General features: G+C 36.4%; 1 protein-coding gene across 1 annotated transcript; it reads right to left on the bottom strand.

The window, feature by feature from the left end:
- Positions 1 to 18,680: 18,680 nt before the first annotated feature.
- Positions 18,681 to 97,622, bottom strand: LOC134654561 (head-specific guanylate cyclase). The gene is made up of 14 exons (XM_063510022.1): positions 97,407 to 97,622; positions 62,735 to 62,808; positions 59,390 to 59,472; positions 54,854 to 55,014; positions 50,297 to 50,508; positions 49,608 to 49,792; positions 41,046 to 41,224; positions 31,277 to 31,456; positions 29,675 to 29,813; positions 25,673 to 25,839; positions 22,867 to 23,010; positions 22,214 to 22,368; positions 19,666 to 19,807; positions 18,681 to 18,882 (listed from the first exon to the last, which is right to left on the bottom strand). The coding sequence occupies exons 1-14, from the start codon at positions 97,593 to 97,595 to the stop codon at positions 18,805 to 18,807; spliced, it is 2,088 nt and encodes a 695-aa protein (XP_063366092.1). The 5' UTR covers positions 97,596 to 97,622; the 3' UTR covers positions 18,681 to 18,804.
- Positions 97,623 to 144,179: the final 46,557 nt, after the last annotated feature.

A 144,179-nucleotide genomic window follows, 5' to 3' on the forward strand; every position in this document is an offset into this window, starting at 1 on the left:
GAGAGTCTCAAGATGTTGGTCGAGACTCTTCGCTATTAGACCGTTCGCTGAAACAACTATCGGGACAATGATCGTCGGATCAACATCCCACATGGCGGTTAAATTATATTTATTATTAAAATTTTGATCTAGGTAACAAAGCCAAAGCCAATATTACAATTACCAGACTCCCAGTCAATACAACATTTATTTAACAGGTATATAATTGTTTTCAGAAACCATAATTTTATATCCGCAACGCAGGCTTCGTCAGGTGAACACAAGCTTGCGATCAGCTACAGGCTTCGTACAATATAAAATATAAAATAAAATACGCATTTATTTAACCGATTTGCAAGAACGAAGTGATCTCATAAGAGTTCCGCGAACGGTTTTCAGGGCTCGGAACCGGTTTTTTTGTAAAACCCAAAATAGCCCAATATTTTTAATTATTTAATTTTTAACGTAGGACTGAATCATGTATTTAGGTAACAATTTCGTATTATTAGACTGTCCCATTAAAAATTAAATAATATGCCAAAGAACGAAAAAGAACGTTTATTTTTTTGTATGAAGAAAAAATCGGTTCCGAGCCTTGGTGCGAAGCTCTAAAATATTTAGCCGAAAGAACGATTTGGACAGGACAGTACTTTGGTAACTAAGTAAGCATCATTTCTCAAGTTTCTCAAACATTCACAAATTAGTTTTCAAGATCTAGCAAAAGGATTAACCCCTCGTATGCGGCCTGTCAAATTCGATCATTGAAAAAGTGACCTTGACATTTAAAACAACAGATTTAAATTCTCACGCACGGATCCGTGTTTAAGCGTACGAAGGGTTAAGCCCCATTATCAAAGTCTAGTTAATTTTTGCTCCATTTGTTACAGAACTAGTAAAAACATACATTGTTGATAAATGACTAGAATTTACAAAATATCACTAGTAATAACATTCAGTCGTTGACAGACCGCTTTTATTAGGGATCCGTGGACAGTGATAAAGTAACCATTATCAATTCAGATAGCGGGGGAACCCATAAAATGGGGTTAGGTACAAGATAAATAACGCCATGCTTTTATTAAGGCACTTTAAACGTATTGCATATTTATGAAGCTGGGTATACAGTGGGTTTATGAGTTCGCTAAAATTTTAGGTTGAAAATTATACGAGAATAATTGATGGTTTATAATAATAATGACTAATCGACTCAGGGCAGCTTGTGGGGAGTTGCTGGGTATAGGGATGATGACACATGTTGTATTTTATAACAAAATCTAGTAAAATAGATAGCAAACGAGCAATATAAATAATGTGGATATCAAAATCAAAAATCAAAATCAAAAAGCATTTATTTCGTTACATAACACATTCATGGTTGGGACTTCATAATAAGTATGTATAATACCTGTGACAGGAAGCCCCGCTCTTCTACATTTGTCTAGTACATTTGTACACAGTTAACGACAATAAAGTCTAAAATTGTGCAAACGGCTATTATTTTATGTAAAACAAAATAATAACTTACATAATATTATTATTACTATTTCAATATTTGTATAATTATTAACATTTTAAATTCTGTATTGTATTCAAAAAGAAACAAGAACAGGCACCTTCTGGGCAGACTCGCTCCATCGTAGGCCACGTCTTCGCCCCGGCTAGTCTGTGGCCATGAGTAAGCCCATTTTTAATAAAAAAAAAAAAAAGAAAGAAAGAAGTGATTAGCTTACAATTTGTGTAAGTGTGTATGTGTGTGTGTGTTTGTGTGTGTGTGTGTGAGTGTGTGTGTGTATGGTGTATGTTTCAGTTACTATTGTGCTCGTCATCCTAATAGAGTTTCTGTCTCGTCGTATGTTATATTTTTTAGCCAATTTATTAGGGCTATTTTACTATTCATACCAAGGTAAACAGTAGATATTAATTTTTTCGTTTATCATATTATAAAGGTGTACTGATAATGCCTGATATTGTCTTCTTCCAAATTTAGATTAACAGTTCACTGGAGGGATAACAGATTTTTTACGTCTACGTGATAAAATCGTTGTATCAAACTTTACAGTTTTATGTACTCATATTATATTAATATTAAAATAAAAAATGGAAATGTTACAAAAATACAGGACCTGAAAGTTTCAAAATTTAAGTTTTTTTTTATCTTCCAAAAACAATAAAAGTAGGGGTACCATTCGATTCCTTACATTTCATCCAAATAAATATTGTATAGCAACTATATTCATAAACGCAATATTTCACCGACAAAAACGCAATTTTCTTGTTTTGTCCATTACTACAAGATGGGCTCTCACTCAGAGACCTTGACGTCACGTTCACTTATCGTTTTGTTTAGGGCGTTTCGCGAGTGAAGTGCGACTGTCGCCCTTTGACTACAATTTCTGACTTTTGTGTTACTTTAATGCAATGGGTCCCCATATAGAACATTTGATCCTAAAAACAAACCCGATCGATTGATACCATAAATGAAAATTAGTCATTAGCCTATTAGCGACCCCACGTACCCGAGTGCACCTTTGGAGTTCTGTCACCCGAAAGGTGAGTCAGTGGGACAGGCCCCGAGACAACATGCCAATCGCTAACGCTACCTAGCGAATGAAACGCAACTGTCACTGTCACACTAATAGAAGAGTGAAAGAGAGACACAAAGCGATTCGATGGCGAAGCGCAAGCGATTGTCACTTTGACTAGGCCGCCGTGACTCTCTGGCTCGCCTTAGGGTAACATTCCATTTCTGACCGCAGCTGCACTACTGGTACTGAACGCGTCGCTGTTACTGTCAATTTCCATAGTAAAATGAACAGTAGTGCAGCTGCAGTTGGAAATGGACTGTCACCTTTAGCCCGCCACCCAGAATGAAGTCGCGAGAGCTGCGATCTCTATGGTAGATGCGGCAACGTAAAGCTGGCCATACACACTAGGGTACGCCTGCGCAGTTTTACCTGTACAGTTCAACTGCGCAGGTAAAAAGGAGCGTGTGTGGCATTCGACTGTGCAGTTTTCTACGACTGCACAGTTGACCTGCGCGAATATGAAAATAGATATTTTTTAGCTGTGTGCTCTTGAACTGTACAGTTAAAACTGAGCGTGTGTGACGTTCGCCTGCGCAGGCCTCAGTTGATCGCGGTCTCGTAAGCGGAATGAAACGCTAGTTGAGTTAAATTAACTTTATAAATCAGAGCCCTGCCTAATTCTCCTTATGATAAAACATGTTTTTTATTCTTGTATTATTTTTTTAGACTTGAAGTATAATACATGGTGATTTGGTACCATATGTCTGACCATACTCTGAGGTGTGGATAATGTAGGTCATACTCATATTGAACAACTTTTATTATTCGTTATTTTTTGTCTTTCTTGTGCTTTATAATTAAAAACAATAACGTTAATATAGTGCTGCGTCAACATCAAGCACAGCTGACGACGGTGCCGTGGCTACACAACTGAGAGTTTGTGCAGGTTTACCGCTGCCGTGTGTGTGCCAGTGTGTATGGCCAGCTTAACTGGCGAGTTGGCTATATGTTTAAAGTCCAGTTACACCTCTCTCTCTCTCTATTCTCAGCCCTTACACTGATGGTGTTACCCTTGAGCCATCTTAGATGTCGTTTTTTGTGGGGGCCCGTCTTGTGGAAATTAGACATGCGCAAAACCGTTCACTGAGTTGAAAAGAGTGATTCATATCACTCGCTCGCGGTGATATATATTACTCATTTCGCTCAGTGGATCTGTAGACTATATTGTTCCCGAGAATCCCGAGTGAGTAGAGAGAGAGAAGTCAATTAATCAGATACATACAGCCATAAGTGCGACCAAGATGGCGAATCATGCGATACGAGCCCGCTATGTTTTTCCGAAACCCGCCGAATTCTTCCGAACCGCTCCGAAACCTATTCGCAGTCCCACTCGCTCACTCGCTCTTCGCGCTTGGCCGACTCATTCGATACACGAGTGGGAAAGAGCGCGCAAGGAGCACTGAGCGACTGAGTTACTGAGCGAGTTAAATCATCAGTGAGTTGAAGAGTGAGCGAGTTGAACCAAATGATATAGCTCATTTAAATCACTCACTCGCGAACGACACATGTTTAGTGGAAATAAAATTGCAGGTATACAATTTTATTAGACAGGCGTCCGGTTTTATACTTACTCCGTAGCCCAGTATTTAGTCCATCCATGTGTGTATAAGAATTCGTTATAAGAGTCCGTCTAAGCCAACTTTCCACCGATTTAAATAGAAGTGTGGAAGTGTCATTATAAACGTCATATCTTCACAGAAATTTGTATATATTTATTGAACAAAAACATGACAAAAAAAAACGATACTTAAATAAAAACGACTTAAAATTACAATTAAACTAAATACAAACTAAAAACTATTAATGATATTCAACATGTTTTATTATGTCTATTGTTAAATGACTGCGAAATACATCACGTATTTGCGATAGTTAAAACTATTCTAAAATAAAACTAAACTAACCTAAATCCAAAAAAGGCCCCTGTGGCAAGGTACCCAAGATGCTGGCTGCGTTACCTCGCTGAACTGCCAGACTGAAGCGTTGAGCGAGGTAACTGCCAGCTCTTGGGTCTCCAGTTGCGTCCCTGAGTCTCTTTGAAATTTACATTAATGTAAATATTATAGCAAAAGTCATGCAGGATAAATAAAAGTTATTAAATGTTCACGACATGTTCACGCCAAAAGTAACAGTTTACAAACTGTGAGTTATTCCCATTAATTTTAGCTCGCATAGCATAGCTGTCACTCAGCACGAAATGTTAGTAAAAAATCCCAGAACATTTAATAAGTCGTGACGTTAACCACATGTACTCGTATCGAGCTCATAATATTTGCTGCTAAAGGCGAATGTAAACAAACATTATACTAAATAAATCACGGGCAGGTGATTTGGTACGCGTTATCAGCAATTTTCGTTCATTTCTTTTTCCTTTTCATAAATGACTTAACATTCACCGAGTTAGCACTGAGTGTATGTCTTTTTTCATACGCTACGTTAATGTAACACATATTTTATGAACGGTATATATGAGTTCCCACGGCGGTTTTTCCTCTTTTTCATTGGCAAAGTGTTTAATAGCTGTAATATTTTTGCTTTTCATCAGCGATCGTATATTTCATGTTTTACGTCACCCTAGGCCCGTAAGTGGGATTTTCTCCCCGATACGCGAGGAGAAAATCTCACTTCCGGGCTAAGGCAAGACGTAAAACTTTTGACAAACCACGGGCGGTAATTCGTAAAGCCCCAGATCGCATATTTATGGCCCTCACTTTCGGTTCGGGCCACAAACACCTACGATCTGGAGCATTCACGAATTCTCCTCCCTAGGTATGTAATGTACTATATTTTATATTTTAAATTCTATTAAGTAATGACATGTAATGATTATGTACCTACCTACCCGATATTAACTTAAGTATTTTTATTATAAGAATTTAAAAACCGGCCAAGTGCGAGTCTCGCGCTCGAAGGTTTCCGTACCATTCCGTAATATCGAGCAAAAAATGGCAAAATAAGCACGTTTGTTGTATAGCCCCACTTGTTTGTTATTATATCCGCAACAGAAAAACATCATGTGTAAAAATTTCAACTGTACGGAACCCTAAAAAAGAAATGAAGCATGTTGACGCAACATTTAGGTTTATTACAGTATGTACTGTGGGTCGATATTAATCAAAAACCACGTCTCAATTTTGGGACCTCAATTCACATTCACAGGCACAATTTCATCAACTACAATATTACAAATAAAAAGTGGACACAGTAGATTCACACGTTCAAGACATTGAGAAGAAATACGATAGAGAAAGAAGTAGGTTGGTAGTACTTGAGTTATGTTATAACGTTCTATATCCCCTCTTAATCTAAATTAAAACTATGCTTTATTGAAATACTTACTGTATATAATCTTAAAAATGATTACGCAGCAAAATGTACCTATGGCAAAAACGCAACGCACCATGACCTCATGATTAACTGCGCTGGCGCTATCACTAGGTAAATATAAATACCTCCTAAATAAGTTATGACATGTTAACTTATAGAAAAAGAGGTGATCCATAAATCCGTGTTGCTCCGAAGAATGCAGTCACGTAAGAAAAACAGTGCCGTGGCCTTATTTAGAAACAAAATTTCAATATATATTAACTCACATTTATAGACGGGTCTATCGCGAAATTTATTTAAACTTTACCTTTATTTACCGATGTTAGCCGCGACCACGATCAGTGAAACCTGTGTCGAAACGTCGGTAAATAAAGGTAAGTAATTAAATAAATTTCGCGATAGACCCGTCTATACATGTGAGTTAATATGTGTTCAAAACGCGAATTCCAATATAATATCAATTCGATAGGAATATTGTGTCGCACTTGCACACATTTGGCTGGAGCTTTTATGAGCGAGCGTAAATGACTAATTCGTTTTTGATGTCATTTCATGCAAAAAGTTGGTATTCAGAATAAGGCCTTAAAATGGGTGAGAGCGATGGAGTGACAGCGTGCAGTGAACGCGACATACTGCCGTATTCGAACTTCAAGATATTCACAAGAGACGACACGTACTAGATCCATTCTAGATACGTTATAGTTTAGATTTCAAGTAGTTCTCTTTTGCAGCGCAATTCGGGCAACCAATGTCACTTTTACGATAGATCGTGTTAGATATCTATTAGATGTGAATTAGATCTCTAAGTAATATCTTGTGGAAATCGTTCAAGAGTATCTGCAGAATCGCAGAAATGTCAAATTTGACAGGTTAGATCTTAAAGATATCGTTATCGTAACTTGGCGATGTCTAATAGATGTCTATAACAGAATCTGAATCGGGACCATAGCGCTTATTTAATCACAGTTTTCAGGAAACGTTATTTTTTTAGTCAATACAGCATAGTAAAAAACAAGTTTATCAATCAATCAATCAAAATATTTATAAGGGTGCCTAGTTTGTTTTCTATAAAAGAACATCTTTTCAGAACATCCTCTTTTTTTTCTACTCTTTATTACACCTTTTTTTTTCTTAAAAATGTATCAGCGCAGCTCAGACGGAAAAGGGCTTGAATAATATATAATATATGTGACACTTGTACCCTTTTTCATCTTTGCTGCGGGAAACTAGTACCACTTTTCACTACAGCCACATGTCCGTAAGAGTAACAACAGTATTTCTTAAATGTCCAACCAGTCGTTCATCCAAACTTATTCGTCTTACCCAAGGGTCCTATTCGAAAAGAGTGCGCTAAAAATAAGTGAAACTTGTCTACTCCCCACAGCCTCGTAAATAGCTCGGTTTGTTTCAGATTAATCTATTTAGTTTTTCTTTTGAAACAAGTCGTAACTTTTGAAGTTTTGTTTAAGGGTTAAGGAGTGGAAAGGTTACTACAGTGAAGTTCAGACGGCATCTGCTGAATAACATGGACATAATTCCGTTACCAGTTACTAGCATACATTAAATACACTTACTTAGTGCGTACCGGTAATATTAGGACATGGTACTAACATTTGTTAGGCCTTAGTGTACAGTCTGCTTTCTTTACTAGAGTACCCCAAAATAAGGCCCACGCCACCATATGTACTCTATATTAGAAACTAGCACCCGCCCCGGCTTGGCACGGGTTATCAAATTATACATAAACCTTCCTCTTGAATTACTCTATCTATTAAAAAAAACCGCATCAAAATCCGTCGCGTAGTTTTAAAGATCTAAGCATACCTACATAGGAACAGACAGCGGGAAGCGACTTTGTTTTATACTATGTTGTGAAGTACCTATGTGGTAACATTGCAGTGGCTGTACAGTCGGTAAGTCTACCTACTAGAAACACAACACATTTTAACACAACTGGACTTACCTTATAATGTATACCTACAATCCCAATCTGACTTATCTGGAAGTCTCACCCTGTACAAATTAAAGTGTCAAAGTAAAGTGGCGGTCTAACATGAGTTGCGTTTTCGAGCGCGACTCCATACATCTAGCGCGACTTCAAGTATTGACTAGCGCGCGAGAACGCAAGTCATGTTAGACCGTCACAGCCTAAATAGCGGGACATCCAAAACAGCTTAGCACTAACGTTTCCCGACACACTTCAAGTATCATTACCCTAATTCTACTGAACGTCTAGTGCTCAATGTGAACCATTTTTGCGGCAGTAAACGAAACGACCGAGGCCTGCTTCCAGCCACATCCAGTAGAATTCGAATTCAATTCAAACTTGCTATAATTAATCCTATTACATAATGTCAAATCCCATTAGGAAGAGTGTAATTGTAAATGTTTTTATATTTAAGCAAAGGGATGGGAAAGTGCAGTCTTATATTAACAAAATAAAGATTTAAAAAAGTAAAAAGTTTTTTTTAATACCACGACGGCGAACTGCCACCTGTCCTGATGTTAAGAGGCCATCGTAGCCTATGATGGGTGCTTGCAACTCTAATGGAGTTACTTGCACCTTGCTGACCCTGACCCTGACCTTGCAAACAGCAATGAAATTACGGGGACTAAAACATTGTTCTAAGAAATTAGCATACATTCTTTTATTTTTTGCTTGATTCCATCTTGGATTGCATAACTTGGAGATATATTAAAATAAAAATCGAATAATCACTTGAGATTAGCTTTTACTCGTAGTCTTTGTATAACTTCAACTGTATGTAAACTTAAATTAAAATCACCCGTTACCCGTTACACAGGTTACACTGCCCACAGACAGATCCATTCTAAGCTTTTGTTGATAATAACTTTAGCAAAACATACGAGAATTGACCCGTTCACGGCTCATTTTACTTTCCGCCTCATTGGGTATACATAATAGTTATTTACGATACATGTGCTGAAAAGAGGAAATCCGAAACGAGTGGCGATAAATTAAAACACGATCGACGGGAGTGCTTTAAATCGACACGAGTTGCGAATTGCCTATACGCACGCGTATCGTACAACGTTTTACAGTACATATGCCCCTTTAAATATTTGACATAGCAACGAAAAGTGCTTATTTAAGCACTAGTGCGGGAAAGTAGCACCATATGTACTGTAATAGTTATTTTCGATACAAGTGCGAAAAAGAGGAAATTCGAAACGAGTGGCGATAAATTAAAACACGACCGAAGGGAGTGTTTTAAATCGACACGAGTTGCGAATTACCTATTCGCACGTGTATCGAACAACGTTTTACAGTACATATGGCACTTTAAAGTTTCGACATACGCACGAAAAGTGCTATTTTACGCACTAGTGCGGGAAAGTAGCCTCATATGTACTGTAAACGTATTTGCGTTCACACATTTAATAACTCTCTAAACGACATATAATATCGTAAAAGGGTATAAGCACTTTGAATTTATGGTGGAGCAAGTTTATTGCTTGTGGCTTATTGAATTTGCTGAATATAGGCTTATACTGCATGTATTACACCTTGATTAGTGTAATGCCTGAGTGGACGCTCGAAGCGGAGCGTTCGGCGGGGCGTGCAGCGTGGCGTCGGGCTCACAAGTGATTTGAGCAGCGTGTACTAAGGCCGCTCCTATACGCTTGCATTTGTTTAACATGCACGCCGCACGCTCCGCCTCGCTGCACGCCTCGTGTTATTGGAGCGTAATATATGGTATATCCTGTATTATATTTGTTAAAAGGGAAATTGACAATTCTTCAAGAATATAAATTATTAACCGAAATAAATGTCATACTTACACGAAGAAAAAGCCAGGGGAAGCCTTAAGCCCTTAGGGAATTGCATAATAATATGTGACGTTATCTATGAAAAGGGACCTTATTGTCGATGGCGCTTACGCCATTATTAACGATGCTCCGATATAAATACAATGCCGCGCGACGCTGTGCGGCTTAAGCGCCATCGACAATAAGGTCCCTTTTCATAGATAATGCCCCATATACTTCGAAAAATTCACCCCATGTCGCCGTGGCCCGGTGGCCGGGGAGCTTCTATTCGGCATCTGCCGCGATAGCAGAGGACGCTGGTTCAATTCCAGCCCTGGGCACTTGAGGCCTTGGTCACTTTTTCTTCGTATAGGTATGACATGTATTTCGGTTTACATCTCAATAGATTTTGTGTTAAAATAGGCTACATGACTAATTTTCATTTATGGTATCAATCGATCGGGTTTGTTTTTTGGATCAAATGTCTATATGGGACCCATTGCATTAAAGTAACACAAAAGTCAGAAACTGTAGTTAAAGGCCGACAGTCGCACTTCACTCGCGAAACGCTCTAAACAAAACGATAAGGGAACGTGACGTCAAGGTCTCTGAGAGCCCATCTTGTAGTATGGACAAAACAAGAAAATTGCGTTTTTGTCAGTAAAATATTGCGTTTATGTATATAGTTGCTATACAATATTTTTTTAGACGAAATGTAAGGAATCGAATGGTACCCTTACTTTTATCGTTTTTGGAAGTTAAAAAAAACTTAAGCTTGGAAACTTTCAGGTCCTGTATTTTTGTATTTTTTTAATATTTTATTTTAATATCCACATTATTGTGATAAATTGCTCGTTTGCTATTTTACTAGATTTTGTTATAAAATTCAACATGTGTCATCATCCCTATTGACTTGTGCTCAGGCAGAGTGTAGTGTGTTAAAGAGGTTACAAAGCGACCCCTGAAATTCAAACCATCAAAACTTTTAAGTGCATACCGATTTAAATTTTGTTCTTTACTTATTTAACATCTCCATAAATGTTTAATAACAGTTGCCCAATTTATCTCAAAGTTTAGGGGATTGATTCAAACCGGCCATGTTTACAAGCCTGCTCGTTAGGGTTTTTGAACGAGACAAGAGACGATGTTCCGATGGCACATATAATTTTGAAGAGTTATAGGACTCGGAGAACCAGTTTAATTTCGTATTCCAATTACATGAAGTTGTTATGGATATCAAGGTTGTAATTTCACTGGTTTCTTTGGCCATTTCGTCTCGCCAATGCTTTTCAAGCAAGAGAAATTCATGACAAGTATTAAATTAATAAATAAAAGAGTCGTTAACATGATATTCCTTTGCAGATTTGCTGTAGAAACTTTTTTTGTTCCGTGGTCGGTTGTATTAAACTTTAGGTATTAAACCTTATTTTTTCATGTTTTTGAAATGTTGTTACATTAATTACTTACCTTAATCATTAAGAGAACTTTTCAAAGAAATTAATATTTTAACTGTAGCTTCCCAATGCATACGAGTATATGATAGTATTATTTATGTTATTAAGAATCTAGACTGCTTCACTAAGAATTCTGATGTCCATAACTTTAACACTAGAAATAAAAATAAGCTTGCTAACAGAAAGTTTCGTGTCCGTAAAATACAAAAGTCATTCGTTGGGCAATGCATTCATTTTTATAACAAGTTACCTGAGGATGCTTTAAGATTACCCTTTCCAGCTCTTAAGAATTACTTAAAAAAGTAATTGATGTTGAAGGCTTATTACAGAGTCGATGACTACTTGACAGACAAACATGCATGGTCTAAACCAGAAACTAATAAAAACTAGTAGCAATTAAAAACATTGTATTATGTAAAGTGTCATTCAATAGAACTTGCTAATTATGTAAACAAAAGTTACTAGTAAATTGACATTTAGTGTCAATTTTAGTATGGCAGTTTGTTTACATAGTTAGCAAGTTCTATTGAATGACATTTTATAGAGTTATAGGTGACACAGCTCAGTTAAGAAAGCACATGTTGGTACTTAATTCATAAGAATCAATTAGATTTATATATGTTTTCCCATTTATTTTAATAACTTTATTTTCTTTTCCTTGTGTATGAATTTGATATGTTTTCTGAAAGAGCTACGTATTTGTATGATTCCATGTACATATGTATATATTTGTTAAATGTAATTTCTATTACACCTTATGTGTATAATTGCATGAATTCTATAGTAATTTAAATTGTATTTCTTTTTCCTTATTTTCTCGTAATGCATGTTAATTATAAGATATAATTTTTTTTTTTAAAGATGTGTCCCGCCGAGTTTGTTGCCGGTCCCATATTGGGATACCCTCCTCCAATTGAGGGGGGATTTAAATCTTCTCGGGGCAGAGGTGTAGGGTTGGAGCCGGTGTACCTAGCTTTATTTGACGTTCATAAGCGCATTGTAATTATGCCTACTTGAATAAACTATCTTTTATCTTTTTCTTTATGTTTAATAATTATTTATAATAGGTACTTAATTACAATAAAATACTTATATACCTACTACAATAAGAATTTACCTATATTATTTGAAAGAATATCCTAAAAGGCGATTCGCAAAAAATATTATGCATCTTTTAGTAAAATTATTAAAAAGTTCATAGGTACTTTTACAGGAATAGCAATAATATTACCTATTCAATTATGAAAATCAAAATTATAAAGAAAACTAAGTGTTTTACTTTATTGAATGCTTTTATTTATAGGTAGACAATTTAATATTTTTCGTGAAACAATTCGGTATTAGCCGAATCGTTCTCGACAAATAAAAAATATTCTTCCTGATTTATTGAAGTTGGCAAATGCGGGGGGAATACCCCAAGGATGCGTAATGAAACAACATTGTACGAAAGAAACATTTTATTTTTATAGTTTTGTCACTAATAGTGCATCGTTTCGACGGCAAGGAACTTATAAATGAACATTATAGCGTGATACAAAGAGCTTACATCGAAGTGACAGGCTCAATACACCCCTATGCTAACAGTTGTGACTATCATATACATTCAATAATTTATAGAAGGCCGTGGTCTTAGGCATTATTAAGAGACAACACTAAAATATGACATTTACAGCTTGGGGCGGAAAAGACCCCCCTAACGACACAATAGGTAACATTTGGGTTTTCGTTTGGTATCTAAAGGTTACCCAAGCATTGATAAATGTAATATACAAATTTAGATTTATTGAATGTAGTTAAAGTCTATATAAATTCTTTGGTAAGCATGGTGCTATGTGTCACATTAACTATTTTTGTAATTAATTTATTTTGTGGTACAATCAGAAATAGCTTACTTGCTCACATAAAGACGTATATATATATATATGCCGAACTTTACATCTAAATGTGAGTAGGGAGGTAAAGAAGTGCAATAGACTTCGACAATAGATTATGGCTTCACATCGCCTCGCCGCTGCGATGTGCGAGCGGGATATCGCTATGTACATGCATAGCGCTGTTTCGCTCACACACCGGGAGACGTATTTTTATTGTAATAACAAGTTATGAATTTGATCAGGATTTGTTATGGATAAGATCTGTCAGTGTCCAAAGTGACATTTCTTCAACCAGAAACCATGTTTTATTTGTCCCCGAAATGTCTGAAGCACACACACACACACAAACACATCATAATACCTATGTGTAAACAACAAATATACTTTCATAGCAGCAAACAAAATGTGACAGCAATTTCATACAGTTTTAGCCTAGTTGTGTTTACTATTCATGTTACCTAGGACACACTTAAATATTTCGAAGTAACATTTACTTTAGGTACTTATATATACATTTTAATATAACAAACTTATTAAGAAAAAAAATAAGCAGAGTGATGATATTACATTTCCTCACTTGAAAGGCAATCCTATTTCTATTTGATGTTGTGCACATACCTATTTTAAATTTCATAGCAAGGGCAACTATTTTAAAATTGTAGTATTTTGTATTAAGTAAAATACGATTTGAAGTAAGACTAAAAACAATATTGTGCACTACATGAAGCTGACGAATAGTCCAAGTGTTATATCACTAGACAGTCTAGACACCTAAAACTAAATTGCGGACCTTGTATCTTGAGATACCTTCATAATAACAATTTTACACTCGATACAGTACCCGTACCATGAGTCACTGACAGTGTCAAAACTGACATACACGCTAACTTCCACGTAACTTAAACTTTCATCTCGATCGCACTAATATGTGAGTACGAGCGAGATGCATAGAAAGTAAGTTACGTTCTCCACTGCGTTTGTCACTGCCACAGGTCGGCCTAAAACGCGTTGACAAAAAAAATGTTTATTACTGACAAAATGTTATTAAAACTTAAAACTACAATAATTTAACGAAAACAAAACATTCTCCTTTAGCATCACTACATAGTATAAAACAAAGTCGCTTCCCGCTGTCTGCCTGTCTGTATGTATGCTTAGATCTTTAAAACTACGCAACGGGTACTTGATGCGGTTTTTTTAAATAGATAGTGATTCAAGAGGAAGGCTTATGTATAATTTGTTAACCCGTGCGAAGCCGGAGCGGATCGCTAGTTGATACATAAGTAAACGCAAATATTTGTTTAAATTATCAGTAAAAAAACTTGACGACTTATTTTTGGACCAACCTGCATATTAAATGGAATTTATCAATACAGAAAGCGATCTAACTCATCGCTCTAAAGTTTAAAACTTTGACAAAGAAAGGTTGTGACATCCCTAGTGCGCAAAACGTTCAAGCTGATAAACAAGACAAAGTGCGGGTAGTTCGAAAAACTCGCGCGGTTAGAAGATGCTGATGTCAACTTTAGCCAGTCTTCTCCGAGACCACGGGGACAACGCCGTCCTCGAAACGTCGGATGGAAATCTTAAAACTTAGATACCTACGCGATTAAGTCCCGTTGTACAATTTAATAAAGAAAGGTTGATTGTTTTCTACAGAACTCGGTCAATTAATGGAAACATCTTGTTTTAATAAATTAGGTACCACAAAAACTTATTACAGTCAAAAATATTTACAACAAAACGTAACTCAAGTGCTTCTAGATTCGTAATGTATACATACTTCATTCAATATTTTTTTTTAGTTTTCATCCTTTTTCGGCTAAATATGTAAGCAAGTAGCCCATCATTTCATACATTTTATTGTCTATTATAATAGTTATTTATGTGTTTTACTTTTTCTTAGTGACTATACACGACTAGAATCTGGCCCTAAATAGTACAGAAAAGAATAAGTAAAACTAATTACTTATTCTGCAATATAATACTTAAGCTTAAAAAACAATTGAAAACAGCAATATTTCTAAGACCCTCTACGCTTACCTATATTAATGACTAGATGGAACCTAACCTAGGCGATATGTGCTTTAAACGCTTTAGACATAGCATATTGAAACTTATTCTAATAATAATAGGCCTTGTAATGCTAAATCACAACACTGCAAACATTTTAACACAGTTTTATCGGAATGTAACATTCAATGTTATTTACTAATACCGTAATATCAGTAAGTAAAAGTTAATAGTCAAGCTGTTGTTAAAGAGACAACAAACATAATGAAACGACTTATATAAAACCCTTTATTATAAACAAAGAAATAATTATGTACCCAACACTTGTCAAGATAAACCAACAAACAACTCACACATTAACTCATATTACACTAAAAATACATTTACACCCTTAAGCAGGAATGTAAAATTACCTACTTAAGAAAATTAAAGGACCCGATTACCTCTGAAACTTTGCCTCTGGTAACTTTGATGGAGTAGATTTCTTCATTTGAATATTACCATTCCAAAGTTAATGTACCTATTTAAAAGTTGTTTACGACAGGTCTGGTTTTTACATGAATAAAAATTAACCATATAAAATATCATTTACAGTACATATGGGGCTGCTTTTCCGCACTAGTGCGTAAAATACTTTTCGTGCGTATGTCGAAACTTTAAAGTGCCATATATACTGTAAAACGTTGTTCGATACACGTGCGAATAGGTAATTCGCAACTCGTGTCGATAACACTCCCTTCGGTCGTGTTTTAATTTATCGCCACTCGTTTCGAATTTCCTCTTTTTCGCACTTGTATCGAAAATAACTATAAAGATGTAGGTAATAAAGAATGGTAACTTTTTTACAATCAAGAATAGTTATTTACGATACAAGTGCGGAAAAGAGGAAATTCGAAACGAGTGGCGATAAATTAAAACACGACCGAAGAGAGTGTTTTAAATCGACACGAGTTGCGAATTACCTATTCGCACGTGTATCGTACAACGTTTTACAGTACATATGGCCCTTTAAACTTTTGACATACACACGAAAAGTGCTACTTTACGCACTAGTGCGGGAAAATAGGGCCATATGTACTGTAAAATATTTTAAAACGTACAGTAAGTTACAGGTTAAACAAAATAATTATAGTGGCCTATATTCTTGCAATAAATGAGCGATGTCAAAAGCAGAAATATTTTTTTCATTTTCCATTGGAATACTGTTGTAGATTGTTTAAAATATTTGTTTGTTTTTTATATTTAAATTCAACCTTACCTTTTTTGTATGTGAGTATTATTCAGAATTTTCTATAAGGCAATGTATTAAAAAGCATATGAAAATAGCTTAACGAACCAAACGAGATTTGTAAAAGCATTCGGTTTTTATATAACCTAGATGTGAGTATCAAAGTTTGCTGAAAGCATATTAACTACTTTAGAACGTACGCTTTTTCATACAAACCTACATATCTTATTGCTAATTCTAATTACTATATAAAATATTTATAAGATAAACAACAAAAATGTGATTCGTAATTATTTATCAACGAAATAAAATATGTACTTTCCTTGGTAAGAAACAAAGGAATATCTTCGATAACTGATTTCTTCACAAATGGTGTCAATAGTTAAAACGTCATGTAAATCCAGGTAGGTAATTAAACATAATATGACTAATTTGTATTTCCCTGTGAATGAAATTTCTAGATAAAACATCCAACAAAAACAGCTAATTAATATTAAATTTATATTAATTGTCGAATAGGTGTAAGCTTTCGAAATATTTATAATGTAACACTAACTTAACAGCTTTAATAAAATAATTTTGACATTCACCTTATTGAAGTTAAAAAAATCGTCATTTTATTTGTTTTTTGCAATCTAAATTCTTATTTATTGATTTCCCATTATCACCCAATATTAATAGGTATACATAATATACTTAAAAAAAAATGATTTTAGTCATACATGTATTTTATTTGCAAAAATAAAAATCGAGTTTATGTTTTTCAGATTTTTTTTAACATAAATTTTTATTTGAGTCCCCAATACCCATGTTTACTCCCGACTCTCCCGAGTTTCAAATAATTTATTTTATTCGGGATGCTACCTTACTGAGTTTACTTCACAAGATAAATGTCAAAATTATTATAATCCTATGCAATAATTATGCCTACGATGACTTGAATTAAAACTATGTAAGTCGTATTATCCCAGGTTCAATTTTATGTACAATTATAAATATATGAGATTGTAAAGCTTCACGTAGATCACTATATCTTGAAATACAATTATATTTTTACAGTTTGGTACTTTTATAAATACGTGTAGATTTTTTTTCCCGGTTACAGGCTTTAATAGCTATTAATTATAAAAAGAGAGTCTAAAAGAGTATTTCATTAAATTAGCCAGAAGTCTTGTGAAAAGCTTCATTATTTTTTTAAATTACATTTAACTTTTACTAAATAGTTTTTACGGCATCGTAAAAACCATTTTTATATAACAGGTACAACTTAGCGAATACCTACACTTACATTTTTTGTTCATTCAAAGAGTAGTGGATTTGTGACTTCATTAGTGAAATATTATTAAATTTTGAATAGAGCGACTGTAAAGTCTGCTCAAAATATAAATTTCAGTTTGCGCCACATCTTGTACTAAAATTTGTAGATTCGTATCCTAAGCTACGAATGTAATTTCCTTTAAAACCTATTAGGTACTGTGTAATTGGATCTTCGATAATCAGATTAAACCCTTTTCTGCACTGTAGTAACCATTTTTTTTAGATCCACCAACCATAACTAAGTTTTAACAAAAATCTTGTTTTATACTAAGCGAAGTCTTCAGATTTTGTATAAATCCACCGTACCTGCTCTTTATGCTAGTTTAAGTTCTATGTTTGTTGACCTACAATCGTAACTATATTCCCAGTCTACTTAACTGTATTATATTATCTAATACACAGACTTGCCAAGGCTAGACCAAAAATATCGATTGGCAATGTAACAAGCAGAAACTTCAACAAACTGACCAAAGGAAAATACTTATATCAAACTTTGGGGAATCGCAACATGAAACGTTTGATCCACAAATTTAAACATTTACACAGTTACTGTAGATACTCGTATTTACACTGTGGAGAATATTCGAGGAATCTTGCCTACTTAGTACAGACGGTTCTGTGTATTACAGACTATATAATTCTGCAGAAGATACGTACGCTCTTAAGACCAAAAGGAGCAGCTGCATCGCTAGGGGCTTAATTTTCCTAAGTTTTTTTTTCCGCTAAATATTTTTCTCCTAAGAAACCGACTATAAAAAACTTGTTCCCTATTGGTTAAGCGTCGCGTATGAGCTACAAAATTATTTAATCTGTGATGTAACGCGCCTTCTCATGCAAATTTCTTTTGATATAGGTTCCCTGAATACTGAAATTATATATTCTTTAGAGACCTATTGCATAAATTTAGCTTGAAAACATTTAGCCAATGTCAGTAACAATTTCGCGCTTGTTCCTCTTTATTATACAGTTATTTTATTTACAGGCAACGAAGTTCCAAACATACTATATAAATAATCTAGATTTGATTTGTTTCTGGCTGTTTGCGATGTTTTAAAAATGTACGCTGGATTTTAACAGTTCTTTATGTTTTTCGTATATCTAGATTGTTAAACCACAATTATCATAATTGAATACTTATTTGTCTGGCTAACAATATACACTGAATCCGCGTGTTTTTTCATAAGAATGAACGTGAAGGTACAGCAAAACACTTTGACTCCTAAATCCTATGCTTGTGTTAAATCAGTTTACCTCGACTAAGTAGGCTCTTCAGTGACGTCTGTCTTCTCTTGCCCAATCCCGAAATCTTTCAACGCATCTTCTATATGTTTGACCTGTCAAAGAAAACAAATTACTCAACTTACAAAGTTACAAAGAATGATTGGAACTTAGCAGCTCTTGGGAACGACCCGAGGTTTTTGGGAGAATTTCTGAGGTGATTTAGGTTCGGGACATTAACAGAACAATGGGTAAGGAAAACTTGGACAATTTAAATGGCGGTCTCAAAGTTTGACATCAACTTTGTTAAGCCACAGATTAAATATTTTAGCGGCGAAAATTAGCCGATAAAAAGTTAAAATATATCAAATGTATCAAATGTACAATTCACGCAGGGTAACTTAACAAAGTTTTGTACGTAACTGAATTTCGTAAATGGTTAATAAACGCTCAATTGTATTTATGTACAATTATTATTCATCAATAATTTTGAACATCCATTTTAAATGGAAGCTTTTGGGGTAAAACCTAATTGACCAAGCTTAATTTATAACTTAATTTGAGATCAAAGCCAAAATTGGGTAATTTTGTGGTCAGAATTTTCCACAGCAATTATTAAATTAATCTTATGAAAGTACACTAAATTGCCTTCTCACTTAGCAAAAAGCGATTTAGACATCGCTTTCTTTACTAAGTAATTTCTTAGTACAATCATCTCATACATAGGTACGATAAAAGATTACACTTTTGTAAACACTTTTGTAAAACCTAGCTCTTTATTGCTTAAATTGACACAAAGTTCAACATCTTAACAAACATATTGCCGGAACAAGAGTATCTTAACAAACATGTAGCAAGAAAATACAAAAAGGCAATCTAAAAGCGAAAAAGCAAGTTACCTGCGGCGCGGACGGGTCTGTTCCAGGGTGGTTGTACTTGTGTAGAAAATGACACGTTCCCGGTATGTCCTTGGGGAAAGAATTGGGGAGACACGAGCGCTCCCGGGGCTCCATCTCGAAGCCCGGAAATTTTATCAGCCACCTGCGAAAAGTTTCCTTGGAATTGATTCGCCCTTATGGTTTATCGTTTCGCTTTCAACTGCTTCTATATTCCTAACCGAATGCTTAGGCAAACCAGAGTAACTGTGAACTTGAGTTTCGTAAGTACATACACAATCAGAGAGTACCTACACTTATAGTGGTTGTAATTTTTATAGTGTCGGAATCGCTTGAGCTCTGTATGCGATTGTAATGGTATCTGGGCTATACATTGCTTTGATCGTATCGCCTCAAGTGATCCAGTAGGCATTATCTTCGATTACCTTAAGTTGTCACGAATCTCGAGGTCTACTTATACTAGGGATGATCACAGTCGAGGCAGAATGTTTGGTGAGTAGGAACTAATAACGAAGCCAGGTATGTTGAACTTAGATTGAACTTTTTGTTCGGCAGTGATACGCAATTTAGTTAAATGCGTGGGTTCTCTTTGTTGTCGTGGATCGTCTAGTATTATTGCTTTGGAAGCGTTGTGTTGGGAATTTGTGTCATGTGGATAGGTATGTTTTAATTCTAATCGTTCATATCAAACGGTGTCTCAGGCTTTGGGGTTTTATATGAAAAATAAACGTTTACCCAGTTTTTAGTTTTAGTCTACAACTTTTTTTTACTTATTTACTATACACAATTGCTCAAAGGTTAATAACTGGAATATATCCTTGAAAGGGATATGTTCGCCGTTGTACTTAATGATGTGTGTTTTTTTCTTGTTTTATGTTTATGTACAAAAAAGTGTTTTACTACTACTACTACCCCTTTATTTCCTACCTTAACCTTTTAACGGCCTAGATTATAAAACAATACACGATTCAAGCCTCATCGCCTCTTTAAAGTCCTAAAAATCTGTATGATGACCAAAAATGTAATGTTATACCCAGGATGGTCATTTTTTGCCGTATAATCTCTAAGAGAGCCCTGTAAAGGGTTAAATACACCCCGTCCCGCACACGGACATATATCCAAACGGCGAGAGCAATTAAATTAAACCATCAGAATCAAGAGACACTCTGTTTGAGGGATCCAGAGTGCACTCTGAGTATTTGCGGTGGGCTTCTCTCGTGTCGGACTGGGATGTTCATCTCGTTGCCTATAGAATGTTTGCCTCAAACATCGTGATAACTGGATAGAGTATTTAAGTATTTAATGTGCAGATGGTACCATAAATAAGTTTTTGGCAAAAATTAAATTTTTGGTAAAAGCTTTAATCGCTGAGTGTATTTTTCTTTTCACAGGCAACTAATAGGTACTCATCGAAAGAATTCTAAAAACGCCAAACACAATTACGATTCGTTGTTTCATCGCAGAGTTCCTATGGCCACCTCCTGTCTCCATCATCAGATCAACTCGATGGTACCATAATATTGCATTGTCACCCGACTTACATACTTATGTGTGCAAATTTTGAGCTTCATTGGAAGTCCGGAAGTGGGTCAAATTTAACTTGTAAGATTTGACCCGTACATAGTTACATATTTACGTACATTGCAAGTTAATAAAAAGCTTGTAAAAACAGGTAATCACTTATCAAACACAAGAAAAAGAGACAGACTTTCTTCGGTCTCAATGACGATGACGGTACAGCCATACCTCATACCTCCACCCTGCACTAGCGCCATGTTTTTGTTGTTACTCATTCTGTTTTTTTTATAATTTTACATTTTTGATAGTTAAACGTGATTGTGAACAGAAAAATAGAGTGATATAATTATATGTAGGTACTGACACTGACCCAAAGGACACTTGGAAGCTTGGAACGTACGTCTTGATATCTGTATGATGTTATTCATTTTGGTGTCATTCTGAATCCCTAACAACGTTTGTCCTAAAGTCACTTGCCCTAACTGGTTTGAAATATTAGGGAATGCATCGATAGGAGAATAGACTTTAGGGATTTAGATATAGATCCTATTCATTTATCATTTGCGCGTGCATTCCGCTCGTAAAGTTGTAATCGAGACAAAAAGCACTTTCAATTTCACGTCTTTTTATGAACTAAAATCAATCAGCAAATATATAACTCGAAGTTACACTGGTTCGCCTAAACATCGTGGGTGCTTAGAATAACAGGGTTGTTATCTATTTTACAAAACATTTTCTATTCGAAATGCGGTTGCGTTGTAGAAATATTAAAACTGGTGAATCGCGATACGGCCTCACAAGTTCCAATCTATCTCAGTATTGTCATAGAGTTAAGTTCATTGCCTCCAGGGGCCCGTTTCTTAAAAGCTTGTTACTTGTAATAGGTACAAGTGGAAGTCCAACAAAAGCTGTCAAAAAGTGACATCCGCTTGTATTACAAGTTACAAGCTTTTGAGAAACGGGCTCCAGGTACGCACAACGGAAGCCACAACTTATTATGGAATACTAAAGTCAGTCTAGCCTATATACTTACTTGTGAGTGGTCGGACTGACGTTAATCTTCAAAGGTTCGGAGCCGGACTCGAACTTATTGGCCAGGGTGACGTTGTGTCCGAAGAGGCAGTATTTGAGCATAGTGCGTCCCACCACGCCGGCTAATACAGTCCCGGTGTGGAGGCCTATGCGCATCTATTGACAAAAATAAAGTTAAACGTCAAAACACATTAAAAAATCCGACTGATAAGTACATCTCGCGTATAAAATAGTATCATGTATGTATGATCAATGATAATAATATTTAAAAATTAATCGAAGAAATATGTTATACCGTTTTTTTTTACTTAATTAAAAGCAAAAAAATCTCTTCAATTTGCTTTCTTATTTTAATTATCTCGCCGCAAAGGATGACTCACGTTAGACCGGGCCGTGTCCGAGCCGGAGCTTCGGGAGCTTCGTTTTCTATGGAAAGCGTCACGTGGTCAATCATAGAAATGTCATCTGTCATAGAAAAGTAAGCGCCGGAAGCTCTGGCCCGGTCTAACGTGAGTCATCCTTAACCCACATGTCTCGAATTGTTATATGCTATCGCATTATTCTAAGATCAAACGTATGGCATTGGTGATTGTTAATCAGAAGCTACTTTCAAAATAAAGGAATGAAACAGCATGAGTAATAATTCTCGCAAACCTTAATAGGATGCCCTTCGTGCGTGAAGTGCTGCGCGCACGTCTCCACCATGCGCATGGCCATCCACGCAATTTGCGGCGCGTGCGTGTCGATCTTCTTGTGCAGACCGCTCGCCACGCAGTACGCGTCGCCTATCGTCTCCACCTGGACAAAAAAAACCCAAAGAGGTTTAACCTTTCGTATGCTCCTGTCAAAATATTGCCATTTATATATCAATCATAATAAATACATGTTTAAGTTGAATAGGATATGGAGCAGATCTGCACCTAAGCATACCAAAAGTTGAGAACTTCTACCAATTGTGAGGACAAACGTTCAACAAAATAAAGTGTATCTGTTCTTGTACCTTTTGTAGACTAGCCCATGCGAGTCAAACGCGGGCGCCAAAACTATCTACTTCGGTTAGGTAAGTAGGTACCGTTCCTGGTATTCACACTGGGTCTCTATTGTTTCCAAAATAGTTTTAAGTCATAATGTATTGCTTGCCCGCATTTTCGTTAGTCATAATTTATTTGGTTCAGAAACACGTCACTTTTCAGGATTGCCATAAAACAAACCTAACCTAACCCATCTATAGGATAGCCCGACGAAAATCCTGAAAAGTTAAGGGTTTCAATTTTATGACTAATGATAATATGACAAACAATACATAATGACTTAAAACTTTATGGGAAACAAAGGGACACCATTCACACTTTATAATTTGTTAAAGTTTTGATCTTGTTATGATATGACCTTGAAGCTACAGATAGACTAGGAACAATTGTCTCACGACATGTGTCGCCAGCAACGTCGGGTGAAGTGCCGCGACGTCGCAACACGACTTAAAATAAAAAACGGCTCCTACATGTTAGTTTTCACTTTCACTATACGAAAGAGACGGTAGTTTAAACTAGTTAGAACTTGTCATCTATAGTATTGTATAGTGACAGTTTTAGTACAGTAGTTTTCTGAGACTTGTTCAATGGACAATAGGCTACATGACTAATTTTCATTTATGGTATCAATCGATCGGGTTTGTTTTTAGGATCAAATGTCAATATGGGACCCATTGCATTCAAGTAACACAAAAGTCAGACATTGTAGTCAAAGGGCGACAGTCGCACTTCGCTCGCGAAACGCCCTAAACAAAACGATAAGTGAACGTGACGTCAAGGTCTCTGAGTGAGAGCCCATCTTGTACTAATGGACAAAACAAGAAAATTGCGTTTTTGTCGGTGAAATAATGCGTTTATGTATATAGTTGCTATACAATATTTTTTTGGATGAAATGTAAGAAATCGAATGGTACCCTTACTTTTATCGTTTTTGGAAGTTAAAAAAACTTAAATTTTGTAACTTTCAGGCCCTGTATTTTTGTAAGTTTTCAATATTTTATTTTAATATCCACATTATTGTGATAAATTACTCGTTTGCTATCTATTTTACTAGATTTTGTTATAAAATTCAACATGTGTCATCATCCCTATTGAGTATTGAAAACCTATGTTTATCTATATAGCCCTCTATAACATTGTGCGATAAAAGCCAGCCTTAGCACTGCGGAACTCGACGAAGCGTGGAGTGCATATCCAAGCAATTTTCCGCCTCGTCGAAACATGCCAAAGCCGGCTGAAATATCTTACTTGTCTTAGCTCCGCTTGTTCGGGGCGTACGGACATGAAGTACAGAAGTCAAGAACACGCGAGAGAACTTCGGTTAAGTTAAGAAATAAAAATAAAGTCTTTTGTAAAGCGCCATGTTCTTATTTTAGAAGAGGTGCCGCTATTCTTTGTATTGCGGAAGACACAAAACGGTACACCTGAGGATATTATTGTGTTATTTTTGTTGAAATCCAAAAATGTTTTCCGGTTAATAGCTGTCACCAATGTATCCATCAATTCAAACGCTAAGATTGGATTTATTTATGGACGTAGTTTATCAAAGTTTCGAAACAGCAGTTTTCAATAAGGCTTTTATCGTATATTTGTGGAAAATTGACCGTCGTGTATAGAAACAGCCAGCATGTGCGCTCACTCGAGGGGGCCCGAAAGTCATACTTTTAGTTTTATCTTCTATCATCGTGACCGTCACTTTCTAAAAAGACACTCTCTTTCCTACGTAAGTAAGAAGAGACGCATGACATGACACGATTCACCATAGTCGTTTTGTTTACAAACATTATCAGTAGAACAACTAGAACAATTATCATGCTTGAGCGTTTATTGTGATATCGCACTTAACTTATAGCTGAGCGAAGATTGCTCAAACACCTTTTCCAAAAGACTGAGTTTTGGCAATCAATTATTTACAAATCACATACTCCAACGCTTTCTAACCCACGTCATACTGCCTAACAGCATCTTGCTTTCGTAAGTATTTCCGACAAAACAGATTCATCTCCAGGAGCATCTGGTGCTAGTTATTGTATAATAGCAGTTTATGAGACTGCAACATAACGCTTAATTAAGTACACTTAGTTACATTTCACTGCTTTATCTACACATATTAATAAGCTTTCCATAATATGTTCAGGAACCGCATGTTACTGATATCTACCAGAAATTCGAAATTTAAATGTGTAATTTTATTATTTCGCAAAAATAACATTTTCACAGATAAAAAAATGTAACAAAACAGTTTATATTTATGCTGGCGTGATTTGCGTTTTCTGAACGCATAATACATTATGATAGGAGTGTAGATAAAATAGTCATTATAAAATTTATTAGGAATGTAACTTTTATAACACCTAAGTATATAAAACCCTTTTTATGTGCATATAAATGATTATGATTATTTGCAGAAGTTAATATTTAAAAATGACCTTGTAAACGTCCAGCTCCTCACAGAAGACGTCAAACACGGTGTACAGGTCCTCCAGCATATCGATGACCATCATCGGCGTGGCCGTGGCGCAGATCGAGGTGAAGCCGACGATGTCGCTGAACAGCATCGTTACGTCATCGTGGCTCTTGGCTTCGATCTGTTCGCCTAGGGAAAAAAATATAATAATGTCATTAAAATACGAAAAATGGAGCGCAGCTAATTTAATCGAAATCGTTAGAGCCGTTCCCGAAATATATATAAATAAATAAATAAATATATATATTTATACAAGAATTGCTCGTAAAGGTATAAGATGTATCCGGATGTTTATAGTCAGCTAAATACTACCTAAGTAGGTGTACATTAAATTTTCGGGCGGGCGTAAACCAAAAACCCAAAGACAGCCGAATACCTACGCGTCCGCGACAAGTTGATCGGGTACAATAGTTTGGTAATTATTGTAAGTACCTATACTACTCATATAGGTACTAGGTATATACTCGTACGGTTTAATTTCCTTTGGAATCTATTAAAGCGCGCTGCGGCCCGGCGTCGCCCGGCCTACTTGATAACGAAACGTAAAACCACGAACACAAACACGAATCGAAATGTGAACACGACTAAAAGGTAGGTACCTACTCCAAAAACGAAACCCATTCAAAGCTTAACTAAACAGCTTCAAACTCTGTTCTTCGATGTCGGATAACATGTTAAGTAGTTCCGAATCACGTAGTGGGATTAACGGTAAGTAAGGTTAAGGGTCTATAAACCAAACTTTATTAATTGATGCAGCAATACAGCTTTTCTGTCATTAACACGAAACGTGTCATAACATTTATTATACAGAAGTTTAGCTCCCAGCTGGGAGTAACGTTTGCCTATCGCTCTTTTAGATAACAAACAACGTTAGTGCAAATAAGAAATTCATGACTCATGAGATGTTTTTTGCTGAAAATATTTTTAGGCAACGTTTTTCGGTGTGTTGTTTCTCGGTTACGTATTTTTTCACTGTCAGAGAACCTTGAGACTTCTCCTTGAGAAAATCTTGATCAATAGATTTTTATTCCTTAATATTTTACGTCAAAAAATTACAAATGACAGATACAATTATTTTGTTTTGAACATTGTTTCAAAACACCAATTACCTCTTTCATCAAATATGCAAATAAATACCGACAGATCTACAAGATGAACGTTTTAGTGTTATACCGCAGGGATGCCTATAAACACGAGCAAACTTACGGAACCAATTTATATTAGTTAGCGTTATTAAATTGAGCCGGGAAGTAGCCTAAATTGGTGCCAAGGGATGCACGTGTTGCTGCGGTATTGGGCCAGTTTACACGAAACTTGGACCTCGCCACTTACTCCCATAAGTAACATAACAATTAAATTGTATAAGTATAGGCATGTTGACTGATATACCTATATGTTACCGTAAAAACTGGTTTTTAGTGAAAACGCGTTTTCCTTAGTTAAAACTAGTTTTTCGTAAGGCCCCAGTGAACACTAGTCTTCGCAAAATTCCTTGGTGAAATCTAGTTTTGATTACAAGTGATAGTGGCGCGACAAGTAGTGTTCTTTGATAAAAAAAATTGTGTTAAGTAGTTACGAACGTTTCTTGCGAACGTAACTTTTACGGCCCACCTTTTTACTTCTTTTTCTTATGTTTTAATGATTTTTCCTTTTTTTTCTTTTTTTTTGTGGCATTCCACTCCTGTGGATTCAGTATAAGGTCGAAAACCTATCTCACCCAGCAAAAATCGGTTCTAGTTGCTTTGTGTTCCGCCTAAAACCTACCAGTTAAATCTGACAACTCTCTAACTAATGCATCACAGCATTCACAATGTTGCAAAACAAAATTGTTAAACTATTTTGTCTCAATGACTGTATCTTTTTTGACATAAAAGACAACCTAATGAACATAATAACTCAGCGACACGGTATAATTGGTCAGAGTGCACGTTTTCAACGTGAACTAAATAATTTAATTTTGCACTCAAAATATCTTAGTATCAAAGGCTTTTTATTCGCTCTTAAAAGTCTATATGAATATTGACATGAATAACAAGAAAGTTCTAAAACACACCTAACGCCTCTAAAACAGGGAAGCTTATATGTTATACCGTATAACATTATTTTAATTAATTAGCGAGCCTTCATAAAAGGGCGTCAACTGAGTTATCTACCCACGGTCGCGCCTGCGGCTGTCACTTTTATGATACAATCTGAACTTTACACCACACCTGAGATTATACCCGCCGCATACCAAACTTTTGCCTCGAGTAAACCAGTGTATCTACTACTTACATTATTCTTAACTATGATATTATAATTATGAGTACGTGTGTTCGCAACACTACTTATATTAGATAGGTACTTAAACCATTATCTACATAGTAAAAAAACAAAGTCGCTTCCCGCTGTCTGTCCCTATGTATGCTTAGATCTTTAAAACTACGCAACGGATTTTGATGCGTTTTTTTTTAATAGATAGAGTGATTCAAGAAGAAAGTTTATGTACCTATATTTTGTTAACCAGTGCAAAGCCGGAGGGGGTCGCTAGTTATCTTATAAAGTACTAAAATTCATAACTAAACAACTTATTAGATTAATTTATAAAATATCTGCCATATTTAAATATATTTACACGAGTCTATTGTCACTGTTTAGAGGCATTTAAGCAATATATTACATATATGTGGTATTCTAAATGAAAAGGGACCTTATTGTCGATGGCGCTTACGCCGCACACAGTCGCGCGGCATTGTATTTATATCGGAGCATCGTTAATAATGGCGTAAGCACCATCGACGATAAGTTCGCTTTTCATAGATGACGTCACATATTTTTGGAATGTTGGCTTGTACTGGGTCCGGAATGAAATCGAGCGTCGGCGCCTAGCAACGGGGTGGCAGCGCGTTGGCGGCCAGCTTGTATATAAATATGTTTGTGAACTCGACTGTACCTCCTTATGAAGGAATATACAGGACCCTTTTGTGTTCGAGGAAATTAGATCGCTGACATTACTGGAGTTGACTGGCGTCTCACTCGAAATAATAAGTCAATAGGCTTGCCGAAGACATACACAAGGAGCATGTCACTCTTGAAAACACATTAACGGAGGGAGGCGTCGTGTTTCTCTAAATCAACATTTCCTAATACAAATCTATTGTGCTCGGTATGACAAAACTAAGGCATGAATAAGCGTAAACATAGTGACTGTTGATGTGTGTGACTTTTAACTAACCACAATACTTTTAATCTGAGAAATAAAATTATGCCAATAACTTAATTTTTCTGAGTAAGTAATTGTTTTGAAAGTAAAACTTGGAAACTCTCAGCCATACGACATAGGCGGCCATAAAACTTCTAAAGTGTCAGCCATACGACATAGACGGCCAGATTTTTATCAAGCTGTCGATTTTCCGTGGTCACATTTTGCGGCGGCATAATCGCGAAATCCCAATTTGGAACACAAAAGTGTAATAGGGACATTTAGGTAATTTTCCGATGAGGGACCAAAATTGCATACATTTTCGTAACTCAAGGAAGATACCATACGGTGAAATCGCGCTTATATTATAAGCAGAATAGGAAACTTTTCGGGATAGGGAAGATTTCGATAAAATTTGACGAACAGATATTTTTTTTCCAAATCTGACAAAAAGAAAAAAACTACAATACAAAATAAAAATCGGCCCAGGCGGACAATTTTAGGGAGAAAAAGTTCTCTAGCTTGGATACCAAACCATGTATTAAATTTTAAAAATCAATGGTGAATATTTTAAGTTTAAAATGTTCATATTACTGGCACTTCTTTATAATTTATTTCATTTCATTTATTCTGGTTGCCTAATTAGGTTGCTTAATTATTATGCTTGTTTAAAAGGCATAATTATGTAAATATAATGTAACCAATAAAAAATCGAAAAAGATGAAATATTTGTTTAAATAAAATGCTTGTGTTGGTGTCTATGAGTGTGTTTTTGATACTTACCTAACCATAGTCTTTTTGCAATGTGAGGTGGAAATATCAAATGCAGAAGACTGACGTTCTTCTCTCTCTCCTTGTCTACAGCTTTACTTGCTTCTTCTATTCTGTTCTTTAACTTGTCCATTCTTCTTCGAAGACCATCCTGTAACAAATTTCTCATTAGGATGAAATAAGTATAACATTTCACCAATTTCTTTAGACGTGATAACGTCTTATAAATCGATGAACACGGTAGCATGCACGAAAAAGTGTCACGTTGTGGACAGATCTCAATGGTAACGTTGTGGACAGATCTCCATGGTAACATATAAAAGTATGCAATTTTTCATCAATGTTTTCTTATGACGTCATCACGCAAAATTATCGTCCGTAAACCGACTTTACAGACAACCATATTTTTTAATTCAATAATTTGAATCAATCGTGCCAAAAAGTTTCGGCATGGCATGAGCATCAAACGTCCTCCGGAAGTTCCGGAACAGATCAACAAGTGGATTCTAAAAAAAGCTTTGACAAACTTTACTGGCCAAGAGCGGGTTTAACCGGTATTCACTGGAGCGGACGCTCCGGATAGAGGTATAAATCCGATTAACTGAAATTCGCTCAATTTTTTAAAAGTTTAGTGATTGTGTGGTAGTTATAAGCCTGATGTCGGAAAGGAAAGGTTTTGAAATAAAGCAAAAAATAATCTTATATCCTTTCGTGCTCCCGCCGCGTGGACATTAGTCATTGACGTCATTGTTGATAAAATACCTGTCTAATAAATATATTTTGAGTCAAAGTAATCAATTTTAGATACCTACGCTGTGTATTTATCTAACAGGTGTGTCATTTAACTTCAATACCTAAGATTTCAAAACATGGTATAAGATGTATTTTATTTTGTAAATGTTAAACATTTTTGGAAAAAACCGGGGCGCAATCAAACAATTATAGTTTTAGTCTGTCCGACACATTGCAATTATTAAACTTCAACTATACCTACCTATCACAGAATACCGGCTAAGTATATACTTTCTTCAAGAAGCAAAACACTTACAGTTTTGCATTTTTCAAATTGTACATCGTTAAAACTGATAATTTCTCCCTGAGTCCCTCTCGCCCATCAGCCATTAAAAACTTCTGAACGAGCAGTCTGCTTTTTCACGTCTTGTTGAGCAATGCATTTATCTATCTTAATATTTACAACTTGCACCAATTCATTGATCATTTTAATGATAATTATTTGTTTGAGTCACTAATTAATTATATCTCTAAACTCACTCAAATACATAGTCTCCTTTGAATGATATAAAATATCTCTGATTGAGGATTGGGATCATCGGAATTATTAGGTAGGTATAATTTTAACACGTTCACTGCCCCAACTGTTAACTGTCAACCTTACGGCCTTTTAATAGAGGCTTGCCGTGACCCATATGTGGGGTACGGGATAGTGAACGTGTCAAGTATAACCTCGGTATTTTTAGGAAGACACCAAGTCAACTTTTTCGAACAGTATTCGACTTTAAAGCGGAGCTGAAAAACTTAAAATAAAAGAACTATTTTTGGGACTCAATAACATAATCTCTTACACTGTTCCCTACAAATTTGTTCAATAGATACCTGAGCTCTAGCCTGTTCTCCAACCAGGATCACGTCCCTCGTGGCATCATGCAGAGGAATGTCAGAAATGAAAAGACCACGCCCAGTGAGGCCTTCCAGGCCATCTAGGAAGGGGGAGCCGACGAACAAGAGCGAGTCGGATTCCGGGCAAAACACCATCTGACCCTTTATTTCTAAGCCCTGTGGAAGAAAACAGTAATTAAAAATTGAAAACAGTACCTATAGTCACATATCGTCAGGTGACAAGCAAAAGTCACTAATTAGGTATAAAATATTTAAACAAAAATCAACCTTATTTTCGTAATAATATGGTTCACTATGGCTATGAACTTGTGGTGGTACTTAGTGAGTTTTGCTTGTCATCTGACGATATGTTTTCTGCTATTCTTCCGTCAAATGATCATGTACCGACAAGTCTTCAGACTTGTGAGGGACGAAAAATGTTTAATCCTTAACGCTTGGTAAAAAAGAAGCTGTAACGTACAAATGATTACTATTTTGCATGTAATGTAACTGTACATAATTAGACATTAAAACACTCATGTGGTCCTTGTGAGAAACTCACTTCGTTCGTTCCTTAAACCCACACTCGTAATTTAACACGGTTAATTATGTAGCAGTCACATAAACTACTATAACAAATTAGTCTGCGAAGGTGTTTTCTCTTACGTATATGCTAGCACATAGTCAAGTTATGCCGCAGAAAGTTGGCTTTTGCTTACGAGTTCCATCGAGCGTGGAAAGTACTTACATAGGAGTTTAAGTTATAGTTGAATAGCGAGTTCGGGCCCGTTTAGCACAAACACTTTGTAACTAGTAACGTTAGCTTTATGAACTAACTTTAGTTCGGTTACAATGAGCCTTCTAAGAAGGTGTTAATTGCAGCACTTTGTAAGAGAATATAATATGTATAATGTTAGTAGAGGTAATTAACGATCATAATTTTAAACAACCATACTTGCCGTATGCTTTATTTTTTAGCCCACGACTTCGTCTGCGTGGAGTTAGTAATTTGGGTAGCTTATTTTTACCCAATCTGCTTTTTAACGATTCCCCATACAAACTTCCACCCCCCTTTTCACCCCCTTAAGGGGTGAGTTCTGAGATAAAAAGTATCCTATGTCGTTCCCCGGAACTCAAAATATCTTGATAACAAAGCGGTTTAAGCGTGAAGAGGTAACAGACAGACAGACAGCCGTATTCGAACTTCAAGATATTCACAAGAGACGACACGTACTAGATCCATTCTAGATACGTTATAGTTTAGATTTCAACTAGTTCTCTTTTGCAGCGCAATTCCGGCATCCAATGTCACTTTTACGATAGATCGTGTTAGATATCTATTAGATGTGAATTAGATCTCTCAGTAATATCTTTTGGAAATCGTTCAAGAGTATCTCCAGAATCGCGGAAATGTCAAATTTGACAGGTTAGATTTTAAACATATCGTTATCGTACCTTGGCGATGTCTAAAAGATATCTAATAGATGTCTATTACAAAATCCGAATCGGGCCCAGACACACTTTCGCATTTATAATATTAGTATGGATTTTAGTGACCCTTTAACCTTCCGTATAGAACATTATGAACAAAATATTATTAAAGAGCGTTAGCGAACGTCTCCGTTTCAGCTTAGGCAGGTCCCAAAAAATTTTTAGTCTATGCCATCATTGAAAGCCTAGCCAACCTTCCTTATGCTGCCAATACCTAACTGTAGAATCTGTATCTGTAGGTTAGTTTTCTGCTTAAATCATAATTCACTGATCAAAGTCTCATTAGAGATTTTGCCAGTTGGTAACTAACTAATATTGCATGTTTAGGTAATTAATGCAAAATTTGGCGGTTTCAAACCACTTTGATAAATTACCAATTGCTTAGAGGAATTTGCTTTTAGTCATGTGTGATTATGTTCCAATTTTCGTTATTGAATATAACATAGCTCAGTAATATCAGTAGGTATTGATATATGAGCATTCCGCAACTACCTTGTCTTTAGTAATTCTGTTGATTAAAGTAGTTACACTTACTCGTATACTTAGTTATGTATTAGGTAGGTAACTGAATATTATATCCTATGAATTTAAAATCCATTTAAATTGTGAAATGCAAATAGCTTATAATTTATTAATTACATAGAATCATAAGTTAATGATAAAACATGAGGGATAGGAGGGGGTAATTAATTGACTGTAATTTTACACGGGCCAAGCAGACGCGAAACCTTGCATGATTTTTGAAATTTTCATCAAATACGCACCTACAAAGTAATAAAAATTTAAAATCGTTAAGTATCTGTCTCTCTATCGCTCATTGCATTCGAGCGGCAGAGAGGCGGACAAAGTTTTTCGATTTTTCGAAGTTACCGCCAACATCCTCATTTGAACGGAAAAAAATCACCAAGAGCGCACGAACCAATACCAGATGGTCTCTCACCTCCAGGGGCCCGTTTCTCAAAAGCTTGTAATTTGTAATACAAGCGGATGTCACTTTTTGACAGCTATTGTTAGAAAGGGCTTCCACTTGTATTACAAGTTACAAGCTTCTGAGAAACGGGCCCAAGAACTCACAATTAAAAAAAAATCTTCGAGCATCTTTCGAACACGCTCTCCGTTCGCTTTCTGTCCCAACTTCTGACGCTCTTATCTACGTAAATCTTCAGTATACTTCATCTTTTCTTCCAAACGACGTATATGTGAATAAAATTCGCACACATACGACTTTTGCTTTATCGCTGTTGTTCTGAGAGAACCTCGGAGTTTAGCATCTTTCTCTGCTATTCCGGAATTATTTGTTGCGAGCCAACATAATGCTTTTAGGAGCATCGTGTGTTTTGCTATCAATTTTGAAGCGACTTATTTGCACAGGGGAGCGATTCCTCCCTGTTTTGTTGAACTTTTGCCTTCGCCTTAATTTTTTGTACAGTGGCGGCGAATATACGATAAACCAAAATAGCAACACGACCAAAACGCCACTATTGGCACAGTACGTACAGTGCCGGCAACTAACGAAATCCAGCGTTATTTCACCGATATTGCATGTTGGGGGCTGATTCAGTTATGACAATTTGAAATGGGTTTCATTTCATCTTGATATGGTTTTCATCTAATTTTGATAAGACCTTGGGTCGTATCATCAGACATCTCATAAGCATCTATAAATACAAGAAAAATACTTTATGAGGCGACTTCTAATGGCATACTCACATAATAAATCAATAATTATTTAAGACAATTTTACACAGATCGACCTAGCTAGTCTCACAGTAAACACAATAAGGCTTGTGTTATGGATCCTAGATGACGATATATAATAATATATAGTTATATATAAAGAACTATATTCATCCACCCTGTATTCATAAAAAACAAACATCCATGACTCAGGAGCAAATATTTGTGATAAACACATAAATAAATGCCCTTACCTCTTGGTAACCCACGAACCCACGTCCTCCTGATTCGTAGGCAGCCACTACCGACTAGGCTAGGAGACCGTCATTGCATTAGAGTGCATTTCGTCAGCAAAGACCAGTACGAGCCGCTAACGCTGATTGGTGCTCACCACAAACAAGACATCCTCTAGACTGAGCATAGTAACGCTACCCCCTCTGCCACAAATATACGGTAGTTTTACTCCATCTTCGAGTCAAGTGTCAGAATCCCGTGCCGTGATTGGTCCGTGTCTTTGAACGGACCAATCACGGTACGGGATTCGCTCACCTCGTCCCCCGCACCCCAGTATTTTTGGCAGCATCGGTTTCATGAAATAATTGCTCTAAACTCCGTCTAGAGGATTCCTAGTCTATTGTAGTTGTTTTGTTGTTCAACATCAGAACCATATCAAATTCTTAAAACAGAATTGTCTTCTTGGTGTGCCACACACCGGGATATTGAATTTCACGCATGAATTGAGTTGAACGGAGAATTAGTAGGTTAGCTGCCTGACTCTCAACCACTTTTGTACTCGGTGCACCGTGTAAGTTGAGTCAGGAAAGCGTTGGCATAAACTCTTACTGCGTATATTTATCTAGATCTAGAGCATAGACAAATAAGTAAGCTTAATTACTGAATACTATTTCTCTACAAATACCTAGAGTCAATTTTCCAAATACTGAAATTTGGAAATCAGTGGAAGATTTTAAAACGATAACATTTTACTGACGAAAAAAAATTAGTACATATTGAATTATCTCTATTTGGACCCACAGCTCATGTTTTTTCCTACCAAGACTTATTGCTTTGGTATTAGTGTTTTTTTTTTAACTTTTGAATGTTTTTTTTCTTTTTTTTTTCAAATCCTAATCAAAAAGGACAATTATTGAGCCTCAACGGCGTCAACGTTGCGCTTTAAAGGGTTCGCAATTATTTTACCTTTTTACAAATAAATAATTATACATACTAAAATAATAGGCAACATTTTGAATCTTGCGTACATGCAACAACTAGCACCTTAAAGCCATTTCTTGTACCAAATTTTAGTGGCAAATAAGCTAACGGCCTATCTGATAGTAAGCGGAGCATTTTCTAACGTCAGTTAACATTCATTTTAGGCTGATTTAACAGTAGCGCTATGACTTGATTTCCTTTCGCTCTATATTCTATGCATACTTTTCACTGCAATAACACACTACTACGCCATCTGTTATTTCAGACAATATTCTCGAACCTGCATTAACAACGGGCCTTAAGTGTTGAGCACATAGATCAATACATCTACAAATTAATGCACTATTAGACACAGTAGTTGTTTTATCAGTATCAGTATCTTCGAATAATATTTAAGGGCATTTTCACTTAACTGTGTACCCTTAACGGCCGGTTAGTAATCGTAACAAAACTGACGGTCAATGTCAAATCCCATATATTTTGTCAGGAATGTAACGGTTAAACGTTACTGAAATACGACTTAAGTCGCGCTTTAAAGTACAAGTTTAAATGAAATTGCCGTTAAACAGATTGGTACGTATATACTGCATATAAGAAAGTCGAAAGTCTCCAAAATCGACAAAGTTAGGTATAAATATTTAATAGTCTAGTAATTTTGTATCGCGTGCTGAAATATATTAACCAAAGCCAAGTTAAGAACCTTTTACCCTACTATAGTGTAGGCACAAAAACGCTCATATTTCCTTTCACAAATAGGACATGGACAGTTTCTTTTATAACGGCACTTTCTACCCCTTTCTACCCTTTCTTTGTAGTACGCTTTGTAGGGCTCGCGAGGCCTATTGTGTAGGCCTCGCACTGTTTTCATAACAAGTAACAACACGTCAATGAACGTTCAAGGGTTCCACTTGATTGCGTATTCTTTTATAAAGAAATGACTACAGATATACTAAGGATTAATAAAATTGACCCTATTCTATGTTTTATTTGGTCGTTAGGGCAACTTTCAAAGGACGATCATAGATTGAAAAACAAATATGTCTGGTTTATAGCACAATACCATGACTTAAGTTGGTCAACAATGAAATATTTCGAATTATAGTGCGACATAAAATAGTAGAAATTATATAAAATGGTACTAAAAAATTTCCATACTAAATGTTGCTATATTTAAGCATTTTACGTCAAAAATGTTACAATTACGTAGGAAGTCGCGCCCTAATTTATTTTCTAAAATTTCTATCTACCAAATTGTAGGCATTTGTTTCACTAATATTCTAACTCCTTTCGAGAACAAAAAATAGAAATGATTTTTTTTTATTTGTTTAGAGACGAGTACCTTCGATAGAGAGGGCCTAAGCCTCTTAAAGGGGTAAAAGAACGTTAAGCTGTCAAGAAAAATAAGTCCACAACACATACGCTTTAAGTACCCAAATATTTACCATCCATATGTATACTATCTATAAAAGCCAACGTTACCTAACGTTATTTACCCACTTCGTAACTAAATTCAGCTTAACCTGATCCAACCTTTTCGCCCGGCGCTCAATGCCTTGCCCAAACATAGTTAAGAGACTGGCAAATATTACAGGGTCACTATTTATTTACATTCCCGAACAAATCTCGTGTAACGAGCTCATCTCGGTTCGGACCCTTTCCACAGATTACACAAGCAGATACGTCACGAAAAACACACGTTCCGAACTGGCACGCGTGAAGGCCAGTGCCACAATTCGCGCGGTAAGCAACGTGGTAAAAAAGATTATCATTTAATTAGAGGTTTCGAGGGAAGCCAGTGCTGTCAAACTGGTTTAACTTGACAGACATTCCACGTACTCCTATGAGTAAATACTGTTGAATTGAATTGAATTGAAAAGGTAGGCCGAAGTGGCATTATTTTATTGGATCTTAGAACGCGTAAATGTAGGTAACTACTTAAACGAACGTGGTTTGTTAAGATCACCACATTTTATTTTTGCTTCACGATCATTAGCGCACAGAAAACTATTTTGCTTAAGTATCAAATAAAATAAAAATTCCACTTTAAGGAGAAAACAAAATGTACTCGTAGTATCCATACATCGTTACACCCATTTACGTTATATGTTTTTAAATTCTGTGCCATATAGGCAATAAAACACTATTTAAATAAGTAAGTCACCATTATTTACCCATTATTGAGTATGTTGTGCGTGTGGAAAGGTGCCAGAGGTCACGAAAATTGTATAAGAACCTTTGACAGTTTGAAAATACTCAACCAGCACATTGTGACATACGCCGTTAACGCGTCTCACCGCTGCATGAGTTGAAAAAAAATCGTGTTTGTTTAAATGTGGCAAATCTGCCCTTATAATATTAATATACAATCTTTGTCAACGGTATTATCGGTTTGTTACGAAGAGCATGACGTGAATCCAGAAGTGATAATTTCTGTTATTGTGTATGTGTATTCATCGCAAGGGTTGTGTGTAAACTCTAAAGCCGAGCCGGTTGATTTGATATTGTATAGTGTTATAATGTAAGTACCTAGTATGATAATTGAGCCAAGGTTTTGAACATTTTGGGAAATTTATAGGTATTTAAACTACTTGCAACTGACAAAAGTGACACACTGCTAGGCAAACGGCTCCCGTCTTTCTCACCAGACTTAGCCAATATTTATTTTCCTTAATTTATTTATTTTTAAAATTTAATTCAGGCAACAAGTTAGTATGTAGCAGTAATAGACCTTTTCATATGCAGCCTTGTAGGTAATGACACTTGAAATCGTGGCTGTATAGCCCCCATGCGAAAGAGGATATCTGGGGGCACGGTAGTGCCCCCGCCAAGACGAGTAAAGCGAAGCGCAAGGGCACTACCTACCTTTTCTCGAAGTGCTTCGTCGTTTTTTTGAACCCTCATAACTTGGATTTGGATTATACCTACCAGATAAACAAAATTCTCGGGATATGGTGTCAATAGTGGACTTATAAAACATAAAAAATTTCAATTGCATAGCTCTTATACTTAAGATTTTATTCATATCTAAAAAACCCCGATTTCGTCACTGACTCACTCACTCACTGTTGATCATCAAAACCTCTAGGGTACTTCCTGAAGTCCTAGGAAGCTGAAATTTGGTATGTAAGATAGTATTAGTACACAAACAACAAAAAAATTCAAAAACTTGAAATTTTTTGCCCCTAAGGGGGGGGAAAAGGGGGGTGGAATTTTGTATGGGAAATCAATAACCGCTGAACCGATTTAGTTGAAATTTGGTATGTAGATAGTTTTTGTAATGGGGAATGGCATAGAATAGTTTTCAACCCCAAAATCACCCCGTAAGGGTGAAAAGGCGGTGGAAAAGGGCGTTAGGGGAAAAAGAGGGTTGAAGTTTGTATGGGGCATCGGTAAAAAGCAGATTGTATAAAAGATGCCCCGAGGTACGTATTTAAGGATTTTTAATAGTAGGTCCTTAAATCAAACGCGCAACCCTTTAAATAGGGGATGGAAGTAACTTACAAAAAGAAGTGAAATCCCACCAAAAACATTTTCATGTAAAATGTTGCCAAGACGAAACCATAAGGCTCGCACTGACAAAAAGTTATCAGATCTCTTGTAGAGCCAAGCTTCTAACTCTACAAGCCCTAACTTCACAAACTCTACACCTTAGTCAAAATATGTGGCTTGGCCGTTTCGTTACTCCAAGAACTATTGTATTATAAAAAATAATGAATACCTAGTGAATACATTTTTCACCTTACGTCCATGTGACAGTAGCGAAATGGTCAAGCCACATATTTTGACTAAAGTGTAGAGTTTGTGAAGTTAGGGCTTGTAGAGTTAGAAGCTTGGCTCTACAAGAGATCTGATAACTTTTTGTCAGTGCGAGCCTTATGGTTTCGTCTTGGCAACATTTTACATGAAAATGTTTTTGGTGGGATATTATATACTTGGTCAAGCAGATCTTGTCAGTAGAAAAAGGCGGCAAATTTGAAAAATGTAGGCGTGAAGGGATATCATCCCATAGAAAATTTTAATTTCGCGCCTTTTTTTACTGACAAGATTTGATTGACTAGCTTTATGTACCTAATCTTTTTGTAGTAAACCCAAATATACAAATACTCGTAGTCTGCAGTTCCCTTTATTAATAGACCCTTAAGGAGGTTCAGTGTAATCCAGCCACTTCAACATTCAGCCGCAAAGGCTATGTGTAGCTTAAAGTATCTTAAGTTGTAGCCACTCCTCTTAATTGGGTCGAGGAAATAGAACACGGACAATTGTAATTATATGTAGTCGCTGTAAGTACGGACCAAACGAAGGTCATGACAGAGGACCTTAAGAGCTACTAATTTTACCCCCGTATAGGTATGTTCAGCAAAAATTTATGGTTTTGAGGCCTATTGTGAGAACCATATTTGTCACTTACTGGTTAAAAACCTTCGCTTTAAACCTCTGCTGTATTTTGAACGAACTGATATTGCGTTCACTTCCCGAACGCTGCCCATTAAAATGCTAAGCTACGTAGTACCTACCTATTCATTTTTTTTTGTAAATAACTAATTAAAGTTGTTTTATTCCCGACGTTTCATTTTTTCAGGTTTATTATTTTAAAAATTAATAGAATTCTTTTTTTACTGCAAAATGAATTAAAAAATAAATCGGTTCTCTTTTATTCAAAACATTCGCTTGAACATTGTTCCGCTTTTAGTCAAAGTTAAATCCAATAAACGTTTAATAACTGGTAGAGCACGAAGTTGTTTTCCTGTTTTGAAGTCGAGCGGTAGCTATTCAGGCTAAAGGTTGTGGTGTATTAAACCGAGCGACGGGAATGTTGATTTAAAACATAGATTGACACACTTAAAAGGAAGTCACATACGGTTTTGTTAGAGCTATACATAGTGCGTGCTATCCACGAAGACGCGTCCCACTCTTCTTCTTTACATTAACTATCACTTATGGTTCAAGTGTGCTTTTATGGTTCAACCTTTTAGCAGTGTACAGTCGCCATCAGATATATCGGAGCGGTCAAGGCGCTCACCAATATCTGAACACGCCTCTATTGTCAAGGCGTTAGAGTGCGTGTTCGAATATTGTGAACATCTTGGCCGCTCCGATATATCTGATGGCGACTGTAGTACCTAGTTCTGCCTATACATATTTATAGGCCTTATAGCTAAATAATTAATGTGTATAGACAGTACTACTACACTGCTAAGTTGCACACTTAAACTTTACTGTTTTAAGCGGTTAGGAAGAACAGCGGGACGCGTCTTCGTGAATGGCACAAACTATATGTTTGATGCGTTGACAAAAACTTGCGACCACCCACAGAATCCCTTTACCTTACAAGCCTACAGTAGTCAGGCAACTGCCAGTTAAATGAAGTCAGGCTAGCACTCACCTCAGCAGCAGTCCCCGCGCCAGGAATGTTGACCGCGAACATGAAAGGTGTATTCACACGCTTCAGAATCTCGCGGAAGTCTAGGGGAACGCCGCGGGGCCGCAACAGCCTGAAGTATGTGTTTAGACTGGACCCACGCGACGCGAGCTCCGTGCCGAATAGACGCATGAATCCTGAACCTGTGGATGAAAGCAACCAGTTAATAATTGATCAAACTTTCATATGTATAAAAATCTTTCAAAAAATCTCAATCAGAGTACTAAAAGTTCGGTCAGGATCCTTTCAGTTATCATACACAGACGTTAAGGTATTAACATTTTATTGAACCAACCCGTTAATTACACAAAAAACGGTTAAGCGATGTACAAACTTTGATCGATCTTCGATTTTTGGTAAATTATTTACGCTTCTGTGTTTCACTTACGAATTAGCTTCAATTGTTGCACATCTACCTATAACTAATACCTTTTGAATAAAATGTGATAATTAAAAGTACGTATGTGTACGTAAGTGACGTATACAGACTAAGATTGTTATTATATAAAGTCTATTTTTTTATTCGGTAGACTAAAATGACATTTCATAGTATGAAGTGACACATGATGTTCATACCATGAAATGTCATTTTAGTCTACGGAATAAAAAGATAGACTTTAGAGAATAAAAATGATGAAAATAAGCTACGGTTAACCAGTGTTATATAGTTATAAATAAAGTGTCATTCAATAGAACTTGCTAACTATGTAAACAAACCGCCATACTAAAATTGACATTGAATGTCAATTTACTAGTAACTTTTGTTTACATAGTTAGCAAGTTCTATTGAATGACACTTTACATAAAACATAATTCCCGGTAGTCCCTACGCTCATCAACTTCAGCTGAGATGCTAAGTCATTTCTGAGCCACTTAATATTATAATATCTCATTTTCTCATTATTGACTACAATATTAGCTATTTTTATAATACAAACACATTTTATTAAAAACCTATAACATGATTAAAACCAGCGGGCTCCATTCCACGGTTCCATTTTTATCGACTATCACTATGCCCGTCACTTTCGCACTTACATACTTGTTAGAACGTGACAGGCATGGTGATAAACGATAAAAATGCGACCATGCTACTAGGGCTGAACATTACTTTTCTGCTTCTATTTTATTTGCTAGTTTGTACCTACAACTGTATCTCCATTCAGCCGTGGCTAATATCAAAACATTTCCACGACCCTGCACAAAGGGGTCTCATTAGTTCTTGCCTATAACTTCCCCAGAACCTGAAGGTCGGATGTATCTAACAACGATATAAGACATCTGACCGAAGTGATAAATATAATGCTATTTTGTATTCCACAATGACGCAAAATGAATACAACGACTGAATGTTGTCGGAAATCCACCTCTAGTTGTCTAGTTAAACTAGGATTTGCAATCCGAATCCGGAATGTATAAAATTATTCGGATATGTATCCGGATCCGCGTATCTTCCCATACTTACATTTCGTATCCATCGTGCAAACCCTAAGTTTAACGTTATGTTTTTTTTTTTTAATGTAGCTTTGAATTAAATTAAGCAATTCTTAGCAGAATTCTGATTTTAAAATCTTTTGACATGATTCTGATGTCGCTGTTTGATGCGCGAGAATTCACTATGACTTTATTAGGCATTTGATAATAGTATAGGTAATATGAATTTATGTGGTTCATTCATGCTTTGAACAGACATAAATTGACTAGATTATACCCACCATAATTCTTTCAGAAAGCAAATCCATTAATAATAAAATAACCTTAACAGCAACTGTGGATACCCTGAACCCTTGAACCCTTTACGTAACACTTTTCTTAAAATGTTCGAAAATATATAAGTTATTTTCGCTCCCCTCTGTTTTTAATTCACCTAATGAACTAGGCTAATTTAAAAATAACCCTTTTAACCTCTTTTTATAATCGGAATCTACATGGTGGATTGACCTTGGGCCTTTTCGTGTTACAAAAATAAAGCTAAAGGTCTTAATAACACGAAAGTTAACCTAAATTTCATCGCTGGGTCATTCGTATCCCATTGGTCGTTAAATTAAAAACGTAAGCGATTTTTATTGTGTTTTTTACGTTTGTGGTAAGCAAAATAGGTTGGAAGTAATACGCGCAGCCTCTTTTTTTACAAACGATGATTTTTATACAACTATGAACATTTATATGCCAGTAAGAACATAAATAGAAAAGGCTTGAATAATGTCTATAGCCTATTATTCCTCATAATATATAATAAAAATACATTGCTACTAGTTTCTGTCCGCGACTTCGTCTACGTGGGGTGATTTATCAAGATGATTGATAAACTATCTTATGTCCTTCCCCGGGCCACAAACTCTCTCCGTAACCAAATTTATCTAATTCGTTTTAGCGTGAAGAGGTATCAGACAGACAGAGTTAAGGTCCGTCACACAGGCGCGTTTTCCGGGCGGCGCGTGAGCGTTTTATATTATATGTAAAAGCGGCGTGCCCCGCTCACGCCCCGCCCGGAAAACGCGCCTGTGTGTCGAAGCCTTTACTCTCGCATTTATAATACCTATTAATGGGGTATCCCTACTAAGGTACTAAGTGTACTAAGGATTATTTTTTCTGAAGTTCATTGATGCAAACCAATACATTAGTGCGCTTTATCTAATACGAGTAGTAACGAAAAAAAGAAACATTAAACACAGGCGTTTAAGAACCAGTATTTACCTAACAAAATGTAACCTAATTATGAAGATCAAAAAGTAAACCTATGGTCTGCACTTAATCCACCGGGGCCCATAAATAATTATAGTCCACCTAAACCCGGCCGTTAAAGGGGCAATTTCACAGATGATGTACGGGAGTAGGTACGTACCTTTTCCAACCTCGTATCTTGGGCTACGTTAACATTTCAAAATCAATCTCACACCCTATAACTTAACGTGCAAATTCAAATGTACAACATAACTGTTACATGAGGTTCGGGAAATGAAACTGGATAATGCGGCGTAAAATAGATGAGACATAAATGGATAGGGAAAATATAAAATTAATTGCGCAAAACCAGGATGAGCCAGTTAATGTACGAGTAGTATCGTTTTGTGTCTATTAATCTCATCAGATTTATCTATACCTATTTATCATCACTACATAGTATAAAACAAAGCCGCTTCCCGCTGTCTGTCTCTATGTACGTATGCTTAGATCTTTAAAACTAGGCAACGGATTTTGATGCGTTTTTTAGGGTTCCGTAGCCAAATGGCAAAAACGGAACCCTTATAGATTCGTCATGTCTGTATGTCTGTCTGTCTGTCTGTCCGTCCGTATGTCACAGCCACTTTTCTCCGAAACTATAAGAACTATACTGTTGAAACTTGGTAAGTAGATGTATTCTGTGAACCGCATTAAGATTTTCATACAAAAATAGAAAAAAAAAACAATAATTTTCTGGGGTTCCCCATACTTCGAACTGAAACTCAAAATTTTTTTTTTCATCAAACCCATACGTGTGGGGTATCTTTGGATAGGTCTTCAAAAATGATATTGAGGTTTCTAATATCATTTTTTTCTAAATTGAATAGTTTGCGCGAGAGACACTTCCAAAGTGGTAAAATGTGTGTCCCCCCCCCCCCCCTGTAACTTCTAAAATAAGAGAATGATAAAACTAAAAAAAATATATGATGTACATTACCATGTAAACTTCCACCGAAAATTGGTTTGAACGAGATCTAGTAAGTAGTTTTTTTTTAATACGTCATAAATCGCCTAAATACGGAACCCTTCATGGGCGAGTCCGACTCGCACTTGGCCGCTTTTTTAATAGATAGAGTGATTCAAGAGGATGGTTTATGTACAATTTGTTAACCAGTGCGAAGTCGGGGCAGGCTACTAGTTAAGTATAAAAACGAATACATAGTTGGAGAAACAAACAACAATAAACTGTATATTAGACGAAACAAAGTTTTAAATTCAAAAACACGCCCAATGCTTCTGGGATCCCGGAACCTGATTCGGATTTAAATCCGAGTTAACAACTTGAATGATGCTTTAATGAATGAATGAATGAATTTTTCAGCTTTTAACACATCACGGCTAAGTTACGATAGGTACGCAAGAAATAAAACTATTATATGAAACGGATTATATCGCGTATATTAAATTTTATTCTACATCCCGACGTTTCGAACCCTTTACAGTGTTCGTCGTCAACGGGTGACTAAGGAAAAACTACACTGTGCAAATCTACCCAACTTAATATATAATACGCGATATAATCCGTTTTAATAGTATAGTAGGGGAAGTCCGGGTAAAGCGAACACCCCAGGCAAAGCGAATTTGGGCTCCCAATCCTAAACTATTCGACTTTGTCGCACCACGCGCCTATATGATGTCCAGGATCCTTCGCTCTATGAGCGGCAAGCGTCACAGGGAGCGGTCGCTGTGAGCGTCGTCGGTGACGAGTCAAAATGTGTTTTTAGTGCAAAATATTTGATTTTGAAAGGTAAGTACATTGTATGTTATTTTGTCACAGTAATTATCTCGAATTTTAATTCAAGATGCTTCTATTGCTTATTAAAGTATCTTCCTTTAACAACGCATTTCTTTTAAAACAATCCAACGGTTTTTTTTTTTTAATTCTTCATAATCTTTAACTGACTGAATGGGCAAAGTGGATCGGGCAAAGCGGATAGCGCGTTCACTTTGAATTTATTAGGTAATTTTTTTTAATGATAATATTTTGTTACAGATGGTATATAAATATCAAAAAAAGATCGATAATGGCTCCAGGCTAACAGATGTCATGGAAATGGCTATCAGAATGTGGATTCGCTGTGTTAAAATGTCTTCAGAAATGCCGTGAAGACTTATGCTTATGAAATCAGTGAAAATATATCAAAAGTTACTTGTGACAGCTTTTTCAAATTAATATTATTGAAATGATCTTATGTTGATTAATTTTCACTTAGTTATTAAGTTCACTAAGATTTTAGGAGTAATATTTGCTTTTCCCGGGGGCCTGTTTCACTTTGCCCGGCACCCTGGGCAAAGCGAATAAAATATCTTTTTTTACGTTTTGTTCAAAATTGCAGCAACTATTAAACATTGGAGGCTAGTGTTGTTTTAAATTAAAAGATTATGAAATAAAGACTTATTATTGATACTTTTTTCATTTCTTCCTCGTTAAATTTGTCTGTTATGTCAAGTCAAAGGTAAAGGTGTTCACTATGCCCGGACTTCCCCTATATCATGAGTAACGCAATCCATATAAAAAAGAAACTTGTAATGTTCACAATATTTCATTTCTTACTTTCACCACTATTTTATTCATCACGTTTCTCATTTACTACCCTCATAAAATTAAGCACATTTTTATATTGGGAACTAGGGGATACTTTTTCCGAATGGTTTACGGTGTTTGCCTACTTTGACCTCGACATTATTTTCTTCGGCAGAAACTCCCAAGTGCAAATAAATAACAACCCTAATAACAAATAACATCAATGACATAGTATCACAAAGAAACTCAATTGGACAGAAATGTAAATACCTATTGTCGATAAACTGTGGCATAAAATACAATGTAGATATAGATACCTACATACCTACATTGTATATGTTTTATGACATTATTTGACACATTCTTTTGTATATGACATCATCATATACAAAAGAAAAAGTGACCTAGGAGGTCGATTCTTATTTAATAATTTGTTATGGTTTTTATACGACCTTGACTTGACGATTGTCTTTGTGATTGGCGCGCATCTCACGCACAGCTGTCGCTTCATTTCGCATGCACCAATCAGCGTGAAAGATTGTTTAGACGACAACGGTTTCACTCATTTGAATTTTTAAGTCGCTGTTGGCGACACGTTTCAGGCCCTTCGGGGGTCCTTCTTCAGGCTCGAGTGCTCGCTGCAACTCGTGCACTGAGCGTGCCGCCCGCCTCAATAACACTCAATAGCGACTAAAAACTCAAGTGAGTTAAACCGTTGTCGCCTAAATAGTTTAAAGTATGTCTCACGAAAGTTTAATATCGAGCGTGAAGGATCTTCAAGGTCGTATCAAAATTAGATCAAAACCGTAACAATTTGTTAGATCTGAATCGGGCTCTGGAGTATTCAATATTCGAGACTGGCGTCGTAACTCCTAGGCCACCCAGTCACGGCGAAACTATTTAATCCCAATTTTTCTAGTGTAGGTAAGTATAATCTTGAACAATCTAGTTTGTCTTGTGTGTCTCGTAGCAGTGTTTTTTTCAACTAAATACTATTCCCTTAAAGGTCTCAAGGATCTCGAGAACCCTCCGCCAAAAGTTTAAAAGTCAGTGTTTCAAATTACAAGGTCCTTCAACGGTTTAAGCGCCTGGCGGTGCGTTGTCTCTAGTAGGTATCTAACAGAATCGTTTTGTACAAGATGTTCAAAAAAGGCCAATTCAAAGTTTCGTTTTAGCTACCGTATCTAGTACATATAACAAACGGATCTATATAAAGACCTGATCTAGGTCAGTCTGACTGCAATGCTGAGATAGCGAGAGCTGCAAATTTAGATAATCTTGATGGATTGAAGTTTTAACGGTGGCTTCGGAGAAATGATGTCAATTTTACCCGAGCCATTATCGGTGGACCTTGAGGGGGAAAATAGCATTGGATCTTATTTGTTGTTTTACGTAACTTTAAACTTCGAGTTATTTAAGAACAGTTTATATTAAGCAAAAACCTTCCACTAATTAAATCTAACAAGCCTCAGTAAATTTTTTTATGAAATGGTTTTAGCTCTAATTACTATTACAAGGTTACTTATATTCAATAGCGTGATACAATGGAATTCCTAACCCTGCAGACAAACTCTTGTATTTTAAGTGTTTTCATATAGGTATGAAATTTTCCAAATTGCATATTATATGAATATTACTTATGACACAAAGTTTTCCGGTAGCTAATGGATGTATTTTATTCCGAAATCACAGTTACGGCATTAAGCCCGCAACCCGATGGAACCTAAACGGCTTAGCGTCCGTATGACAACGAACACTGAGATATCCGAACGGCGAAATGTGATCGGTTTAAGCCAATTTTACGTGTGCCATGTGTATTGTTGGACGAGCTCTATACGTCGTTCAATCACGAAGTGCCAGTTGAACGCTTTGTGGAAAATGACCTGACACTGATCCCCAGATCTGACACTTTGTTGGAGCAACTACGCCATCAAAGTTCAACAGTAGACGTCTGATAGCAGCCGTTATCAACGTGATAAAATAACAATCACTTTTTAGCACCGCGCGTTTGAAAATAAAGATAATATCATTATCATGCACTTTTTAGCACCGCGCGTTTGAAAATAAAGATAATATCATTTCGTGTACGAGCACTATCATGTCCGTACTAGTTACAGTTACTATAACTGTGGGCTTGAAACAAAACCGGACAAATGCGAGTCGGACTCGCCCACCGTGGGTTCCTTACTTTTTAGTGGGTAATTGTTTTTATAAGGCAACAGAAATACATCATCTATGAAAAATTCAACTGTCTAGCTATCACGGGTCATGAGATACAGCCTGGTGACAGACAGACAGACGGACAGTAAAGTCCTAGTAATAGGGTCCCATTTTTACCCTTTGGGTACGGAACCCTAAAAATAGGACCACTAATGCACTTGGCAAAATGCATGAGCTCAAGATATCTGTTAGGGACGAAGTTCATTGGCAACTAACGCATTGCAAAAACTGACCGAACAGATGCATCGATATGTCATGTTATTGGAGAAAGCTACTGCACTAGGAACCTTTGCCAAATTACAGTAATTACGTGGTCCCAACTAACGTGGCAACCCTAACCAAGTCAACGAGGGCTCCGGGTGTCCTGTACCCTCTTGGCGACGGTCCGTCGAGAGTGAGCTACAACCAATTAGACTAAACTGGATTGAGGCAAGGGTAGCTGAAGATAGGAAGGTATTGCGCGAGCTTGTGAAGGCATCTACAATTCTACATCTCTGAGGTATCTTAGGACAACAATAACAACGGGGCTCCAACAAACTAGGAGGACAAATAGGGATGATGACACATGTTGAATTTTATAACAAAATCTAGTAAAATAGATAGCAAATGAGCAATTAATCACAATATTGTGGAAATTAAAAAAAAATATGGAAAAAATACAAATATACAGCACCTGAAAGTTTCAAAATTTAAGTTTTTTTTTAACTTCCAAAAACGAAATCTAGGTAAGGATACCATTCGATTCCTCACATTTTACCCAAAAAAAGATTATATAGCAACTATATACATAAACGCAATATTTCACCGACAATAACGCAATTTTCTTGTTTTGTTCATACTTCAAGATGCGCTCTCAGTGACCTTGACGTCACGTTCACATAGCAATTTGTTCAGGGAGTTTCGCGAGTGAAGTACGACTGCCGGACTTTGACTATCATTTCTGACTTTTGTATTGCTTTAATGCAATGGGTCCCATAGAGACATTTGATCCTAAAAACAAACCTGATTGATTGATACCTTAAATAAAAATTTGTCATGTAGCCTATTAGAGCACTTACCGAGCTGAACAAGCTCCAAACGTCTGTCAGTCACGAAATGCCATGGGAATGCTTTGCAGAAGCTTGCCACGCCGATCCTTAGATCTGTCACTTTGCTTGAATTAGCCAAGGCTCCAGCCGCGTTCAACGATTCGCAACTGTCCTCTTTTGACTTCTGGCGCACGGGTAACGCGTTAATTTCATATCTGGAAAGTGATATTTGATTGAGAAAAGAACATTTATACATTATTTAGTGAGAGTCGAACCAAGCTATTTTTTTACATGGTATTTGTCGATTTGTCAGTGTCATTATTAATGTTAAATTTCTAGCTAAGCTTTAATTCTGATACTAAGCGAGAGCACTCTTATCATATCACGGACATTGACTATATGTCATATTTCTTTAAAACTGAAACTCAATACAGAGTTCACACTTATATCACAGGGCGGACACGCCATACATCAAAAATCATTTGCGTTTATATGTGTGCGCGGAACGTCTGTACAGTGTACAGGCGTCATTGTGTATGTATGGGTAAGTCGCTTTACTGAGAGGATGCCAGAAGTCCGCCAGATTCATGTCGCGGCCAGTCGCGGGGCGAGGTAATGCGAGTCGGGGCGGGGCGGTGCGTGGCCGTTCTGTATGATAATACTATTACTTATTCTGTGCTTATATCATCTATCATATCCTTTATCGAAAAAAGACTGACCTAAATCTTCTAGGATCATTAGTATAACTGGTCAGTCTTATGTCGGTCTGTGTATCATACAGCCTCCTGGCAATTGTCCTCAGACTCCCCACGAGGAGGTACGCAACCGGTTCGCTTTCCGTCGTCAAGTGTAGCTCGATCTTGTCTTCTTTCGATGTCGTGCAGACGAAGGCGGCCTCGTAGTCTTGATACTCGTCGTTTTGCGCGTCGTCCTGTGGAATAAATAGAATATGTACAGTTGCCATCAGATATATCGGAGCAGCTAAGGCGCTCACAAATATCTGAACAATCTGCCTTTATTGTCAAGGCGTTAGAGTGCGCGTTCAGATATTTTTGAGCACCTCGGTCGCTTCGATATATCTGATGGCGACTTTACTATAGTTCGTTTTTTTTAGCATTATAAAAAAGGTAAAGAATCTTGATGTGTCTTTTAATTGAAAAACATGTTTTAAAAATAAGTCACGGCAAATATGTAACACTTATGAATCTAATACAATCATTTATATTCTTCTGCTTTCATAAGTATTTATAAGTTACTGATTTTTAAAAAGCGTTTTTCAATTAAAAGACATGTCAAGATCGCTTACCTTCTTTCTAATGCTAAAAAAACGAACTATAAAGACCAATCACGAAAAAGTAAAAAGCTTGGGGTTCATACGCAAGAGTCTATATGTTAGATTGGTCTGCACCAATGGCCGATAAAACAAAAGAAACCTGCACGGCACGTCGCTTACGCCCATATTGCATTTTTTGAACGGTAAACATGCAAATATAAGGTAAATTTTTTCTTGAAATATAACATAGTTAGATCTAGTTTAGTCTCTCGAGCTAGTTCGAGTCTTTGCTCAGTCAATTGCAGAAGTCAATTTTTCTAAAACCTCACAGGGCTCACAGTATGCGACTGTGTAGTGAGCAATGAAAAGGAGTCGTAAAATATACAATAAATTTCCATACAAAATGGCCCATTGTTGGTACTTCTTCCTTGTTGACAACAAACGAGTTCAAGCTAAAACAAGTTAACAGAGTAGTTAAATAAATAATAGGTAAATATAAAAATGCTCAGATCGCGAAAATTTTTAAACATTTTATGACTTGGTATGCATATTTCAGTTCCTGTGTAATTTTAATAGCGTTCCAAAAATGCAAAGTCCTGTTACTTTGAGCCAACAAGCTTTTTGCTGGTGCATCGTAAAAGAGACGGAAATTAAAATGTAAATTTACGTCATTATTAAGTGGAGTCAGCGTCGTAAACACTGCTACAACTGACGATCAAAAACATGTACCTACTTTTTAATGAATGTTACTTTAATTATTCCCGTGGCTCCATGTAATTTTCCTTCCCTCCCTCCAAAATCAAGCGTTTAATTATCGCCGGCTGAGAATACGTTTGTGCCATATCCATTTTTGAGCAAAATCGTTTTTTAATGATTTCTAAAATAACAAAAAATATGCTATAATTGACACTAATCGGTTTTTGGAAAAACATATTTTTCAAAAATGTTGTGCCATATCCGCATTTTACTATAGGATAATTACACTCTGTTAACAGAAAATTATCACCAAAGTGTGACATATCCAAAACTATTGTGTCATATCATACATTGTACGTTTAACATTTACTCATCAAAACGGATATGGCAATAATAAAAGTGCTGTTATTTCATGATTATCACTATATTCACAATATTTGTATAGTACTATAAATAGTAAATATATGTGCCTAAATGATAAATAAATAAGTTCATTATTTCCTAAATGTAAAACTTTTCGAGAATTTTTTTTTTTTGCTTCTTTTCGCTCTCCTGTAAACCAATGTAAGTGGCGTATGGCACAAACGTATTCTCACCCAGCGTTATAGCATTTATTGTATATACAAGTATGTGACACCGTAAGATTAGATTGTAATTTTCCTGCCGCCAATTTATGATTTAACGAGTGAGATTATAAACTGCGCAGTGTTTACAATTTTACGGTGACATCTACACTTAACCTAAGAATACGTCCACTAAATTTAATAGTGAAAAAATTACTGTCTTGGGTGAGACTTGAACTCACCTAAGACAGTAATTTTTAAATATTATTCTAAGCTTAATAGCATCGTTCGCAGACGTATCTGCTTGTCAAAAATTAAAATTAATACGTCCACACAAAAGATTCCATCTGATCGAATGCCCTTATCCATGCTACCTTGTCTTGCCACGTTGGGGCTCTGTCCACCCAATAAGATTAAATTTAATCATTACTTGAACTATCATAGGTAATTATCAGTGATCGGAATTGGTAGTGCCATTTCACGGGACTTTGGTGCGTAAGCTTAGTATGGATATACCTTTTCACCCCGGGTTTTCATATTACCTACTTCAATAGGGATGATGACACATGTTGAATTTTATAACAAAATCTAGTAAAATAGATAGCAAATGAGCAATTTAAAATAATAATGTGGATATTAAAATAAAATACGGAAATGTTACAAAAATACAGGATCTGAAAGTTTCGAAATTTAAGTTTTTTGTAACTTCCAAAAACGATAAAAGTAAGGGTACCAGTCGATTCCTTACATTTTATCCAAAAAATATTGTATAGTAACTATATACATATAAACGCAATATTTCACTGACAAAAACGCAATTTTCTTGGTTTGCCCATACTTCAAGATGGGATCTCAATGTCCTTGACGTCACGTTCACTTATCCTTTTGTGAGGGGCGTTTCGCGAGTGAAGTGCGACTGTCGGACTTTGACTATAATTTCTGACTTTTGTGTTGCTTTAATGCAATGGGTCCCATATAGACATTTGATCCTAAAAACAAATCCGATCGATTGATACCATAAATGAAAATTAGTCATGTAGCCTATTAAAGACATGCCAAGAAATATTTTCGTGAAAAAATAAGAGTCTTGGAATCCCGAGTCTTATCCATGTTAAGTACAATGTTTGAGGTCATTCACCCCAAATGGCACTACCTATTCCGATCATTGTACATCATACAAAACGTGAGCAATTTAGAATGGTTTTACCTATAACTTCCACAAAGTTAAGTTGTATTATAACTTTAAAAGTGTAGGATGAAACTACGAGCACAATTTTTATTCAGTTTTACTTTGTATGACAGTAAAGATACGCTACTTTATATTAGCAGAGCTGTTATAAAACTTCACGAAGAAAAATACGGAACAAGATTTAAGTCGCACTTTTTATTATTAAACGCTTTCAAACTTTGGTGTTAAGAACTAAGAGCTCTATCGCCTCTAAATCTTGCCATAAGGCGCCACTTTTCTTCGCGTTTTTCGAGTTTATTATATTTTTATGTTTGTGCAGACAATAAAGGAAAAATATGTACAATAACTAGAAAGTGTTCTTGTGTCTTTGTTCTCGGTATCATCTGATTGATGTCGTATTTCATTTCTCGCAAATGTATGGCCCGCGTAGCGTGATAGAAACACGACGTTCAGATTTGTTATCGCGTAGCCGCATAAATGGAGACTTACTGCCGTATTCGAACTTCAAGATATTCACAAGAGACGACACGTACTAGATCCATTCTAGATACGTTATAGTTTAGATTGCAACTAGCTCTCTTTTGCAGCGCAATTCGGGCAACCAATGTCACTTTTACGTTAGATCGTGTTGGATATCTATTAGATGTGAATTAGATCTCTAAGTAATATCTTGCGGAAATCGTTCAAGAGTAACTCCAGAATCGCGGAAATGTCAAATTTGACAGGTTAGATCTTAAACATATCATATCTTGGCGATGTCTAAAAGATATCTAACAGATGTCTATCCCAAAATCCGAATGGGGCCGTAAGAATACAAAATTTAAATAATACTATCAATACAATTATAATTTAACAAGCAAAACTTACAGCGAACTATCACATTTAGGCTTTTAGCTAAATTGGACATTCCTTAGCGTAAGTATTGAACAACCAATTTAGTAGAGCCCTAAATGGCTTAACAATCGTGGAGCGTGATGGTACAGTCGGTGCCCCAATTTAAGTATCCGCTTTTCTATACGGCTAGTATGACGACGTGCGTACATACATACAACCGAATTGATAACCTCCTCCTTTTAGATTTGGAAGTCGGTTAAAAAGTATCGATCGTTGAGTTTATCCACAGAACAAGAGAATGGCGATGCGAGCAGGGTACGTGTTGCCGCCGATTTTGAGCAAACGCTCGCATGCTACTTGCCCGCGCTGACCGAAAAACGAAGTAAACATGCCTTTTGCGCCACAATAACCTTCAGATTAAGAAACCAGACATCAAATCTGTCTAAAGGAGGCGTATCCATTCACCACGCACACAAGTTTTTACTACCGTTGCGCGAGTGTTAGTAAATGTGGAGAGGAACGAGCGGCGACACCGGTTCCGATACTAACTGCGCGCGATAGCCATTATTATAACCTCTTTAATATGTTCTGTGAGTTTATCGATATAGGAACTCCCTAGCTGTCTGTCATTAAAATTTTCCCCCTAAAATCATCGGATTTTCGGACATCGGACATTTTCATCGGACATCGGTCTGTTAATGAGTAAGTAAACCTATCTCACCTGGTCATGTAGAACGTCGTGAACACTGTCGAGCGTGTGCAGAAATTCGATGAGGTTGGTTCCTAGACATTTATACGCGCGCTCTATTCGACAATTGTGGGAGAATGCTGTTAGTATTAGATATTCCCCTAGTTTTGCCATGAAGTCTTCCGTGCTTACACCTGTAACAAGCAATTAATCATTAGTACCATTGGAATCTGTGGTGAGGGTAATGATAGGTATTAATATGATTATGAACGATTATGATTATGAATGATTAATATGTATGTAATATGTATTAATATAATAGAGCGCAGCATTTTAGGCGTGAAGAGGACCGATCGTATCCGGAATACCACGCTGCGCGCAAAAACCCGTATTGCCGATGTCGGCGAGAAGACTGCTAGGCTGAAATGGGACTGGGCTGGTCACGTCTGCCGCATGCATCCAGACAGATGGGCTAGTATAGCTACCAAGTGGATTCCAAAAGAAGAGCGCGAACGCGGCAGGCCCAGACGAAGATGGCGGGAAGACCTAGACACCTTCCTCAGTACAGTTACTGAGGAAGGTGTCTAGGTCGTCCCGCCAGAGCAGTGCCAGAGCAGGCGCTATGTCGGGAGTCGTGGAAGATAAGGGGAGAGGCCTTTGCCCAGCAGTGGGACACTAATATAGGCTAGCAAAAAATAAAAAAAATTTAACGCCCGCTTCTGGCAGTTATTTGATATTTTAATGCTATTATATAATTTGTATCTATTTGTTGTTTAATATTAGTTTATTTGTGTGTTTGTTTTTATTTTGTCCCGCCGAGTTTATTGACGGTCCCATATTGGGATACCCTCCTACAATTTGGGATGGATTTACTTAAATCTTCTCGGGTCAGAGGCGTAGGGTTAGAGCCGGCGTAGCTTTATTTGATGTTCATAAGCGCATTGTTATATGCCTACTTGATGAAGAAACTATATATTTCTTTGCATGTTCCATCGTAAATAACCGCCACGATAGGTTTAAATCCATAACCTAACCATTTTCGTTATAATAGAAAGAAAACACTGACCTAGAACCTGATAATATAGAACCCATTACACATCGCAGTATCGCATAATATATACGAAATTGAATCAAGAAAAAATGTAACTGAAAGTTTATGATGACTATTATTGTTTTTGTCTTCAAATTAGACTTTATTGTTCTATAAATACCCTAAAGGTAAGTTACAGAAAACTTTTCCTTTCCTCGCGTAGCCTTGAATGAAAAACATCTTAATTTATGCTATTGAGTTACGAAGGTCCTAAGCCATCTTTATCTATTACGAAACTTCCTAAGCCAAGTAAACTGTGAATTGACTTAGTGACAGTAATTTTGTTTGCTACAGACGTTAATATAATAATAAGGAAGAACACGAGTATTTAAGTTGATTTGTATTAAGTAAAAGGCCGCTGCTCTTCAGAAAAACTTTGAGTTCTTTTCTTTAAAAATACAACCCAGTCGTTTCATACTGACCTAGTGTGTTATAAACGAAAGAAATCTACTAAGTTAATGTAATATTACGGTGGTAGGTATAAACATATATGTATAATTGAATGACGGTCAATGCCAATGTGCATGCTGGACAGCAATATTCTTGTTTGTGCTTAGCGTCCTTATTTTTGGCAATGAAATCAAACTAGACTAAATAATAAGTACCAAATTAAGCCTAGTGCAAATCCTTCAGTTAAGTAGTAGTCTATATTTATATCTGTCATGTCGTGTGATCTGATGAAATGTCGTTAAACCACTCGGCATAATTGGAATGTGGCGAGCCGCGATCGGTTGCACAGATTTTCAATAGGATTTTACTAAAGCTTTAATTGATTTCGAATCATGATTTCCACATGACGGTTTTATCGGTCAAATAAAATAATTGGATAGCTCAGTGCTTACTAACTAAACATAGTAAGTACTGAAGGCATTTTTAGCTAAATTATTCAACATAATTAATCTTTAGCCTATGAGTTATGACCTTAGTTCCCATCACAGCCGTAGTGCTGCACTGGGCCTCAAAGGGCTTCATGCGCTGTTGGCTTCAGACCCGCGCACGCCAAAGGTCCGTGACCCCATGGTCCCAATGAACTAGCGAATGGAATGGAGGAGAAGGAATCAGGCGTTACTTTGCGGATACTCTCTATAATGCAATAGTTTTTAGGGTTCCGTACCCAAAGGGTAAAAACGGGACCCTATTACTAAGACTCCGCTGTCCGTCCGTCCGTCCATCCGTCCGTCCGTCTGTCACCAGGCTGTATCTCACGAACCGTGATAGCTAGACAGTTGAAATTTTCACAGATGATGTATTTCTGTTGCCGCTATAACAACAAATACTAAAAACAGAATAAAATAAAGATTTAAGTGGGGCTCCCATACAACAAACGTGATTTTTGACCGAAGTTAAGCAACGTCGGGCGGGGTCAGTACTTGATGGGTGACCGTTTTTTTTGCTTGTTTTTTTTTTGCTTGTTTTGCTCTATTTTTTGTTGATGGTGCGGAACCCTCGGTGCGCGAGTCCGACTCGCACTTGGCCGGTTTTTATGAAAGCGACTGATGCCATCTGACCGTCCTCTTTGGAATGGAAACAGGGACGGACGGGATATTTTCGTAGAAAAGCAGCTAGTTACCGAAAAGTCACCAGTTAAAGTCCAATATCTCAAGATTATTGGTAATTATCAGCCTCCAAAGCTCGCTTTATGGAAGACTATTCGCAAAATTACAGTTCCCCTGATTATGGTAATAATGTAATATTTTATTTAGTATATTGGCAAGGTGCGCAGTCGGTGGAGGGGGAAGTGGCGCTGATCGTCACAAACACAGGTAATCTTATGGAATGTCTGACATTAGTACTAGCGACAGCCGCTTGAACTAATTTTACTCCATAAGATTTAACGTAGAAAGTCTACCAAAATGAGGACAGCACCAGTCGTGCACCTAGCGAATAGATGAGGCGGATACCTACTAATTTGGCTTTTAAACCAGAAACATTATATATCACAATTTAGGACATTGTGTAAAAGCTACAACACTAGACTCCAAATTACAAAGGGCTTATAAGGCAGTAGAACACCAGGATCTCTTCCATTTTGGAGTCGAACTCTGGATTTAACTCTGAATTGGTAAAGTTTAGTTGTACTGATTTCTGATTTAGATTAGATTCCAAGTTTGGGACCCTTTGGTTGAGCCCTGTTACATATGTACCTATCTAGTACTCACCTAATGAATGAAATGAAATGAAAATGAGATTTATAAAGCGGTATTCAGGTATTTCAATTTTTTAAAGTTTTGATATTGACAAGGAGCCTACAGTTATTTTTTTTTAATGGTTTTGATACGAGTTTGAAAATCGCTCACGCTGATTGTTTCATGCTCAAAGAAGTGATAGTCGTTCGTAAGATGCGCGCTAATCAACAAGACAATCGTCAAGGTCGTATCATTAAAACCCTCATGAACAAATTGTTAGATTGATCTGGGCTCCTGGACTAGAGATGGGTAGGGGTGGGTAAATACTGAGTATTTACTCAAAGCACCCGATAAATTGTACTAAAAACCCGTATTTACTCATTTAGGTGGGTAAAAACGATTGCTTATAAAATATTTAAATGATATTTAAGAACAAAATTATCTTTTATTGAAGAACGCTAACGTGTGTTAACAATATCTATAAAATAAAAAGCATATTGGACGCTTAATTTTGGAAAAAAAGGTAATTATCAGTGAGAGGCAAATAGTGATAATGCATAGTTAACAATTTTGTTTTAAATAAGAATATATTTACTTTAAAATACGGTACTTAAATTCTATCGATGTTCTAGATAACTGCATATCGCGCAAAAGTGCGTATGTTTACGCGGCACTTACGACCTTTTATTAAGGGTTTTTTGAAAGAAAACTCAAAAATTGTTCAACCGATGATGTTCAAAATATAGTTTTTTGTACTCTATTATACGGCTGATCTCCCGATATGTTTTTATATTTTTTCTGAACTTTGGTTCGAAAGTTATAGAGAGATAAACATTATTTTGGCCTTTCGTAACGGTTTTTTTCCAAAAATATTCAATTTATTCAAAAAAAGTTCTTAGAAACATTCCAGTTATTTTTAAAGACCCATTTAATGATGTGCAACACGTTGGTGGTTTCTGAATTTTTTTTTTGTGACGGTTAGTTACATGTATGGAGTGCCCCTCTTAAAAATAAATTACTTACAATTTTGAGTACATAATCCAGTAGCGGCTTACAAAATACACATATATTTCAAATTGATATGCCCCTTTCAGCACTCTAAATAGTTTATACCCACCACTTTGGGTACAAACGAGTAAATACGGGTATATTGAGTAAATACTGAGTATTTACTCGGTATTTACCCGTGAGTATTTACTCACTACCCATCTCTATCCTGGACACAACTTGTAGTATATCTCGCACGCCAATGAACACGAGCGATCTTGTCGTAGAAATATCAAAACCATATCGGATGTCAAAATCTGAATACTAATCATAGTTGAGCTTATTTTAAGTGAAAAGTATACTTACTATCAGTTGCTCGTACCGCATCATATATTTCTTGTAAATACGCATAATTTCTACAGGTCCTGACGTCATCTGGTAATCTTCTTCTGCGAACAAAAATAACAAGGTAAAACGTGTTTTACGATTTTATAATATTTACCCAACCAACCAGGTACTTATGTGACTTTATTCATCTAAAATAACAAGCAAAGAAGTTTATAGTGAACTAGCTTTTGCCCGCGAAATCGTTCGCGTAAAATTGAAATATGAGTATGTCAACTCACTAAAATATGAGTATGGCACTCGTACAATGCCATTGTCAAGTGGATGCAAACTTATCATAGAAGACGGAATTTAGAATTTCGATGCAAGAAAATATATGACACAAGGTTTTAAGATATTTGTATAAAATTCCTTTAAAGCATTAAAAAGAAAATCTATATTTGTACCTATATAATATGCTCCATCACCATTATGTATATTGTGCATTAATCTACATTAATAACACACATATCTACACAAAATACTTGCATAAATTATAAGTAGGTACCTGCAAACTATCCCTTACAGTAAGGGCTCATTTAGACGGTGCGAGAACTCGCATGCGAGTTTCATTACATTGCGTCATTTGATCGGTCGGCTGAATTGATGTCACCACAATGGTCCGCAATGTAACTAAAATCGTATACGAGTTCGCGCGCCGTCTAAATGAGCCCTAAAGCTACACGCTCGTGAAAGCCGCATACTGTGCTTCTCAAGTTTATCGCAGGCGGACAGTCGCGGCTGACGACGGCTTTATAATACTTATTATATCACTCTCCCTCCCTAGGCCCTTTGCCTACTGTTTACAAATATATTTAGGGATTTTTAGCTGCTGACCTGATTTAAAAACTTAATCTATTAGTGTGTCCCACTGCTGGGCAAAGGCCTCCCCTCTTTCCCGCCACTTGACTCTGGGCCCGATTCGGATTTTGAAATAGACATCTATTAGATATCTTTTAGACATCACCAAGATACGATAACTATATGTTTAAGATCTAACCTGTCAAATTTGACATTTGCGCGATTCTGGAGATACTCTTGAACGATTTCCACAGGATATGACTTAGAGATCCAATTCACATCTAGTAGATATCTAACTCTATCTAACGTAAAAGTGACATTGATTGCCCGAATTGCGCTGCAAAAGAGAACTAGTTGATTTCTAAACTATAACGTATCTAGAATGGATCACTACGTGTCGTCTCTTGTGAATATCTTGAAGTTCGAATACGCCAGTCTGTTCAATGCACACTCCCGCCACTGTACACAGAATGTATCAAGGTTGTCCTGCCATCTCCGTTTGGGTCTTCCTTTGCCCCGAGATCCATCATGTGGGATCCAGTCCGTGGCTAATTTGGCCCAGCGTTCTGGGTGAACTATTTTGTAATAATTTTAAAAATACAAATGGTTAACAAGTTCATTACGTATTTAAGTAGGTATTTAACAATCTTGTTCCTTTTGTCCATTTAAATTCATTTATTGTTAAAGCTATTGAATTCAATTTGATTACCATTAAACTGGCGCATTCGTTTTGTTCACACATTCAATCTACCTACATGTATCACTGCCATCGAATGATCGTTAGTTCGTATTGAACTGGAACGTTAATAGTTTCAGGTCCTGTATTCCAAACGTTTAGCGAGCGTTACAACAAATGTAACGTAATGCTATCTAGAGAGTACCTATCAATATAAATGACAACACAAATGCATTCACTATTGACAGTGCAGCGATTGGAATCCAGCTGATCGTTCGGCGGGGTGGGTGTCGTAGCACCTGTAATAATATGCTACTCTTCGAAGGCTGCAAAAATATGTGACACGCTCTTATTGCTCTACAAATAAGATTGTGTCAGATATTTTTGCGGCCTTCGTTGTGTAACATATTATTGCAGGTGAATGTACGCAAAATTTGCAATCAGTTAAAATGAATACTACAACCCGCGTCTCGCTGCACGTCCTGCTAGAGCAGTCTACTCGGATCCTATACTAACAAGAAATCTTCACCTCACGTTTTGCTTAACTGTTACGCTTAACTTGGACGACCAACTTTAGCCACCCATCAAAATCGGCAAATACATCTAGTCTGGAATACCTATTGTTTTAAACATGGAAGTCAAATAACACTGGACCGAGCTTGTAGATTACAATCGTTATTTGGTGAATAGCCTAACTGTCCGCTGAATTGGTTAAATTTTGCCGATTGTCGAATAAAGTTCACTGCAGTGACAAATTGGGGCCGCATTCAGAATCATCATCTTCCTCGCGTTGTCCCGGCATTTTGCCACGGCTCATGGGAGCCTGGGGTCCGCTTGACAACTAATCCTAGTAATTGGCGTGGGCACTAGTTTTTACGAAAGCGACTGCCATTTGACCTTCCAACCCAGAGGGTATACTAGGCCCGTATTGGGATTAGTCCGGTTTCCTCAGGATGTTTTCCTTCACCGAAAAGCGACTGGTAAATATCAAATGATATTTCGTACATAAGTTCCGAAAAACTCATTAGTACGAGCCGGGGTTCGAACCCGCGACCTCCTGATTGCAAGTCGCACGCTCTTACCGCTAGGCCACCAGCGCTTTTCCCAAATCCGCATTCAGAATCCATAAGATAAAATACATTACTATTTAATGTCACACAATTTCCATTGGTGTCTCGAAAATTCATTTAGGTACCTACAAATGTAATACAATTTCCATATCAATTGTTGTCTAACTTGTAATGTGTGGTTGCGTGTCACTATTGGAAAAAGGCAAGGCAAATCCATGACAACCGGTCGTAGGATACCCTAATATAATGCAATATTCTCCAAATGGTAATTGCAAGTCCTTGGAGGTGGTCTCTTGCTGTGTTTCCAGCAGCCAACGGCACAGAATAATAATGTAGTGGTATTTTATACGGGAAGTTGCAAATAATTTTCTTTTATACAATACAGTTCTGAGACTTGTTGAGACTTCAGGTTGCTGGTGCGCTGAGGGTAAAACCTTCCTTTGTGAGCTGGGTCGTCGCCTGATTGAAAGGGGCCTTGACCCCCGCTCCAGGTTTTTCCTAATGCAAAGGTTGTCCATCGTAATCCGACGCGGCAACGCAGCGAGCGTGATGGGCACCTTTGCGTCGCGGCGCTTCTGGGACAGCCCGGGTTTTAGTAAGTAGTTATTTTTTTATATTTTTAGTTTGTATTTATATTTAAGTTTCTACAATAAATCTTTCTTATACGTTCTTGATAAAATAACGGGGAACTCTTTCGTTTTAAATATTTTATTGCTGTTTTATAACTCGAATGATCCAATTACGTATTTGTCTTTCCAGGTACTGATTTTGTATACTCACAGGCAGTTATATTTGTCATAGTGCTCCGCTTGATTCTTCGTTAATGACGTCACAGCTGCGTGGAGAGACTCGTTCTGTGGACAAAGAAATTGCGACTTTAGCCTCATAATTACACGGCACAGATTCGTTTGCAGGAGTTGACCTCGTTTTCGCAATAGTGTAAACAAATTAAGCGAGACCTTTTGGTTAGGTAGGCGCCTCGTTATGGAACTATGTTTAGAAAGGTGTTAAGGGGCCCACTGATTAACAGTCCGCCGGACGGTATCGGCCTGTCAGTTAGAACAAAAAGTTGACAGTTCCGAACAACTGACAGGCCGATACCGTCCAGCGGACTGTTAATCAGTGGACCCCTTAAGAGCTATTCATCATAGATACCTACGCCGTTACAATGAATCACTTTCTAACATTAAATACAGATAAATAGATGTAGGGTGGCTATAGTTACTGGCCACTACAATGTAATTGGCCACTCCTATACAAATCAGAAATAAACAAGCCAATTGAAGACTTATTGTTAAGAGTGGCCACTAGCCACAATTACTATGTAGTGGCCAAAAACTATCAGATTACTTCTAATATCGGCAATTATGTGGCATTACTCTAGCCACAATTATGTGGCATTACTCTTAGAAATGTTAGTTATAACATTATTAGTACTTCGTGAATAAAATTAATAAGCTAATGGATAATATTCCCACAGAGAAGAAAATTCCATTACTATTTTATATGTGAAAAATATGTAACACAGTATTTTTCTGACGTTGTCACATCGCGTTTAACGCTAAAATTACAGACACAAGAAAAATAATCTTACAATTTTTTGACCTACTAGGAGTAAGGGCCCGATTCGGATTTTGAACTGGATATCTATTAGACATCACCAAGATACGACAACGATATTTTTAAGATCTAGCCTGTCAAATTTGACATTTCCGCGATTCTGGAGATACTCTTGAACGATTTCCACAACGATTACGATATTTTAACGTAAAAGTGACATTTGTTGCCGAAATTGAGCTGCAAAAGAGAACTAGTTGAAATATAAACTACAACGTATCTAGCACATATCGTATCGTTCTCTAGTCTAGAACGGATCTTGCTTTCCGAATACCGCGGTATGTATGCTTTTAGTGTGTATAGGCTTTTTGTAGCTTTTATGTGGGATGTTAATTTCGCCTGTGACTTTTTTTTGGATCTAACCGCGAATTTGCATTGTTATATCGGGTGACCAACACAGCTGTGTAGCTAGGATATTTTTGCTCTATCTTCCCATTGTCACCGCTATAAAAATAGTTATTTGTACAACAAGAGATCAAAGTTTGATATTTCTTCGAGTGCTTATTTTGAGTCCCGTGCAAGCGAAAGATTATATAATTTAAAATCTTGAGCGTAGTAAGGGACTCAAAAGCGCACGAGATGTAAATAACTTTGATCTCGTGTAGTTCACAAACTTTTTCACCTCAGCAGTGAGAACATATTAGACAACCTGAAAAATGTAATTCTTCTTCATCACTTACCTATTCACTCATGCTTTCTTAAGATATAGATACTAACAATTAAGTTGAATTACCACAATCAAACACAATAACAAAACGTAGTAAATTTCAGTAAAATAGGTAATATATGGAAACAACGACCATCAATTGATTGACACTTCAATCTACAACTTTTTTTTGTAAAAAAAAAAACATTGTAAGATACGGTCCGAATTGCGGATACTTACTATTTGTAAACTATATTAAACTATATAGTAGAGATTCTTAAAACTATAATTATTTATTTTACGTGATATTCTGTGTATTTTATGAGTTCATTATTTTAATCGTACAATAAATTACATAAAATATAGTGTTTTTGTCAAATCTTAAATTTTATTTTCATTAATTACTTATTAAGAATCCATACTCGTATGTATTTTGGAACGATGCGTTCTGACGTTTTTCGGGGGTCTATTATAAACCGTCAATGTACCGTTGAATGTAGTTTGAACTTTTTTTTGTCTCTTTCTTTTTGCTAAAGACGTGAAAGGGACAGAGATAATAGAATCCAAGTATTTCGAACTTGTATTAGACCCCGCATGTTGAAATGACTTTGAATATTAAGGTCACTTGAATGTCATTTTGTCTCACTCAGTGAGCAAAATGCGATTTTGCTCACTGTTTTTAAGTAGCAAAGTACCCTGGTTCGAGCTGCTGAGGTGAAAAATATTTTATTTCAGGTAAGCACCGATATAAAATAAGCACGTAGGAGTAGATGAGAAATGAGAATGCTTTGATGAGACAGAGATAGAAATAGTGATGACGTCTCGCATAAAAAACAAAGGTCACTTTGCTACGTGACACGCAAGGAAAACTTATAGATAATGTGTTTTCAGGAAACGTCGTTACGTTGAACGTGTAGCACAAATATATTAGGCTGGGGTCTTACACTTAGCGATTCACAAGCTTCAGTTTTACCTACTGAAAATTATCAAAACTGTTTAAAAAAGGTGGTTACCTTATTGAATGGTGGACTGTAATGAATACAGGGGAGAATTATACTTTGGATACTAGTTTAATTATCAATATTCTAATACCTTTAAACGATTAATTCTTTTATATTTATTTATATATATATATTTCGGGGATCTCGGAAACGGCTCTAACGATTTCGATGAAATCGATCTAGCTAGGTCTTATCTCTAGGAAAACGCGCATTTTTGAGTTTTTATGTCTTCCGAGCAAAGCTCGGTCTCCCAGATACTTTACAACAAATCGGGAAATCACATCAATGACATAGCCAATCAATATAAACCTGAAGTAACGGAATGACAATTTCTTTTTTAAGACAATTTTGAATTTGAATTTATTTATAATAGACAAATAAGAAAAATAAGCCTGATGCTGCGAAGATTCCGCAACACTGTCGGTATGTCAAATGTAGTAGTACGTAACAACCCTTTACGGCTCGGCCACGACATTGATGTACATCCCTGGTGCGCCGGATCCGCGTCAGTACCAACAGCATTCTAAAAATGATCTCGGAACGTGTAGACTGTATTTATCTCAACCACGGCTGTGGTATACACCTAAACCAAAATGTCAGATACGTACACTAATACCTGAGAACTTGTGAGGCGAACTACCTAAGATAGTGCAGAAATTGAAATTAATCGAAGTGACATTATATCAATATTTTGACATTTTTTATTTTTTTTATTAATTAACATTATTAACTAATTTGTAATTTAACGCTCGAATATTTATTATCATTTATGCAAGCCGTTATTATCTATTATATTTTGATTTAATTTCATTTCTTTTTAATTTCAATTAATTTATTTATATTTTGCTACAAAATGACATTGTATAGTTTATAGATCATAATACTAACAATATTTTATAAGGCATAGTCGTAAGTACTAACAAAAAATGATCCCTGATGGTCCTTAAATAAATGAATTTATTATTTATTATTATTTATTGAGCGACTTGCGACGGCGGCAGCGATAACAATAGGCTTGAGCGAGACACAGCGATCGGACCTTTTGTTTCCACCTGTAGTTGTCGCTGCCGCCGTCGCAAGTCGCTCAATGTCGTGGCCGAGCCGTAATAGCCAAAGTTTTAGATCCCTAGCAACCTAGATATATCTCAATCCTTGTTGATTAATGCGAAATTAGATGGTATTATTAATAAGCCACGGTGACTTTGTTACTAGGAAATGCTGGCCGTATTTCATTAGTTTGTGGAACCATTAAATTCATCGATTAATATTCATTTCCTACTAGGTACCATTACTTTCATCAATCATAGAATCCATTGTTCCGTAGATTATTAACATTCATTTTAATGTTTGTTTATGAGATAGATCACGCCCGAGAGGATGACTCACGCTAGACCGGGCGGGGGCCTCGTGATCACCGATCAGCCGTCATAAAAAATACCTCGGTGTTCGGGCCCGGCCTAGTCTAGCGTGAGTCATCCTTTATGCTTATGGCCAAAATTACCATAATCTACCTGTAAACGACACAACACTATTGTTTTAACTTGGATTTGTGTTAATTGATTTATTTATGAAATGTGATTGATGAGATAGCGTGTGAACAACGGACAGATTGATTGATTGATGTTGGGGTAATTTATCACGGTATTGATTTACGAATCGTCGACGGTTTTTGATCAACTTCCTTAAGATCTAAATTCTTGCTCCAAATTTAACTTTAAGCCGTCGCGTACGACGAAAATATTAGAAAAAAATAATCACGGCACACAAGAGGTTAAAACTTTATTAATAGTAGGTACCTTTTAAGTAATGTTTACCAATAATACGAAGCTAAGTATTGTCAAGAACGTTATTTAAAATTCAAACTGTAGTCTCTGTGCTTGACAGAGTTTTGTATTTTTACTTTTATATCGTAATACTAAATGCTATGCATATGCTAAATTAGCCACGGAGTGGGTAATAGGTACCACAACGTAAACACGGGAGTGGTCGGCCTCGGAGTGGAACTGCACTTAAGACGAAACAGGAGCTGAGATTTAAATATTTTAAGTAAATATACCCGTCTCGTTAACAGAAGCGGCTCCTAAAACTAGTGCGATAAGGACAAGGCGAAAATGTCAAAAATCGAGGTTTCGTACTCGACTGTTTCCTCCTCCAAAACTTAACCAATCATAACCAAATTTGGAAATCTAAATGATTATGAAATGCCTTGGTCACTTTTTCTTAGTATATGACATTTATTTAAAGATTATGAAATTATCTGTGTCGGACCGTTTTGCTTTTTTGGCTAATTGATATCAGTTTTGAATACCACGCCTCTCATTGCGGCATAGTCAATTAGGCCATTTTGGCCATTTTTAAAGGGCTCTAGCGTCTTAAAAAACAAAAATATCAAAAAAAGCAAAACGGTCCGATACAGATATTGACAATATTAATCTGTGTTGAAAAAATCATTGCTCTAGCTTCAAAACCCATGGAGGAAATAGTCGAGTACGTTTGTATGGAGAAATTACCACTCCTGTTGGCTCTTAATCGGGAAGATAGGAAGTTTAGGGGGTGGCCTTTGCCCAGCAGTGGGACGCTCTATAGGCTTTAGAAAAGTATACATGTTTTTACTAGTTAATAAATGTTTTTTATTTCACCTCACAAAGGATAATTTCACAAAATAAACTTAAATTTTATTTTTATCTTTGTGAGGGACAATACACCTATGTCCCTCACAAAGGTTTTATACAGCCTAACAAATTGTAAATTCCTCTAGGTTTTATGATGTTTATGTTCCTTCAGTATTTTTTTAACAGCTGTCTTGCAGTTTACTTTCACATACCTCTGAATAGGTGTAACTATTTTTTTTTTGCTATAATCCCCGCTGTCTAGATAAAATGCCTGCTACAAGCGATATGTCGAGAAGACCAGAGCCTTACGTTAGGTACATAAGCTTAAGCGAAGGTCAGAGAAGCCTTACACATGACACTTTGCACTAGTGACTGTCATTCTCAATATTGATCACGTTACCGACGTGGAAATTAAAATAACTGGGAACATGACATTGTCTGACCTACTTTTGTAACTAAGTACCTACTTACTTTTTGTTTTGCCGATACATCAAGTTTTTTCCACTTCTGGGAATTGCTTCATTTTGCTGAACATTTCGGAATAGAATAGAAACACTTTATTGACAAATTGTGTACAGAAGATGACATTTATACAAGAACATTGTCCCAACAGTTACCCGACATGGGCGTGCAATGTTTACTTACATCTACTTAATACCTACCTATATTTACATGCAAATTTTTTTTTTCTTAGTTAAGTACTACCTAGAACCAAATAGTTAGATTTCGTGACTTAAAAGGTAGGTGTCATACAATATTATCTATATCATATTCAAAATATTACTTAATGTTGTAAAATGCTCTCTGTATTAGCCAAGGTAGCAATGTAGCGAAAGTTAGGTTTCAGTGTTTTCAGGTTTCAGTTTCATTGAAAACGTCTCCTCAGGGCTACAAGAAACGTCACCCTGGGCATGGTGTCTGAGGGCGGGCGGGGATAGCGGACATCTTTCTCTTTTACGCCAATTTATAATTAGAGTGACAGAGAAAGATGCCAGCAATTTATTAACATCGGTTTTCGCGGTAAACCCTCTGGGCCCGATTCGGATTTTGAAATAGACATCTATTAGATATCTTTTAGACATCACCAAGATACGATAACGATATGTTTAAGATCTAACCTGTCAAATTTGACATTTCCGCAATTCTGGAGATACTCTTGAACGATTTCCACAAGATATGACTTATGACTTATTCAATTCACATCTAATAGATATCTAACTCTATCTAACATAAAAGAGACATTGGTTGCCCGAATTGTGCTGCAAAAGAGAACTAGTTGATATCTAAACTATAACGTATCTAGAATGGATCTAGTACGTGTCGTCTATTGTGAATATCTCGAAGTTCGAACACGGCAGTCTGAATCCTTACTAAGAATTGTACTAGATACCTCGAACAATAAACACGGCCGAGTATCTGAGTAATGTTAAATCCATATTATATCAACTTCAACAATTTAATGTTTAACATGGTCTCGGGATGATGTCAACTTCAGCTCTCCTGGGTGTAAGTAGATGCAGTTTTCGGTGTGACTTTCATGGCGGCCTAGCCAAGTGACAATCGCTGCTGCGATTCGATCGCTACGGAGCGTAAGCGATTGGCACGTTGGCTACGCGGCCTGATTAACCTATCAATCGCCCACGCTTTTTAGGGTTCCATTCCCTATAAGATATATTACTATTTTAATTAAATTTCGAACGTGGATGTGTTTTGTGAGTTTTAAGTGTAAATTTTATAAAAATATATTTTTAGAGGAGGCCGTCGATATATGTCAAGATACGCCCTTTGCTTGATTGGCTTTTGTAGGTACGAAACCCTCCCTAATGCGTAGTGCGACACGCATTTGGCCGATTTTTTTTTATAATATGTAATGAAATAAGTTTTACTATAACGTATCACGCCCAAAACGTAACGTTGAATAGCCGAAGGGTAACGGATACCTAAAGTAAAATGACGTAGTTCGGTAAATGGAACGATTTCGCGGGTGTCGGGTGTCTAATGGACGAGCTGTTATTGTTTGCTAGTCGTCAGTACTAGTAGAAATGTTTACAAGATGGGTCTTTAAAACACATTGAGAATTGGTAAGAAAATACACAACAAAATATTATGTGAATTTGTATTAAGTAAAAATTGAAAAAAAAAAAAACAACGGGTTGCACTCAGGGAGTGCCGGCAGAAGTGAAAACTCAATGACTAGTGCAAAATGCACTTTGTATAATTGAGGTTAACGCCATCTAGCGTTATTTCGTCGCATTACTTGAAACCCCTAAGCACATCACTCGAGTTATATTAATACCAGTTAGAGCGAAACTCACTAGATGGCATTTAAATCAATAAAGAAATACTCAATGACATTACATGTAACAGTTTTTCGATCAGGTCACGTGTGCGTCTTACGGTCACGTCATCTCTCGCGAGTTTAACATTTTTTGCCCACCTCAAAAAGTGCACAGCGCCGCCAAAGAAGTTTTCACTTCAAAATAAAATTATAGTAAAGATCAACACTAGTTATATATTTATTTAGATATAACTAATATACAAATAAATACTGGGAAGGTATTAGGTAGTACTTAGTATTCACTGTGGTATTAGCGTAGTAGTTTCCCGACCTCGTATAATTACCAAGTATGTCCAGTATTAACATCTCAAAGTCTTGCAAATAGCACTGAGAGCAGCTGAATAAAGATAGGAAAATGCACAGACTAGACGAGGAACAAGTAAGTAATTAAATAAATTAAATTAACACAGATAGAGTTCGCACTTTTCACAGTATAGAAAAGAAAAGAACAGCCAGTGCACGTGTCTTTCATCTTTAATTTAATTAAGTTTCTTGACATTTCCTTCTATTTTATTAACTCCTTTTATTTCATTTATTATTGAAATTGTGCATGTGATAAAATGTAGATATTGAGGATGCAAAAGCGATCCCAAATCCCAAATAGGAAGGAAAACAATTATGCACTACATCTGTAGCGACGTTTAGGTATATTGAATAAAAAGGGGATGAAAATTTTCATCATATTTACGAAACACATAACAAGCAATATAAACCTCTCAAAATGTGAATCGAGTCAAAACTTCAAAAGAAACAAATCAAAACGTAATAAAAATTATGTAGGTGCATGCCTACATACACACTCGTTGCGCGATTCTGGCTTAAATCTTAAAGGCAATCGAGATTCTGGCCTGGAACGTACGATTACCGTTACACGAGGAAAAATATATCATAACATTTAAGTAATAAATGTTGTTCGATATCCTTAACACCTCAAAAGGCGATAAATAATCGAATCGCCTTTGATGATAGAATATCTCCTGGTAAACAAAATTGTATCCCAGCCTATACAGGATTGTTTGTATACTTACAGGAATCATACCAAATAAATTCCTTATATACGATTATGACGGAAAAATACGTTTTTGTGACTGAGTAATGCAATCTATCGTGACAATGGCGCCTACGTGAACGTCACCTTGCCCAGGGGTCCAAATTTAGAGAGCCATATTTCGTTACTTAACTTTATTTATGCATTATGTAGTGTTGTTTTTAGTATATGTAAGTATTTGCGAGTTGTGTGATAATCGTGTACGATAACGACATACGTGTTTTTTTATTTAACAGGACCTTTATACGTTTATATATATCGGCCCTATGGCCCGCTATTATGAGTACCTACTTTAATAAAATACAAAATTCAGTGAATATTTAAAACAATTTAAATCTATTTATAAAATAATTCAAATCTATTCATTCAGAATAACTCCAGCCAATCTAAACACAATTTGTGCCGTAACGACATACGTTATTTTGCTCCAACCATAAACTCGTACGTACCATGTGAATTGTTTATTACAATTATCAAGGGGCCCGATTCGGATTTTGAAATAGACATCTATAAGATAAATATCTTTTAGTCATCACCAAGATACGATAACGATATGTTTAAGATGTAACCTGTCAAATTTGACATTTGCGCGATTCTGGAGATACTGTTGAACGATTTCCATAAGATATGGCTTAGAGATCTAATTCACATCTATTAGATATCTAACGCTATCTAACGTAAAAGTGACATTGGTTGCCCGAATTGCGCTGCAAAAGAGAACTAGTTGAAATCTAAACTATAACGTATCTAGAATAGATCTAGTACGTGTTGCCTCTTGTGAATATCTTGAAGTTCGAATACGGCAGAAGGTCAGAGTATCGCAGCTGTTCGTGCCGTCTGCAGTGCAAAGCCTCGCAAATTGCTCTGAGCCGGACTGATTAAGCATAGCTCAGCTGCAGAGGATTAATTTATTACGGATAGCACTGGTGATTAAAATAGCAACGGTTCTAGTTCGATTTACGACATTAATACTGCAATACCTTTTCATAGCTTTTACTTATCTTGTGCGCTAGAATTATTTTTTGTTGTTTATTTCAGTTTCACCGTTAAAATGAATTTAAGACCTTAGATTCGCCACGTAGGCACTTTAAAAGTCGAATTAGATATTTGACTAAAGTCAAAGCCTCGGAGTACATGTTCAGACACAGAATAAATAATAGTACTAGGTACAGAAGATTCACTCTCTAACAAAACGCATCTGTTACTATTACGACAGATATGACCGCTAGGTGGCGCAAGCGCCACGCGCGCCTTATGGGTAGCCACCAAAATTGGTGTGGAACGGATGTACTTTTAGTTACTTGTTGCGACGCGATGAAATCGCGGAGTGAGCCACGCCTGGTTGAGATAATAATTGATATTAAGTCTTTCAAATCACCTCACAAGACGAAACCGAAATTAAAAGTAATTTCAATTGTGAATCTAATGTTATAATATTATATTACTTATTTTATTTTATATTACCTTTTTTACTCTCCCTTTTTTGCTCGACCTTTGCGAGGGCTGAACCATCTTTCTAATTAAATTTGTGAACTAATAAAACGATGTCCCTAACAAAACTATACTAGGTATATGTACTTTTGCACCTTTTGTAGTTAGTGACATAAATAAGGGATTTCTGTCCTGTATGCCGACAGAATTAGGAGATAGTCCGTATGTCGCAAACGGGATTCGGATTCACGGTAATTATTACACACACTAATGGCCAGATGTTACCTCAATGTTTGTATTGGATTGCCACAGACCGTCTTAGTTTGGTAGCAGCTGCTGCTTATATCCAATTTGCGATATGATGGATTATGATAAATATGTGTTTGATTTGTTAATCTTATAAATATCTACAAAAAACATTTGCAAAGTCATTCGCAAATAAATACGATACTCTATTCTTAGCTATAGACCTATCGATTTATTTGGATTGGGTATCCTCTATGCTATCTCTTGGATTCCTTCTTCATTTTTGAAGTGAAAACTTCTTTAGCGGCGCTGTGCACTTTTTGAGGTGGGGGAAAAATGTTAAACTCGCGAGAGATGACGTGACCGGATCGAAAAACTGTTACATGTAATGTCACTGAGTTTTTCTTTATTGATTTAAATGCCATCTAGTGAGTTTCGCTCTAACTTGTATTAATATAACTCGAGTACTAACAGTGATGTGCTTAAGGGTCTCAAGTAATGCGACGAAATAACGCTAGATGGCGTTAACCTCAATTATACATAGTGCATTTTGCACTAGTCATTGAGTTTTCACTTCTCCCTGAGTGCAACCCGTTGTTTTTTATTCATGAAAAAATAATATGCCGATATCTCTGTTGATACTTGACGCGTAAACAATGTCGTGCTAAACACTCATAGTGACAGAACTGGATTTGAGTTTTACAGTCAAATTAGATAAGTCTCGCAACGTCGCAATCATAAAGGTGTTTCATACTGGAGATTTCATTTTAACACAAAAATAGAAATATCTCTAAAACCGAGCCGAATTTAGCAGAAGTAAATTAATATTTCTATCTTTAAATACAGCCAGGTATACGCTGTTTAAATTCTTCCCTTTCCTCATGGGCACCGTGTATATGGTGGACATTCTGGATAAAATCTTTTATGGTATTTAGAATATTATTGTACACCTGTGGAGTCTGCCTACGAAGATTTAGAACACTTTAGTGTCCATCATTAAATGACATTCATCGAATCAGAATTTGTATTGACAATGTGCGAAATCGATGGAGGGGGAAATGGCGCTGATCGTCACAAACACAGGTAATCTTATGGAATGTCCGATATTAGTACTAGCGGCAGCCGCTTGAACTAATTTTACTCCATAAGATTTAATGTAGAAAGTCCGACAAAATGAGGGCAGCACCAGTCGTGCACGTAGCGATATTTAATTTCTTGGAGTCATTTGATTTTATTATTTGCAATTAATTACGACGGAATGAACGCCATAATCACGGCAGTATTGCGGCGGAAAATGTCATTCATTTTATCAAATAAATTGACAAATACAGCGGAGGCAACAAAGACACCGCAGCAGTAATGCAGCTGCAGTTGACATCCGAATGTCATCTAAGGTGACAGTCCATTTCCAATCGCAGCTGCATTACTGTTCATTTTAATATGGAAATTGACAGTAACAGCGACGCGTTCAGTACCAGTACCTAGTACAGCTGCAGTCAGAAATGGAATGTTACCCTTAGACTCTACAATCTATATATATAAAATTGAAAAACCAGAACGGGATAAAAAACGAGGGAAGAAGCGAGATGGCGCCTTACAAATTTCTAAAAAAGTTTTTGACACGTTTCTCGAATACGACGCACGTATAATAAGAAAAAACTGTTTAAATCTATTATCTAAATACGAGAATAGAACTAGAGCATAAAAACTATCGCTTACGATGCGTATTTAATTTACAATAACCAAAAGAAATTTTCATAACAATCTTCATTTTAGGTACGATGATCGACCATTTTCGGCAACATTCGGTTGCTTTCGTTTCGGTGGTGCTACAGACAAAATTATTTGATGTGGTGCTACAGACATACCAAATGTTTATGTTTGTCATGTTGGTATACAGTTATTGCGGTGTTTTCTTATACGAAATAAAATAAAAAGTGCTGTCAACCTCAACCTTAGTCTATGCCCATCCGAGTGACTTATGCCATATATGACTTATCAATCAAATTAGTATTATCGTATGATTATCGTGTTAATAATTTGTATTTTATTATTTTAAATTTCTTTTTGAGTTATCTTATTCAGATTGACTTTCACGGCTTCGGCAAACATTGCCATTCGTCCGGGGAACGGGCTGCCGAGATGGGCCAAAATCAAAAATACAAAGTTGATAGCAAGTTAATGTTAATATGAAGCCCATCAGTTCAAGGGATACCACGGGCACCAGCCCGTAATAATGTGTGTATGTTAATTATACTTTAATGACTTTACAGATATAAGCAATTCGGGAACTGTTTTCTCGCGTAATACGATACGACTCGATCAGGTAGGATTTTTTCTTCTTGCTGAACAGTCACCATCAGATATATATATCGGAAATTAATCTAATGAACGTTTTTGCAATTGGGCTTATAAAAATTAATAATAATTTTATGTTGAAACAAGTTTTAAATAAATACCTACGTAGATGAAAAAATACAATCTTGCCTTTTATCAAATCACATATTTTTTTGAGAAATTTGCGAATTAGTTATCCAAATACCTATCGGTTACAAATAGAAAGTCCCTACCACAGTTATAAACCCTGGCAAGGTTCAATACATAATAATATCGGTATTTATATAACTAAACATAAGACAAACTCTTTATTTCATTTGACGCGAGCGGAGCTGCGGGTCCGTCTAGTATTGTATAAACGTATGTTAATAATGAAGCACACAGGCAAAGTAACATGACAGAGTAACAAAAATTCAGACAATGAATGCCACATTATAACCCTGTCAGAAGTGCAATTCATAACTTAACGTATAAACTCCGGTTGGCAACAAAATTAGCTCACAAATCCAGGAGCCACGGACTGTTATCTCGACATCACCCCGAGGTGCATTTAACTTAATTTACGAATAGCTTAGCTAAGTTAGTATAGCAGAAAATTAAAACGGATGGATAACAAGCGAATTAGGTAAAGCGGTGGCAGTTTGGCAATTATATAGACTTATCTACTTAATTGGGTTGATAGCAAATGATTGGGACTCCCTCTGGTCGCATAACAACTGTTGTCATATTTTAAATTGTCATAACACTTTATGCATAAAGTTGTAAGTCATAAAAATCTTTAGTCAGAATTAGTCAGTGTTTGGACGGAGCTTAGGGACTATATATAACTAATATGCCTTAAACCATTGTGGTTGAAAATTATTATGCTATAAAACGTTATACGTAAAATCATTATAAGTATCGATAAATATTATTTTAGCTGGTATCACATTTGATTCATTATAATTAAAACCTATATGCACAAAAAATATATGACAACTGCTGAGTATGTCATCAAATATTATGGCTAAAAATTTATGACACAATATAATATGACTTTTCATTTGTATGCGCAATGATGATTATGACACAAGTTGTTATGCGCATCAAAGATACCTATGACTTAAACTTGTATGCAACCCAATATGGACCCCAAATGATTTCGTTGTAGCTTGTTTTAAAACAGTTGAGTAGAAAAAAGTGGAATTTACTTATTATTTTGGCATACCTACTATCAAACTATATTTATACTTACAAAATACCAATATAAATATATTTTATACATAATAAAATGTGTTGTTTGCTTGCTTCAGAATTCAAAAACACATATCCTACACAATTTAACAGAGATATATTTTATGATTCAAAAGGGAGTTTCCTTTTGATCTTCAAAGTTAAATGTCTGACAGATGAACTGACGGGTCGGCTGAAAATTAAATAATAGCCTTTGGGTTAAAACTCTGAAATTACGCTTAATTATTACTCCATATTATTACCTTCTATTAAGTACCTCTCCACATTTTGTTTAAATAATTATGTATGAGTAAGATTAAAGTAAGGTGGCTCGATGTTGATAAGTGAAATATTTCGCTCTATTTTCTATAAAACGAGCTATAATTATGTATCGTAAAATTACTTTTAACGGGTTACTCACGATGTATTATAAAGTCAAATGAACGCTTGACATGTTTCAATTTCAATCCGTTTTTGAGGATTTTAATATGTACCTAAGAGTACAGGCCTACAGTTTAAATTTTTGTTTGTGTTGTGTTTGCTTGTGGCCACACCCGGTATGTGTATCGTATTACGAAATAGCAATGTCACCAGTTGAGAACTTAGAATGGTGACATTTCTTACACAAGATATTATTTCAACTTTTACACCGTTTTATTTACTGAATGTTTTTTACTATGAAACCAACTCCAAAATTGAATAAGTCTTGAGGGAAATTATGTTTACTTAATGACACTACAAGTATTTATAGAGTTCGCTCATAGAAAATCGAATGTAACTCAACTTTAGACCTACCAGATTTAATCTCACTCAAGCCTTTCAAATTGTGTACTTTTATCAATTCTTTCACTGAAGGGTTATTCGGTAGATTCAATTTATTTCAGGGCTCGACCTTTTATATTATTCTAGACTCGAATACTTCTGTTTGACGGGCTCGATTAGGCGGTAGTTCGTCCGAGACAGACACCTCAATTCAATGTCAGATACTTTCTCAGTACTTAAATAATCGCTTTAAAATAAGAGGCATATAATAGTACAATTGGCAACATTTCAAAATCGAATTTAAACTATCATGAGACATCCTAACTTTAAGCTAATTTTATGGTTTCACTCACGTATTGTTAATCACTCGTGGACTCATTGGCTCTAGGAGTGACTAAAAAGGATCTATATCTGAATCCCTAAAGTATTTTCTCCTATCTATGCATTCCCTAATATTGTTTGTCATAATGATCAGTTGTCCTAACACTAAACCCTAATTTTATTTTCCTAATTATTGATTACTTATCCTAATGTTATTAAGCATATGTTTTTTTGCAAGGGTCGCAGTTCTAACCCTAACCTAACCCACTTTTGTGGCAGCAAGTTCTAAAACCTAACCATTTTTCATAACCTTACATTATGGAAAATAATCGTTATGACAATGGATCGTTAGGGCATGTGCCCATTAGGACAAACCAGTTAGGGCAAGTGACTTTAGGACAAACGTTGTTAGGGATTCAGAATGACACCCGACTAAAAATACGTGAGTGAGACCGTAAAATTAGCTTAACATTTATTTCATACCATTTCAATATTTGTAAAGCGGGCTAAATCGGAAACCATTTCCATAAAATATGCTTCCTGTATGTAGGTAATAAAGTATTTAATTTAATTTTTCCCCCTTAAGGTCTTAGAAAATCGCGAAAAAGTGTAAACTGGAAGTGTCACCTCTTACTTATGTCTGATTGGATAAAATATTTCGAGGTATAAAATTTGAATTGTGTCTGGTTGTCATACTGCCATAAATGTTAAATGTGATTGTCAGGTGTCACGTTTCTGTGTTTTGCGTTTCTTTACGGGCTCTTTTTTTCAGTAAAATATTCTTTTAGCTTTTCAGCCGTAGTAATGACGTCATACTACACTTACGACCCATTAGAATTCGCCACTTATAATTTTCTTTCGATAAAATAGCCCACTTGTAAAAAATGAAGTGGCTGTCAATTATCGAAAAACATTTACTTATTTCTTGACAATGTATCGCAATAAAACATTTGTTTCTGAAATACTCGCACGTTCAAAGGATAAAGACACGTCTGAGGCAATATCTGAAATGTTATTGAACATTTTGAACAAATATTTTCACTTTTCTTGATATTTTAACGACTTGAGTTTCACAAAAAAGTGGTTTGCGCTCAACGAGTTAGTTGCGATGCGAGTGCCCGTTTACTCGTACGTATTGAAACTAATTTATTCATACAAGAGCAACATTGATTTTCAGCTTAAAATTTAATTTAATTTGAACAAAAATTATTGTTTTTGAATGGGCAATAATATAAGTAGACAGTACGTACGTACGTAGTACATCTAATAAGTTAATATAGCCGCTGCGAGTGAAGTATAATATACATTATTAGCTTATAATGTGCATTTTAGATAGATTCCTAACAATATTTGATTATCGACCAAGAAAAATGAAATTAGGTTCAACTAGGAGTGTATTTTTCATATGCGTACTTATGTTTCATTTTTTATATCATTAAAAGTAGCCGATACGATCATTAAAAATGAGTACGAGTTAGGAGGTTAAATAGTTAAGTTTAGAACAAAAAGTTAACTATCTAAAATACTAGATAAATAACTACATCGTATTTAGCATATGCTATACAACTGAATGAATAACACAATTTAAAATCTACAATCGTTTTTCGAATAACAAACTTCCAAGAAAAACAAAGTCCTTTTGTAATCCCCACAGGGGTCGTCAAATTCTGAAAAGTTTATTTTTCGAATATTCAAATGAGATTCCATTAAACCTTGTTAAAGGCAAAAAAGCTGAAAAATCCGTAATATTCCTGTGTAACGCTGTGGTTGCTGTTCTGAATCGCAATTCAGGTGAGACGTGACCAAGAAATTGTCGTCAGATCTATCTTTATCTGTTACCACAGAATAAATAATAGTACTAAATACAGAAGACTCACTCTCTAACAAAACGCGTCTGTTACGATCAGCACAGATATGGCCGTTAGGTGGCGACTGCGCCACGCGCGGCTTAAGGCTTTCCCCAAAATTGGGGTCGAACGGATGTACTTTTAGCTACCTGTAGCCAAGCGACGAAATCGCGGAGTGAGACACGCCTGCTGTTACTTAGATACTGCCGGCCCAGCCAAGGTGACAATCGATTGCGCTTCGCCATCGAATCGCTTTGTGTCAGTACCACTATTCAATATTAGTGACAGTGTCAGTTGCGTTTCGTTCGATACGGAGCGTTAGCGATTGGCATGTTGCCTACGGGGCCTGATCTGACAAACATCGCACAGCCTAAACGTTAGAAGGTAACGTCTTGAAATTCGAAAGATTCCAATATTTTTCAAATATTACACAGCTCCAACATTTTTTTTTCGTTCAACCTCCAAGCGGGTTATAGGGGTTTTCTACGTGGATGAAGTAAATATTAGCTAGTGGGTGCGGTTTTTATTAAATTACAACAAAGGGGTTGAGCACTTATCAAAATTTGTTTTAGCTCTTTTTAGATACATTTTCAGAGCAGCGTGGCGTAATCTCGTTAGAAACATGGCGGGCGTAGAATAATAAATAAATAAATAAATATTATAGGACTTTCTTACACAGATTGACTAAGTCCCACAGTAAGCTCAAGAAGGCTTGTATTGTCAACGATATATATAATATACAAATACATAAATACATAGAAAACACCCAAGACTCAGGAATAAATATCTGTGTTAATCACACAAATAAATGCCCTTACCAGGATTCGAACCCAGGACCGCGGCTTAACAGGCAGGGTCACTACCCACTAGGCCAGACCAGTCGTCAAATTACGCCATATGTGCCATTTTCAACCAAAAGAGTACTTTTTGTCGGTTGTCAATAAGGCGCTATTTCCATATAAAGTGTAATTCTATGGATCTTGCTAACTATGTAAACAAACCGCCATATTAAAATTGTCTCTGAATGTCAATTGACTAGTGACTTTTGTTTACATAGTTAGCTAGTTCCGTAGAATGACACTTTAGCTTTTGATTTCCTTTTCCTTTTGGTTGAAAACGTCACATATTATAACTATACCTACATATACAATTTTTTTCCTTACATACACAAGAATAACTTTTTACGACTTTGAGTAATTCCGCTTATTTAATTTACGAACAAAAAAACACTCAAATTAACTGTAAAACCTTTAGAATTGACATGCATTTTCCCTACACATGCGACTCTAAAATGTTTCGCGCTTAAAACTAAGATTACATCCTACAAGATCTCGTATCTTACTTACAAAGCGCTTTGAAGCTTGCCTTTCACTTACATGTTTACAATTAAGTAAGATCCATGCGTATGCGTGCGTAAAAATGTGTTAAAAATTATGGTATTGTACTGTATAGTAAAATTATATGTAGTATTAAATGCTAGGTGATGCAAATAAACGATGCAATAAGAAAAAGATCTATTTTACTACTATTACTTACCAAAATATCGAAGTAGACTGCTCTAGCGTTAATATTAAAACATTTTAACACTTGATCCGATTACACCTACAAATTGTGTAACAAAGCTTCTGAATTTTATTGGAATCGGACTAATATTTCCATAATTTTCTTCATGTTAACGGCCTTAGGTAGGCAATATATTACTTATAACGAATTATCATCAAAACAATATAATTCTTAATCTTCCTTTAAGTAATTTAATTATCAACAGATGAAATATTTTTTTTTTGATGGGACACTTGAATTATGAAAAATTATTGAGTAAAACATTTCTTATTCTGTTTTCTTTCTTTATTCTTCCTCCAATTGTCTTGCTTCTGCCGAACAACATACGTACTTATTCGATTATCGCAATAGTTATCCATAAACCAAAACAATTTAAACAGGTTATATCGCGTATAATGTACATGTGTATTGTTGGTAACAATACCGCCGCCGCATCAAATTGACTCCACACAGCAACAGCGATGACGTCCACCGTCACGTCACCTGACCGGTTAGCCGGCGACGGGCCCGGGGACCGGTCCGCGGGGGGACGGGCAGAATCGAATTAACGGCTCGCGGAACGCACACATATCGCGTCGCGTCCAAATTAATTATAAATTATAAAAATATTGTTGTAACTACCAGTAATTAAAAATAGTGTTTACAGTCCGCTATCGTTTTATTCAGCAGTCTAGATCTCCTGGATTCATGTAAATACTACGAACTAGGCACTAGACGCAACATGTATAAGAAATACATCCCGACGTTCCGAGCCCTTTAAAGCGACGAGTTGACTAAGAAATCATAATTTTATCAGTCAAATGTATTCAAAACAAGTTATATGCTGTATCTAGTGGACAAGAATGATATATGGGTTAAAGGTACGAGTTTGTAAAGTTCCCACAGGAATGTTCTATTGAAATAGTTGGAACGTGCGCTGCTCGCGGCACGGCAGGTGGGCTTTGAATTTTTATTTACTCATTTATTTACGGACTTTGCCATTTGTTTTGCAAATTTCTGATGGGTTTTAACTGCCTTCCATTTTTTGTTTTGACTGTGCGATTAATTTTACCGATTGTACCGTGTTTTATCGTTGCGGGATCAAGAAACGAATGCCAAATTGCAGCACTAACGACCACGGAGCAAAGCCTCAGACAGACAGGCGGACATGGCGAAACTATAAGCGTTCCTAGTTGATTGCTGCCTGGTATCACCAGGCTAGGGGTAGTGGGGTTAGATACCGGCCGGCAGCGATAAAGCTGGCCTACAACGGATTCACAGTCGTCCACAAAAGACGACGGAAGACCGCCCCACAAGGATGGGGCGCGACTGGAAACAGTCTCCGAAGCAGAAATGCGGTATAAGAGACCTCTCACACCCTACCAAAAGGGAGGGTGTCGAAGGACATATACGAACAAAATTACTTTCCTAGCAACCATTGATTAGAACTGCTATCTAAATTAATTTATACTTCATCAATTTAATACCCTCGTATTATACATATATAGCCAAGCAAATTTCGGAAAATTAAACAAACAAATGAAATATTATTCTCGAGCCGTAATTGATAATTTGGATCAATAAATCCGGGGCTCAGATCTCCGGTTGCTCTGCTATTATAATTTATTTCATTCCTTTAAATAAAAATAAAGAGAGGCTTGACGTGGAATAATAAAACATTTTCAGAAATGAAACCATACGGAATTACTAATTAATACGGAATATTGATTGCTTGTGCAGCTTGTATTGCACGTAGTACGTAGTATCTATGTAGTACCAAAGAATAAAATAATAGTACTAAGTACAGAAGACTCACTCTCTAACAAAACGCGCGTCTGTTACGATCAGCACAGATATGGCCGCTAGTTAGCGACAGCGCCACGCGCGGCTTATGGCTTTCCCCAAAATTGGGGCCGAACGGATGTACTTTTAGCTACCTGTAGCAAAGCGACGAAATCGCGGAGTGAGACACGCCTGGTAGTACAAACATCCAAATGTCTAACCATTCGTAAAGTATAGGTAAACAGCTAATAGGTTAAAAGAGACAGGAAAATAACTAAATCATTAAAACTAAACTAGTACCTATCAAACTAAAGACCAGGCAGTCAGATAAGTACTTCGACTAGAAAATAATCTTGGCCATCCAAAGAAGTAACGCTACCAGCCTGGGCACCATAACTTATTATAATTCGACCCAGTTTTTATTCATAAGTTTATCTTAAACGATTAAAAAACTGATTTATTAACTAGTCAAAGTGTGTCAAGTAAAAAGACAAGCATTTGAAAATAAAAAAATAAAAAAATAAAAAAAATCATGCATCAAGCATTTAAGCAATAAGAACTAAATTAGAACGAACATTACATATGAAGTGATATAACCACATTGCTAAACTATATAGGTAAGAGAAAATAGTAATTCAAACAAATAAATATTTATTTTCCTTATAGCGTACACTTTGCTAGCAAATAAATCAAGTCAACATTAACTGTTTCCTCCAATCTCCGTTCTAGATTCTGTCTTCTGTTAAATATTGTTGGCTGAGCATTGTTCGTATTTTTGGTTCATTTTCTAGGCTAGCTTTTGCCCGCGACTTCGTCTGCGTGAAGTTAGTAATTTGGGTAGCAAATTTTTACCCAATCTTCTTTTTATCGATTTCCCATACAAACTTCCCCGGGACTCAATCTATCTATGGAGATGGAACCGCTGAACCGATTTCGTTGTAATTTGGTATGGACCAAATTACAACGAAATCGGTTCAGCGGTTTAAGCGTGAAGAGGTAACAGAAAGACAGACAGACACACTTTCGCATTTATAATATTAGTATGGATTGTCATCGCTCCGTTTCTGACATCCGACGCGATTTTTACACGGGTTGTCAATCTCGTAAAGTATGTAGTTTTAGCAGAATTATAGATGCAATTTGTGAGTTTGTTCGTTTCTTTTCAGCTCCTTTCGTTTCTTATTTACTTTGTTTCAGTGACAATGTTAGTTAGGTTATCAGCATTTCACGTTTTTGTTAGTAGAAATATACGAGGATACGTACCTCCATTTTGATAACAAACAGAAGCTATATCCTCCTAAGGCCCAACGAAAAATTGAGTATGTAGTCAGTACGGCCCGTAGTCCTACCAGTAGTACTATTGTTTTATACTCATTCAGACCCAAGTACTTAAAAGACTTTTTTTAATGTTATTGTACTTATACAGCACCTTGTACAGCACTTTGATACGAACTTGTTAAAGGGCTCACAGATAAAACAAAACAGTCCTTTAGAAGTTCGTACACGCCAATTTCGATAAGCGCAAAATTTGAAATGGGTTTTCTATTAAGTCCTACTGGTAGGACCGTGGTACGCTATGACTACTCAATTGTTGTAGGAGCTGGGTCTGAATAAGAAAGTTAATAAGTACTATGGGTAGGACCTTGGGCCTTAGGAGGATATTTAATTCGTTCATAACACGAAGGTAAACTGGCGGAAATTACCCAAGTTCGTTTGAATATCTTCCGAGTCAAATCTTAATTACTTTCAAGATTTCCTTTGAAAAGAAAAGAGCGAAAGAAAAACAATTGGGTGGAGAAAATAATGAGGAAAATAGGAATAAGTTACGAGTACACTAGGTATATTATATATAACTTGAATTCTTTGAAGACGCCTCGTATAAGCTTGTATAATTCTTTTAGATTGTAAATGTTTCATTTCAGTAAGCATCTCTTACTGAAATGAAACATTAATTTGATTTTTTAAGTCAAAACGATGGAACTTTTTACTTACGCAGAATTAAAAGAATTCCTAATTTGATTATTTAGGTTACCTATTTTGATTAGTTGCATGTTTTTTATATACGCCTTTTTGTTACAAGAAAGCTGGAAAATAACATCGATCCTTTTTAGTAGATATTTATGCATACATGCATCTATATTTATTTTAAATATTTATTGTTTCTCCACTTTGGACTTTACGGGCTTATAAATCCCGGTCTTTTGATAGGCTTGCGTGGGGATATAGATCCAACACGTAGAGGCTCTTTGGAGAGCTTTATTATTATTATATACAATGTAAAGGTACATTTAAACAATAGAGACATAGTAATATTAGAAATTTATCTATGTTAGCGCCTTCGAAATGCAGCTTCAATTGAATTCAACACAAAGAGGGAAAATTCATGTGACATGCGGCCATATGACGACTGCAGACATAAGGCTGGGACATGTCCGTGAGAATCCCTTTTATCGATAAAGATTATATTTTGACGATGCGGTAGCCTCGTCTATAGCCTGAAAATTGAACGATTTTAGAGACTTCAAACCCTGGTAAGAGTAAATATTTGTTTATGTCAGCTCATATCCAACATACAACACTAATTTTATTTGAAAACCGTCTCAATATTTATTTATCTTGATTTATTTTGTCATGAAACTATTGGTAACGATGCAAAATATGTATAAAGAAACGTACACATTAAGTACATTGCATAAAAATATGCGACGACGAGCTTGACGCCTTTGACTAATACTGGTTGGAAATTGCTCATGATCGCGATACGTCGAAAAATGTAAAAAGATGGCAGATACTCAGTGCTGGCACACTCTAGGCTCGTAAACAAAACTATATGAAAACTGAAAAATAATATATTTTGTATACATAAAAATGGGTTTAACAGTGGGAACATGCATGAAGTCGAGTTTGCATGCAGCGATACTTTTATATAAAACCGTATGAACAGGGCTCCCCAACTAGGCATCCAGTTAATGAATTAAAAACTATAGAATTATGCCTAAACATAAAGGTACTAAAATGTCTAGGATATCAATACATAGTATAAAACAAGAGCTTCGCTTCCCGCTGTCTGTCAATATGTATGCTTAGATCTTTAAAACTACGCAACGGATTTTGATGCGGTTTTTTTTAAATAGATAGAGTGATTCAAAAGAAAGGTTCATGTATAATTTGTTAACCCGTGCGAAGCCGGGGCGGGTCGCTAGTCGATAATATAACTAGCACGTCTCTACAGGCAACAAAATGTACATTGGAGCGGCACGGCAGTCACATGACGTCTGAATTGAGAACTTATTCGATAAAGAAGCAGGACGACAGTTTTCAATGAGATCCGGACCTTTATTGGAAAGGGGAATTGGAATATTTCAATGTTACAATATTATTTATTTATTTAAACTTCAAAGAAAAATATACAAATAGGGGACTTCATGTCTAAAGGCATTCTCGTTCACGTTTCTACTTAAATATTGGAAATAGACAATGGCGTATTTAGAATTCGTCCGTTGAGGTAAAATAAATTAATTGTTTTGTAATTAATGTTTAAATGAAATAAATTATCTAAGAGACACACCGACCGTAAAACAATAAAATTAAGTACTCTTCTTCCTCGCGTTATCCCGGCATTTTGCCACGGCTCATGGGAGCCTGGGGTCCGCTTGGCAACTAATCCCAGTAATTGGCGTGGGCACTAGTTTTTACGAAAGCGACTGCCATCTGACCTTCTAACCCAGAGGGTAAACTAGGTCCGTATTGGGATTAGTCCGGTTTCCTCACGATGTTTTCCTTCACCGAAAAGCGACTGGTAAATATCAAATGATATTTCGTACATAAGTTCCGAAAAACTCATTGGTACGAGCCGGGGTTCGAACCCGCGACCTCCGGATTGAAAGTCGCACGCTCTTACCGCTAGGCCACCAGCGCTTCAGGTAATTAATGTTTATATGAAATAAATTATCTAAGAGACACACCGACCATAAAACAATGAAATTAAGTACAACTAAACCCCTAAATGTAAAATAATAATAGAGACCAGGACAAAACGGAATATTATGCAGGTAAGTTAGATTATACGTAAGACCAAAAATGTATATTACCTACAAATAATAATTATAAAAGTAGTTACAGATTTCCTGTTTTCGTTGGCCGAAAACGGGATAGTTTTAGTCCCTTTCCCTTCTGGCACGAAATCCTAAAAACAAGTAATTTATAAATCAAATTACCCTAATTTTAAAAACTGCATTTGCCCCATTTCCCACCGTTATACCAAACCAAATTAGAGCGAACAAAAAGAGCATTCTATTTCATTGTTATTGCCCATTTGCGTGACGATAATCTTTAGTCAGGACATGCTTTACTTTAGTGAGGCCCATCAAGATCAAAACTACACAGATTACATAATATTATATACACCTAAAACAAAACTGTTGATGGTTAATAGACGTATAAACCTAAAATATGGTGAAAATATCCTAAAAAACACATGTGGTCAAAATACTATCACTAATATCAATACTTACACTACTTATATGGTGCTATAGGATCTTTATAAAAATAGGGTTATACTTAATTTAAAATGCGGGATGCGTAGATTAATTTTTAACATTTCACGTTAACTGTCCATTTATTTTGCATGCAGTTCAATAATATTTTCTTTGAATGACAATAAATATGTAGGTAGGACCTATAACGATTGTTCCATAAAATTAACAAAAAATACCATGTATTAGTCAGTTTTGTAATAAATACCCGTAAAGTACTTGCATGCATTTGTTATATATACCTAACCTTAACGTATATACCTATACCTATATTTAACCACATTAAAAACAGAATACATCCCCGTAACAACTTGTTCAAACATAACTCTGCCCACGACATACCCCTCTAATTGCTTCAGAATAACTAACACTATAACAATAACCAACAAGTTTAATGGGACTTAATTCTAAGCTTCACCATGTGTAATTAATGAGCTTAAACTACATCAGAATGACTACAGTACATCAAAATGATTATAACTTCAAAGGCAAAGTTTTGAGCTCATAAGATTATTAACTGGTCTTTGCGAGACAAAATGACCTAAGCGTCTTGAATTTCCTAAAGTTGTACGTCTTTTGCTATCAAGTATAACGGTACTAGAATAATGTGTGCGGAAACCTCAGTGCGTGCTTACACAATATCGTATTAGCGTGTTGAACTGTATACCGCTGTAATAAAGGTGGTTCTAGCTAATCTAGTGCGATAAATAGCTTGTTATTTCATTGAATACTTTCATTAGGTGATTATGTCTCGTAATATTGATAATTGATAAAAGTTTTTTGGTGGGATATACATATAGATACAATCCTAGAATCATAACGCTTCTTGTAGTTGAGTAAAAAATAAACATTCTCCAGCTTTGATTAGGTAATTTTAATTTAAAAATCGGTTGAACAACGAAACAGCCTAATTAGCCGTGAAAGGTTAATGAATATAACGTTAACGAGCCGATTAGAGCCACGACCAGCGCTGAACGAGTTTATTACAGGATCTAATTAATAGGGAATCATCTAAGTACCTTAATAAACTATAACAGTAGGTACAGCGATTTTGGGGTCACAACCGACAGCCTAAAGTGTAACTGAGTATGCCATTACGACGTACGCACCCACAAAGGTGGCCTTAACTAGCCACGGAATGGGTGCCGCAACGTAAACCTAGGCCCTATGCCTACGTACTAATATACACGTACCGCACTTAACCCGTGGAGCGCCTTAGTATCACACGTGTGATACTAACTCAATTTGGGTCGTAGCGACTCAGTATCAGACGTGTGTTACTACAAATCAAATTGCTTTGCACTAATTTGTTGTATGATGGGCGTTCGACGGGTTGTAGGTAATCGGAAAGATTGAAAGTCCTTTGGCCGGCCGGCCGGAAAGGGGAGGCCTTTGCCTAACAGTGGGACACTTTATAGGGTTTAAAACAGTAGCGATTTCATAACTAGGTATCTATTAATTGAAAAATCTTTAAACCAGTTTTATAAAGGTATAATGTTCCGTAGGATTTTCTGAGCTATACCGCGAAAATCGAAGTTCGCAAATTGCGGGCATTTTTCTCTGTCACTCTAATTACGCCTTAATTGGAGTAAAAGAGAAAGATCCCCGCAATTTGCAAAATTCGGTTTTCGCAGTAGCCCGTCTGTAACTATATTGTTGCCTTACCTACCTTACCTTACTTTATTTTTGGAATCATCCCAAAGCATCGTTCTCGGCTTTATCTAAATGAAATTTAAATAACACAAGAAAAGCATTAAGATAATTTTACTGCCCTGTTAGAAAAGTCTAAGTAAGATTTCTACTGCCTTTCAAATTATCTGTTAATTCAATAAGCGGTCCTAAGAAAATACTGTGATTACATGTTTTGATTTGGCAAAATCCATAAGGCCGAATTCGTGATTTTTTTTAAATAGTAATAGTAATAAATAAACTGAAATAAAAACCTATTTACCGAGTCTGATTGGAAGCAACCTTTGAAGTACAAACCCGGCTAACTTTGCTTATAATCAATTGTACAAACGAGGCTATCACAGATTCTGATCCGCATGCCGCTCCGGCGTGTGAGTAAGACAACGCTTTGTACGTATATAGCGATGTCCCGCTCGCAGACCCACTTCCAATGAGAAAATCATTTTAGACGTTTAGGTGGCCTAGCCTAGATGGCAATCATTTACGCTACGATAACGATATGCTATCTGTCTCTATCACTCTTACTAGTGCGATAGAGAGACAGATAGCGTTTCGTCGTCGAAGCTCAAACGATTGGTATCTTGGTTAGGCACCTAGAACTAGTCATAACCGTCTGTTGTAAGTGAAACACGTCCCCAGGGCCTCAAAACATAAGCGAGTTGACATTTCACTGCCGAAAAGGGTAGGAATAGGTACTTCCAGGGCTATAACCGAGAAAATCGAAGTTCGCAAATTGCGGGCATCTTTCTCTGTCACTCTTCATTGGAGTAAAAGAGAAAAATACCCGTAATTTGCGAAATCCGGTTTTCGCGGTACACCCTCAGAGAATATTCCCAATTTCGCAACTAGCATAAAATGGCAACGAAAACGGTCAAGCATTTATCATTCTCTATTCTCTACTCGCCTTGGTGTAAATAATAAATAGTAGCTCAAACCGGGACAAATGGAAGAAGAGGGGAAGTCCTTTGCCCAGCAGTGGGATACAATAGGCTCCCAATAATAATAATAAGTGTGTAGTACGTAGAGCCTAGCTCTTAAATTGAATGATGAATGAGTTACGTATGTAAGTTGTCCATCTTTCTATAGGTCAGGTCAATACGGGTAAGTGGGACATACGGTAAAGTGTGGCTGGCCACATTGGGGCCTGTTTACACATTGATTATTATAGTACTTGCGTTTAGTGACAAATGTATGAGCTCGCAACACTAATCAGTGTATAAACATGCCCCAATGTAAATCCCAGCCACACTTACCCGTATTTACCTAATAATATATGGCCCCAGAGTAAAAAAAACTAACAATCAAGGATAGTAAATAAATGAATAGTGTAAGTCAGTCAACAGTCAAGCTATTTATTTGTATTAAATAAGGAATCCTAAGTATACAGAATGACCTATAAAGTCACTAAGCAGAGTATGGCTGATCGTTAAAATTTCAGTCTGTATTTTTTAACCATGCGTGATTAAGTAAGGAACAAGGAAGAATCCAAGTTCATTGACGAGAAGCGTTGGCTATTCTTATTTCAAAGTCGATTTCAAATAAGGAAAACAGCAATTTTAATATAAAAGCTAATATTTCCTATGGAACCATCGTTAAAGAAATATTTCATTTAAAATGATTGTCTGAATTGCCTGAGGGAATATATGGACGCTATTAAAGTAATAGCGTTGTAATTAATAATTGCCATTTTTATTTGCACGCATTTGCGTTATTGTATCGTATACTGCTATTTTATTAATTTACCGGAATCAATAAAAGGACTTTAAAGTAAAACATTACCTTATAGCAAAGTATGTATTTAAAATATAAAAAAACGAATAGTGATGATGCGAGAAAATGAACTGCAAATTATGAGATGATAACCCAGGGGAAGGTAAAAGGCATCCAATATTAATAATACCTATTAAATTAAAATTAAATTAAATTAAATTAAATTTATTTAAGACCAACAAAGGATCAATTTCGTTAGTGACACATTTAATCTTACAACTAATGTTAGTAGGTACACACACACAAACTTATTAACTAACTACATTAATCATTATATTTACATATTTATTTATTTATTTATGCACATATGGAGTGCACCACAGTGGTTCAGGTAGGCCCCATCAAACCTGTCTGCATACATGGCTAGGATGCTGTTGGTGCTGTTCCTCACCCTGCATAACAATGAAGTGGCTCTTTTGCGCATAATGGCAGCAAAACTATCTACGCGCGCCTCCGCAAACATTGTTGACGCGCTGCAGTAGCGAGGAAGCCCCATCAGCACCCTAAATGCATTATTGTACTGTACACGCAGGGCACTGTACTGCCTTTGCGTGTAGTTCACCCACAGGCTGCTGGTGTAAAAAGATGTACAAAAGGCTCGGAATAACGTAACCTTTACTGCCGGTGAGCTACAAGCGAACCTGCGGGCAATCATGTTCGCCCTCACAGCCAGTGCCCTGCGCTCCCTTTCGACGTCGGCACCGTCCTTGAGGTCAGAGGTAATCATATGTCCCAGGTACTTAAAATTGTCTACCAACTTAAGCGGGGTTTTGTTTAGTTGTAATACTGGGACTGTTGATGGACATTTACCTCTGACTCCAAACACCATCATTTCGCTCTTTGCAGAGTTGTATTTAAGCCCGTGTGCTGCAGCGTACCGCTCGCAGACCGTTATAAGCCTCGCGAGACCACAGGGTGACGCGCTCAACAGCACCATGTCGTCCGCGTAGCTAATATTGTTAATGCAAACGCCCTGCACGTGGCAACCGACATGTGTGCTGCTGAGCTCGGCAATAAGTCCATTTACGTATAGATTGAAGAGCTTCGGGGAGGTTAGCCCTCCCTGCCTTACCCCGCACTCCAAACTATACGGTTCCGACAACGCTCCTGCCCATCGAACGCTATTGACCTGTCTTGTGTACCAGAATTTGAAAATGGATATAAGCTCCGGAGGTACCTCCATCTCCATAAGCTTTCTCCATAGTATATCATAACAGACCAGGTCAAAAGCCCTCGATAGGTCGAGAAAGCACGCATAAACAGGTGTGTCTCTATCAGTATAATACCTAACAGTCTGCTTTAAACACAATATAGCACTTTCAGTCGACAATCCGGGCCTAAACCCGAACTGATTGCCGTGCAGCTGTATATACTTATCTAATTGTGTATTAAGCAGACTGTCAAGTATTTTTGCAATAACAGTGGCAAGAGAAATTGGCCTGTAGTTGGTCTTGTCCGACGTATCTCCAGTCTTGTTTTTTACAATCGGAACCACAACGGTTTTTATTAGTTCGGCCGGTAAATACGAATGTCCCAGACACAAAGTATATAACATTGCCAGCACTCGAGGTAGGTGTGGGCCCGCATATTGCAGGTGTTCGATGCTGAGACCATCGTGCCCCGGGGATTTGCCTCTAGACATTTTCTTTATCGTTTTCGTGACATCCTCGGCGGTTATTTTAGTCCCGATCGTAATGGTCTCAGCCTCGCACCCTGCATGTGATGGCCCTAGTGGTGAGCGAACCAAAAATTGATTTTTAACCTATTGATACGAGTACCTACTGTATCCTGGTCACGGCACCACGTATAGGGCCAGGATACCCGTACACGAACCTAACCACTAAACGATCACGGCCGTGGTTACGACACTACAGTAGGTGCGTACAAGCCATAATTGAGTATTTTCAATGTGGAGAAGACCGTTTGAAGGACATTTATAAGCTCTTTTGTAGCTTTTAACATTTTTTTTCTACTCCCGTACTTTTATTTGTCATTTAAAAGGTCGTACACACACCTTTAAACCCCTATGTTATATTTGTCAAGACAAGTCTTTAGTCTATTCCCCAAAAAAGTATTTGTGCATACACGCAGTATCTTTTTGGTACTTTTACGATACTTCGTGTAATCACCACTTAAAAAATATTGTATGAAATACATTGTTGCCAACCTAATTTTAATTGTTATCTCTGACAGATGAGTACTAACTAGTATAAACAATAAAATTGCTTCAGAAGTCAGAAACGCGCATGTGACACCCGTAATATAGCAAGATCCATACTCTACGAACACCGCTTAGCTTTGCTTGTTAGTCTCCATAGGCTACTGTGGCCAAAATCGAGAAAGAAACTGTCCAAAATTGTAATTTAACTAAGAGCAAGTACCAGGGCCTCATTAGTTACAAGAAGGTGTCGCTGACCAACCGGGCGTGGGGCGCGAGGCGCGGTGGCCGGGTCGCGTATCTTAGCTGTATACTTTTGATTTGTTTACCTACATATATGTATGTCCTATATGATTCCACTTGTTTAAAGTATTATTTTTGTTGAATGAAAAATATTTGTTAAATTTACAAAATGTTTTCAAAGTAAGTGCTTGGTCGTAGAAAAAGTATTGTATGCAACGTTGTTTAACTGAGTCAAAAAATACTCGTGGCGTCTTTATTAACAATTTTCGGCTTCGCCTCAAATTGTTACTCACGCCACTCGCCTTTTTTGACCCCTCTTAAACAACGGTTGCATAAAATACTATTTCGTTTGTACACATAAGGTAAATGGACTGGTGCTCGACGCGGTCCCAGTACATGTCACCTTGAAACTTAAGTCATTGTCAATAGATGTGACAGCAGGGTGTCATCTATTGGGCATTAGCACTAGTACGTTAAACTTATTCCACTTACAGAATATCGGTAGAGCAGAAGAAGAAAAGCTAGATCCATAAATGGCGTAACAATCACGGAGCGTGAGTGTGCGTAAGCAGGTAGAAAATAGGCCCCACATAGACCTCTTGTTCTCAAACTTAATTTACGGTACGACAACAAACATTTCAAAACGTTAAGGAGCCGTAACCCTTTGAATGAAGGCCTAATTAAAGGCCCTCGACGCACCCAATTGTTCCTTACCGTTTAATTGCGGACCAAGAACCGCATAGTAAATATGTGAGTTGGTAAAAGGTAAGAGGCCCTTTAAGACAATAGTTTTTGTAATTGGATTACCTAATTTGCCTATACCTCTCGCGTCGAATGATGGTCCTTTTGCCAGATCATTTTTGTATGGAGTAGTTGTCACGTATAATGTTTGTATAACATTTTTGTAAGTTTAGGACACTAATTTATTTAGAAACGTAATACCTATTTAAGTAATAAAAATACGGTGAAAACATATTTCTTCAATTACTTTTTAAATTAAGCCCAATAAGGAACTAGTTATAGGAACCACCATTCGTCCCAAGTGGTATTATTTAAACCTTGCCAATGCTGGTTCGGGTTATAACGTACCTACAACTTTAGCCTCTTAGAAATTGCAAGCTTATAATATTGTGCAGAAAAAAACTTATTTGAAAGCATATATAGCTAACGCAATATTTTCCTGGGTCAAAAACTTTTTAGTATCTATAAATTATTTTCTGTGAACGTCATAAAAAAATTGAGCCTTATTTTCTTGCTTGACCCTTAACAGCATATTCGAACGTTCTATTTCTTAAAATTTGAACGATGAAAGTTTTAGTAAAATATGCCCAAATCATTAACTTTAATGGTGTCCATAAAAAAAGACGCCCAATTCCCGAAACATTTTAGATCTTCCCTTTTTTTTACCGAGCAACCAGTTAAGGATCCAAATGTTCAAATGAGCCTACCGAATAAAAACGCTAATGATAGAAGCAACCTTGGCGGTGACAGGGCCAAAACAATGAGCTTGTGAGTCACCTCGGATAGTTTTCTTAAATGACTCATCGTCTTCATTCTAAATAAAGGGCTGTGTCACCAGCGAGGAGTCAAGGCCGAAACGAGCGTGAAATTTGCACAAGTAAAATGTACCTGTTCCGTTAATACTACTCGTAAATTTTAAGGTAACAATTGGATTTAGTTTAGACTGCACCTTACAAAAGTATGAAATTTTGAAAGTAGACAGACAAGCTTAAGAACCTTCCTTAAGAAGGCCCTTCTTTGGCGCAAGTACCTAATATTATACATATCACACGAAGAAATTTTATCGGTGATGAGAAACCAATTCTTCAAATTCAGTCATGTTATGGATGTTTAATAATAGTTTATAGTATCCGCTTATCACCAACCGCGTCAGTACCAACCAAAAGCATTCTGAAAATGATCTCGGAACGTGTAGACTGTATTTATCTCAACCACGGCTGTGGTATACACCTAAACCAAAATGTCAGATACGTACACTGATACCTGAGAACTTGTGAGGCGAACTACCTAAGATAGCGCAGAAATTGAAATTAGTCAAAGTGACATTATATCAATATTTTGACATTTTTTATTTATTTTATTAATTAACATTATTAACTTATTTGTAATTTAATGCTCGAATATTTATTATCATTTATGCAAGCCGTTATTATCTATTATATTTTGATTTAATTTCATTTCTTTTTAATTTCAATTAATTTATTTATATTTTGCTACAAAATGACATTGTATAGTTTATAGAGCATAATACTAACACTATTTTATAAGGCATAGTCGTAAGTCGTAAGTACTAACAAAAATGATCCCTGATGGTCCTTAATAAATGAATTTATTTATTTATTATTTTATCAACACATACTTTTTATTGTCATGGACGTGGATGTGAAAAATCCGCAAAAACATTGCTTTCCCGAGGCCCAACTCTACTCTTGGAAGTTATACTACCATATTATACGACTATTTGATTACTATTTTTATTTGATTCTAGTTTTACTGCGTTACTAAGCATATAACTGCACATTCGTGCGCCAGTCACGTATAATTTTCACGATCTTTATTACGCGCTTAAGGGTAACATTCCATTTCTGACCGCAGCTGCACTACTAGTACTGAACGCGTCGGTGTTACTGTCAATTTCCATAGTAAAATGAACAGTAGTGCAGCTGCGGTTGGAAATGGACTGTCACCTTAAGGGTAACATTCCATTTCTGACCGCAGCTGTACTTGGTACTGGTACTGAACGCGTCGGTGTTACTGTCAATTTCCATAGTAAAATGAACAATAGGTAGTGCAGCTGCGGTTGGAAATGGACTGTTACCTTAAGTGTAACATTCCATTTCTGACCGCAGCTGCACTACTAGTACTGAACGCGTCGGTGTTACTGTCAATTTCCATAGTAAAATGAACAGTAGTGCAGCTGCGGTTGGAAATGGACTGTCACCTTAACTCGCTCAAGTATTCGTTCATTCTTTTGGGACCACCCAAATAGAATAACAATGGATCGTTTGTAATAAAGACGTCTAAGATCATTATAATGTTCTTGATTGTGATTGATGGTCGCAAATTTGTAGTTGAGTAGTTTGTAAAAGAATTATTTTCGCTGGGTTAAGTACAAAATGGATTCGTGCAAAAACGATTTGGTAAAAAATTACAGTCATTACAGACGACGGGTGATGAAAAGCGAATGGGTCAAAAACGTTCGAAAAAACTGGCGTCTCTCCTGTGAACAATACTAAAGTTAACGTTTTAGGTACATTTTATTAAGGCTTTTAATCATACACCTTTTAAGTAGAAGGTTAGAAAATGCCTATTAGGCAAGAAAATTTGCCTTTATTTATTTTATGATATCCACAAGTAAGTTGCACAACCTTAACTCACATTAAAAAAGTTTTTGACTCGAATCGTGCTATACCTACATTAAATATTAAAAACGTCACTTTTTTAGATAATAATGGCATTTGTAAAGAATGTCTGTTAAACCAATTTTTTCCAAAAACAATATAAAAAAATGTTGATACATATTTCGCAAAATTTTGATGACTTAGCGTAAGATCACATAATTGCGCATATTCAGCGCGAAGTATTTCAATTTGGAGTTCCCAAGAAAATTTCCGTCGACAGTGGTATGCTTATAGCATTTTTACGCCCGACCCGACGACAAGAGAAGACAAGTTCAAAATATGGGGCATTATCTATGAAAAGGGACCTTATTGCCGATGGCGCTTACGCCGCACAGCGTCGCGCGGCATTGTATTTATATCGCATCGTTAATAATGGCGTAACCGCCATCGACAATAAGATCCCTTTTCATAGATAACGTCACATATGTAGGTACAAGTAGGGTAGCTACTTTATTAACTTAAGGAGTAGAACATATGGATGTAACGGAATTCCCTCGCCAGACTTTTTGACGAGACTTGACGGGATTTTTTTGTCGATCGGTGTCAGTCTGTAGGTAATCAAATCTTTCAAGAGAATTTGATCTACCTCTCGGATTCATATTGAGTTATTGAGAAAAATCGTACGTATGCAAAGCTATGCTCGTTAAACTAGGAGACGTATTCTGATTGTAAAAACAGATTATGCATTTGATCTGGATAGCTAGATTAGGTCGATATTTAGGATTTACGAACCGCATCGCCTACGTGTAATAACAACTTGTACGAGCAGGGGCCCGTTTCTCAAAAGCTTGTAACGTGTAATACAAGTGCTTCCACTTGTATTACACGTTACGCTTCTCCCTTTCTAACAAAAGCTGTCAAAAAGTGACATGGTGTGATGAAAATGCACTTACCGAAGGCGCCGTGAGTAACTGCAGCGCCTCACTAAGGTGCTTCAGCGTCAGCGTGTTCGTCTCCGCCTCCCCATCATTTCCAGAATGGTGTATCGAGGACTGCCTGGACCTGAACTCCGGCTTCTTGCCCCCTGAGCCGCCGTTGGCGAACTGGTGCTGCGAGGACGCTCGCCGAAACGAGCACGCCATTTTGATTTTGTGGTGAGCTCACGTCATAGTTCTGTAAAGAAGGAAGATGTTGTTATGGGTTGGCTGATGGTTGTTGTCTTGTATATTATAACCCTAGAAACATATTTTTATTGTGAATGTACATGATTTAGATTTAGATATTTATTCTCATAATATGAAATTTTTTACATTATAAATTATGCTAATCTACATGAATTTATATTATGATCGTCATTAACATAAACATGATCATGGTCATTAAATAATTATTAGATAAAAATTATATATTTATTAGATAAAAATGTCTTAATAATAATCAATCTTCTGTCAACAATTTCATCAATTCATGTAAACAAAATACGGGAATAACTAAGTACGAGTTCATGTTTTTATGAAGTACTTTAATATTTATTCAGTAAGCATACAAAAACATTAACCTATAAAGCTTAAAAACTAAATCTAAAAATAAGTAAAACTACTTAATCTTAAAATATATAACTACAAACTAAATATATCCCTGCGGCATGGTGCCGTAAATGCTGGCAGCATTTCCTCGCTGTATTGCAATAAGTACTTAATCTTTGTGCGAGGAAGTTGCCAGCTCTACGATCACCAGTAGAGTCTGCTATTTTTTTAGATAGCTCTTTAAATAGCGTAGACGCGCTCGGACACCACGGGCCAGGGGTCTCGACGCCAAAAGGTACGAAAACGTATTCGGGGCCTGTGTTAGCGCGCCCCACTAGAGGACTCGCAGACCGGGTCCCCGCCTCCCGCGCCCGCGCCCCGCGCCGCCGCCGCTGGCTGCCGTCTCATCGGCGCGCCGGCCCGCATTCCTCCAGGGCTCTCGGCCAGAGCGCGCGCGCACACCGCTAACAGTACTCGCGATATTCTAGATTTACCATTTTTGTAATTTAATCGCTCAGATCAATATACACTGTTTAAACTATAATTTGGTGTCGTCTTCATCATTTACGAACCTTCGTCAACAAGTTTCGAACCGGATACATACCCTCGCGAGATATCAGAGAATAGATGCGCTAAAAGCGCATTTTTGGAATCGGTATTATAAGGAATTCATTTCAGAACTGCAGGTCCGAAACAAATGGCGCAGGAATGGAGGCCAGCTGAAGCTCGGCGAGATGGTTCTCGTCAAAGACGACCGCTTGCCCCCCAGCAGATGGCTGCTCGGGCGAGTCGCCGCAGTCTACCCGGGCGACGACGGAGTCAGCCGCGTCGCTGACGTCACCACCACCACAGGGACGCTGAGGAGGGCCTACAACAGGCTCTGCCCGCTCCCACTGACATTGGACCAGGATGGTCCAAGGGGGCCAGCTTGTTAGCGCGCCCCACTAGAGGACTCGCAGACCGGGTCCCCGCCTCCCGCGCCCGCGCCCCGCGCCGCCGCCGCTGGCTGCCGTCTCATCGGCGCGCCGGCCCGCATTCCTCCAGGGCTCTCGGCCAGAGCGCGCGCGCACACCGCTAACAGTACTCGCGATATTCTAGATTTACCATTTTTGTAATTTAATCGCTCAGATCAATATACACTGTTTAAACTATAATTTGGTGTCGTCTTCATCATTTACGAACCTTCGTCAACAGCCTGTACATGTTTTTATTTTTAGGTACATACAACGAACGTGTTTTTTTGCCGTTTTTGCGTAATGGTACGGAACCCTTCGTGTGCGAATCTGACTCGCACTTGGCCAGTTTTATTTGTTTAATACAATTAACGAGTTCAATGAAACATTTTCAAAGCTTCAACGATAATATGTACTACACTAAGCCTCGTAATTTCACTATTTTAGATGAAAACTACTGGTGCCAATTCAATTACATAACTAGAACTGGCTCAAGTTTACTGACTTTCACGATAAGTTTGCCAATTCAATTATACGCGTTGCATATACTTAGGTACATAACGTCGGTGATTTGATCAACTTCAGGTTAAAGTCCGTTTCATATCAGCAGTGAACGATCACACTAATGTTAACGATAGCAAATTCGAGGCAGCCATATTGAATTAAGTAAATCGTGCCTACAGCCATTGGGCTTGAAATAATTAAATTGCTTTAATTACGTTTAATTAACAGGGGTCGGACAAAAAGTGCGGATGACGTCAAACCACTTATAGGATGATTTCAAATAGTATTTTTGATTTTCATAAACAATTATCACTTATCATTTATCAACCTCTTTATTAAACGATATCGCCACTTGAAATGAGTAAGTACGTTTTTGACTGACACATTGTCAATCAGATGAACAATAAATTGACTTCGTTATTGTTTAGCTATTGTATCTTCACGATTATATTTAGCTAAAATGTATATTTACTAATGTATAAGAAAACGCTCTAAAATGTCATCTGTACTCGAATATTGTGGCAATTTTCCGTTTTTGGAGGTACGTGACAAACACGTATACTGCTCTTGCTGTAATCAAGAAGCCACCAACGAAGAAATTTATTTTATTCACTACATCACCCTACCACCTGTATTATTAATTCCATGGATTTATTTACGATTATTTTGTTACTTCATTAATACTACTTTGTTACTACATGTCACACGGAAGTTTAAATACAAACTCAAACATCATCCTGTGTGCAAGATTACGTCATTTTTACGTCATCGGCACTTTTTGTCCGACCCCTGTTAATTAACCTACTGATTCCTGATTCCTTCAATTCAACTACTGCCACAAATTTGATACCAGATTAACGATCAAAGATATATTATGAAACATAAACAATTTAGTCAATACTGGTCTGGTGATTTGTAACATCTACCTATACGCTTACGGCGGCGGCACGTATACCCTGCTCGCATCGCCATTCTAACTTGTTCTGTGGTATTAGGTATAAGTCTATGTAATACGGGCATTAAAATTAATAAATAAAGTTGTAAGTTTGAATTTAGCTTGTTCTTCTACTGACACGTATCAACGTTTGAGCAAACGCTCGCATGCTACTCGCCCGCACTGACCGAAAAACGAAGTAAACATGCCTTTTGCGCCACAATAACCTTCAGATTACTATTCTAACTTCTTTAATATGTTCTGTGCCTAATACATTTTGGCAACAGAACGGCGTGCCTCCGTTGAATCGTCTCGTAGTGCTTTGCTGAGACAAGCAGAATTTACTGCAACTGCAAATTGCAGGTGGTGTTCATTAATCGTTGCCTTGTTCAATGTATGATGCTGTGCATTTGGTACCTACTCGTACTTTGTTGTAATTTGCAATGTAGGGAATGAAGGGAATGAAGCGCTGGTGGCCTAGCGGTAAGAGCGTGCGAATTTCAATCCGGAGGTCGCGGCTCAAACCCCGGCTCGTACCAATGACTTTTTCGGAACTTATGTACGAAATATCATTTGATATTTACCAGTTGCTTTTCGGTGAAGGAAAACATCGTAAGGAAACCGGACTAATCCCAATAAGGCCTAGTTTCCCCTCTGGATTGGAAGGCCAGATGGCAGTCGCTTTCGTAAAAATTAATGCCTACGTCAAATCATGGGATTAGTTGTCAAGCGGACCCCAAGCTCCCATGAGCCTTGGCAAAAATGCCGGGATAACGCGAGGAAGAAGAAGAAGTAATTTGCAATGTAGGAACGAATGCTTGATCTCTCATTGTAAATATTGCACAAATATTGTAAACTATAGTAATGTTAAAATTAGCGCCTTTTCTGCTGACACATTGCTATGCTATTTGCTAATCATTTGTGCCATTATGATACCAATAATACTATAGGTACTGTGATATTCATGTTACTGTCTTTGGTCGGCAAGTTATTATTTATTCCTAATTCCTAAAATCCAGGCATTCTAAAAATAACTGAGAGTCAGTTTTAAGATACCTAACCAAACCTTATCAAAAATAAGATGGCACAAGGCTAAAAACAAACAACCTTTTTTTTGGCTGTTACTAAAAATCTTCGTTTTAGTATTGTAGTTGAAAACTAAAGGCGCAAATCCAATTTTATTTTCGTTACATTACATGTGTCTGCAAACTAGTAACTACTCCTAGTGCTTTGCTGAGACAAGCAGAAACTGCAACTGCAAACTGCCTGTGGTGCTCATTAAGCGTTGCCTTGTACATATGTACAATAATTGTGTGCAATTGTGCATTCGGTTCTTGTTAACAATTTGCTAGTCATTTGTACCATTATGATACCTCGGTTGGTATATTCTTACAGTAAATCGTATGCGCTGGTAAATGTGGTGAAGCATGATGACCATATGACCAAAAGAGTGACGAACAGTCAGACGAACGCGTCTCCGACGACCGTGTAGAAAGCAGAGGATGACGAGCCTTTAACTTGATCGGTCCATCTTATTGGTGAACGACCGCGTGATCTTCTGTCTTTATCTTCCATTTTTATGTACGTTTTGTAGTAATAAACAGCGATGGAATCCTTATAGACGAAGCTCGCAATCATTGCTAAGCGGACGAGGTGTTTAATTAATAATTAGTCTTGACGCGACTTTATTGTTAAGAGAATAGTCGGACTCTCGGATTTTGCATCATGTGCGTGATGCAAAACGTAAAATAAAACAAGTATCATATTCAAAAACCAAGAGATGAAAAAAACTGCGACAGATAACCATGAGACCATGAGAGAGATTACTAAATATACATGGTGTCTCTGACCATGGGGCTTTAAATCCAGGGCTTGATTTTACTCGCTAAACTGAGCTACTTTTACTATGGGACCAACCCTAAAATCGGGGAAATTTTTTTGGCTTTTCCACAGAAAACGTCGACAACTGATCAGCCAAAATGTATGAAAAAGTAAAAGAAAATTCGGGATTTCGGGGTTGGTGCCATAATATAAGTAGCTCAGTTTAGCGAGTAGAATCGAGCCCTGGGTTTAAAGCCCCATGGTCAGAGACACCCTGTATATGAGTCCCCTATATTTGTGATTTATTAATTCGTGCACAATGCACATGCCATATCCTAAGATTAGTTGACCTACATATATGGTACTTTTAAATAATGTAAGTATTTTCATCGTTATAAAGGGCAATCGCATAATAGATCCGCACAAACCACAAACATTAAATTTTACATTCAAAAATGTGGCTCCATAAAAACACTGGCTTCACTTGTTTTTACAGAGCCCGGAATTTTTTCCTCCATGTTGTGGCTGAGCACTGAGCACAACTCAATATTTAAATTTATTCTGCTCAGCTCAACGAACGCTTAGTATGTTTGTGGACTAAACATTTGCTCAACTCTTGCTACGGGCAGTTGGTACTACTACATTATGCACATTTTAGACAAGTTTAGACTAGGTACATTTGAATCAGATGTGCACATGTTAGAGTGGGGTTTATTCAAATCCACATTTATCTTAGTAATTGCACTAATGGATAGAGGATAAGAGCGATTAAATCTCAAACGTCTTGCAAACATTCATACCACAACCGCATACCTACAGAGCGGTCAGAGTAACATTCTCTCTCTTTGGTCGGTCCCTGATGTCTGAGGATCGTGGTCAGTATCAGGGTTGCATCTGGAGCCGATGTTCTGCCTCCACCGGTTTCTGCCCAACGCGTCTCTGACGACCGCGTAGAAAGCAGAGGATGACGAGTCTTTAACTTGATCGGTCCATCTTATTGGTGAACGACCGTGTGATCTTCTGCCTTCGGTGTTTCCAATCACAATCAGTTTTTCCAAGATTTCGTTGCCTCTACGCACTGTGTGTCCGAAATATGAGAGTACTTATGCGCTGTTGGTACCTATATGATGGATAGATAGGCGATATTGAATTTGTAAACTCCAGTCATAAAACCTGCACAATTTTTCCCATATTGCCCTCATTGCACAATAATACCATTGCACGTTGTCATGGAAATTGCGTATTGGACGAATAACAAGGCTATCTATATTCATAGGAATATTGCTCAGTTTGCAGAGCGCATGCCAATTTTTAAGTAACTACCTTGATACGTTGGAACAACAAAACTAAGTCATTTGTATGTACTTTTTTGTGGTAATAAACAGCGATCAAATATATATATACGAGTAGACGAAGCTCTCAGTTTCAGCTGTTTGACTTTGAAAAACGATCCTACTAATACTTATCATACGAGTTAGTTATATGTATAAGAAAGTGTACAATCACCTGCAATCATATATTACACTTCGAAGGCCACAAAAATATGTGACACGCTCTTATGGCTCTACAAATAAGATCGTGTCAGATATTTTTGCAGACTTTGTTGTGTTGTATTATTGCAGGTGATTGTACACTGCATCTGTGCGGACTTCATCAGACGTGCCTATATTAATTGCAAATTAATGTATAGTAAATTTCTTGCTATACGTTTCACAGTCAATAAAATAGTTTTACCCTTCCAATAAATAGAAAGTTCCCAGACTAGATTACCATTTTATTAATCGTAGTGGGCATTCGTTTAATTCCAGAGATATTACGCAGTTAAGTGTATAGGAAAGCCATTAAGGCGGGCGGGTTCGCTAGGAATTTATATTGTGGTTCCGCAGACATTATAGGTATGTTGTCAAAGGCATTGGGGTGATAGTGGCTGAATACTAAAATCTAAGTACTCAAATTGCTTCGGTGATATATACCTAAGTACCTATACAAATACATTAATTAGAGGAAACAATAATTGTGAATACTGACCGCTAACGATCAATAAAAAAGGAACATTGGGCTATTACGATAAACTAAGTAAGTACTACAAATATTTAACATACCTATGTATCAATAATAAAAACGAAAGTTTTAATCATAGTTGGTCAATAAATTAAAATATCCGGATACAAACCATAATGAAAATAAAGAATATCATACTTCATTTCGCAGAATAATTCTACGCAAGTGGACATAATCAAGCAAATAATAACCTTGTCTAAATAATAATAGTACCTATTACTAAAATGTGAAAAAAAAAACAGTACCTAACAACGAATGTGTGAATCTATATAAGTAAATACCTATGTATTTTCAATTTCCATTAGATCCAACATAGCATATCAACTGATTTCCAAAAGAGAAAAGAAAACATTGATTTGCAAATAGAAAAGGAATTTCTTGATTACCTATCTACGTTGAAGCTTGGTGCTAAAATGAACCTACATGAGTAATTTACACAACATCATTTGCACAATAGACTAATGCAAATCCAACGGTGTGCTTATCAGATCTGGCGGCCAAACAGGCCTATTACTATAAACTGTATGGCCTAAACAACGTTGTGGACTGTTCCGGGCACTATTCCGTCTGTCGGAAACTAGACTGGCCTAAAGCTTGGTATACACGGAATCTCCAATGTACGTTTTTTTTAGCATTAGAAAAAAATGTAAACAATCATGATGTGTCTTTTTATTGAAAAACACTTTTGATAAATAAGTCACGGCAGATATATAACAGTTATGAAACATATACGATTATTTACATTATTTTACTTTCTTAAGTTACCTACTGATTTTTTAAAGCGTTTTTCATTTAAAAAACACGTCAAGATCGTCTTATCCTTTTTCTAATGGTAAAAAAACGAACTATAACTCTTCCTGTCTGTGACCTCTTCACGCTTAAACCGCTTAACCGATGTAGACGAAAATTAGCCCGAGGAAGGACCTAGGATAGTTTTTTATCGATCATCATCATATTCACATGCAGACAAAGTCGCGGGCAGAAGTTAGTGTAGAATGATTATATTTTAATAAAATAACATGACTTTAGTACCTAAGTAAAATTTGCATGATCAACTTAAAAATGTTTACATCATAAATTTTTGTACCTCCTTCCTTATTAGAAGTAATTTGAAAGTGGAGTCATCGTTATGATCAGATCTGCCCTAGTAGCACGGTCGCATTTTTATCGTTTATCACCATGCCTGTCACGTTCTAACAAGTATGTAAGTGCGAAAGTGACGGGCATAGTGATAGTCGACAAAAATGGAACCGCGCTGAGCCCGCTGGTGGCCAAACAGGCATATTATTTACGATAATCACTGTGGCATAAAAAAGTTGCCGACTATTTCGGACGCTGTTCCGTCGCTCCGGAAACTCGAACGGCCTAAAGCTTGTTACACACAGAATGGAGAATAATGATTATATTTTAGTCAAATAACTAGAGACAAACCAAAGAAAGTCTGCAGCGCTAGATTAAAAGTAGTTTTTAAAAATCAGTATGCGACAACACCACAGAAAATGGATTAAATAGTCTTGATACTTGTGAAATTTCTACCATATTTACCGTCTATGAAAAAATTAAGCTGTATGCACAGCTTAATTTTTATGGTAAAATAAATTTCATTCGAACAATAGATGTCACTATTAATATGTAGACATATACTAATATTGATAAATAATATTGGGAGAATGTGACATTTGGCTTCATCAAAATTAATAAGCTTTTGTAATATCCGCGACGGCGGTAAATAGGTACAGAGGGCCTACCGCGAACACCGAAGTTCTCAATATGCGAGTATCTTTCTCTTTTACTCCCATTAAGGCGTAATTAGATTGACAGAGAAATTGCCCGCAATTTGCGAACTAAAGTTTTCGGAAAAACGAAATAAACCATTAAAACAATAAACATATATTAAAAATTAATTTTAGCTTTAACTAGTAGGTACCCATGCCGTGAGCATAAGCATGGAGGTTGTGGGTTCGAGCTCAAAACCCGGCTAGTACCAATGAGTTTCTCGAAATGTTAGAGGAAGTTCATAAGTATGCCTATACCTATTAGGTGTGTTCAATTTGCTGTGAAACCTTTGTCTAAACCAATATTATATTATCTAAGTAGGTATATATGGTGAAGTATTAAGATGTTTCATTCCACTTACCCGTCATCAACTCCAAATTTTGTAAACATTGTCGTTTTTCAGCTTGAATCGCCTCGTGCTGACTTTTTACAAGTGTAAAATTATTCGTCATGCGGAAAAGTAACTCCCGCACGCCGGTTTTGTAAGGTTTCACCATGTTTATTCCGTTCATCACAAAACACAATGAATATTTAAACGATTTTGACAAACACATACCATAGTGCATGACATTTACTGACTGCTTAAAAACATTGCCATATGTAGTTTTTTAATTCGATGTCAAATTATTGCGCTGCAGACTTTCTTTGGTTTGTCTCTATATTTTGTAAAACTTAACATGATCAAAATGTTTTGCCTCCTATATGCTCGGAAGTGAAACATATCCGCGATACCGCCTTCAAATTTTAAAACTATCAACTTCATTTAATAGGTATTACTCGCAGACTCTCTTTGTTTCTATAGGTTCTACCTACTTTATTTAGGTTTTGATGTGAGTAATGTCAAATCAGCATGTTCAGATTTTGAAAGTCTGATCGATCGTGCGAATAGGTCTTACTGCTTAATGTTATCATAAAAAATTTAAGTATGCAAGTTTTTTTATGTTCTTTTTTAAGTTTACAGGTGTGCAACAACCACAAAATTATCTCAATCAAGGAACATCCATATACAATGTAACTAACCTTAGCTAGACACAGCCCGAAAAGCGTAATATCAAAATTTTTGTTCTAAAACCTTCTTATAAAATTCAATAAAATTGTTACGCTATATTACGTTCTGATAATAAACAACCATGAAGAAACTATAACGCCGCTTGCCTGCAATACGGCCACATCTAAAAATTTATGATTATTATTATTAGTCATTCAATCTTAATGAAATATAATAAAGTTAAGTTTCCTTTAAAAAATTTGGTGCCCAAATGGCCGTATTGCAGGCACGAGACGATAAGGGTTATGTCCTAACTGGACCGCTTAATCGCTACGCCTGTAAATGGGTTATTAATCAACCTTTTCTTGTCACACGTTGCCATGGTCACGGTCTCCTTGGTCACTCTTAAAATTCTAGGTTTTTAGTATTTAAATGAACCAAACTTGCATTTTATGGTAGTTATAAGACCTTTCCATAACGGGACATCTACGGAGCATGTTAGTAGAACATGATACAGCAGTTCTTCTAACAATCTATGCTACTATTGTCTCCTCGCTGATGATGGGACAGAATAACAACAAGAAATAGTTGATTGACCCAAATACCTACGCCAGTGTGTTAAGGCCCCATAACTTACTACGTCAGCTTTAGGGTTGGATCACATCAATCATGTAAATTATGTGGTTAGCAGGAGATGTCATTTTAATAATGGACTTCATAATTGAGTCCGCTCTTATTAAGCTGGGACTAACGTAGGCGGGCGGTTTTGGCAGAATTGCGACATGCATTTTGACGTAATAATCGTCTTGGATATTAAGAGTAGGTATATAAAACATTTATTTTTCATAAAAACCGGCCAAGTGCGAGTCCGACTCGCGCACGAAGCGTTCCGTACCGTACTAGTACGCAAAAAATCACGGTTAATGAGTTACATCCTGGTGACAGACAGACGGACGGACGAACAGACGGGCTGCGGAGTAATACCTATAGGGTCCCGTTTTCACCCTTTAAAAAGTAGTAAAAGATAACGTAACAAACTAAGGGCTGATTTAGACGGCGCGTGAACTCTTATTTTAGTTCCATTGCGCGATTTTAGTTACTTACATTGCGGACTGTTGGTTACGTCCAATTCAACCGACCGATCAAAACCCGCAATGTAATGAAACTCGCATACGAGTTCTCGCATCGTCTAAATGAGCCCTAATATTATGGAGTAGGTACAACATACTCGTACATTGAAGATGGGGAATGTCATAAAGACAAAAGCTCTCACAACTACATAGAAAAGAAACAATGACAGTTAACCTATGAAATGGCTTTTTACCAACAAAGCAGTTCAGTCAGTCAGGAAATTTCATATTTTATTTGTTGTATTTTCTTCCCTTTGATTTTTTGGCTGCCTATGATATCTGTTTCCCAGTCGTAAAGTGGCAATAATATTTTGCATATAGATGGTCAAACAAATCTTGTCAGTAGAATAAGGCGCGATATTCTAATTTTCTATGAAACGATATCCCTTCGCGCCTACATTTTTCAAATTTGCCGCCTTTTTCTACTGACAAGATCTGGTTGACCAAGTATATAACTAAATTCCTAACAAGTAATACGGTTGTTTTGAAAATAAATGAAAAACATTATTTTTGAAACCTAAGTGTAAACCAAGCCTAACCCGCCCGGAAACCAGTGAGTGCTCGCCTTTACCGAGTGCAAAATTATTCCTATCTCACTTACGCACTGCGGCTTAACTCAAATCCTCTTGAATAATAATGTGCTTTGACCACAGATCACTTTCCTTCTACCTACTGAACAAAAAATACATTCACCCCATCACACATAACAGTCGTAACAGCCAGTAATACTCAATCGATTGTTTAGCGTATTCTCGCGCCATAAATTCGAAATGTTTCTGATTGAGTTAATTAAGAATAAATAAATGAAAAAAAAAATTCAAACCGTTTTCCAGTAGGTCCCTACGCATGGTAGCCATGATTTTCCGCTCCAATTCCAATTCCAATTTTAAATGTTCTCTTCTCTTTAGTTGCGTTTGCGGTTAGGTACAAACTTTCCTCAAACTAAATTTCGAATAGTTCTGGGAGCACCTAATGAGCTGTTGAAGTCTGCAACATAGTTTCGGGGTACAGTTAAGTAATACTTACAGTGAGGTTAATAGTAGCGTATGAAACAACCCTCAAAAAGTATCTGCCACCCTGGAATACTTTTCCAAATATAGATATATTTTTACTGTTCGTACTTACAATAAAGATATAAATATAATTGCATATGTAATTGCATAAGACTCCATTCATTATTCAATAAATTACTTAGTTAATTAAAATCTCTGTTATATATATATATATATATATATGACGATCTCGGAAACGGCTCTAACGATTTCGATGAAATTTGCTATATGGGGGTTTTCGGGGGCGAAAAGTCGATCTAGCTAGAGATCTTATCTCTGGAAAAACGCGAATTTTTGAGTTTTGATAAGTCTCCCAGATATTGTATATATACCTAAATGAGCTTTGTACCCGTTGGGTACTATAGTTTGTCAAAGGACTGTCTCATTTCAAACATAGACAGAGAGAATCATATTGTCTTTGTTTTACACTAGTACTAGCACCCAATAGAAAAGGATGAGTATAGTTTTTTTTTATTATTTATTTTTGTTTTTTGGTTTGACCAACTGTAAAATATAATATGAGATCTATAAATAAGGAAATATTTACTTTAATTTTTTATAGTGGGGTGACTGGCGTTGGTATATTTTGCAAATGGAAATACTCATATTGACCTCGTTTTTATGCAAACATTACGTACCTACCTAATGTGGAGTCTATTAAATTTGAGGCAAATAGCCCATGAGTTCGCCCACTTTGTACAACAATATAACGGCACGACTCAATGGCCCATTCAGTCCGCGATTTATATCAGAACTAAGCTTGTTTTTATTTCACTCGTCATATTTTCTGAATGGATTACGTTTTGGGTGTTTTGTTTTCGCTGTGGATAGAAAATTAATGATGATTCAGGCCTGGCCGCGTAGCCAACCTGCCAATCGCTAACGCTCCGTAGCGAACGAAACGCAACTGTCACTGTCACATTAATATGGAAGAGTGATAGAGAGACAAAGCGATTCGATGGCGAAGCGATAGCGATTGTCACCTTGGCTAGACCGCCTGTTTATACCACGAAAGTGTCACTGGTGTAATTTTATGTACTCGCAGTGCACTCTCTGTCTCTATTCTTTATTTAAAGCTGGTCAAGCAAATCTTGTCAGTAAAAAAAGGCGCGAAATTCTAATTTTCTATGGGACGATATCCCTTCCCGCCTACATTTTTTTGCCGCCTTTTTCTACTGACAAGATCTGCTTGACCAGCTATATATTTATTGTGAGTAATGTCAAATCAAGTTAGGATTTTAAAAGTTTGAAGGCGGCTTCCGTACATAATTTATTCTAGTACATACATCCACATCGTTACAGCTGTCATGTTTCGAGAGTGACACCTGAAATATCACAGGAAAATACCCAGATACATCAGACACCTTGATTTATAGCAAGTGATTTTATGCTGTATTTTATTTAGGTACTTACTATAGATTACACCAAACATGTTTTCGTTGTAAAGGCGTTATTTCGGTGTGTTTACACATAAGACCTTGATTATGAATAAATCCTTTGTTATTAAATAAACAATAAAGAAAACGGTTTCGTATGAAAAGATATGTATTTTTGTTCCATTGTCATTTAACAAAACATGTGACAAATAAGTGAGTCTAATCCGTAAAATTATTCAATGTTAGTATGTCTCACAACAGTTTAAATTCGATAATAGTTACAGTTTATTTACTTAAACTTTCACTATTGTCATTTACGACATTTAGTGCCAGTTGCACTATCCGTACTTGACAGATTGATCAACGCCACCCGGCCCGCCGCGGCTGTTTAATATAATATGAAACTTTTCATACAATAAAATTAATAAACTCTTTAACGATGACAAACATTTTGATGCAACCGACCCTTAAGCCCACTTGCACCATTCCACTAACCCGGTGTTAATCGGTTAAACCTGGAGTTACCATGGTTACCATGGTTAGTTGGATGGTGCAAGCGGCGCTTAGTCGCTTAACAACTTGAATATTACCTCTGACGTAGAACCTCATCGCACTCGTGGTCTCGAGTAGAGTAATAACAACTAACCCCCTCATTCATAAAACTTAGCAAATCTTTGTTAAACTCTGTCCCTTTCTAACAAACATTAATGTCATAATGACAGATAAGGACAAACGATTATTTAAGGTCATGTTAGACTTGACAGGCGCTTAGGAATAACGCCATATTAGTTTACCCCGTACCCCAGAATAAGCAATATAATATATACCTGGATAATCTTAAGCAATATAGTCACAAAATACTAAGAAGATATATGTAGTCTTAAAAAATATCTCGCTTAATATATCGAATTCGTTACCTACGTCGTTCTTGCTCCATTTCCCTTATCTCGAGTCTTAATCTCTGGTTTATAAGTCCTAATTTTCATATCATTTTTTTAATACTCGTATTTTTGATAAAAAATAAACATTTTTTCATGTAACAACGTTGTCCTGTAGTAAAATTTTCCTTCATTTATCGGGCCCTTAGGCCCTTAAATTCCCTCCCTAAGGGCCCCGGCTGTCACCGCTGATATTTACGGTAATAAGAACAAGGGGTACACCAAAATGTTTCGGCGATCATTTCTCATCCGCGAGGTCTCATTAGAAGCCGCGGTATTCCCAATTGTACTGAGGGAGAAGGGGTCTGACACCCGCGCGGGTCCTACCCAAGGTGACAATCGCTTCTAATGTCCTGACAATCAGCAACTTCATTGCTTGATCAATACCTACTTACCTACAGAGCGACTCATAATCGTGTGTCGTGTCTTAATGATCCTTTAAGTACAGAACAAAATAGATACCTATAACTTCCAAATGTAGATAAAATCTTAAGACATGATCCTAAAAGCGATACAAATAAAGATAGTTCTGCCGATCCTTCAGGTGTATTATATCTGCCATTTTTATTTATAGGCGCAGTCATAAAACGTTGTTTACCTGTGTAATAAAATGTAATGTGGGTATCGCATGCTCCGCTATATAGTTTTAGGGCTACGCCTGTTTTTTGCCGATAAAAGACACCTTTACAAAGCCTTATGGGAAGTATTCCAGCGATAGGTTCGGCGCAAAATTTTTATCTTGTGAAATTCAACATTAGATGTACAGTATGTAACTTTAATTTTCATGTTATTTTAGTAACTTTGCATGTTTATCTTTTTCTGGTGATCTTAGGGGATATTAATTACCTTTTTTGCAAAGAAACGCATGTTTTAATAAAAAAAAACACAAAACATTCTTTATAAATATTCAAATAGCAACAACCACTTTCTGAAATTAATTAAACTCAACAATAAAATTATTCTCTAAACTGTTCAGAGAGATTTTCCAAAAATAAAGTACCTAATTTATATCTAATTATAGGACGTAAGCTTTCATTTAACAAAAAACCAGTAATTTTGCTGTGAAATATTAACAGGCGGAGTTAAAGATAGGTTTGCGTTCTAGTACCTATTATAAAATGCCAAATTTAAACTAAATCCGTTCAGCGATTTTAGTGTGAAGAGCTTAACAGACAGACAGAAAGACACTCAGACAGACACACTTTCACATTTATAATATTAGTATGGATTCTTAAATCATATTTTGCCTAAAGTAAAAAAAAATCGCCCCGTTCTAGCCTATTTAAGTATACATTATACAAAAACTTATGAAATTGCTAATCTTTTGTTTACTGAGCCATGATAGCCAGAGCAACACGAAACTGAATTTAAATGAGTTTCTACTTAATACTGAACAAACCATAACACCCAAAAGGCTTTTGATGGACATAATTCATAACAAAGAGCAGCCTATTTGTGTTTCGGCCTCGAAATTTAGTCCAATAAAGATATTTGAACAGTCTGTAGAACTTGGAATATTTTGCATGAAAATTTGGTACATCACAAGTATTCTGGCAATGAATTTCATGGTCCATTGGAACGCTGTTTCGCAAAAATTTTGCAGAGATTTTAGGCGATTTAAGGGATAGAGTTTTCTTCAGATAAACTAGCAAATAAGGTTGTTTTAATTTTAAGTTAAATTTTAGCTCCATTCTTTTTTATATATGTATAATAAACCTTAATAATAAAGGGGAGAGGACTTTTCTCAGCAGTGGGACTCTCATATAGGCTAATAAATAAATAAAAAACCTTTGTTTTTGTACGAACAAAATAGGTAGAAAAGTATTTGTACTACGATTATTTAATTTAACCATTTCACAGCAAATTTATTAAGCCCGTTGATAAAATTTATATTGTACAATTCCATTGTTATGATTCCGCTCCGCAATACAAATCGCAGAGTACTATAGGAGCCAGCAGTCTCCGTTCAACCGCTATACAATAACCAATTGCAAGCAGTTAGTAGACTCCAAGTATGAACGATGAAGTTTTACCCCAACTGCACCTGCTGTTTAAATTGCAGCACAAATTTAGATGTGGCATTGTAAAAACTATAATACAAATTCGCTCGTTTTACGGTAGGAACGGGAAAAATCATATTATTTTTATGCCATTATGTTATTTAATGCTAAATGTTACTCTAACATTTTAAATAGGTATCTGAAGAATATAACAATGAGTTGATAGCCTAGTGGTAACAGCGTGCGACTTTCACCTCGGCTCGTTCCAGCGAGTTTTTCGGAATTTACGTAGGTACGATATATCATTCACCAGTCGTGGAGGAAAACGTCGTGAAGAAACCGGGTTAATCTCAATAAGACCTAGTTTTCCCTCTGGGTTGGAAGATCACATGGCAGTCACTTTCGTAACAACTAGTGCCTATGTGCATGTTCAGTGGATTCGTTGCTAAACAGACCTTAGGCTCCCATGAGCCGTGTTAAAAAGCTATAACGCTAGGAAGATGATGATCTGAAGACTAAAATCGATATTACTCTCGGCTACCTACGCTGAAACCAATATCAACCCAAGACAAATGTTAAGACGAAATGCTTTAACGTCCTTAAAGAGCCCATGTTATAAAGTGCCTAAATATACAAACACCGCCTGAACAAATGTTTAATTTGAGAAACCCCATAATAGATAGAAGTTTTGGCTTAAGTTTTAAGCGTTCGTCGAATAGATTCGTGTAATCAAAGCTTGCTATCTTCATACTGTTCGTACTTTAATACTAGATGTTGCTCATGAATTCGTCCGCATATAGGATTTATTAAAAGCAGTAGCGCTAGAGGGATCAGGTTAACAGAAACCTGTGAGGATATCGCAAAGGACAGGGTGCGCTGGCGTCAAGACCCAATTTGGGTCACTCAGCCAACGGAGTAAGTAAGTAGGTAAGTTAAAAAGTTGTGATTGCCTAAAATAAAATTCTAAATGTCATACAAATACGCTCCAAAACTGGAATAACTGATGTAGCTGAAACTGCCGTGCCGCTTAGCTCAAATGGGACTGGGCAGAATACCTCTGCCATATGCCGGATGGCCAGCAATTAGCCAAAGCAGCCACCCGTTGGGTTCTACAAACTGTAAGGCGTCACGTTAGATCACGTCGGAGATGGCGGGACGAGCTTGGTGCCTTGAACAGAGACTGACTAGTGGGACAATTCCGAGGATAGGGATATGTAGAAGAATAAGAGGAAGGCCTTTGCCCAGCAGTGGGACAATATGGGCTCATAATAATAAAAATGTCAAATCTCTTGCACGGGATTACAGTATTTGACGTGGTCACATTTTTGAGCTCTAGTCTAACTTAATTATTCCAGTTCGTAATACAGATACTATTAGTTATTCTAATTCGTAGTACAAATTCGCTCTTTTTACGGTAATAAACTTCATACACTTTATCCCTCAATAAAATTTTGACGAATAGATAATTCCACATTAATAAATCACCGTTTATTATCCACCAACCACCAAAGGAGGATATTAATGATAGCTTTAGTTATTAGCTTAATACCTAATCCTAATTCAAACATTATTACGTGCGGCGGCTTTGTTGTGTTTATCAAAGTTATGTAAAGCAATACGTAGGTATCCAACTGTAATTTCAATACCGACATAAACACCCAAGTCCAAACAACTTCAAATTGCGAGTAAATCGTAAATTTAAAGCGAACACGTTCCAGAATACGAAACGTCTTCAAATTATCAATGCCGTTCAAATTTAAACTTTAAGCCAAGCCTCTAAAATATAAATCGCAATGTAGTCCAAATAGTATTTATGAGCTTTTCAAAGTTACAAGATTCTGCCGAATAAAATATTTTCAAGACTTAAATATTCTGATATTAGCCTGCAAGGAGTTGACTGGCTGGAATTTGGTATTCAAATACGCCATTTTAGAATCGAGGTTAAAAGTATCAGAGTTGCGGCCTCACGATATGCAATATTTCTACAGAACTCCAAGCCAGGCTACCTTTTGAAACATTTTTCTCGACAGGCAGTTCGTTCTTAATAAATATGACCTGACTTTGCTATAAGTATCAAATACGTACCTACCTAGTTAATATGGTAGTAGGGTTCCTGACATCCTGACAAAAGTCCGGACATCACCCTAAAACTCCTGAAAAGGAAATTTCGGACGGCCATTTCTTCAACATCCCAAAAGTGTCCATAAAATCCCTTATTAACCTATTGTGGGTCACTATTAGCCCCTTAACTTGCCACCATAATATATGCTATTGCTACAACATAACCTTTCCTTTCCTCTGCCCAACTCCAAACTTCAATCCAGCTTCTAATGGTTAGGTGAGGTTTCAAAAAAGCCTAATACTCGCCAAATCCCCCCGCAATCTTGGCAAAGGACCTAAAATCCTCACATGACAGGGGAAATCCTGATGTACGGCAATCCTATATGGTGGCCGTATTCCTTACGTATTACGTACTTTTGAAATACGCTTGCCAAGTAATCGCAATAGTAACGTTGCATGCACAATTACGCGTACTGTAACGGATTAAAATGTAAAAATGTTATTATAAAGCTTTATTTAAATCAGAGGCTTTTGGGCAAGCATTAGAAAAATTACGAATTTTAAATTATCTGAAGATTTTGTTATTTTTAGGATATTTTCAAACAAGACAGAAATAACATTTCAATCTTTTGTTTTTGCCTTGCTTGAATCTTTTTTTTATATAAAAGGACCTCATAAAAAAGTATAATTGGCGATATAATCTTGGAGCAAAAATTTTACTAAACTTGATACAGTTTACTACTTTGACAGGTTACATTTTCAAGCATAGTAGTGATACTTATACAACAGCTTTATTTTATCAACCAATTGACGCTAATCTTATCGCTTAAGATTAAAGCAGTGCCATAAATGACTCATCAAAACAAAATGGCGCTCTAGGCGTAACGGTCCCCATAAAGAGACAAATAAAATATATAAGTATAGGTACCTACCTAAGTAATAAACCTAACATACTCATACGGATCGGATCGCGGTTACGTATGAACAATATTTGCACGATTTTATTTGTCGTTTCGGGGATTTCAGGGTATATTTGCACAGTAAAATGATTAAATGGATTTAATGCTCGCGTTTTATTGTTTTAGCCGTTTTATTTCATGGTTTTGGGTGGATCAACTTATTACCCTCATTCATAAACGCGTTACAAACCTCAATTAGCTAATAATCGTTTGTCCTTATCCGTCATTTTGACTTATGTGTTTGTTAGAATGAGATAAAACAATTTAACTAAATCAGGCCTGTAAAGTTTTATGAATAAGGGGGTTAGTCTGTCGCGTTGTCCTAGGAACAAAAGTGGTAGAACACATATTAACTCACATTTATAGACGGGTCTATCGCGAAATTTATTTTATTACCTTTATACTACCGATGTTTCGACACAGGTTAGCCGCGACCACGACCAGTAAAACCTGTATCGAAACGTCGGTAAATAAAGGTAATAAAATAAATTTCGCGATAGACATAGACCCGTCTATAAATGTGAGTTAATAATGGTAGAGTTTATTAAAAGAAATGTTGTATAACATTCTAATAACGTGCTTAGTAGACGGAGCATTATGAAAATCGTTCATACGATCACAAATGTAAATTTAATAACTATTAAATAAATAAAATTAAAACCCCCTTTGCTATATGCCAAAAGAATCAATTTTATGCCAAAAATGCCTAGGCATTTGGATGCATTAGGTACTGTTGTGACATTACTAATTTTTGGACTAAATTCGATTTATAATAATTAATGGTAGGAAATCGAATATTTCATCAATAAATAGGTAAATTAATTAACCAAAATAATTTAAGATTTTTCTACGAATTCATTCTCCGTTAAAAATTATCAACGCCTACCTAATCGAAAATATTGGTTTCCCCGAAATCTTATTTTTCCCTAAAAGCAAAAAAGTACAAAAAAATCTGGAACACGGCTAATTGAATGTCATTCAATTTACTAACCCGCTTGTAAAAACGATTGATACGTACCTACGCACTCAGATAGGCACGCGATCAAACAAACTCGGTAATGTGATGTGCCTATTTAGCTACAATAACATTTAGTTACGACACTTTTACGTTACACACTTCCAGTTTGTGATTCGGACTTTTTAGGTTTTTGTAATTTATTGTTAGGTACATTGACCCCTATGGAAGCTATCACGTGTGTGAATATTTCATGAGTGCGAAATAGGCAGGCAACCTCTTACAAACTTCTGTTAAATTTTGTGTCTTTCTAACAAACACAAAAATTAGATGACGGGTAAGGACAAGATTATCAAGGGCTTGTTAGGGCTCATTTAGACGGTTCGGGAACTCGCATGCGAGTTTCATTACATTGCGTCATTTGATCGGCCGAATTGACGTAACCTCAATGGTCCGCAATGTAACTAAAATCGTATACGAGTTCGCGCGCCGTCTAAATGAGCCCTTAGACTTAACGCCATTAGGTACCTACTAACCATGCCGATTCATCTCTAACATTTTTAAACACTTAACTAATACTAGACACGGACTCCAACCTTTCCATTATAAAAAAATAAAAACTTTGAATTTTCTCCAATATACCTCGAAATACTATTTTTTCCTATTTCATTTGGACAACCCTAGTCCCAACTGGGACAGATTACTTGGCCGATGTAGGGTGACGTCGTAAAAGCTGTTATCCCGAATAGAGTTAATTGACTTTAGGAGTTTTCCGTCTTTTTCTGTTAAGCAACAGCATATCTGCGAGAGCGAGATGCTGATTATTTCGGAAAAGATGTTGGTGTGATTGTCTAACAAGCGTTATTAGGGTTGGCACTTTAGGAAAGGTGATTAAACGTTTATGTTACATGTAAAAGCTTGAGTAGGGCGGCTTAGCGATTATTGAACGGGAAAAGTGCAAGTCAAAGGTTAATAAGTACTAAAGCTTAATTTGGCTATGCATAGGTGCTTTTATAAAGTAAACTTGTAAAATCGATAAAGATATAAAACATACTATTGTTAAGGCAAAAGCCCTTACAAAGAATCCACCTACACTTCATAACAAGTGCCCTGCCGGTCTGGTGATTTTTTCCGTTTCCATGAGACAAAATAATTAGAGGTGCTTTTTTTGTAACAATAGTCTTAAATTTGATGTTAGAAAGTAAGTTGTTGAGTGGGTGTCCTCGATTTATTTTTATACAGAGTTTAGGTTACGGTCTAAAGAAAATAAATCGTAATTTGGAAGGTGATCTTTTATGTACACAATATTCGATAGGGTTTAATTTTATATTTTTACATAAAACCTGAGCTGATGATGTTTTTTTTTATACAAAACTCAACAATTCTGTATACTAGGAGTAATTGCACAAAAACAAAAATACAAAAACAGAATAATCTAGGTCACGAAGAAAATTAAGCTTCGATAGGTAGTTAGTTTCTTTTCTTTTGTTAGAATATACTGACTAATTTCAACTAGTTAAAAAATCTATCATGTTTTGACGTTGCGTTAAGTAAATAAAGTACCTATACCTAATATGGGTATTATTAGCGACAAAATAAAAATATCTACCTAAATTATAGAAGTTATAAAGGAAAATAGTGGTGCTCTTTTTTCTAACAAAGTTGTAAGTAAGTACCTACATTTTATCACTAAAATATTCCTTGAAAACAAGTAATATTGAAAACTGCTTACTCCATCCAATATCTTTTGAAAAATAATTCCATCGTTTGGCACGACGCCATAGCATAGCCAAGCAAAATGATACGAGCATATCGTTCCCATATCAGAAAAATGTCTTATAAAAATGCTCACATTTCAATAAAAGACATTTTCCATTGAATATGAAATAGCAAATACCGTACCTGAGGAATAAGTCGGCGGAATGAAAGGGGCATTGCACACTGCGTCCGATCCGCACGTGCGAGCGGGATGTCGCTATAATACGCGCATAGCGTTGTCTCGATCAAACTTCGGAGCGACGTGCAAATCGGACGCAGTGTGCCCCAAAGCGGGAAAATCAGCGGGAAAATACCCATGCAGGAAGACTGATGGAAATCTAAGATACATATACAATAGTTATTTCTCGAGACTACTTGGAAAGTCAGGGTCATCAATTAAACTTCTGCGATTGTATAGTCTCTAGAGTCTGTCTTGTACCTGGCCCCGAAGGGCTAATCCTTTGTCTATTGTTTAGTAAAACCGCACGTGCTACTTACCTGAATAAAAAAGGTTGTGTCTCTTTAACCGGTTATTGAATTACGACTCTATTGTAATTGGAATAAGATTCAAAATGTACCAATGGAAACATATTTTGTGAGAAAATGTGAAAATAACTGTGTCATATATAAGGCTCATGTTTTTATAAATATCAAATTTATATAAAGACTTTATGACCTAGTATTATTTCAAGTAAGATGCTATCTGAATCCCTAAATTGTCAGGTGCATCGTTTTATGAGATAACAATATATAAAATAGAAAGGAGCATAAGCAAAAAACTGAAATTGACAACCCTACTCTTTTTTACGCTCGTTATCTAAATACACCAGTAAAAATTGTTACAATAAATTGTACCTATCTCGCAAAGTGACCCAACTCTCACATCCCTATTAAGCCCAACCCAACAAATTCCGTAAAGGGTAAATAAATATAACTGTATAAATGCCTTCGAGTTTGCCTTTACCTGACATCTTTTCGGGATCAAAAGAAAATGACGTCAGAATCTCGACCATCCGCGTATCACCAAAACACTTTTCTCGGTCTCTTCGATCGTTCATTCAATTCAATCAGACGGATATATTTTTGCGTCCCTTTTTCGACCAAGATCACTTCGCTGCTAGAGAGAGCATACCTATATTAAAATGACTTGCGCTCACCTCTCTACAAACTCACGCTCAAGGGCTCATTTAGACGTGGCAAGAACTCGCATGCGAGTTTGATTACATTGCGTCGTTTTATCAGTCTGCTGAATTGTTGTAACCTCAATGGTCCGCAATGTAACTAAAATCGTATACGAGTTCGCGCGCCGCCGTCTCTATGAGCCCTCGCTCCTATACTACTAAATAATAAAGTGACCGCGACCGATCATATCAAAAGGGAATCGTTCTGATAAGTCATATCACTTTTAATGAAATGTCAAAACTTTTCACCAGTTCAAAGTTTTTATGACGCTTTCTGACGACACGAGCAAATAAATATAATAGATACACGTGAAAACAGTTTGATTTCTTATTTATATTTGTGGACGTTGTTTCGAAAGTTGAGTGGCCAAGTGATTTATTTTGTTTAGAGTCCGAACCCATAATTATTATTTTCACGATCTGTATGAATCAGAATGCATTTATTCGTTATAACATAGGTACATTGTATTGATCTTATAGTTAAAGCATAATTGCGAACGCTATGTTTTGCCGCTAGGTGTACGAATTTGTTTACCTATATTATATATAAACTAAGTTAAACATGCACAATTCTAAGGTATTCATGCTTCATTAGTCAAATCAATTACAAAATTATAACAGAAAGGTAATTCACAAAAATAATTTAAAACTAAATATGATTAAAGAATGTCAACAAAAATATTTTTAAAGAATACTACAAAAATTGTCAAAGATGGAAAACGAGCTATAATGCGAGTATTAATCAAAAATATCAACGAGCGGATTGTATTCAATGGAATGAGATGTAACTGTAGTGGGGTTAGTGCGAAAAGTAGGTAAGGTAAGTTACAAGTACCTTTATGTGATTATGTATTTAGGCAAATTTTATGATGTTTGACCATGTCATACTGAACAATTTTTACAATGGGGCCCAATGCCCAAAAAATATTGCTATTTCATACATTTCGGCGTCCCATATTCTTATGGAAGAATTTTTTTTTACCATTGCGGAATTTGCCTTATAATAAAAGTTGCTCAAGTATGACCTACATACGTGTTCAGTGTTCACCCGTATGTGTCGTCATAATGTGGGCTGCGCAGCCTATGGGAGATAATCTCGGTTTTTCGGCCAGTGATAAAACGGACTGCAAAATTGAATGGAACTATCGGTGAACGGTTTGAATTTTCCGTAGCTCAACTCTTATGTCGTGGTCTTGATAACAACTACAGTTTTATTTTAATATGGATTGTAAGCAGGTAAGCTGAAATTTATTTATGTTTGCGGTATTTTCTAGGCTGGAATTATTATTTTTTTTTCATCACATTTTCATGACAAATCTATGCCTATTTAAACATTTATTTTGGAAAACACTTATATATCAAAAGTATTATGTTCAGTAAACGAAAGTCCCTAATAACTAATAAGTATGCTGTAATTAATACGAAATTGACCTTATTTAATAAAGTTCAACTCACATTAAAACGAATGAAGTAATTGACAATTGAATATGCTTACCAAATTTGGAGTCCATACTTTCAGAAGGATATAGCTTTACTTGAAAAGGTGCAACGCAGAGCAACTAAGATGGTATATGGATTAGGTACGTAATAAGTCATATGACCAAAGGCTTTTCAATCTTGGTTTGACAACCCTGGAGCGAAGAAGACAGCGTGGTGACCTCATTGAAACATTCAAGATCATACATGATTATTATGACTTACCTGAACTAAAGGACCTGTTTGTTATGAGCAAGAATCATCGTCTAAGAGGCCACAGCTCAAAGATTATTCGAGTTCCCAGTACAAGCAATCCTAGGAAGCACTTTCTATCGAACCGCGTCGTACGCGAGTGGTATAAGTTACCAGAAACAGTGATATGTGCTCCTTCAGTGAATAGTTTTAAAAACAGACTTGACAAACACTTAAAACGACAAAAAAAATGAACATTAATCGTTAAAAAAAACAAGTGCAGTGATATACACGCATCGCAGCTTTCAGCTACAAAACAATATAATAATAATAATAATTAGCATTTATGACATCTGATTCATCAGGATTATAACTTTCTTAACTAGCCTAGCCAAGATGTAAAACACAGTACATTGATCCGCCATTTCCTATCTCTATCACACGGGCATAATTATATATTGCCGCCCCGCTCGCACAGTTCTTTCAGCTCAATTCTTTTTGCTTAGCATCCTTACTTTAGTAAAGTGAATACATTGAAATAACTCTGCAGTGGCTTAATACCTTTAGCCCTACTTCTATTTACTAATTTTGTTTATTATAAAGTTTGTAAAGTACAGTACCGTCATTAAAGCCAACTTTGGCCGCTTTTTTTGAAAAAAACTGGAATTCTCATAAAAATTATATCACATCATATGACTTTGTTTTGCTCAGCACGTCCATAGTGATGAAACGCATCAGTTTCATTGAAGAAAATAATTTTAAATCGTGCTTTTACCCACTTTTTTGGCGTTTTAGAGGGCGGGCAAAGATATCCGGGGTTTGGGACAATATTGCCCACGTCAATTTGGTGTTCAAATACAGCTCGTATGATGATGATGTCTAAGGATCACTTAAAGGTTTTGGACAATCCTACCATTCCCTGTTAATAACTTAGCGATAAGTGTAAGAACTTTTAAATAAATTGGGTGGGCAATGTTGCCTACCCGTTTTTGGCCATTTCCATACAAGACTCACCTAAGGATTTTACAAAGGCTAGGGTTGGCACTTCAGATAAAATCTGTCACAATAGTTTAATGGCCAAAACCATGAGTTTTGCTGTATATTTCACGCGTTAAAGAGATAAAACATCTAAATAAGGGATAATAAGACCAATTAAATACAGTATATATTTATAAACTTACTTTAGTGTAGAAACATAACCTTCTTTTACTTGCGAAGTTGGGTAAATTTGTCAAAAGTGACAACCCTAAGCCGTTTTTGGTGGTGGGCAATGTTGGCATAGCATAGGTCTGTAAATTACCGGATTACATTGCCCACCGCCATAACTTTAGTGTCTTTAGGCCTTTTTAGATTAAACCTCAATAGACATAATCTATGCTTCATGCTTTATAACTGAAACCCGGAAATATTTGTCTAATGGTTCTCAATTTTTTTCTACTTGCATTCATTTTTCAACAATTTTTGGCATGCCGAAATATACCCTATATTTGACAACTCGCTGAAAATTCCCAAGTCAAGTTGTGCACATGTTTGGTATATAGATTTGTCACAAATATAATCTATTTTCTACTAAAAATAGCAGGGTGGCCATAAGTATTTTAAATTTTTCTACATTAACGAATTTGTTTAAAATTGTCATTTTGGGCAAAGTTTCCCCTGGTGGCAAAGTTGGCTATAATGACGGTATAGGTACTTTTAAAGGAAGACCGCAGGCCTACCCCACAGAGAGTAGGTAAGTTGCCAACGAAATGTTTGCCTGTTATTTTGTATTGGAAATATGCCAAAATGGTGCCTGCTCGTACTCGCTTATATTACGTACCTCCTGTTTTTTGTGTACTGTATTTTTTTTCTTCTACTTTGATATTCCAAATGTCTATCAGTTGTCACTTTACGGTTATAAGTTGAGTTTTATTCGAAAGTTGAAACGGATCGGAAAGGTGTCAATTTCTGCAAGATAAAGAATAAATAATATTAATAAGTGGTGAACGGTGTTGGTCACACATACTGTAAACAGTGTTAAAAAATACTTTACATATAAGCCTTTCTTGTAGTGACTGTTTGTTTACCTAAAAAAAAAGATAAAGAGGAGGAGGATTATTGGCGATAAAATTTTATTTTTAATCTCAGAGTAACAAGAACAAAGGTGAAAAGGGGGAGTGGGGATATAGCCGAACAAGATGGTCTTATGGAGATTTCAGTAAGAGTAGCAGAGAAAGCGCTGTTATTGTTTGTCAAAGTCTCACTTTTCATTTTTGCTTACTTCTAAAAAGTCAAAGTGCCACTGCAAAACGAAAATACACGTACACCAATGCTTGGTTTTGGCAACAATGAACCCGACTAAATTACGTAGGATTTTTCCGGTATGTTGTCAGGACTGGTAAAACGTGTTTTTAATTTCGTCGCATTGCGTATTTTTTGTCCCTCTAGATACCATGACGTTCACAATAAAGGGGAAATGGCAAACTCATTGCTTCAGGCGATACTCTAACTTGTGACTCCGGAAAATCAGTCCGTTCTACTAACTGAGCTACTGAGACTTATCCTTCGGCAGCAAATGTTTCCCCCATAGGCCCATACTCTTGATGTACCTTGGGGGAAGCCTCTACAATAGAGTTCATAAATATGTATACATTTTACCACCTTAATCTATTTTAATATGATGAAAAAATTTAAAGTCTTGGGTGAGTCTTGGGTGTTTTCTATGAATTTATGCATTTGTACATTATATACAGGTTGTCTGAATACCCACAACACAAGCCTCCTTAAGCTTACCTACTGTGGGACTTAGTCAATCTGTGTAAGAATGTCCTATAATATTTATTTATTTATTTAAAATACATTTATGAACTCGACTTTACCTAGGTAGGTAACAGTGTGACACTTATTAATGGCCAACAGAGACCTAAGTTACTTTTAATTTTCTTGTATTTCAAACACTAAAAATGCGGTCATCCTGAATAGTAGACCCTCTAAAGCCTCTTTTCATTCTAAAGGTTCCGTAGCCGAAGGGCGTCGACGACCCTATTACTAAGCCGAAGCCTATGCCGCCTGTCCGTCCGTCCGTGCGAAATTTAAAAGGGGTCGATGTGTTGTTGTAATCCTAGTAACCGTTATAAAATCCCTATTTTATCCTATCATACATTCCTATGTGAGATAGGATAAAATACCTAAAAGAAATAAAATCCTAATATAATGAAAGTACTTTTTGTGATTGTTGTTTCTCTAAAACTATAAAAATTAAACTTCAAACTTGGTGCAAAAAAATAATGAAGAAGTGGTCAAGCGGGAGCGAGTGCTTATAAAAAAATATAATGTATTAAAGAATCTTCGATGGTAATGAGTTGCGCAACTAGTACGAAAATAAATTTAATATTTGTTTTGAACCCGCCTTTACTGCTTAAAGTCGCCTATTGGCGGCGATACTACGAAGCAATATCATGCGAAGAAAAAGCGATTTCCGACCGGCTATCATGACTTGCGCTGTCGTCCGCGATAACATAGGTAGTTGAAGTCGCGCTTATCATATGCGGTGGTAGCACGCTCGCGTTTTTATCGCTTGTCACCATGCCTGTCACTTTTTAACAAGTATGTTAGTGCGAAAGTGACGGGCATAGTGACAGGCGATAAAAATGGAACCATGCTGCGCCCGATGGAGTCGCGCACGACAACATAAGCTGCTAAGCGATCTTATGATGTCTACAATCTACTTCAACTATAAGTCAACTGATACCTTATTTTATTTCCTCATTTATTATTACTATTCTATTTCTTATTTCCTCATTTATTTCTAAATAGACGAATAAACATCGTATCAATTTTTTTGTTATCTGTTTTTTCCTTGAACGTAGTTAGACATGTATTTATTGAAGTAGGACATCGGGACTTAACCTAATAGTAATAAAGGGCACAATCTAACAGGCCTGCATTCTGTTTATCTTATTCCTAATCAATCTAATTTCATTCCACGTTAAAACAGATTTAGTTGCGCCAAAGATTTATTGGTTGTTTAACCCTTTCCAAAATAAAACCCGGAATGGAGTTTCCGTAAGGCGCGAGTAGGTAGAGTCCAGCAGCGGACCTGTCTCCACACGTATTGGCTCGCCTTTCCTGTGGGATAAGACAGTGAAGCCGAGAGGGTAATGCAGGTGCTGGGCATCTCTGCATTTCCTTAATTCCGTCCCAGGCGGTGTGATAGGATATTTCTCCGGTTTGACACCATAAATCGTCTGCAATAGACGCTAAGGCCAATTATGATGATGAACCCTTTGCATACCAAATTCCTCGCATTTGGACATAAGTAACTACCTATTTGAAATTATAATAGACAACTATAATTCCACCAGCTCTAAAATGATGTATGCGATCTGAATGGATTATACTTCATACATATTGTTGTGCATGAACCAATACGATTTCAATCTGCCATTACGTATAGTTTTCATTTGAGAATGACCTCCTTACAGCACAAAGACGGTTGGAAAAATAGCCTATATCCGGTCCCGGTTCTTTTACTTGGCGGTAAATATGGACAAAAATAGGGTATTTTAATAACAAGGCTGAGTGACCCGTTTTTAATATATTTAATAGGAATGGGTCATATTTACAGTATTTCGTTCACAAATTGTGATGCTGGTACATGTTTAATAAGAAAGTTCATTCAAATCACGTGTACGAAAGTTTTTCGATAAGTATTTTGTAGACAGGTAGGTAATTAAACCAAAAATACATAAAATTCATTTTCCCATTTCTCGCAGGTTTTCACTTAGAAATGGGACTTGTGAAATGTAAAATCGGAAGAATACTATCTAACGAATTGCATACCTACTTACATCGTGTGTTATATTCAAATATAAGTAAAAAAAATAGAGGGTGTTTATTTTCCTTTTAGACATTCAGTTTAAAAAAAGCTAAAACTAACGTCTATCGTCACCAATGAATAATTTTTAAAATATAAATTGGTAATTACTATTTCGTACCGGCTTTTTTATACAAAAGCACAAGGATTTTCTTCCGGGAAAGTAACCCATCTATTGCGGCTCAGCCGACCGCATCGTTTTTTCTCCGTTTTTGCGGCGTGCGTAATGACTCGGCATCTGGGCCCTGATTGGAGTAAGTCTGTATTTTATTGCCTTGGCCATCGACCTGATTAATGTATTAATGCTAACGACATGTACGGTAAATTCTTCGTTCCAATAGTGCACTAGAGTAGAGAGAGTTTTGATTTTTAGAGGTTTTCGAGTAGTGGTACGACTAGTCGTCGTTATATTATAGTTAGAAATATTTGATTAGTTAAATTTCATTATTTTATATTCTCTTTGTTTCTATTAAATTATAGGAACTAACCTTGGCAGGAAAGTAAAACAGTAACGTTTATAAAGTGGACTGCTTTTTTATGTAAAAAAATGCTATAAATATTTATGAGCAGTAATCTGTTTACTACTTCGAAGAATAATGAAGTACCTACGTGTTTCTTTGTTTATATGAATTTAAAAGCAATACGTGTTTTAAAAGTACATGTCAGAACTTAATATCTAAAACAAAAACGCACATAAAAGACAAACAAACACACTAAAACTAACTCTAAAAACTATTTATATGTTATACACTACGAAAAAAAAAGGAACAGTTAAATAATAACGCAACATTAAGCTGAAATAAACATCTCATTACCTCAGTTATTTTAGGACATATTTAATAAACAAAATGTAATCGAACGTACAACTTCTTTGCACACTTTTTAATTTATTAAGCACAAACCACTCTATATCACAAGCTGAAGTTAAGGAAAACTTCGTCCATTTTCCGTACACAACCAATTTCATTAGACCTCAAGCACCAGGCTCTCATGAACTACAAAGGCTTGACAAGTTAGCAGAGCTTGCAGCTTTAATTCCGTTGTTCAACGAACTACTTTTTTCTGCGCGAAAGTATGAAAAACGCTTGTTATCACAAACTGCCAACGAAGACGAGTGACGCTATGAAAATGTTAATTTTGTTGCAACTGACCAGTTTTTCTCTTTTAATGAGCTATATGGTGCTTCAACGTTGCTATTGTGATTTATTTATTGTGGTTACGTGATCAACTCCGTAATATTTCCCTCATTTTATATTCCATTTAAGAGAGGGTATAACGTCAGGAAATTAGAAGGGAACAAAAGATTATATCGCGCGAAACTTGCGACGGAAGATATGGCCATCAAGCGGGTTTTAACGTTTTACCCCAATTATTTTAGAGTAATTGAGGTATACCTACTTCTGTCTAAAAATTTGCCCGTGACGTCCCTCGGATAGGTATATCACTAGCTATTTTATTTTATATTAAAATTATACTGTTATGGTATGCAGTAACAATAATATACAATTGAAAATTAGTCATACTTTCGTGATTTTTTTGTTTAGTTTGCCTTTTCAAATATAATCTTGTTTCCGTGTTATTTTTTCTTGGCAGTTTATATTCATTCATTCTGTGAACAGTCCTAAAACCGATTTTTCCGACCGAACGGTTACAAAACCGATAACATTAGTCTTAATAGAAATACTTAGATAATACGATAATAATATTCATAAATCATTTTAAAACAATCCAACAATGTTAGAATCCATAATGCGACATGGATTCAGGCATCCTTCAAAATCTGTCATACGAAAACCAACACGTATGAAATTACATTGTGGCATGATTATACCGTCCGTACGTTAATATGTCAGTCAAATGCTCGGATTTATCGTTGTGGTACCTACGGTTTTGTACGGTATTTCGTTGACTATACCGTTTTAGAGCGACGGACTAAAATGTTCTGTTAAGATACCGTTCGGATTCAGACTTTACTGATGCAGCATCAAAAATCCGCATCAACATTGAATATGACATTTGTGACAGCAATGCAGTCGGCAGTAATGTCGCACTGCAATACTGCAGCAGGCTATTCATGGGAAGAAAGTAAGTCAAATAAAGGTTTCATTGCATTAGGTACTTTGGGGCTACGTAATTTTTGAACCTTACTGAACAATATTCAATTATTTTCACTGGCTAATGGACCATTACCCGCCATTAGATGAGGTTTAGAATTTCTAACGATTCGGTAAATGATGATTACCGTATAATAACTGCTACACAATCAAATGCCTATAGATGTAACAGCACTGTTCTATAGTTTGAAACAATAGTGATAATTAGGCAGGCCTTATCAGAAATGTGCATCAGATTTGTCATTAGAAATTATTTTGGATTGCGACAGTGAGGCGTATTCTGATTAAACAGGTTGTGAGGTTGTTCTGGATATTTCTTCAACCAGAGACGTCATTTTTGATGTATTATTACAATCAGAATACGCCTACATAGGTAGTAGCGTAAATGCGACATTCCGATGCAACTAGTGTGATGCAAAATGTGTTTAACCCAGGTATAAATATTGTGTTGTTGAATTATTATATTTTTTTCATCTCATTAATCAACATACCGCCTGTGTCAGTTTCCATAACAATTTTTTTATACCTTCTCGATTCCAATCAGTTCACCCAACAAAAACAGTTGAGTAACAAACGGTATCAATTATTTCCGCGGCTACTAGTTCTATAAATTTTCCATCGAAATACCGCGATGAAAGCAGTTTATAAATAAAGCGGAAAGTCAGCTATCACGCGGACGATGTGAGGGTGTTTCCTACCCGTTGTTATACAAAAGGCGTAAAGCCAGGGAAATGTACGGGGCTTGCTGCCTTTTGTGGTTAAACAGTGCCAACGATGGGCGAGCTCTGACGACTAATTAAACCGGTATCGTAGTGGTGTAGAAGTTTGTCGCATGTTTTTGGAATTTGTTGCAATGGAACCGTGTTTTTACAGAAGTTTGTTCAGAAATTGGAGGAGTTTTAAAGATATTTCGGACGGCTAACTATTGCTGACCTATTGTCTCGTAATATGTATACAGTTGTGTGCAATATAATAGCAGTCAGTAGGAAAATGAAAATTAGGTGAAAATTATAACTTTAGATCAATTATATTGGATATTTTCTTATAATTCTTCTGCATTACTTGACATTGTTTGAAAATTAACTGTAGCCTTTACTTAAATAATATTGGAAGAAAAAAAAATGAAAATCGGCTTTTTTACTACTTCGCGGAAATGCATAAGAATTATAAAAAGATCCTATATAATTGGTCTAAAATTATAGTTTTCCCCTAATTTTCATTTAACTATTGACTGCTTGTTTAAGTAGATTAAAAAAGACTATGACAATCTTCATCACTGCTATTACATATATTGCACACAACTGTATCTATATAATTATATTTAAGATTGTAAATTAACAAGTTATCTGTATTTATCCAAGTAAGTAAAGTGTAGATATTTACATTTTATACTAAACTTCATTATCTCTAAATAATACAAAATGCATTACAATTAACTATAAACTAAATAATTACCAAATTTCAAGAGAAATACTAATATTGAACGAGAACTCGTAATATATACCTATAATTAATCAATCAAATTAATACGATTGTTCATCATAAATCAATATATGAATTCTACTAATTGAACTAAATTAAATGGACACAATGCCATTTATTTCATTACTTATTGTATTAAGCTCATCAGAGCATACCAAAGTTATTACATTTTATATGAATATCGGATTATATATAATACTCGTGTGATCTTTTTATGAAATTTATTTCATTCGTTTCATTTTTTTTTAAATTGATATTTAGGACAACAACAGCCGTAAATAAAAGTTTTACATATGAATGCTTACATAACAGATGGCCAATAACAGTTATCCATAGATTACATTTTACTTAAAATAACGTAAGTAGTATCTAAGTATTGCTTAACATATTAAACATTTAAAAGCTAAAAAAGACAGTGTGCTAGTCATACAAAATACTCATCATTAATTTAATTATGATCCTGAATCATATTCCTGTGCATATCCTAAATCCAAACTAGTTATCTAAAGGCTGTTTTTTCTGCTTTACCACGATTAACAGTCGCGTAGTTGTTATCCGGAAGGTACCTAATATAATTGGATCGAAAACATAGAATAGGTATGACCAATGATTGTCTATCTAAGAATGATAAAAAATGGATTTACTCGTATTGGATTTATTTAGAAAAAACCGGTGACGCACGCATAATCGATTGATTTCAACTTCAATTTGATTAAATAATTGAATCTATATCAATGTTTTAATCAATTCGGTTTTTCACTTGTCCTTTGAAGCCAGGACTAACTTTCTTCTTTAACTAATATATCCTCGATCATGAGAGAAACATTTACTGGCTTTACATAATTATATATTAAATAATAAAATACCCCTCATTTCTAGGTAGCAACAGAGAGAGCTTAAATTACAAATACCAAAAGTAGCCCTTTTTCACTGCCATACATTTTATTACAAATTATCACTCAAGTGTAGAGAAATATATGGGAGCCAACTATTGAAATATATTGCGAGTTACGGTCCAATTCCTAACGACTATAGGTACTTATCCAATTATTTTATTGTGTATTCGGCTGTTTAAAAGGGACCCTGGGACCGAAATATGAAAAGCTTTGTTACTATTTGAATAACAGTAAATAGTATTCCATATTTTATGAAAACAATGGAATATCTACGGTTAATGTCATCTCATTGATAGTTTACACAGTAGACAGACTTTTTGACAGTTCAGTACAAACTTGGCACCAACCCTTAACCTAGGCGGGATTTACATTACGAAATTAGTGTCATGCATGTTAATCAGTATATATATAAATCAGTTTCACGAAAGTAGTTTTGATATATGCGAAAGTAATGTCGTGAAATTCACAGTATCGCAGTGACCATGGCCTCATCAGCATCGAAGCTACACGTCTGCCCAGCGCAGGCACTTTCGCGACACTAGTTTTTCATGTCGCATTTACGCTACGAAATTAGTTGCATTACATTTATTTCACCAAAAAATCGCGTAGGGTACGAAATTGATTTGCTTTCGTGAAATTATTCCATGCATTACGAAACTATTCAATTACACGTGAAACTGTAGGTGAAACTAATGTCACGAATTTAAGTTCACGTCACTAATTTCGTAATGTAAATCCCGCTTAACTAACAGAGATACGAGTACATTACAACAGGTTTGATATTTTTTCAACTTCCATTAAAAGAGCATATACTTCCATCTTAGTTAAACGCCGGCAACGCAATTATAACCTCTCTGGAGTTGCGAGTGTCCATGGGCTTCGGTAATCGCTTACCATCAGGTGATTCGTCTGCTCGTTTGCCTTCTATAATATAATGGGACCTATATCATAGAAAAGTACTTTAAATAACAAAAATAATTAGCCAAGAGTAAAACTCCCACTCACCTTTTATCATTATCACAAAAGGTCGATCCGTTTTTAAAAACCGGCCAAGTGCGAGTCAGCCTCGCGCACGAAGGGTTCCGTACCATTACGGAAAAAACGGCAAAAAATCACGTTTGTTGTCCCCACTTAAATATTTATTATATCCTGTTTTTAGTATCTTTTGTATAGCGTCAACAGAAATACATCATCTGTGAAAATTTCAACTGCCTAGCTATCACGATTCATGAGATACAGCCTGGTGACAGACAAACAGACCGACGGACAGCGGAGTATTAGTAATAGGGTCCCGTTTTTTACCCTTAATAATATTTCTGTTGGATACTTAATAATATGAATCATAAAGGAAATGCCAAACGTCACAAAGTTTGTTTTAGCTAACGAATTACGTATTTAGGACCGTACTTATAACAAAAACTAGATACTTAACAAAAAAATAAATACGACTGGTTAAACGACTTTCAACTTGACGAATGTTACTCTCACAAAATAATTAATTCTGACCCGCGCAATTTATCACAAAAAGAAAAAAAAAACAGGCCAAGTGCGAGCCGGATTCGCGCACGGAAAGTTCCGCACCATCAACAAAAAATAGAGCAAAACAAGCAAAAAAAACGGTCATCCATCCAAGTACTGACCCCGTCCGACGTTGCTTAACTTCGGTCAAAAATCAAGTTTGTTGTATGGGAGCCCCACTTAAATCTTTATTTTATTCTGTTTTTAGTATTTTTTGTTATAGCGGCAACAGAAATACAACATCTGTGAAAATTTCAACTGTCTAGCTATCATGGTTCGTGATCATTATACAGCCTGGTGACAGACAAACAGACCGACAGGGACAGGGACAGGGGAGTATTAGTAATAGGGTCCCGGTTTTTACCCTTAATAATATTTCCGTTGGATACTTGATAATATGAATCTTAAAGGAAATGCCAACTGTCACAAAGTTTGTTCGTACAAAACTAGATGATACTTAACAAAAAAAAATTAATACGACCGGTTGAACGATTTTCAACTTGACGAATGTTACTCTCACAAAATAATTAATTCTGACCCGCGCAATTTATCACAAAAAGAAAAAAAAAATGGTGAGCATCATTATTCAAGGGTACACAAAGAGATTTATTTTTATTTATTTATTTTCGTTTTTTTTTTTCGTCTTCCGGTCTATTGCTTAACATAATTATAATTAACGACGTACTTAGCATTCATTATATTCATGAAATCTAATTTTCCGCTTTGAATGATATGCTAATTATTTATAAGAAATTTGGTAATTGGAATTATTTTAAAGGAAGTGTCTGGAGATGGCATGTGATAATTATGTACTAATCAGGGATCGGATACCGGTATTTTTTGTACGGGAACGAACGAAAACGGTATTTTTTCGTTCTTTGCTAATTACTTAATTTCTAATTGGACAATCTAATAAAACACCTTACCTAAAAACACAACTGAGTCCTATTACATTTCGAGTATAAAATAATTCGAAAAATATGGTTATTTCGTAGTTTTTTCAAAAAACCGGTTCCGATCCCTGCTTATAATATGAGGGGATCTGAAATTGGTAGGTAGGTAAGTTAGTTAATGATTTAATTACTTTTCTCTCTAACCGATTTGAGTTGAGTGTCCCACTACAGTAGGGCTAAGATGGCCGGCTCTTTACCATTTGTCACCATGGCTGTCACGTTCTTACAAATATGCACAGACAAGACATCCTCCAGACTGAGCATAGTAGCGCCCCTAGCGCGCTACCCCCTCTGCCACAAATATACGGTAGTTTTACTCAATTTTCGAGTCAAAGTGTCTTTGTGTGACGTCCGTGTCTTTGAACGAACCAATCACGGCACGGGACTCGCTCACCTCGTCCCCCGCACCCCAGTATTTTTGGCAGCATCGGTTTCATGAAATAATTGCACTAAACTCCGTCTAGAGGATTCCTAGTCTATGCAAATATGTGCGAAAGTGACGCATAGCATGACAGGTGATAAAAATGCGACTATAATAGCTGGTCTGGGCAAAGGCCCCTTGATTTCCACGACTCTTAGTTCAGTGCTTCAGTTTAAGTTTAGAAACTACACACAAATACTAACAATGCTTATACTCGTAAAATCAAACCCTATATATTAAGTACACGTGGTTTGAATTCAATTAAGACTCTAAATATAAAATGTCGATCATTAGCAAAACAAAAACATGTCTTTGAAACAATAATGCAAAATGTCGCGTGTACGATGTACGTACGTCGGTTCTAAAAATATAGTTATAGGCTCGGCTGTTTTATTAAAATTATAAATATTACTAGCCATTAACTGATATGGCCGTCCTTACTTACTTATTAAAATTGTTATAAAAAAAAACATATTTCACGCGAATAACCCGGAAAATGTCTACCCATATACACGCAAACCAGTCACGCCATAGTAATAAGTGGTGGCCATTGAAAATAAAATAAATTACTTCTCCAATTATACCAAATTAGAAGTGACTTTATTTCTCCGGGTGGGGATGCGGAAAAACTTACATGCACTGGTTCTGCGTTTTCCTCCTTATAGAGTCTCCAGTCTCCACTGATTCGGCGGCACTTTATTTTGTTGTATGTATACTTAATTATAGGGATCCCTTTGGTTTCATTTTCTTCAACACACAATATATCGAATCGAGTTTTATTTTACATGTATTGATGTGACATGTGACATTTTTTTCTCTTTTTATTATCGCCTTGCCGTCTATATTGAAAACCCGACAAGGAGGTCAGAATTCATAGGTTAAGTATTTAATACGTGGCGCAAACATTCCCCCGGCCTTGAAAGGAATAGCTTTCAAAAAGTTATTTAAAATAAATCATTTACTACATAATAGCATCCTTATTGCTCAGAGAAAACTAAATTGACATAAACATATGAAGCCTCCATAACTTGAGAGAGATAACTAAATACTAATAGAAATACGAAATTATATTATTGAGAAGGCAAAGGACATAATTTGACCAAAGGTCTTTTAAGTGTGCCTGATTTTGTTTTAACCAAAGCAACTCTGGCAATACCGTCCTTGCCTGGAAAGAGTTGAGTTATAAGACCTAACGGCCAATGTAGAGGCATAACATTATCTTGAAGGATGACTACAACAGTTCCTTCCTTAATAGGCTGAGAAGGAGTATTCCATTTTTGTCTGGTTTGCAACGTGTGCAAATACTCATCGCGCCACCTCTTCCAAAATGATTGCGTTAAGCGATCTAATAATTGATATCTTTGCAAAAGATGATCAGATGTTACCTCCGCAACAGACGCAGCTGGAAGATATTTCAATGGAGTAACATTAAGAAAATGAGCTGGCGTCAATGCGGAAGGTTCAGCTGGATCAGAGCTTAACACGGATAGCGGTCTAGAATTTAATAAAGCCTCAATTTCACATAGAACTGTCATTAATTCCTGAAATGACAAGATTTGTTTACCTATCGTACGAAACAAATGTGATTTGACGCATTTAACGTTACTTTCCCAACATCCTCCAAAATGTGGAGCACTGGGGGGAATAAATCGCCAAATTATTTTATTGGCTGATAGTTCAGTTTCCCAAGCGTCTCGATAATCATTCGCAAGGAAATTATGAAGTTCTTGCAAATATGTATTGGCTCCCTGGAAGTTGGTTCCGTTATCGCTGTACATATATTTTACAGGACCACGTCTGGATAAAAACCGCTTAAATGCTGACATAAAGCTTGCTGTACTTAAGTCAGTTGCAAGTTCTAAATGAATTGCTCGCGTTGTGAGACATGTGAATAAGCACAAATAAACCTTTTGACTCTTCACGCCTCTTCGTCGAACAGGTGTACAATACAACGGACCAGCGTAATCACAGCCAGTATGTATAAAGGCTTTCTCAACTTGATTTACCCTGCACGCTGGTAAATCTGCCATCATTGGGGAGTTAGCCTTTGGCTTGGTCCGGAAGCAGTAATTGCATAAATGAATGCGATGACGAATAATACATCGAGCTGCTATGATCCAGAATCGATGTCGTATAATAGATATAAGAGTTTCAGGTCCTGCATGTAAATGGTGTCGATGATAATAATCGACCAGTAGGTTAATGATGTGATCACGACGTGGCAATAACAAAGGATGTTTATAATCGTAATCTTCATCAGAATTACTGAGACGTCCTCCGACGCGAAGGATTCCATCTTGAATAAATGGCTTCAGGCTTGCTAAAGCTTTTGTAAACCCTTTTTTCAGGGTCATATCTAAAATATGTTGACTGAAATAAACTCTTTGTAGAGCTCGTACGATTTCTAATTCGGCTGCTGTTAAGTCATCAGCACTAATAGGGCCTTTAGGTAATCGTTTTATAAATTTTAAGATATAGGCAACTGTGCGTACATATTTAACCCATGACGAGAACCGTTTAGACAAATCATAAATTAAGTTGTCGTTCGAATTGTCACAAGTCACTAAAGAAACCGTTTTTTCTTCAGGAACGTTGACTTCGTCTGGTATAAACGCCTGAATCGGCCATTCGTTTTTCGGGAGTTTCATCCATGGAGGGCCTGATAGCCATAGAGGATGGATCACCAGTTGAGCTGGAGTTAAGCCTCTAGACAGGCAGTCGCTTGGATTTTCTGTTCCCTTAATATGATAAAAATGATCGCTTGATAAGTTATCTTGGATCTTGGTAATTCGATTGGCCACAAAAGTTTGCCATCGATGAGGCGACGAATGAATCCAACAAAGTGTCACTGTTGAATCGGAGAAGGCCAACACAGAGTCGATTGGGTATCTGGTTGAATAGGTATCAACCACCCTTTTTATAAGTTGTGACAATAGCAATGCTGCGCATAATTCCAGTCTTGCTAGGCTGACAACCTTCACGGGCGCTATCTTAGATTTAGCGCAAATTAAATTAATGACACCTCGGTCATCATTAGGAAAAGTGACGTAGGCATAAACCACTCCACCATAAGCTCTTTCACTAGCATCTGAAAAGCCGACTATAGTTAATGAACAGTTTTCAATGACACCAATATGTCTGGGAATGCTAATGTTAGATAGTAGCGGTAGTTCACCTTGGAACTGTTGCCATTGGCGTACAATATGATCAGGCGGCAATTCGTCCCAATCAATTTTCAAAAGCCATAACTCCTTTATTAGAAGCTTAGCGAACACAATTACAGGGGCAACTAGGCCCAGAACATCGAATAGTCGAGCTACCGATGAAAGAATGTTTCTTTTACTACACGGTCGATCGTCGGGACTAACCTGGAACTTGAATACATCTTCACCAGGATACCAACGCAGACCTAAAATCTTCAACGTTGTATCATCGTCGAAGGTGACACTTTGGGATAAATGTAGTCCTTTCGGTATTTCTTTCAGAACAGCTGCAGAATTTGACGACCACTTTGCCAGTTGGAATCCACCTTTCAAGAACAAATCCAGCAGTTGTTTAGTCGCTTGCATAGCTTGGTCTTCATCAATAACGGAACTGGCTACATCATCCATATAAATATCACGAGATGCAATTTCCTTTGCGAGTGGGTATTTATCACCTTCATCAGCTACTAACTGTTTAACAGTTCGCAGTGCCAGAAAAGGACTGCTACGTAGACCGAAGGCTACCCTATTATACTGAAATACCTTTATAGTTTCTTCAGGATTAAACCTATAAAGTATACGCTGATAAGGACGATCCTCCCCCCGTACGTCAATACACAGATACATTTGACGTACATCAGACGTGATAGCAATACCAAACAATCGTAAGTTTAGGAGAATGCAGAACAAGTCAGCTTGAAGACTTGGTCCTGCGTGAAGTATGTCATTTAACGATAAACCGCTTGTGGTCTGTGCACTAGCGTCCAGCACAATTCTAACCTTTGTGGTTATTCTGTCAATTTTGACAATTGCGTGGTGGGGTATGTGATAAGCATCATTTGACTTATCATTTGGAACCTCAGATAAATATTTTTTATCAATATGTTCACGGATAACTTCATCATAAGCTGGTTTTAATTCAGGTTGCTTGACGAATTTTCTTTCAAGCGCTAAAAATCTGCGTTCAGCAGTCTTGTAAGAATCGCCTAAATTGCTTGGGTCCAATTTAAACGGAAGTGCTACTTCATAACGTCCGTCTTCCAAACGATTGATTGTATTCTTGAAAATATCTTCAGCTTTTTTCTCGTCTGGACTATGAATCACTCCTCCATCCAAATCTTCAATTTCCCAGAATTTTTGCATTAAATTTCCGACATCAACCGAAGTAAAATACCCAGCTGCTGAGTAGGAAGCGTTAACTGCGGGAGCATCGCCTAGTATGATGTACCCCAGTGTAGTTTCTAAAGCGTCAGGCAAACCAGGCTCGTTTTCAATTTTATCTGACATTAACAATTTGGTGAATAACTTAACACCAAGAAGTACATCAATTTCACCTGGAATCGCCCAAGAGTCATCTGCTAGATGTAAATTATCAAACAGATCAGTTGCAGATTGATCAATATGACAGGTCGGTAAATCAGGCGTGATCTCATCTAAAACAAGCGCTTCGATAGTATATTGATGTTTAGGATCATATCTTGACCTAAATGTTAAGTTGACAGTTCCTCGGATGGGTTGTGTTATCGTTGTTCCACCTAATCCATTTATTGACGTCACTGGGCTGCTGTGTACAGGAAGACCTAAATTCTTGCAGCACTTCAATGTAACGTAATGTTTCTGTGATCCTGGATCCAGCAGACATCTCAAAACCTTGTCCTTGCCGTTACGCCCACTAGCGAGTACCTGAGCAGTGGCGAGAATTTCCGTCAAGGGTGATGTAGTCTGTCCCGATGCCGAATGAGTACATACAGAGGCACCGTTGTCCTTTACGGATGAACTTGTGCTAGCTTCACTATCATCCTTAGATGAAGACTTGGACTCGTTGTTATTCATTGCAGGTTTTGAGTTTTCGAAGTGTAACGTTGTATGATGTTTGCCTTTACATTTACGACAAGTTTTCTTCGAGGAACATTTCGATGCAGTATGATGCGTGTTCAGACAATTAGTGCACGCGTGAGTTTCCTTAACGAAATTAAATTTTTCGTTAGGCGTGAGTTTCATGAAATTATTGCAATTATAAAGTTGCGAGTGATCATTACTCTTGCACATAGCACATGAACTTCCGTTGTCATGCCCTTGCGTGCTAACATACGCTTGGGGCGTGCGAGGGAGGGGAGCTCGCACGCTGCTAGTGTTGGCAGCGGAGCCGCTTTCAGCCTTAGTTGGCGTTCGTTGCGATGTCCGATATAAAATCTTCACTTGTTCCCTAACGAAACAAATGAATTCGTCATATGTAGGCATTGTAGAAGAGTTCCGAATAGACATCTCGAAATTCTTTGTGGTATCTGAATCTAGTAACTTAAGACCCAGGTGAATGAAAATAAAGTCACTTAAGTTTTCGAGCTTGAGTTGTCTTATTGCTGAAATAGTAGCAGCAAACGAATCAATTATTTTTTCTAAATTAGATGCCGAAGGACCGTTGATGTTGACAGGTTTCATCGAAAACAGCTGGTTTAAATAAGACGTAGCTAATGCGCGTTTATCATCATATTTCGCGATCAATGCTTCCCAAACTGTGTTGTAATTTTCTGCGGCAGGTATAACTCCCGCACAGATCGACTTTGCCTTTCCTGTCAAATGACTAAACAAATAATGAACACGCTCAGAATCCGTAAGTTTTTTATTCTCATGTATGACACGCTTAAATGTTTCATAGAAGAATGGGAAGTTTTGAATATCTCCATCGAAAGAAGGAAGTTCAATCCGAGGGATTTTAATGGAGTCGTCCTTACATGAATGGCTCGAATCCCTGGATGTCGAAGGGCTCGGAGCAGGTGCATCAATTTTTGAAATTTGACATTTGATTACGCAGTAGAGATCTTCAAACGCATTCATTGCGTTGTAGTTGACGATGTACTCCGGGTCCAACTCCAAGTTCAGAAGATTGACTTCATCCATCAACTCTATAAATTCTTTTCTCAGTTGATCGACCAATCGAGCTTGCGCGATGAACTGCGAGAAAGCCTTCTTGTCACTGCTTAACTTTGGAATCATGTCATAAATATTTTGTAAACGCATGAAACATTGAGCACGTTTTGCTTCCGCGAGCTTAAGTCGCGTTGCCATGGTTACCTAGTTATTACTATGACAGCACGAAAAAATATGAACAATTTGTGCTAAGATGCACAAATAATTATAAATTATATTCAACTTGTATAATACCTTAATGCAAGTCGAAGGAAAATGAAGTAAATACGAACGTTACGCTTGTATAATACCTTAATACAAGTGTAACCTTCGCAATAGGTTAATTACAGTTTATGAAAAACTGAGGCTTTTAGAAATAATTTACCCGTAGCTTTCAGTTTAGTAGAGTGTATTTAGTAACTTAAAATACACTGAAATTATATACTTAACGAATATGGTGTGCAAAAATGTTCCGTGAAAATTATGTCACAATATGACAGTTACAAAATACGAAAATTATTTGTAACGCATTTATAAGGTAGCGTGATGAATAATCCCACACGCTACGCGTAAATGAAATATGAAATAAAAATAACAGACAATAAAAATAAATTAGTTTACTGACCGTACTTTGAAATAGAATTATGACGGGAACATTTTTTTGAAAATTAAGAAACCGAAAGGAAATCCGAAATTATATTTTGTACCTACGCGATTCAGTGAGCAACAAGGTTATTATGTAATATTTTTAAAGGTAAATTTGGAATCCGGTTCAAAGGCCAAAAAATGGGGATGCGGAAAAACTTACATGCACTGGTTCTGCGTTTTCCTCCTTATAGAGTCTCCAGTCTCCACTGATTCGGCGGCACTTTATTTTGTTGTATGTATACTTAATTATAGGGATCCCTTTGGTTTCATTTTCTTCAACACACAATATATCGAATCGAGTTTTATTTTACATGTATTGATGTGACATGTGACATTTTTTTCTCTTTTTATTATCGCCTTGCCGTCTATATTGAAAACCCGACAAGGAGGTCAGAATTCATAGGTTAAGTATTTAATACGTGGCGCAAACACCGGGAAAAGGTTTAAATTAGTGGAGCTGGTTGATATACTTAGTGCCCTTTAGTTGTAAAAAGGTTAGGAGTATTTAAATTAAATTTAAATATAGAACCAGCCTACCTATAATTTAATATACGAATAATATAATGTAAATGACGTATACTTGGTCAACCAGATCTTGACAGTAGAAAAAGGCGGCAAAATTGAAAAATTTAGGCGCGAAGGGATATCGTCCCATAGAAAATTTGAATTTCGCGCCTTTTTTTACTGACAAGATTTGGTTGTTACTTACTTATTTTGTGTCGTTAATGTTGATTTACTTGTTAATGTCAGTTTATCAGTTCAGTCAGTTCATCTACTCGTATCGCTTTACACTACAAAGCCTGAATAAAACACTAAATACAATGTAGGTACCTTGATTAAAGACTTAATCATTTCCAAATTATTAACACAACTGGTGAGCACCATCCAACTCACAATAAACCCGTGACAGAATTGACTCATTTCCAAATTATTAACACAACTTGTGAACACCATCCAACTCACAATAAACCCGTGACGGAATTGACTCATTTCCAAATTACACAACTGGTGAGCACCATCCAACTCACAATAAACCCGTGACAGAATTGACTCATTTCCAAATTATTAACACAACTTGTGAACACCATCCAACTCACAATAAACCCGTGACAGAATTGACTCATTTCCAAATTATTAACACAACTTGTGAGCACCATCCAACTCACAATAAACCCGTGACAGAATTGACTCATTTCCAAATTATTAACACAACTTGTGAACACAATCCAACTCACAATAAACCCGTGACGGAATTGACTCATTTCCAAATTATTAACACAACTGGTGAGCACCATCCAACTCACAATAAACCCGTGACAGAATTGACTCATTTCCAAATTATTAACACAACTTGTGAACACCATCCAACCCACAATAAACCCGTGACAGAATTGACTCATTTCCAAATTATTAACACAACTTGTGAGCACCATCCAACTCACAATAAACCAGTGACAGAATTGACTCATTTCCAAATTATTAACACAACTTGTGAACACCATCCAACTCACAATAAACCCGTGACAGAATTGACTCATTTCCAAATTATTAACACAACTTGTGAACACCATCCAACTCACAATAAACCCGTGACAGAATTGACTCATTTCCAAATTATTAACACAACTTGTGAACACCATCCAACTCACAATAAACCCGTGACGGAATTGACTCATTTTCAAATTATTAACACAACTTGTGAGCACCAGAATACTCACAATAAACCCGGGACAGAATTTACTGTCATCTGTCAAATAAGCCGACGAATATAGGTCAGCGCTCAGGCGTAAAAATAAAGCGAACGAATGCGTTTTGACGCCAGGGTAGGCTATAATACGACGTGTTAAGATTTTAAATTGGTTTGTACGAGTATACGGCAATGAGGCGGCACATTGAGCTTCAAGGGATTGTACGCTTCGCTTAAATGCCAGCGTTTGGTACCTACACGGCCGAGCGCACAATAATCTATACTTTATTGGTAATAATAATGTTCGCCTTTCTTATTAAATTAGGAAGTAAAATAGGTAATAGAGAACAGTTTTGTAGAAGATTTTCAAGTTTTTTTTGTAAGAAAGCCAGGCATTTCTTGGTCAGTTTTAGGCAATATTTAGCAAATTAAAGGTATTCAACGTACTTTTACAATCTTATGGCTGAAAAAAAAACATCGCTCTATTTATATTTCCCCAGTGGTATAATTTCCTAATAAATTATTACGAATGTTGATGTCTAGATAAATAAGGAAGGAACGTACCTAAATTCAGTCACGTTTTGTGAGTAGATGTTCCCTGAAGGCACCGTTAGACCTGAAAGTTAATTTGTTCTGGGACCGCTGATGCCTTTTTTGGTTCTGTAGTTTTCGCACTCGGATTCAATGTTTGTTCAGGGACTTAAAATACGAGAACACGTTTCTCGCTGGGTTTATCGGAATGACCCTTGGATCATACATAGGAATTAAAATTAGTGGTTATGTGACTGCTGATTAATTTTCAAATGTTGATTGTATAGTTGCTTCATATTTTTCAATTTATTTTTCATTTTTAAGTGTAATTTCTCCATTCCTTTTTAGTGTAAGATTGTATAGTTGCTTCATATTTTTCAATTTCTTTCTCATTTTTAAGTGTAATTTCTCCATTCCTTTTTAGTGTAAGTAGGTATGTTTATCGTATAAATTATTACGTAGGTATTTATATCTATTTGAATCCTTTGTCTTTCTCTTCTCATTTACCTACTCAAAGGTTAGTTAGAAGAGATCCCTTAATCCCTGTTCTAGTGTGAAGTAATCCTTTTTCTATAGGTACTTATATTACGTACAAATCGTACAATATTACATATCTAATAATCAAATAGTGTTGGAAGCCGAAACAGTGTCAAGTGTCATCGGAACTATTGAAATTTGAAATTGACGTAGTGTGATCGAGATCACTTGGATTAAGTATTTCCTCGTGTAATATCAAATTCCATGGCACAACTAGACTTGTTTTACCCGTGTTTTATACTGCTTTCCGTGTTTTTAAATCCTAAAACGTTGTATTTTGTTGACGGCTCAATAAAAGAGAACAAAAGTTGTCACATAAAAAATTGTGCTGTG

Source organism: Cydia amplana, chromosome 15, assembly GCF_948474715.1.
Source record: "Cydia amplana chromosome 15, ilCydAmpl1.1, whole genome shotgun sequence".
NCBI classification, from domain to species: domain Eukaryota; kingdom Metazoa; phylum Arthropoda; class Insecta; order Lepidoptera; family Tortricidae; genus Cydia; species Cydia amplana.

Excerpts from the sequence above, each read along its gene's own strand:
- LOC134654561 (XM_063510022.1), bottom strand. The coding sequence starts at position 97,595 with ATGGCGTGCTCGTTTCGGCGAGCGTCCTCGCAGCACCAGTTCGCCAAC. Across the intron at positions 25,840-29,674 it reads TGCAAAAAGACTATGGTTAG|GCGAACAGATCGAAGCCAAG; the intron begins GTAAGTATCAAA and ends TTTTTTCCCTAG. Across the intron at positions 19,808-22,213 it reads GTCAGTCCGACCACTCACAA|GTGGCTGATAAAATTTCCGG; the intron begins GTAAGTATATAG and ends AACTTTTCGCAG.